The 144,179-nt window shown below is 44.7% G+C and overlaps 2 protein-coding genes across 6 annotated transcripts in view; both read left to right on the top strand.

Moving 5' to 3' along the window:
* The window catches only part of LOC124031423 (A disintegrin and metalloproteinase with thrombospondin motifs 9-like), a 74,394-nt gene extending 53,033 nt beyond the window's left edge, over window positions 1-21,361 (top strand). The window contains exons 30-40 of the mRNA XM_046342647.1: window positions 2,749-2,925; window positions 9,870-10,040; window positions 10,176-10,370; window positions 10,473-10,602; window positions 10,729-10,823; window positions 11,508-11,602; window positions 11,711-11,844; window positions 12,515-12,606; window positions 15,972-16,076; window positions 18,652-18,760; window positions 18,912-21,361. Of these exons, the coding sequence (XP_046198603.1) occupies window positions 2,749-2,925; window positions 9,870-10,040; window positions 10,176-10,370; window positions 10,473-10,602; window positions 10,729-10,823; window positions 11,508-11,602; window positions 11,711-11,844; window positions 12,515-12,606; window positions 15,972-16,076; window positions 18,652-18,741 (1,284 nt within the window). The 3' untranslated portion in view covers window positions 18,742-18,760; window positions 18,912-21,361. The remainder of the gene's footprint in view (window positions 1-2,748; window positions 2,926-9,869; window positions 10,041-10,175; window positions 10,371-10,472; window positions 10,603-10,728; window positions 10,824-11,507; window positions 11,603-11,710; window positions 11,845-12,514; window positions 12,607-15,971; window positions 16,077-18,651; window positions 18,761-18,911) is intronic.
* A 3,421-nt stretch (window positions 21,362-24,782) lies between these two features.
* On the top strand, window positions 24,783-137,422 carry LOC124031422 (prickle-like protein 2). Of its 5 annotated transcripts, none has more exons than XM_046342644.1 (9): window positions 24,783-24,833; window positions 28,663-28,748; window positions 123,114-123,297; window positions 126,818-126,931; window positions 127,098-127,235; window positions 129,223-129,426; window positions 133,489-133,675; window positions 134,793-135,641; window positions 135,888-137,422. In XM_046342644.1, the coding sequence occupies exons 3-9, from the start codon at window positions 123,157-123,159 to the stop codon at window positions 136,808-136,810; spliced, it is 2,556 nt and encodes an 851-aa protein (XP_046198600.1). In that variant the 5' UTR covers window positions 24,783-24,833; window positions 28,663-28,748; window positions 123,114-123,156; the 3' UTR covers window positions 136,811-137,422. The 5 variants fall into 5 exon arrangements, with proteins under 5 accessions (XP_046198600.1, XP_046198598.1, XP_046198601.1 ...); XM_046342642.1 differs by lacking the exon at window positions 24,783-24,833 and adding an exon at window positions 27,581-27,904; XM_046342645.1 differs by lacking the exons at window positions 24,783-24,833; window positions 28,663-28,748 and adding an exon at window positions 81,427-81,718.
* The last annotated feature ends 6,757 nt before the right edge of the window (window positions 137,423-144,179 follow it).

Genomic DNA, 144,179 nt, shown 5'->3' with positions numbered 1-144,179 from the left:
TTAACAGATAAACAAACTCTCTCACACACACACACACACACACACACACACACACACACACACACACACACACACACACACACACACACACACACACACACACACACACACACACACACACACACACACACACACACACACACACACACACACACACACACACACACACACACACAATAATATACACATTAACAGATAGACAAACTCACTCACACATACAGACACACACACACACACACACACACAATAATATACACATTAACAGATAGACAAACTCACACACAAATACTCACTCAAAAACACACCAATAAATACACTTTATAATCAATTAAGACACTTTATAATCAATTAAGGCATGTGTGGTAATGATCTTCATGTGCCTTTACCACATAAAAGCTCCCTTAGGAAAAATGCACTGTTTGCCATTAATGTTGGTGCACAAAACCAATTCAAATGTAAGCACAAACAGTATCAGGATTAACAGTATTGTAACGACCCTGGGTTTATAAGCGCGGAAATCGACTCTGACGCTGGAGCATGCTTTTGCAGCACATGCGATAGCGCGCCGGACCTCGGGCTAGAAGGTCGAGGGTTCGAGACCTGCTCCCCACTGTTTCATTTGAAAGTGGATCTTTTTATTTTAAGATGATAAGCATACACATTAAAACGTATAAACATGATTAGATTTGCCATATTAATGTAATTTTATGTTTCTAATACAGTATTTTTAAAAGACCTAGATAGGCATGCTGAACATGCACAAATGTGAGGAAAACAAGGTAGTAGTGAACATTACATTCTTAGAAAACATGTTTCCAAAGGGGTTCTGCGACTGTGCCTATAGGAGAACCCCTTCTGGTTTCAGGTAGAGCCCTTTTTGGTTCCAGTTACAACTCTTTTGAGTTCCATGTAGAACCCTCTCTAGAAAGGGTTCTACATGACACCTAAAATGGTTTTACCTGGAACCAAAAGGGTTCTCCCTGGAACTAAACAGGGTTCTTCAAAGGGTTCTCCTATGGGGACAGCCAGAGAAAACGTTTTGGTTCTAGATAGCACCTTTCTAAGATTCTTCCCACCAACCATTATCATTCTTTTTACTTACATGTTGGGATTTTCCTCCAGATGTATTTCTGTTGTGTGCAGCTGCAGATGAAATAGATGAAATGTTTCACATTTCTTGCACTTTTTAAGATAAAAAAAAAACTGGGTTAAATCATCAAGACATTATACATTCAAAATACAATGTCCTCAAGGCAGGGGTTCAAACTTGACTGTCTAGTGGACACTCCCTCTACTCTCTCCCTCTCTCTCCCTCTCCACAGAGGGTTGAAATCTGCTACTTATTAACACAGAGGAGCCGGGAACACACGTGTGTAAAGAACCCCATCCGTCTGGAGGGTTTTCACTGTGGTTACATTATGCCCCGCTTTTTAACACACTTTTTTACAATTCTGCAAACACAACCTTGATTCAAGCTTACATTTTTCTTGCCCGCAACGTCCGGTGGTTAGATCGTTTGGATCAAAGCTCTAGACCCATACTCTTTGGAATAATACAATATCATGTTTTGCAATGATTATGATGTGTTAGCTTTTACTTAGAAGTACTGCTGTTGATATTGAGGCAAATTGTAGTGAATGGTATTGAATTGAAATGGCAGTGAATGATATTGAATTAAAATTGTAGTGGTACAGCAGTCAAAGACTTAATAATAAGCTGTGTCCTTCAACCTGAAGCCAGCATGTAATTCTAATTCAAGTTGTATTATATATAAACCATAGAGGGGTCTGGTGTGAGTCAAACAAAATGGCAAACCATTTATGCCATTTAACTACGTTTCTACCTATGTCTTTCAAAACATTAGTTTCACAGGCTCATGTAACCGAAGTGCTTTGCTTGTTAGTGTAGTCTCGTGCAGGGACATAACCTTATTGAAGACCTAAAGACTTATGCCAACTAACCCAGGTGAAACTCCCGGTAAGTTAAACCAGTGTGTGTGACTGACATCTTTGCTGTGGAAGGTAAGGAAGGTGGGTGTAGCGTAGCCTTGAATAGTGCGACCACCTGTATGTGGGTTCCTGAATTCAATTCCACACAGGTCTAAAAGGAGGGTAATAAACATAGAAATTAACAACAAAACTCTACAGATGTAGCATCTTAATCTGAGCCAGTTTGCTACAGCAGGACAAGAATCATGCTATCAAACTATCAACTTCAGAAGTCTTTTTAAACATCACAAAATAAAAATTAAGATCCTACACCTGTATGTTAAAGAGTACATCATTTGCATATTTGGTTTCAACAAGTGTATAATGTTAATGTAGGAAGTAGTTGGCAAGACTAATTGTTCCACTGGGACAGGTGATTAGAAGACACAATTAAAACTAAAGAGAGAGATGTTACACTTGTATTGTCAAATATGATCCTTTGAGGTTATATCAATTGCAGAGATAAAAATAACAGTGCCTCTAATCATTTTTGTTTGAATTGCATTCAATAATACATGATTCAATGAAATTCTGCTTCCTGTGTTTTTTTATAGTCAATTCATATTCCGAAAAAGAATAGTTCATATATAACAAAAATATCACACGTTGATTTCATTTTTAGTCAACTTGTACTCAAATAACTTGGTAATAATTGGAGAAGAAAAATAGGTGGAAATGAATGACATCACAATCAAGTAAATATCAGACGTGTAGAGAATCGTTTTTAATACATCTTACCTTCTGTCCTGTTCTGTTTCAGTGCTCAGCGTCATGTGGCAATGGAATACAAGAGCGGGAAGTTTTCTGTGAGGTTGGAAACCGGCGCAGCCCGGAGGAGACTGAATGCCCCCCATCCTCCCGTCCGGCCTCCAGCCAGACCTGCCGGGTCACTGACTGCCCGTCTCCGTACCGGTGGAGCAAGGGAGAGTGGCAATCGGTAAGTGCAGCCTTGACGTCTCTCCGGATAACCATATTTGCATGTTCTCCGAAATAAACAATCAGCGTGCGCGTCGGCGTGTCCACTCAGTTGGCGCGTGGATATTTCGCGCACTGCTGTTTCAAGCGAGTTGCAGCGCAGCTGACAGACAGAGTAGGACCTCACGCTCGTCCCAGAGACATTCCCTGTCAGGAGGGGGCTGAGGGAGCTCCAGAGCGCGCAAAGGCTCGTGTGTATCGAATTACTTTTGTGCCTTTAATGTCAAGCAAACCTTTTTAATTGGAGAACAACATTCTTAGTATTGCAAACAAAAATACTGATTTGGAAAACAAAACATTAACCAAAAGTATTGAGAGCAAAATAAACATATCCAGGAAATCATTTTGAAAGGAAAGAACAAATTAATTGTAAAATAATTAATGCAAAAAAACAAAAAAACAAAAAATTCAGCTAAACATTTTCAATGATAACTTCCCTCTTTGCTTGCAATTTTAAAAAAAATATTTGGTTAACTTACCCTGCCATTTGCTTTCTCTTCCTTTTTTGCTTTTCCCAAGTTTTGCCAGATTCATTGCCTGTACATGGGGTTTAGAGGGAGGCATAGATGATGTGTCTCTATTGGTCAACCTTTTTTGGAGTGACAGTTCATCCTCATTTATGACCACTGCCTTATTATGTAGCAACATTTGAAATTGTGTTTTTTTTTACATTGAATAAAAGTAGAGACTCCGTGATAGTAAATGGTATATCATACACAGCAGTTTGAGGAACAATGGGAAAGCAATTCTTCTTTGAAAGTTGATGAACTTGTAACCGCACTTTTGAGAAAATGTCCCTTGAATGTTTTGGTACACCTACTGGAGAGCTCTTTGTCTACACCCGTTCAGCATGGTTCACACCCTCTTAAGCCTTACCCCAACCCATCTCTTTAAGGTTTCACATGTGACGCCATGTACTAAACAGAGTGAGTAGTTTAGTAAACAACAAAGATTTCAAGACTTAAAGTTGTAAACGTAGTAGCCTACAATAAGGAAAAACCCCAGGTAAAAATACACTTTATCTAGTCCTTGTCCTTATAACGACATAGGGCGAGACCCAGATGCAGACACTGGAGGCAGATGGTTCGAGTGTGTGATATTTATTGAAAAACAAGGGGCAGGCAAGAGGCATGTCGAGGACAAGCAGCAGTTCATAAACCAGGTCAGAGTCCAAAAGGTACTGGTCGGCAGGCAGGCTCATGGTCAGGGCAGGCTGAATGGTCAGGCAGGCTGAATGGTCAGGGCAGGCTGAATGGTCAGGCAGGCTGAATGGTCAGGGCAGGCTGAATGGTCAGGGCAGGCTGAATGGTCAGGGCAGGCTGAATGGTCAGGCAGGTGGGTACAGTGTCAGGGCAGTCTGAATGGTCAGGGCAGACTGAATGGTCAGGGAAGGCTGAATGGTCAGGGCAGGCTGAATGGTCAGGCAGGCTGAATGGTCAGGCAGGCTGAATGGTCAGGGCAGGCTGAATGGTCAGGCAGGCTGAATGGTCAGGGCAGGCTGAATGGTCAGGCAGGCTGAATGGTCAGGGCAGGCTGAATGGTCAGGGCAGGCTGAATGGTCAGGGCAGGCTGAATGGTCAGGCAGGCGGGTACAGTGTCAGGGCAGGCTGAATGGTCAGGGCAGGCTGAATGGTCAGGGCAGGCTGAATGGTCAGGGCAGGCTGAATGGTCAGGCAGGCGGGTACAGTGTCAGGGCAGGCAAAGAGTCAGAACCGGGAGGACTGGAAAAACAGAGACTAGGTAAAACAGGAGCACGGAAAAACACGCTGTTTGACTTGACATGTCCTGTTACTCTGCGGGAACGGCAGACAAGTCCGAGGCTTTACCTAAAACTGTAGGAGGACAGCCCGGGGGAGGCTGTGCCGCCTTAAGGCAATGTGAGTGGAAGAATGGGCTCCAACCCAGGATAGAACCAGTGGTCCACTCAATAAGGGAGTTGTGCCTCAGGAGCCATGAAAATCCAGAGTGAGAAGCTGTATGGACTTACCGTGATTGCCTGATACCCGCAGGTTAGTGGGAACTCTGCTGTGCGTGACTCTGCCAATGGAGGGTCCGTCCAGTGCTCTGGTGTCCATGGGAACGGAGAGGAGTTGTGAGGAGATACCTAGATTAGATACCAGAGTAGCGTCCATAAAACTATCATCAGACCCAGAGTCAATGAGCACCCAGAGAGATTTAGACCGGTCACCCCACAGCAGGATAACATGAAAAGGAATACGGGTAACGTTAGAAAACTCCCAGTCTGGCCCACCAGTGTACTCGTATCTAGTGATGAGCCTGGTCTTTTACTGGGAAGGTGGCTATGTAATGACCCGCAGCACCACAATACAGACAACTGTTGGAGCTCAGCCTACGTTAAACGTTCCTTAGACGATAATCGAGCTCTGCCCAGTTGCGTAGGCTCCAGAGTGAACGAGTCGCCCATCCCTAATGATTCCTGAGAGATCTCGGGTGGCTTCAGTTCCTCTCGGAAGTACAGATGTCAGGGACTTCTGGGGAGCATTGCTGCACAGCTATTTTAAGGTCTCTCCAGTGTCGTTGTCCTGTTGGAAGGTGACCCTTCACCCCAGTCTGAGGTCCTGACCGCTCTGGAGCACGTTTTCATCAAGGATCTCTCTGTACTTTGGTCTGTTCACCTTTCCCTTGATCCTGACTAGTCTCCCGGTCCCCGCCTCTGAAAAACATCCCCACAGCATGATGCTGCCACCACCATGCTTCACTGTAGGGATAGTGCCAGGTTTCCTACAGACATGACGCTTGGCATTCAGGCCAAAGAGTTCAATCTTGGTTTAATCAGACCAGAGAATCTTGTTTCTCATGATCTGAGAGTCCTTTAGGTGCCCTTTGGCAAACTCCAAGCGGGCTGTCATGTGCCTTTTACTGAGGAGGGGCTTCTGTCTGGCCACTCTACCATAAAGGTCTGATTGGTGGAGTGCTGCAGAGATGGTTGTCCTTCTGGATTGTTCTCCCATCTCCACAGAGGAACTCTAGAGCTCTGTCAGAGTGACCATCGGGTTCTTGGTCATCTCCCTGACCAAGGCCCTTCTCCCCCGATTACTCAGTTTGACCAGACAGCCAGCTCTAGGAAGAGTCTTGGTTGTTTCAAACTTCTTCCATTTAAGAATGATGGAGGCCACTGTGCTCTTGGGGACCTTCAATGCTACAGACATTTTTTGGTACCCTTCCCCAGATCTGTGCCTCGACACAATCCTGTCTCTGAGCTTTACGGACAATTCCTTCAACCTCATGGCTTGGTTTTTGCTCTGACATGCACTGTCAACTGTGAGACCTTATATAGACAGGTGTGTGCCTTTCCAAATCATGTCCAATCAATTTAATGTACCACAGGTGGAGTTGTAGAAACATCTCAAGTTGTAGAAGGAGGATCAATGGAAACAGGATGCACCCGAGCTCAATTTCGAGTCTCATAGCAAAGGGTCTGATACTTATGTAAATAAGGTATTTCTGTTTTTATCAGGATGTAACATTACTTTTAGGTCAAACCAAATTGGTACTGCCTATGAGTAGAATCAGTGCCAAGTAAAGACTTGTAATGACTTGCAACCATAGAGTAAAATACTATATACGTGATCTACCCCTATGCTTGCAACCTCTACCTACTATCTATCCAAGTAGTAGCAGGCTTACCTAATATAGGATAAATATTACAGCAGGTATAGAGGAATTCCATGAGGATTAGCTCCTACATGGAGAAAATGCCCTCCGCTGTTATCCAGCCACATCTGGAACTACTAACAGACAGTCAGGCAGACAGACAGGCGGGCGGACGGACGGACGGACGGACGGACGGACGGACGGACGGACGGACGGACGGACGGACGGACGGACGGACGGACGGACGGACGGAGAGACAGACAGACAGACAGACAGACAGACAGACAGACAGACAGACAGACAGACAGACAGACAGACAGACAGACAGACAGACAGACAGACAGACAGACAGACAGACAGAGAGACAGACAGACAGACAGGAGAGACAGATGGACACACACACACACACACACACACACACACACACACACACACACACACACACACACACACACACACACACACACACACACACACACACACACACACACACACACACACACACACAGCCAGTGTGAGAGCCAGGCCGCAAAATAATAAACACATGCTTAACAAAATTGTCTATAGTACATGCACACTGTACAGTGTACTCTTAATTAAAAGCTTTCAGACAGTAGTGCCCTAGCTCTTGAAACCCCAAGGCCATACAGCACTGAAGTCCCCTAGTAGTGCCCTTGTTCTTGAACAGCCACATACCACTAGAGTAACTTCAGTGCATCATATCTTGCTTGCTGGCTGTGATAGAAATGATTGAATTATGCTAATTAGCTAGCTTGCAAATAGTTTCAATACATTTTCTAAATGTGAAATTACAAGACACAAAAGAAGTGTGTTTCCCGATGTCCTCATTAATGTAAAGTTAATGCTATCGAGCTAGGCTAGTCAGTCCCAGTGACTAGCTAGTAGCCATTGAGCCCTTTTTTTAGTCCAAAATGGAAATAAATAAAAATCAATCAAGCTTTTTCATACACTAGCTCGCTAGTTAGCAGAAAACACTTTTGCTTCTCAGCATTGCCAGCTAGCTAGGTAGCTATTGAACATAGCTGTACTGGCCATTGTTTTAAGCTGCTAACTTTAGCTGGGATTTTAAAAAATGAGGTTGATCTTTCACTCCAAAACAGGTTGACCAATAGATACACATCATCTATGCCTCCCTCTAAACCAACCTACACAAAATGATATACCAAAACTTTTCAAATGCAAAAAAAGGCAGAGAAAGCAAATGGCAGAGTAACTTAAACACATATAGACAAAATTGCAGGCAAAGAGGGAAGCGTTTCACTGAAAATGTTTGGTTTTTTTGCGTTCATTTACATTTCCTTTGTCTTGCCTTTCAAAAAGATTTCCTTGCAATATTATTAATTTTACACTCAATATTTTTGGGTTCATGTTTTGCTTTCAATATCAGTATTTTTGTTTGCTGTAATAAGAATTTAGTTCTCAAATTCAAAAGGTTTGCTTGACACTAAAGGCACAAAAGTTCATCCATATGACAGCAGTGCCTGTGATAAAAATCAGATGACTCCCTTTCTCTCATATGCACGATTCAACTCCTTTACAAATACAGTAGGCCCATAGAGCTGAAAACATACTGGATACGGGCTTCAGAGGCACACTGTGTTTCAACTTCTCAAGAAATGTTTTATTGAACCTAGTACCTCAACCCAATCTGATCTCATCAACTAATTTTCTTTAGGTAAGATAGGCCCATGATCGGCAAGTTATCAAACACTGCTTTCAGGCTATGTTGGTTGGGGTTAGTATTTTTATTCAGGAAGCCTTAAATCTAGGTCAACAAGCAGCATGAAATCACTGCACTCAGAGGAGAGTGTAGCCTAATTAGTTGGGAGAGCTCGGCACCCCCTCACGCTGCAAACAGCTGGAGGTAATTATGGCAGTTCACCTCCTGCTGCTGTGGGACGTTTGGCGGGTCAAGTTCAGTCTCGAAAACTCGACCCTAAGCAGTCACTGTTGCCTAGGGTAGGGTTTTCGAGACTAGGTCATGTTGCCTCAGCTAAAGTTCCAGATGCGGGAATTTCTTGTGCCTTTCTAGTCTGTTTAGCTACTGCTATACCTCAATATGCTTCATCCAGATTTAAAAGAATGGTATAGGTAGGGGGCCTACAGCAATAGCTGAAACATGTGCTCTGACAGCTAGACATGTTCATTTCCGCCATATCCTGTCATTTTTTTAGGCCTAGTGCTTAAGCGGGCTATGGGTAGGGCCTAGTTTCTGGACCAGCCGATATGATCAGTTAACCTGAGAGCTTGAGGAAAGGGTTTAGTGGAAATCTGCTCTTTATTTTCCTCGCCATATCGTGTAATAACAGGCTATGCCACTCATTCTAATAACTATGAGTTGTAATATATCATTATACGAGCTAGGCTATGTTACTCTGTCCTTCTGTCCAGTATAGGTATTTGTAAGTATAGGCTACTTTGAGCTGTTGAAGTATATAATTTTATAATACCACGTTTAGAATGTTTTTACATGAGTCCAAACTCAACAGCCTGCTATGGCAGGCTACTTTCCACTAAGTCACACCATGGCTCCTCATCTCACAACAACACTTCCAGGTATTTTAGTTGTTTGACAGCGTTGGACACATAAGGTAGATGAAGACCAGCTGGAGTGCATTCGTAAGAGCTTAGGTGTTTCTGACGCAAGGCAATGCCTCTCTAAGCCCTTCCAAAAAAGCTTGTAGCTTGGATTACCACCATAACACAGCGTCACAACACTTGAGTTACTACATACATCTGGATGTAGAGAACCAGGGTGACGGCCTGAGACTTCACTCAGCTTCAGTCAGTCCGGACTATAAACACATCACAACTGCTGTTAAGTCCATAAGCACACTGCCATCATGTTATTTAGGCAATTCTCACTCTTCCTCCAGCATATTTGTCCAAGACTGTGTCAGATCAGCAAGGTCACATACTGCAAGAAGTCTTGCGGAAAGTCAAAAGGACGTGTTGAAATTGTGCAAATCCTAGTGTTGTAGTATTACCGTTAGTGGTCAGGCTCAGTAATGTTTTCCGCCTCCGATCTCCTGTTCTGATATCCATATTTGATGTAGGTAACGGTCTTAGAACAAACATCAAATAAATCTGTACATAAATCACCTTGACATTTGGAACCAACCTTTTGCTGGTGCTGAAAAGAAACCCACCCCTTCAGTCTTTTCAACTCTGAGGACTCAGATAAGGGCTATGGGAAGGATCTTGGGGTCGTTTTCGACGACATTAACTTTGATTTTCCCGTTGTTTGTGATGTTCCCGCTTCCATTCCAGTGTAGTAAGTCGTGTGGGTCGGGCCACCGGCGTCGAGCGGTGCTCTGTATGGACCAGACAGGGGAGGAGGTCCATGAGATGTTCTGTGTGGATCAGAGAAGGCCAGATGACTCTGAGAGCTGTAATACCCACGTCTGTGAGTTCATCTGGATCACAGGGGACTGGACAGAGGTGAGAGTCAATGAATGGGCCTGTTTCAAAATGCAACCATGTCACTTTAATAATCTTATCTAACATTACGGTCCTATCTGATCGTGCTTGATTGCAGTGTCGTTATCATACCGGATTCTCTCTCTCCTGTGGCAGTGCTCGGCCAGCTGTGGACAAGGATACCACAGACGCCTAGTCTCCTGCAGTGAGGTGCATGCTGGGAATGATAACTATGAGTATGGGCATCAGTCTTTGTCCAACTGCCCTGGGACCCCCCCTGAGAGCTACATGCCGTGTAGCCAAAGACCCTGTCCTCCAACACACGAGTGGAGAGTTGGAGTCTGGGGACCTGTGAGTGGCATCCAGTCTCTATGTATTATCAGTGTTACAGTATGTTCAGTGCTTTTTTCATCCTGGCAGGCTCCCTTACACCTGCTCTTCTCTCCCCCTCAGTGTTCAGTAAGCTGTGGAGGTGGGGTGATGGAGAGGACAGTGCAGTGTGTGTCTACTGAGGGACAAGGCAGTGACAGTTGTCTCTCAGACACTAAACCAGAAGCCAGCAAAGTCTGCAGCAGCCCTGCCTGTGAGTAGACATACAGTAGCCTCAGCCTCCACAGACTCCATAACTCCTGTTATACTGTATATGTGTAATAAACCTCTATACCATAGCTATACCTCTCCTAAATATGTCCTTTGTTCTCTCACTTAGGCCATCTGCCCACTAGCTGCAGTGACGTCCAGAGTCTGTCTGGCGTCCAGCCTGATGGTGAACAGTTTCTCAACGTACAAGGAAAAGCACTCAAAGTAAGACCATGGTATCATCTTTCTTATTAAGTGCACAATGCAAAGTTTTATAACATTTTATATAGTGATTACTGACTTATTTTGCAAATGGAAATGGTAAATGAATCAGTCAATAAAAACCTGTTGGCCAGTGATCATACATGGCTTTATATGTCTGTCTGTCTGTCTGTCTGTCTGTCTGTCTGTCTGTCTGTCTGTCTGTCTGTCTGTCTGTCTGTCTGTCTGTCTGTCTGTCTGTCTGTCTGTCTGTCTGTCTGTCTGTCTGTCTGTCTGTCTGTCTGTCTGTCTGGCTGGCTGGCTGGCTGGCTGGCTGGCTGGCTGGCTGGCTGTCTCTCTCGCTCTCTGTCTGGCTGTCTCTCTCGCTCTCTGTCTGGCTGTCTGGCTCTCTGTCTCAGTCAATAAAAACCTGTTGGCCAGTGATCTGGCTACATCTGGCTTTGGCATGTGGCTGTCTGTCTGTCTCTGTCTGGCTGTCTTGTCTGGCTGGCTCTCTGTCTGGTCATCTGTCTGGCTGTCTGGCTGTCTCACTCTCTGTCTGGCTATCTGTCTGGCTGTCCGTTTGAGAACCAGGCTAACCCAGGTCAGGTTTAGAAATAGCGTGTGTCATCCTGAAGAGGTTTTGATTTTAATTTCTGGGCTCGTTCCTCACGCCTTCCTCCTTATCCACCTCCTCTTCCTCCTCAGGTCTACTGTGCAGGAATGCAGACTGACAGGCCGCAGGAGTACCTCACCTTGACGACCGGAGAAGGAGAGAACTACTCTGAAGTCTTTGGCTTCAGGTAAAGCAACCTATGGGGCTGTGGATTACTTCACGTGTCATCATGTAACACTGTCAAAAGTGTGGAGGACACATTTTATATGAACTTGGTTGCTTTTTTTCTCTTCAGACTGATAGACCCCACACAGTGCCCTGCTAACGGGACCAGGAGAGAGGACTGTGAGTGCAGGAGAGACTACACCGCTGCTGGCCTCTCCACCTTCACCAGAGTACGACTGGACCTCAGCAAGATGCACATCATCAGTGAGTGGGCCAGAACCAGTTGCAGAACACATTCAGCATGGCCACATAGACTAGCCTACCAATTATTGAAACACACACACACACACACACACACACACACACACACACACACACACACACACACACACACACACACACACACACACACACACACACACACACACACACACACACACACACACACACACACACACACACACACACACACACACACACACTACATCAGATTTCATTACACCAACCTGAATGTCAATGCTAACCAGCTAGTGTCAGAGTACCATGCTTGGCTCCCCCAACATGCTTGGAAGTCAGAGCCTCCTCCCCACTCCTCTCTATCCTCACATAGACATTTCATTAAGTCCAAGCAGAGTGGGGTTAATGGGATCAAGATGTCTTTTAGGAGCACACAATTAAAGGGCCTTAGGGGATAAGTAGATGGAATTATACTGCTATTGCCATTATGGTGACCCCTAAAAGGAAGCCTGGATTCAGGTTATGTGAAAGTGTACTCATTTTGGAAGATGCAGGCTGTTCTTTTGATGTTATATGAGCTGTCGTAGTTATGCTGACCAGTCAAACAGACCGAGCTATGTTCCCGATTCATTTTTCACCAAGCTTCTGTCATGTTTACTAATATGTCCTGCCATTGTTTCTCTCTTTTGTCGTTCAGCCATTGACTGGCAGTTTGCTTTCACACGCGACGGCCACAGAGTTCCCTTTGCCACAGCTGGAGACTGCTACAGCGCTGCCCGGTGTCCACAGGTAAGAACTGCATGGCCAGGGAGCCGCTGGGAGAGAACTAGTGGAGACTAAAAAGGTTTGACTCAAGTCTTCACTAGGGTGTGAGTTCTGAGGTTAGGACTAAGGACTTGTATGGACTTAACTAGTCTTGGTTCATCTTGTTTACCAGCTGTGTCTTCGGTAGTGTGTCTGACCATACAATTGTGCTGTTGAGTTCAATGTGTGCTTAGTTCCAGCAGAGCCTAATGCTCAAGAGGTTAGTCAGATGCTGAGTGTGGTGATACTGTGAACAGAGAGAGCAGGGGTGTGTTCTGTGAGTGGGGACCGAGCAGAGCAGACACACATGGCCTGAGGACAGAGAGGCCCGTCTGTCTGAGGGGAGATTTGGAAACACTCCCTGCCTGTGCCAGTGTCTGCAGATCAGATCCTGTTAGTCTGTGAGAGGAGACGGCTCACACACACACACACACACACACACACACACACACACACACACACACACACACACACACACACACACACACACACACACACACACACACACACACACACACACACACACACACACACACACACACACACACACACACACACACACACCAAGCCCTGGCAAACACACATCAAATACACCCTGTCTACAGCTGGCAAACCGACACACCATGTGCTGTCCCTCTACACTCTCTCCCCTCACCACAGATGCTGCATGTGAGACTGTATTAGTCCCATGTCTTTCTGGTGTTGTGCAGCGTCTCCCTCAACTGGGGTCTGCCCTCATATCAGAGACAGGGGAGTGTGTGAGGTACAGGAGCAAATGGAATGGCACCAAGTGCATGGAGACCATGTATTTGATACCATTCCACCCATTCCGCTCCAGCCATTACCACAAGCCCGTCCTCCCCAATTCATGTACCACCAACCCCCTGTGGTGTGAGGGAGTGCACCGGTACAAGGCTGTGGAGGGTGTCTGTGTATGTGTGTGCTATCATGCGTGTATGTGTCTATGTGTACACGTGTGTGTACGAGCACAAGCTCCAGCCAGTACATGAAGAGGGGGTTCTACTGTATGTGTATGTGTCACCTTTCCCACAGTCCGATCCAGCTCCCACTGTGCAGCAGGTACAGTGCCTTTGTGTTGCAGCCTGAATATTAAATGGCTTCAATTGAGATGTTGTGTCACTGGCCTAATTCTAATTACCCCATAATGTTTTGAGACATTTTTGAGACATTTTTGTTTATGAATAAAAAATGATAAGCTGAAATGTCTTGAGTCAATAAGTATTCAACCTCTATGTTATGGCCAGCCTAAATAAGTTCAGGTTTTAAAAAAAAAATGTCTTAACAAGTCACAAGTTGCATGACTACCTCATCTCTACCCCACACATCTCCATCGAGCAGTGCATTTCAAACACAGATTTAACCACAAAGACCAGGGAGGTTTTCCTAGAAGGGCACCTATTAGTAGATGGGTAAAAAAAGAAAAGAAAACTAGACATTGAATATCCCTTTGAGCATGGTGAACTTATGCATTACAATTTGGATGGTGTATCAATACACCCAGTCACTACAAAGATACAGTCGTCCTTCCTAACTCAGTTGCCGGACAGGAAGGAAACCTCTCAGGGAATTCACCATGAGGCCAATGGTGACTTTAAAACATTTACCGAGGTTAATGGCTGCGATAGGAGAAAACTGAGGATGGATCAACAACGTTGTTATTCCACAATACTAACCTAATTGACAGTGTTTGCAATAAGGCACTAAAGTAAAACTACAAATATGAGGCAAAGAAATTATGTTTATGTCCTGAATACAAACCATTATGTTTGGGGCAAATACAACACATCACCAGAGTACCAGTCTTCATATCTTCCAGCATGGTGGTGGCTGCGTCATGTTATGGGTATGCTTGTCATCAGAAGGACTATGGAGTTTTTTTAGGATAAAAACAAATTGTATACAGCTAAGCACAGGCAAAATCCTAGAGGAAAACCTGGTTCAGTCTGCTTTCCAACAGACGCTGGGAGACAAATTCACCTTTCAGCAGAACAATAACCCAAAACACAAGGCCAAATCTACACTGAAGTTACTTACCAAGACGACATTGAATGTTGCTGAGTGGTCTAGTTACGGTTTTGACTTAGGCGTGCAAATCTCATAGAGAGTCACCCAAAAAGACTCACAGCTGTAAACCCTGCCAAATGTGATTTTAACATGTATTGACTCAGGGGTGTGAATACTAATGTAAATTAGATATTTCTCTATTGCCTTCTCAACAAATTTGCAAAAATCTCCATTTTTTTTACATTCACTTTGTCATTATGGGGTATAGTGTGTAGATGATTGAGAAACAAAACATATTTAATGCATTTTGAATTCAGGCTGTAACACAACAATATATGTAATAAGTGAAGGGGTATGAATACTTTCTGATGACATGTATGATTTGTCTCCGTGGTGTCGCAGACTGCAGTCCTACATCTTTTAAAGGCACCGGTTCACCTGCTTTCCCCTCACTTTTCCTCCCCTCTTCCGACTCATTTCAGGAGACGTGTTTCCAATGACCCAAAAAGACCCCAATTGATTTATTTAACCAGGAAGGGCTCATTGAGATTTTAAAATCTCTTTTTCAAGAGCGTCCTGGCCAAGATAGGCAGCACCAAGTCAAAACAAAAAAATGACAATGAAAGCTATTTGCCAAAACATGTTGGTTTTGCTAAGTTAATAAAGAAACATTCTATTGTTTGCCAAGAGTTAGTGAACATGTTTTTCATTTCCATCAACACAACACACCACTTATCCACACATTTAAATTAGCCATACACTACGCCAGGATTTCCCAAACCTGGTCCTGGGGCCCCCCCTGGGGGAACTTTTGGGGTTTTGCCCTAGCACTACACAGCTGATTCAAATAACCAACTAATCACCAAGCTTTGATCATTTGAATAAGTTGTGTAGTGTTGTGTAGGGCAAAAAACAAAATGTGCATCCCTTGGGAACCCGAGGATTGAGTTATGGAAAACGCTGCACTACACCATGCTCTGTGAACTTGACAAATACGTATTTATGCTTCCATACTAGAGTTTCAAGAGACACTCAACTGTAGATGCTTACCTCTGGCTGAATGATCTACCCCGCTCTGTTTATAGCTGTTGGTACCGTAAAGGGGCTGGTATTTGTCCATGGGTTTTGTCTGGCTTATATCAGCTGGGCTTTGATGAAACGTAAATGCAGCTGCTGCATGTTAGTAAACTGCTCTCTACTGCTTTCTGTGGTTGGCGTAGTGGGGGGGGGTGCTGATATCTCTCCCTCCCCCTCTCTCTATCGCTCTCTCTTCATTTTCTCTTTCTCTTCTTCCCTCCCTCCTCCCTACTTCTATGTTTCCTCAGGGTCGATTCAGCATCAACCTCTCAGGGACAGGCTTCCAGCTCGCTGAGGAAACCAAGTGGATCTCCCAAGGAAACTATGCAGTTGCTGATATACACAAATCCCAGGTAAAAATATGATGCACATTCACACAGCATCATGGGCGGAGTGATTTAGATTAGCATCTTATATTCACGTTTCTGGTTTCAGACAACATCATTCTCCACTTTCCCTCCTTCCCTCTTTTCTCCCCCTACCCCCCCCTACCTCTCTCCATCCTTCCCTCCCTCCTTTCCTTTTGGCTTCAGAGGGGCCTCTGCTCTGGGCATTGGCCCAAGTGGACTCTGTATCCCAGACTCCCCTGGTGCCTTAATGCTGTTTTCCGACTGTAACACTAGTGCAGGGATCATCAACTAGATTCAGCATCGGGACGATTTTCCATAGCTAATTCTAACAGTGAGGACTTGTGAATAGCATAATCAAAACAGTTGCTTGGTGAGAAGGTGTTAAAGTTCACAGTTGGCCACTGTTATTTAAATGAAAAAGGAAAAGTACCAGAGGCCTGGCTTTGGCCCCAAGTGAGAGCAGGTCCCCTGGAACCGTGGCCCAATGAGACAAAGGGGCTGGCCTGCGTAGATGGAAAGAGAAAAGTCTGAGCCTTTTGGGTAAACCGCTGAGGGAAATCATATAAAGGAAATGTGCTGCTATGTGACTGGTGAGAGAGGAGCCTTATTGGGCAGCTGCCGAGGGAAGTGGGCCCTCCTGGTTTTGTAATGGAGATCAGGCTGAAGACCACTATTGGCAGGGAGAAAAAGGTTGAATCTGTCTCAAAGCCAGTGGAGCTTTGGACACTCAAGGTTAGCTGAACACTGGTTGTTTTAAGTCAAGTGTGCTGGAGGGCACTCAAGATGAGAGTTGCCAAACTTCAGAGGAAATGCCGCTCCTATTCATTCCGTGGGATAGATTTCTGAGGAAATGTTTTACCTGTGTATTTCTCAACCTTTCTAAGCTGAGTGTTCTGCATCTGTGCTTAGCTAATGATATGTTATTACTGTGTTTTTCTATGTAATTCATTAAGAGGCCCCATTTATTTTCCTCCCACCTTTATTTAACCAGGTAGGCCAGTTGAGAACAAGTTCTCATTTACGACATTTTACATTTTTGTGTAAAACCTTTACAATGTAGTCACAGAGAACCGAAAACAAAAGACCAAACCCTGAAATCATGATAAATGAGTGGATACATTGTTATTTGTGTTACTGTCACTAAACCATGTGGTATCCTGTTTACAGGTTTGTCGCTTTGGTTCTATTTTCACAAGTATGTGGTGAATTTTCAAAACTCGTAGTGCAAAACTCAAACTGGTAGCACTTGTTACGCAGCCAGTCTTCCATTCAAAAGCTTTCATTGTGTGTTCATTCTGTTTGCAGACATCTCTCAACACACAACCATTGATCTAAAATACAAGTTCATTGTGAAATATAATGAGTACATTAGTTTAATCACCAAAACACCAAATAATTATACCTTCTCAATTTGGTTATTTTTAACAACCAGTTTAAAGTCAAATAACAAAAAATGCTAGAAACATGTTTCAAAATTGTCCTTTGAATGTAGTATGCTACAGTGCTGTACATTATGCAATACACTTGCACTACCCATAAACATATAAAAAACATCACATTTTCATCATTTGTGTGATCAAAGTTGTGATCATTGAAGACTTATTTCACAATATAATTAAATGAAATAAATGAAAGAAACAATGTTTAGCAGGCACTAGTTTGCATCAAGCCTGTCTTGAGCATTTGGCCGTAGGTTCTCATCAAAATCGCGGTACATATCCTCAATGTTCACGCACCTGGTGAAAAACCTTTTGGCATAGCCAATCCAAGCCTGACATACTGTAGGTCTGGATTGAAACCATTGCATGCCTCATCCATGGCTTGGAGGGGGGTGGTACGCTGTCAATCATACATCTTCCGCCTGTATTGTGATTGTGTATTGTATTTTACAGTATTGTATTGTACTTGCGTAGTGGTCCCGTATGTGGCTTAGTTCATAAGAGCATGGCTCTAGCAACACCAGAGTTGGGTGTTCGATTCCCACTGGGGTCACATACCAAATGTGTGGACTTTTGTGTCTTTGGTTAAAAACGTCGATACTCTATTGGCCATTGCCATTTTAATAAAGCAATGTGAGCTGAGTAGTTCTCAAAATCTGTAGTAGACCAACCGGTTTACATGTGACATCTACAGGTTTATCAAATGGCTAAGTGATGATCAAATAGGAGCAGTCAGATTAAGTAATAGTACAATAGTACAAAGAGAAGAGAATCATATCAAAAGTCATGTGAGCGTTGCATTGTGAAAGGCAATTGCATTATCTGAGCATGTATTGCAATGTGAAACGTATTTCTATATGAAACACTGACACTGTAAGTAAGCGTTTCACTGTAAGGTCTACTACACCTGTTGTATTTGGCGCGTGACAAATGTGACAAATAACATTTGATTTGATTTGTCTGTTGTACTTAGTTGTTTCAAAACGTGCTTAAAGTTTTGAAACAACTGCCCTTTTGATGATCTGTTTTGAATTTTGTACTAAGAATTGTGAAAATGTACCACATACTTTGCACCAAAGCGATAAATAAAAAACAACTGCATTATAGCAGAGTAAATATTGTTCCTCGTTTGTCCACAGGATGGCAGCAGAGTAACAGGAATGTGTGGGGGTTACTGTGGGAAATGCACTCCGTCCTCCGGCTCTTACCTGCTCATCACAGTGGCCTAAATCTACAGTGTTTAACCAGGTGTGTAATAATAACTATTCTTTAGAAATATATCGTGTTTTATAGCATCAGTCTGTTATTATGTGTACCACCATTCCCCTCCTCATCGTAAACATGTGTTTGTATAGTATAGTAAAGTATGTGGTTTTGGCATCCCTTTCTCTCTTCACAGCGCTCTTCAAGCCAAGATGTCCAACCTCTCAGTGGTGCTACAGTAATGAGGATTCCATCCTCCAAACGACCTCTATTCCCTCCAATGTGTAAATATGTCAATAGAACAGGTGTAAGTACTGTACATAACATGGTAAATGACTTATTTATTATACTATATACTCAACATTTATTTTTGTATTGTAAGATAATTTAAGGATTGTGTTTTCTTTCTTGCAACAAACACCATGGACATCTATTCGCATTGCATTAACTCGAACATAAAAATGTGCCTTAGAAATATTTAACATATTCAGTCCAGAGTAGTTGCTTGTGTTTCTTGCGTTGTTGTGGCAGTGTTGCAGCCTGGCTCTTCTATGCCTTCAGATGCAGAAGGAGACGTTTTGCTTCACGTTTGTGTGTACGGACGTGGGCACTTTGTATGTACTTCTTTTTTTTACACTCGTAGCTGCATCCTTCAGCCTGTTTATTCTTATGCCGTATGGTGTCACTATCCAACCTTGTTCAGTGCCTGAGTGTTTTCCAACCCGTGTAGTAAGTGCTACTGTATGTTCCTACCTGGGTCTTAGAGTGAAGGCTGTTTAGGCTGGTCTAATTACCTGGTCTACACAGTCGCCAGCGGTGATCAGTGGGCTGGTGGTACATTAGTCAGGTGTGGTACAGGGACAGAGACGGCACAGTGAACCGTAGCGCAGTGTGCTGTAAAGGTCGATCTGGGACAGCCAGGGGGAATGCTGGTGCTGTCGAAGGCTAGCACAGGCAGCTGCTGCAGAGGCAGACCCAGCCAGGTGTTACTACCACAGAGGAACAACCCTGAGATGGGCCATATGCAGAGAGAGAGAGAGAGAGAGAGAGAGAGAGAGAGAGAGAGAGAGAGAGAGAGAGAGAGAGAGAGAGAGAGAACCCCTGCCTTGGTGGGACATACTTTAATATTTTTGCTGAGAGAGAAAAGTGAATGACATGAAAGTTGTGATGCAGAACCTTAACATTTCATACTTATCCGTGGAAGTACAAGGTGTCACCTACCCAGAGGGAGTGTGTCAGGGGAAGTGCCCCGGGGGGCTTGAAGGTCAGAGCAGAGACACCTAGAGGAGGAGAGGGAGGAAAGGCTTGCAGGCTGATCCAGAGAGATGTGTTTCAAAGCATCAGAAAGACTCACCTTTTGTTTGTTCTGGGTCTCTCAGGTGTTGTGACAGGGAATAGCCGTTATTCCTTAGTTTTGAGAAAGAGGCCGTATTCCCATGGCTATAACTACATGAATCAAGCAGAGTTTACCTCAGGCCTATAACAACACCAGTGTTCCATAGAGATTGGTTGATGTCTTAAAGGTCTAGGTGTCCAAATGCTGCCTCTAAGAACTGCTTACTGTACCTTTTTTCAGCCTTTATCTTATTGCCTTTCAACAGTCAGTCCATTTTTTTTTGCTGTGTGATGTAAAGTGTTTTGACAATATCAGGGTACTTTCTGTTTGAATGTGTGTTTATCTTATATACTGTTTGCAACCAATGCCCTTAATTAGATGTTTTTTTTACAAGACTTTTATAGAAAGTGAAAGTGAATGACAAATAATAATAACTATAATAATTTGTATGATTCTTTTGACATGATAAGATACTTATCCCAAAATGAATAATGTAAGTGACTGTGATGTCATAAGGAAGTTTAGTATATCAACTTACTGTACACATGTGAGGTTATTCTCGTGTGTATTTATTTGTTTGACAGGGTTTGGCGGGGTGGATGGACATTGGTACCTGAGATAGATTCAGAGGACAAAGCCATATTTGCTACATTTGCCTTTAAAAAAAATTAATGATGCCTTGAGAATATCAGCAGGACATTTTCATGACAGTGCAACTCTTACTTTGTCATGGTTCCGTCCAACCTTTCGCTAAAAGGGAATTCCACACCGTTGTAACCGATAGCCATTCTGAATTTATCCTTGGAATCATATTAGTTTAGATTTAATTAAGTAAAAAATGTTAAATGTTAACGTTAAATGTTTTATTGTCCAAATAATATCCTCCAGTGAAAAGGGATTGAAACTTTAGTCTGATTGTGAATATCTGATGATCCAGATTGTATATGTATTCTCAGGTGTTAAAATTAAGGGATTATTTGAACATTATATTATGTCTTATATTTATGTAACAATTTATAAACTCAGCAAAAAATGAAACATCCTCTCACTGTCAACTGCATTTATTTTCAGCAAATGTGTAGATATTTGTATGAACATAAGATTCAACAGCTGAGACATAAACTGAACAAGTTCCACAGACATGTGACTAACAGAAATGGAAGAATGTGTCACTGAACAAAGGGTGGTCAAAATCAAAAGCAACAATCAGTATCTGGTGTGGCCACCAGCTGCATTAAGTGCTGCAGTGCATCTCCTCCTCATGGACTGCACCAGATTTGTCCGTTCCTGCTGTGAGATGTTACCCCACACTTCCACCAAGGCACCTGCAAGTTCCGGAACATTTATGGGGGGGAATGGCCCTAGCCCTCACCCTCCGATCCAACAGGTCCCAAACGTGCTCAATGGGATTGAGATCCGGGCTCCTCGCTGGCCATGGCAGAACACTGACATTCCTGTCTTGCAGGAAATCACACACAGAACGAGCAGTCTGGCTTGTGGCATTATCATGCTGGAGGGTCATGTCAGGATGAGCCTGCAGGAAGGGTACCACATGAGGGATGAGGATGTCTTCCCTGTAACTCACAGCGTTGAGATTGCCTGCAATGACAACAAGCTCAGTCCGATGATGCTGTGACACACCGCCCCAGACCATGACGGACCCTCCACCTCCAAATTGATTCCAAGTATATGCCTCGGTGTAACACTCATTCTGTCAATGATAAACGCGAATCTGACCATCACCCCTGGTGAGACAAAACTGTGACTCGTCAGTGAACAGCACTCCTGGTGCACTCCTCGGGCAGTTGTTGCCATCCTGAACCTGTCCCGCAGTTGTGATGTTCGGATATAACGATCCTGTGCAGGTGTTGTTACACGTGGTCTGCCACTGCGAGGATGATCAGCTGTCCGTCCTGTCTCCTTGTAGCGCTGTCTTAGGAGTCTCACAATATGGACATTGCAATTTATTGCCCTGGCCACATCTGCGGTCCTCATGCCTCCTTGCAGCATGCCTAAGGCACATTCACGCAGATGAGCAGGGACCCTGGGCATCTTTCTTGTGGTGTTTTTCGTAGTCAGTAGAAAGGCCTCTTTAGTGTCCTAAGTTTTTATAAGTGTGACCTTAATTGACTACTGTCTGTAAGCTGTTAGTGTCTTAACGACCGTTCCACAGGTGCATGTTCATTAATTGTTTATGGTTTGTTGAACAAGCATGGGAAACAGTGTTTAAACCCATTACAATGAAGATCTGTGAAATGATTTGTATTTTCACGAATGATCTTTGAAGGACAGGGTCCTGCGAAGGGATGTTTCTTTTTTTGCTGAGTTTATATATACTGTATCTTATTCCACATTTCCCTCGTTGTTGACCTTTCGATAAATCTATGTATTTTTCCATTGTTTTTCTACTTTTAAATGATCTTAACAAGTATTATAATAAGAAATCATACATGCTTTTGTTCAATATGCAAGTGCTTATTGTACCTTTGAATCATAAATGATTATGAATTATAATGCAAATTGTGACCTAAATAAAACATACCTCTTTATTACAAATCATACCACTTTGTATGCTCCAGGCAAGCCATTTCTCCCAGCAAATGTTCGGATTTATATGTCATGTCTGCGTAATATGTCGCGTAGTTTAATTCCACGACATGAAATGTATGATTAATGTATGAGATGAGATAAGGGAAGGATCAGAAGAAATAAAGTCACTGACACAGCTCATCCATTCCTATGGGCACATATATTATGCTAATACATTGTTTTCCTACACAAACCTGACCTTGATGTAACAAGCTATGATGCCTATTATGCTCCAATCAATGAAAGGATATGCCTCTGCCATTAGGCTCACATTGCTTTCCGTAATTGTCGCTTTGTAATTATTGCATTTTCCCCAGCATACTATAAAGAACTGGTTTATGCTGTGCATATGTGGATCTGACTCTAACGCCCCCATTCTTTATTGTTTAACTGCCTGTGTTTGGTTTGTTTATGAGAGTCTCAGCAATTACTGGTTGGTAGGTTTCTCTAAAATGTGCAGTACTGTGACCATGGTCTAGTCCAGCCTGTACTGTTGACTTCCTGTCATGGGAATACAAAGCCAATGTTATGACTGTGGGGCGCCGTGAATATGCATTCAAGTAAGTAGTGTGCTGAGGCGCCAGCTAGTTTGTACAAGTCCTTTAATCTATGTTACATTTTTGTGCCAACTCTCAGGTGTATTGTGGGGAGCGAGCGGAATTATTTTAGCAATGACTGTTAGTTGCCAATAGATCCAGGGGGCTCTGTTAAACTCAAGAATGTTTCTTTTAGTAGCATAAGTGAGGAGCGTGTAACGATCGTTGTCCTCCTCGGATGAGGAGTAGGAAGGATCAGACCAAAACGCAGCGTGGTAAGTGTCCATGTTCATTTTAATAAATAAACGGAACACTGCAATAACCAAAAAAACAACAAAAGAGAGAGAGTGACCGAAACGAAACAGTTCTGTAAGGTGAAGACACACAAAACAGAAAACAACTACCCACAAACCCATAGTGGGAAAACAGGCTGCCTATGTATGGTTCTCAATCAGAGACAACGATTGGGAACCATACCAGGCCAAACACCTAGAAATATAACACACAGAACAAAACATAAAATGCCCACCCCAACTCACGCCCTGACCAAACTAAAATAGAGACATAAAAAAGGAACTAAGGTCAGGACGTGACAGAGCGAGAGAGACAAAGAGAGAGAAAGTGGGAGAGCGCTATCATTCTACCAAGCGGAAGGATCTGACAGAGCCAAGCCAGAATACCTTGTGTTTTAAAAGTGCTGTTCCTGGAAATTACATGACAGATTTTTATGCTCACAGGGAAATTATATTGGTAAGTACAGTAGTTACACTGTGTACCCTCAATGTAATAAGGTTGGTCTTGCCCCTCAGAAAAATTATAACAAAATGAAACCAGTTGTATTCGTGTCCAGACAGTTTGTGTTGTACCCATATAGTAGGTACGTTGGGGATCTAACATACCAGGACAGTTCATTTACCATGTTAGCCTTTTATCTTTACAAAACCAATGGTGTTTGGCAGAGTACCCATCATCACAGAAATAACATCAGATATATTGTAGCAGCCTACATGGACCAGATGTATGGAAATTCCCCCACATCTCAGGTTAAATTACATAGCCCACTAAATCTCACGTTTTCCCATGTAAGATGTAGGTCCTCTGTAATATGTCATGGTCATTGGTTCATATAGTGGTTATTATGAGCATTATATTGATTATTTTAAAAGGATCGTGTTCACTGTTGTGTAAATGTATTAACTACACCCTCATTGTCCTTTAGATTGACATCTCTGACAGTAGAGCTGTCTAGTGGGGTTTAAATGGTGGCAAGTTTGTTGCTTCTCTAATGTGGTCTGTTTGGTGTGTGTGTGTGTGTGTGTGTGTGTGTGTGTGTGTGTGTGTGTGTGTGTGTGTGTGTGTGTGTGTGTGTGTGTGTGTGTGTGTGTGTGTGTGTGTGTGTGTGTGTGTGTGTGTGTGTGTGTGTGTGTGTGTGTGTGTGTGTGTGTGTGTGTGTGTGTGTGCGTGTGTGTTCCCCCCGACTCACCTGATTTAGTTACTGTTTACTATCTCCAAGGATCCCTCACGTAGGCGTGTTCTGTTTTAAACCTGGCAAACACCTGTCTGCAGAGCCCAGGTGGTAGGAACACACATTGTCCTTCACAACTCCAATTCCACGTATCACTGTTGAAGGAAGAAGAGCAAACAACTACTCTAACAGGTAAGTTGACTTATTTTATTAACAGATGAACTTCTTTCAGTAATGAATTTCTTATACGCTTTATGAGTTAGAATCGCTCAGTGGACATCTATGTACATTTGATCATTATCACACACATTTGATCTGTTCTCATAAGTAGTTATATCAAGGTGCTTGTATGTTATGGCTTGAGCTCAATCTTACCTTATCAACAATTCATACACGACTGCCCTTCCGTTACTCCCTCACCTTTTGGCAATACTCAAGCTGGAGCAGACTGATGAGTAGGTGTAAATAGCTCGTTTTCATGGGAACTGTCCAGATAAAGTGTTTTGCCTGGGGGTAAGAGTAGCCGCAGTGTCCCACCTGGACCATTGCCTCATTCCCTGTGGGCTCTTTCAGCGTCCCTGCACCCAATATCATCCACCGGAGACCTGTACCATGCCCTCTAAGTGGTATCAGCCAGAGACAGATTACCCCTCCGTGGGCTTGGTACTAAAAGCACCTTTGTATGCAGTGTTCCATCTGCAAAGCTCTGACATTGGCCCCCTTTAGCAGTGCAGAGAGAGAAACCTCTGAATTATGCATTAGAGCAAGTGTAGCTGTTTCTTTCAGTTAGCCTTGTGGAGCTGTGCAGACTGCACACTCATATTTATCAGAGCACATTTACTTCTGGGAGTGGTTGGAGAATCTGTCACTGTGGAATATGTGTGGTGTGAATTATGTCAGGTCATCATCTTGTTCTGGATGCTATTTCAAATCAATTTCATTTCATTGGGTGTTATTCCATATTTGTTGTTTTCCCCCCATATTTGCAGTTGTTTGGAATCAGATGGGTAGCAATACAACACAGCCTCTCAATACACACACGTGCACGCCTGTGTCTGTCTGTGTCTTTGTCTGTATCTGTGTCTGTGTGTCCATGTGTCTGTCTGTGTCTTTGTCTGTATCTGTGTCTGTGTGTCCATGTGTCTGTCTGTGTCTTTGTCTGTATCTGTGTCTGTGTGTTTGTGTGTCTGGGTTTGTTCTCAGACACATTCCCAGACCTTCCCTCACAGATTAAAGTAGTGACCTCAGTCCTTATAGGTCCTAGGTCTCTACTGTATTTTCCTGACACCTCTGACCTTCACACGAAGGGCATTTTATTCCTGAACACTGACAATGTGAGGGTAATGGCATGTCCCGGAAATAATAAGTCTATGTATGAGAAAAATATACGAGATTCCTTTGATTTCAAACACAGCCCTACCTATCTGTAAACACTGGTGGGTTATTGTAATACTTGTCCATGTGTCTTTTCTAATCATGTAAAGGTGGCTACTATTAGACCCTCCTTAGGCCATGTAGGTCCTGTATTTAGATGAAATCAAGATGATCCTAAAACCAGCAACAGATAAAGTGTAGGATCACTCCCCTGGGTAATTAGACACAGACAGCTTTGAACTTAAACTAGGTTTGATTAGCCTCCAGCTTTCTGTACACACACAAACAATGTGGAGCTTCATGTTTGTGTCTGTTGTAGTGTGTGCATGCGCGTGTGTGTGTGTGTGCGTTCTCTATGTCTCATCTCTTTCGGCATCTCTTTCTTCTCTCTCTCTCTCTCTCTCTCTCTCTCTCTCTCTCTCTCTCTCTCTCTCTCTCTCTCTCTCTCTCTCTCTCTCTCTCTCTCTCTCTCTCTCTCTCTCTCTCTCTCTCTCTCTCTCTCTCTCTCTCGAGCCTGCTGATGTGGAACATTGTGGTTGTTTAGTCCACACACAGGTGTGAGGAAGTGTCTGAAGGTCACAGCTCTCACCAAGACACAGCAGAGAGTTATGTCTCTTTATTTTCTCTACACTTCCGTTCATCAGTGCTGCTTTTGGCCAAAGTCATTTGAACGTTGTGTCACATTCAAAAGCTCCTGAAAACAGATGTGGGAAGCGAAGCAAGTTCAGAACATAGAACGTTAGTGAACTCAGTGGTACACTGGTGGTGTCGAAGATAGAGAAAAGCCAAGAGGGAACTCAAAAAGTTGTGTAATATATTAGTTAATAATACCATCCTTTGAAGGGTAAGAGAAGAATATACATAATAGCCCCGTAAAGTGAATAGAGCCCTGAGCAAGGAGATTCTTGCTGGGATATTCTTAACATGGCTCTGTTCTCCTTGAAGAATTCTCCTGTGAGAGGAAAGGCCTTGGGACTCAACGCTCTCGAGTGCATTGAGCCTGTCTGTCTGTCGAGGTAATGCTGCAAAGCTTTTCTCTGGTGATAAATGGCAAGCACTTGTTGGAGAGCCAACTTTGCCTGCATTACCTCACAGGAAATTGAAATGGGAAATCCCTGGGTGGGAGGCAGAAGTCAGATGCTTCGTCAAACAAACGGTGGTAGAATTAATCATTTCTGTCCTCGTGTGATTTAGCACTCAGAGAGACAACACTTTACAGTGTCCTCAGTCTTGTTTGAAAAGGGGAGTTTCTCCTGGTAACCTGGTAACCTAGGGGTTGGCTTGGTTACAGTCTAGTGATGAAGAATTTGCATGGCAGGATCTCATGAAGGATCAAGGCAATGTCAAAGTTTCTCAACTAATCTACTGTTTGGTTTGTTTCATACTCTAGGCCTACATGATAGAACACGTGCTCTGTATGCCCTTCAATTTTAGAAAAATGCTCTGACAATTCACTTATGTCACGTATATTTTGATTATACGTAATGAATGTAGTGAATATGGATAACACTTTACTTTTAGAAATGCAATTAATAAGGACAGTGTGAAGTTATGTGTTCCCTGCAATATTTTACTTTCAAGATAAACATCGTCTGTGGAATTAGCTGATTCTATTGGCAGAAAGGCAATAAGGTGGAGCTGGCACCCTCGGTCGTATCCGGAAACCGCGCTCCTTCATTCATTAATGAAACGGGGTAACGGGATAGGACCGCGAGGGCTCTGTTTGGTTGAGGGACGTCGAGCGCCACCGTGGGGATTTGTTTACGAAAGTGCGTGGACACTCTCCAAGTGTCCCTTTTGCGTTGTTGGTCCCAGTTCTCAGCCCACTGTCCTGGAACAAGACGGTCATGTTCACTCGCAGCTCCAAGAAGAGAGAATCCAGCAGATCGGTGAGTGATAAAAATTGTAGTTTTTCCATAGGATCCCACGTTTTTTCAGAAATGTGGTACAGTACGGTTGCATGACGCGCACGCGACCACGGCGTGCTCTTTAATCCCGGTGTCCAGATACACTGTGTTGTGGTTTAAATCTATATAAATGAAATGTTATTTTGCAGTCTGTGGACTTTGTTTCTTAATCGGTAAAGCAGTAACGTTAAATTCCTAGTCCTCTTCGCACTTCTCATTTGATCGGGAGAGAACGCATCCACCAGTACAATTCAAAGGCTCATTTAAGCAACATTATCCCGCTGATGTAAGAATCGTTGGTTTGTATTCTCCGAATCTACCCCAATACGCATATTTTATTTTATATTTTAAGTCTTTCAGTTCACTGCACCAGACATTTCTTTCCTAAGTGTTTGCCCTCATTTGTGTTCCACACATGTACCCAGAGGCAATCGACTATTACTGAGTTCTGTATTTAGTAGTTACTCTTTAAAATAATTTGGGCCAAGTCATATATAGGCTTGATGTCATTGCAATGTCTCATTATTTCAATGTTTTTTTTTAGGTTTGATTATGACTAATTATGACTGAATAATTGTTGTCTTCTATTTAGACAGACTTCTGAAGTCTTTTGTAAACCCACTCTGTCCCAATGTGAATTGTCATGTGAGAGACAGCATGTGTTTGATGAATCTAGAAGAGATGAGCGATAACAGCAGGTATCATGTGACCATTAACTATATAGGTTATCTCTCCACCAGCTGAACACCCTTGATGAGCCGGAGAGAGGACAGCCGTGTAACGTGTGTGGAGACCAGTGTCCCGGCTTCACTCTGCACAAATGGAGGTAGGGTCCCTCTCTCTCCCTCTCTATCTTTGCCCTTACTGTGGCTAGTTATCCCTCCGCCCCTCCCAGCCAAAAACTTCAGTCCACTTAAGTTCAAAGTTTCAGTGGTGCCAGTTGGTACCGTGGAATGCTATTTGCTCCCTGTCTTACAAAACGTCTTGAGGAAATTGAATACATACTGCTCTTGAGTAGTATGAACCATGTCTCTATGCCAGTTTGATGCAGTGGACACTTCCCCCTCTGCAAGGCACTGGTCTGGAGGGTTACTGAAGCCATCCTGTTTTTGCTAAATGGACTCAGCCGTGCCTATCAGAGTCGGCAAGGCATTGTTCAGAATCTGTGTGCCCTAACTCAACAGTTTAGCCATTCATGCAATATGAGAGCTTTAAGCAGACATTCTACAAACGCTCTCAACTGTTGTATTTGCTTTAGAGTGAAAGGAAAGAGCGCTGGGTAGTTTGTCTTTGATATGCCGCACATATAAGCGGTGTGTGTTTGGGTCACTCTTGGAGAGGCTAAATATTTAAGACAACATGAGTTTTCCAGAACTCTTTACAAGAGTTATTACTAAAACATGCATTGCCCTGAATATGGCACGTGAATGCTGCAGTGGTGTGGTTCAACCTGGTCTCGGAGCATTTCGTATTATTCTGTACGTAAGTCCGCGACACTCCATTTAGTATGATATGTTAGGTAAATCAGGGCACTCCTCAATTAGGAATACAGTTTTTTAAATTGAAAGCAATTACTTTACCCCTACATCATGATTTTGTTTCCTGCAAGAAGAAGTACGAAGTCCCTCTCTGCCACCTCCACTTAAAGAGTCGTCTGTAGCAGCAATGTAAGCAGCCCTAACGAAAGCAATGCCTGGTCAGTCTAAAGGCGTCCGCATGATTCCCAGCTGAAACAGTTCAGTGGAGTTCGTGCATACATTATGATGACATTTAGTGACGTTTTGGACTTCAACAAGTTTTTTGGGGGGGGCTGTTCGGGCACACAAAGGGCAAGCCGAAGTTCGTGGCCTAAGTCTACCCCCCTCCGTCGGTGATTGGCCAACGGTAGGGATTCTTCAATAAAGTTTGCCATTCAACGAGAGGTGACTTTTTTTTAATGCACATTTTTTTCATTGAAAAACCAAACATCTTAGTTAAATGTAAAATTGCGCGACCAAGATCTCTGAAGCAAAAACGTAAACATTTATGACATATTTCTTGAGTTAAATTAATTCAGACTATTTTTAAGGAAGTGTATACTGGCTACGGCGTCTCAAAATGGACAAACAGAACTATTGCTGCTTTTTTCTCATTTTTCAAGTGAAGGTCTTTTTAAATGGGTATTGAGTAAAGTCTTTTGGCTAGGTGCCAGCCGAACTGAAGCATGCCATCACCATAAGCGAATCTACAATGAGAGAGGGAGGAGGGGAGGTGCTGGCATGTTAGGCAGAGGATCATCATGATTCAGGCCTCCATTCTGTAAACCATTACGGGACAACAGTCAACTTTTGGAATGTGCCTTTAATTGCCTTTGCAGTGCCGCAATAAAAGTACACTTTTTTCCCGAAAAAACTAACCCGACAGCGGACATTTCTTAGACGGGTCGTGGAAACCCTGCTTTGTGTGTAGACGCTGGAACGGTATGGGGGAACTTTATGGCTACAAACCTCACTGAACGCCTTTGTTCCTTCTTGGAAAGAAAATGCTCCGACCAGTCTCTTCCTCTCTTTCTCAGGAAAGCCTGTTTTCATGCCGATTGATACAGATATGTGTGTTTTATTTGGAATGTGGACTTTATCTGACCTCGGTGTTGTAGATTAGGGAATCGGAGAAGGGAGTGCGTACATTGTGGGTTGGCTACCATATCAACCCTGCTGTTTATTAACTAAGAGTGACAAAACAACAGTTTCTATGTCAACACAGGGACCTGCCAGACTGCCAAAATTAGACCTTGAATTGTCTCCTTGGGGGCATTATTGATGAGGATCATCGTGTGTTTGTGTGGGAGGAGATTGTGACTGTTTCAAGTTCTCTATAACAGGATGAGCTCTTTAAACAGCCACATTTTTAAAGGTTGCTGATGTCAGACATGTAATTGCACAGCAGCACACACTTTGATGACATGCAAAATGTGAGTCTGAAGGAAAGCCAGGGAGGCTGGGAGAGCCAGGGAGGCTGGGAGAGCCAGGGAGGCTGGGAGAGCCAGGGAGGCTGGGAGAGCCAGGGAGGCTGGGAGAGCCAGGGAGGCTGGGAGAGCCAGGGAGGCTGGGGGAGCCAGGGAGGCTGGGGGAGCCAGGGAGGCTGGCGGAGCCAGGCCATTTAAGAACTGGGTTGAAATCTCAGGAAAAATAAATAACTCCAGGGACTGGGTTAAGTAAGCGCTGAGACCAACATCCCCCTACCATTCCCTACACTTTAACATATGTGTATGGCTCTGAATTCTCTAAAATATTCATGTTTTTCTAAATATTCAGGAGCTTGAGTTTTCAGGAAGAGATGGTACGTTTTTTTCCGTTCTTCCCTTCTTCTGCGCTGTATAAAGAAGCTTCCGCTAAGCTGGTGTCTGGGGGGTTCATGCCTACTCTTCCACTGTGGTTTTACTGTGTTTGCTGGCTCCATTCATGTCCTACTAAAAACCCAGTCAAGTGTCATCCATTTAAAATCATTCAGGCCTTCTACTGACCGTATTCGCCATCCACCACTGTTGAGCTTTCATCCAACCAATCACATTCCTTCTAAGGAAAAGTCCAATGAGCTACTGTGAGCTTCGCTATTCTAAATAAACAAGTGTCTGCCTAGTTCGTGGTATTGATTCATTGCCTCTGGCTTCAGACCAATTCAATCTACCTATCTTTTCAAGACTGGCAACATTCTGCTGAAGAGTAGCAGCATGTTACTAACCCCACTGCCAGTGTGTCAGAGAGCCAATAGTGCTGTGTAAACAGAGTTGTCAGCTCTAGGCAGGATAGGATAGGGGGAGACAGGAGTGGATTTAACTTGTGCAACGCGCTCCTTTGAATTTTTAATGCTAGCCATTGGCTTGATTGATTTCCTTTGTACTAATGAGACTCATTACAGAGCTTATTAACACGAACGGTGTGTGTGAGCCAGATATCTGATCAGCCTAATCGTGTCACCCACTTAACTCTGCACCTGTATGTTTTAACTTCCTGCAATAACTCGCCCAACGCTCCATCGAGACATGTTAGCGCACTGCTGTCAATGATAAGGGTTTTTCAATGTTATCGCTTGACCTGTAGTTAATAATGGGGAAGGTTTTAAGTCAAATTTCCTGTTAGTTGATTTCTGTAAAATGTCCCCATTTGCAGTAATTTCCTGTTGCCAAGCACCTTAATGTGCACTGTACAGTATGCTAGTGATGGTATTTGCAATACTGTTTGGACAAAGCCTGCTCTTGTATGCACCAAGCCCTAAATTGAAATCCAAGCTGGACTAAAAGCAGAGGAGAGGGGGTTTGGCGGGGGGGGGGTGAGTTGGGCTGAGAGCCCACTGACGTCTGTCCTCACAGTAACCTGACCTGATCTGCATAACACAGGCCCACCCTGCTATTCAGCATGTTAACAAGCAGCCCAGTCAAATAAAACTGTCAGACTGGTTTGGCATATGAATGGCCCTTTAAAAGGGAGTCTCTCGGTTTAGTACTGAAGAGGCCACAGCCTATAAGGGTGGGGAGACCCTGGTGACCACCACCACACAATAGGCCTGGTGGATTTACCAGTGTTCTTCTCTGTACTAGCATGGAGATAGAGGCCAACCTCCAGTGAAAGCAGTGGAGAAGTTTACTGGTAATGGGCCCAAATCATTATCTCCTCCAGTCCACTCCCTGTGGCCTTTGAAGTGGAAAGCAGCAACATCTGTGCCGCGTGGTAACACTCATTTGGATCAGGAGGCAAATGAGATGTTGGGGGGGGGCTTTTTATCGTGTAAATGGAATGTTTTGTCTTTGTCGTTTAAGAGGGTCCATTTTGAAAGGGCCTGTGTTTTGACAGCCCCAGAGGGTTTTTTGATAGATGACTGATGCTCAGCAATAATACAAACCCAGAGAACTCTCTAATCCTGATATAAATCATAGTTTGACATTTACAGATCCTCTGACAGGTCCCTTCCTCTCTATCTCTCTCGTACTCTCTCTGTTTCTGCATCAAAGGCTGGTCCAAGAGCAGTTGCTTTTTTGGCTTCTCTATGAGCTCGAGAGGGAGAGTCTTTTGATTGGCTGTCTTTCAATTATGGATGGTGGTCACGGAAACGGGAAGCGGGGCATATGCATGTGGTAGCCCGGTGAGAAACAGAGGGCCAATCGGACGGCTCATGATTTCAAATGGAGTGACATTTCAAAAGTCTCGATTAGCCAGGGTTAGCTGCCTCTCAGACAGAGCTCATTGTGTGAAGGATCCCTACCCAGATAACAGAGTCTATTGTTTTGGTTTTATCCAGGGCGATATTGACATATTGTGTCTGTCAGAGCAGCTCTTTATGGTCTTTCTGTGTTTGTCTACCTGGAGAGGGGAACTGATATCTGATTATACCTCTGTAGCAGATGCTGAACGCAGCTCGGGGGTGATGAAACTGCAGGACGGATGTGTTTTTGGATTCTTATATGCACTATGGTTATCTGAGGACTGTGTTGTCTCTTTGTCACAGGGAGAGGGTTCTCCTATTCACCAGCCGTTGTATGGGGCATGTAAGAGGAGAAGCAGTCATAGGTGTTGGGTTGCTCTGGTCCAGTGTGGCTGTTATCTCTTTTCTCAAACAGAAAGGACATATCTTATGTCATTAGTATCATGTTTTTCACATTCCTACAACCCATCTACTTGCATCTTGTTCTTTGATCCTTAAGAGTCTAAGCTGGAGATATCATTCTGCGTGGGCTGCGTCTCAACCCGCCTATGTCGCCCTCCCGCGTCTGCGGTGGGAGGTGGCCGAGCTACAGCGGCGTTTATCAGACCATGGAGACATCCCGAAAATCGCTCTTCTAAGAAAACGTTTGTAGTGTCCGAGCGGTTTGGCCTACATGATGGTGTTCTCTTTTTGCTCCACGGCCCCCACAAGTGTCCCGGGACTCGTCTGAAAGTAACCCATACAAATGAATGTAAGTATGGAGGTAGTTTTGTGCCAGCAAAGTGAGCTCTAACTTTTAGAGGTTAAACAGCCTAATAGCCCAATTGAAGTGCTATTGATTCAAGTCTTGGCCGGTTCAGAAGACAAAAGTACTCTCTCTACCCTGACTTTGACTCTGTGGAGTAGAGGCAACCTCCAGTGTGCCCGTGCCAGGAAACCCACACAATTAGAGAGGCCCAGCAGTCACTTGCCAAATGGGCTCTCTTTCTCATCACGCAAAAGTGACTGCACATTCAGCGATATGATTTGCATTTAAAGTTTATACATTCCGTGTTCAGGTGTAACTTTCCTTGTCATCTAATTATATTAGACCAAGCTCAAACGAGCCATGTTCAGTTGTTTGTGTTTACTGTCCCGGCAGTGAAGCGCTTCTGTTTGTCCACAGGGAGGCGAACATACTCTTCGTAGATTAGATTAGACTAGAGTAGAAATCCCAAAGGGCAATTTGTTTGCAGCAGGTATGGGTGTCAAATGGAACAGTCACCCAGCTTTTATTACTTGTGTGATTATGTTTATTAATTGTTGGTACTGATAGTTAGCTGCAATGACTATTTCTTTGCAACAATCAGTAGACTCCTTATGGCACTGCGTGTGTTCGACAGCTGACCCCTGAACAAAAGCATAGCCATCTTGGGCCAGACTAGAGGCATCTCTGTGAGTCTCCTGTGATAGTTTAAGTCTACAGCTAAGTCTGATCCCCATCTATTTTCCTGGACTGTGTTATCAGAGGTCATCCTGAACAGGTGCCAAAGCACTCTGGGTAATGGACAGAGACGGATAGGCATCAGAAAACCCCTCTTTGTCCCTGGGGAAGTGGCAGAAGTCATACTCACCAGATAGGGGTGTAGTCGACCAGTTTATCCACATGATGTAGGGAGACTGGATCCAGTTGTACAGTGAAGACTGTCTTTTGTATCTATAGTCATATAATCTCCGCTATAATGATTGCATTTGTATCCACAAGCACGCATATCATTTTTTAGTTTCTGTCTCATAGACTTGACATGTATATATATATTTTTTTAATCAGAGAGAAGCTCAAGCTGATGGATATAGTTGTCTGTATGTGTGTCACTCAGCTCTTCCATGGGTGGGTGCTTACCGTGGTCAAACTAACATTTGGTGCTGGTGGAGGCAGCCTTTACCTAGGGGATAGAGTTCAGCTAGAGTTTAAGGCAGGGAGTGAGAGATGGTAGGAAAGACATGGAAATAGAGGGGGAGAGTGAATCCCAATGGCTGGAGAAGTGCATTTGGTATTTTAAACATCGATTTGTAACAAACTGTCCAAGGACATTGTTTTTCTACTGTTATCCATTCTTCCTCATGATTTTGTAAAAAAAAAAAAAAGGATTTTGCTTGCAACCTTGATGTTGCTGTTTTACACCTTTGTTCCACTCTGAAATGAGGAAAAGGTTCTGTTGATCAATGCACTCTCCCCCTTGATGTGAATAAACCATGTCTTTGCCTGAGAGTTCCATCCCCAGGAGTTCCCATCCACGCAGACAGCGTCCTGCCCCGGTGCTGATCTGGCCTTAATGAAGGCTTAGCATCCAGAGCAACCTTTGAACTGTCACCTGGAATAAAGGGGGGTCTCACAGCCGTCACCCCCACACTGGGCCGTCACCCCCACACCTTTTAGGGTTTGCGTTGTTCACTCACGTCACTTTACATGTTCTTCTGTTAACATTCCTCTATGCAATTAGACTGTGGATATTCTATTATTTCTACTCATTAATTAGAATTCAGTGGAACTGCAGGGGATTGTTTTTCCGACTGTTAAACCTTCAATAAGATATCACCATTTTTTGCACAAACTGGTTTACATTACTGTTAGTGAACATTTCTCCTTTACCTAGACAATCCATCCATCTAACAGGTGTGTGGCATATCAAGAAGCTGATTAAACAGCATGATCATTACACAGGTGTACCTTCTGCTGGGGACAATAAAAGGGAGCATGCAATTGGCATGCTGACTTCAGGAATGTCCACTAGAGCCGTTGCCAGAAATTTTCCATGTTAAGTTCTCTACCATAAGCCGCCTCCAACGTTGTTTTAGAGAATTTGGAAGTACATCCAACCGGCCTCACAACCGCAGACCATGTGTAATTACGCCAGCCCAGGACCTCCACATCCGGCTTCTTCACCTGTGGGATCGTCTGATACCAGCCACCCGGACAGCTGATGAAACTGTCTGTAATAAAGCCCTTTTGTAGGGAAAATCTCATTCTGATTGGCTGGGCCTGGCTCCCCCGTGGGTAGGCCTGGCTCCCAAGTGGGTGGGCCTATGCCCTCCCAGACCCACCATGGCTGCTCCGCTGTCCAGTCATATGAAATACATAGATTAGGGCCTAATGAATTAGATTTAAATTGACTGATTTCCTTATATGAACTGTAACTCAGTAAAATCGTTGAAATTCGCCCATGTTGCGTTTTTATATTTTAGTTCAGTATATATCAGGTTCATTGCTGGACAGTTGGAGTTAGACTATATTGATGCAGAGGATTTGATATCCCACACAGTACTTTCTAGTAAAACCTCATATTAATAGAGCTATGGTTTCAGTCCACAGATGTCTGGCCCGGGCTCAGATTCAGCCCTGCACAGTGGGATGGCAGATATTCAGTCCCAGATTAGCAGCAGGAGACACAGCCATGATCTGTATGTCCCTTTAGGCCAGGGTCAGACATTAAGTTAACACTGAAACACACACTGGTTCAGATACACCAGACGCACACCACACAGCTGTGGAGGTCTCTAACTCCTCACCCACCAACGTTTTTGTTAACTTCCCATGACTATACGGTATGAAAGTGACAATTCCTGGTTTTGTAGGCTAAGAATTAACCTCAAATTTGCGTCCTCAGTCATAAAAATTTGGTCAATTTGAGATGTATAATAAATGTATGCGTGTTTCCGAATGAATCTACTTACCACATGCCGGCTTTCAACGTATTTTATGGTCTAGAAGAAGCACAGAGCTGAAAAGATACAACCGTTTCAATTGGAACTCCACACATGAACTACAACTCCCAGCTTTATATGTCTCACTTTCAACAGCTTGCCCATCTTCAAAAGAAATAGAATATTAAACACATCAATGAGTCCTCAACCCGAGCAGACACCCTCCAGCATGCTAACAAGGCTGCAGGAGTTCAAATGAGGCATTATGAGAAAATCAATACACAAATATGAATATAATGTTATATGTGTGTATATATATATATCATCTTGAAGCCTAGTTGAGAGATTACAGGACATGACCCAGAAGTATGACGTAGGAACGTGTTACTTTCGTATCGTATTGGCACATTCAGCAGTATGATTTATACCTTCTCAATCTCTTTCATACATCCCTTTCTCCCTCCATCCCATTCTCTCTCCATTCCTCCATCCCCTTCTCTCTCCATTCCTCCATCCCCTTCTCTCTCCATTCCTCCATCCCCTTCTCTCTCCATTCCTCCATCCCCTTCTCTCTCCATTCCTCCATCCCCTTCTCTCTCCATTCCTCCATCCCCTTCTCTCTCCATTCCTCCATCCCCTTCTCTCTCCATTCCTCCATCCCATTCTCTCTCCATTCCTCCATCCCATTCTCTCTCCATTCCTCCATCCCCTTCTCTCTCCATTCCTCCATCCCCTTCTCTCTCCATTCCTCCATCCCCTTCTCTCTCCATTCCTCCATCCCCTTCTCTCTCCATTCCTCCATCCCCTTCTCTCTCCATTCCTCCATCCCCTTCTCTCTCCATTCCTCCATCCCCTTCTCTCTCCATTCCTCCATCCCCTTCTCTCTCCATTCCTCCATCCCCTTCTCTCTCCATTCCTCCATCCCCTTCCCCCTCTCTCCATTCCTCCATCCCCTTCCCCCTCTCTCCATTCATCCATTCCTCCATCCCCTTCCCTCTCTCTATGCACCAAGGTGCAGTGTTCAGGTAGCCAGCAGACTGCAGATTGCAGTGGGACCTTCAGTTGGAGCAGTGCACCGCTTCAAAGACTCCTTTGATTTTGTACTCCCCCTTTTTTGTCTCCTCCTCCTCCTCTCTCTCTGTTTCTCTCTCCAGTCACATGTTCCTGTATGGGGAGAGAACCCCACACCACCACCACTACCATAATAATAGAGAATGTTACTGCAGATTAGAATGTTGTATGTCATTCCAGATGAGTTGTGTGTGCTTTTAGGAATTGTTTGAGAGTTTTTGATGATTCTGTGCTTCTGCTCAGGAGAACTTATAAGTCCTTTAATGTGTCTGATGATGAGTTTACCGTTACATCACCCCTAGATTTCTCGTTGCTGTTCAGATTTTTCAGGGACGTATCAGCTTCAGTCACCAGCAGAGGTCAGTGTTGTATCTGACGTTATCGCCTGCCATTTTCAGCATCAATATGGCTAGAAGTGTTTCTCAGTCATTTCATAAATATAATGCATTAAAAAAAATCTACTTTACAGACACCAAACATACTACATTATTCTACATCTCACATCAGATGTGGTGACTACAAGACAAAACAATAGACAGTTTATCCTTTTTGTGCAGAACAGTTTGAAATGTCCTATTTTCATTATTTTACTGAATCCCATTGAAACAGTAGTCATTTGTTTAGCCACTAAAAATGGACTTGATGACACAGCATGCATTGTTGAGGTATTTGATTGGTTTATTGATTTAGCCAACTGCCTTTAGGAGCGTATTGATCTGTGAGCTGTTGTCCAACCTCAGTATTCATCATTGCATGCACCAGGGCCAGAATTCAATCTAACCTGCTCTGTGGAAAATCCCATTATTCCTTCTCTTTTAAAGTATGAATCACATTTGAGTGATGCAGTTAAGTCAATGTTTATTAGCTAAAACTCAAATGTTCTGGTGTGAGGGTTTGATTTTTATCTGACCCAAGATGTCTTGCAAGCTGTGTTGTATCTACTATTCCCTCGTACTGAGGCTCTGCGTATTCTCCATCATCAGAGGAGTGGGCGAAGTGTTATTTTTATCCCAATCACATCCACAGCTCACAATGACTCAAAGCACACAGCAGAATCCATTAATGACGCAGCTCAACAACAAAACAGAAACAAAAGCTTTAGTATACATTTGAGTCATTTAGCAGACACTGTTATTCAGAGTGACTAACAGTTAACGTGTTCGTCTTAAAATAGTTAGGTTGGACAATCCCATATCGCAGTCATAGTAAGTACATTTTGACCTCAATAAAGTAGCCATCAGCAAAGTCCGAGCTAGTAAGGGGGGGAAAAGCCCAATGTGAGTATTAGTTCATGATGAAGGCATGAACTAACAATGGGGGGGGGGGGGTTTATTTAAGACCTACTTTTTTGAAGAGGTTAGGGTTTTTGGAGATGGGCAGGGACTAAGCAGTGGCAGAACAGATTGCTTGGGTTGGGGTGTAGGGTTTGAGCAGAGCCTGAAGGTAGGGAGGGACAGTTCCTCTTGCTGCTCCGTAGGCAAGTCCAATCGTCTTGTAGTGGATGCAAGCTTTTTCTGCAAGCCAGTGGAGTGTGCAGAAGACCGGTGTGAAATGGCAGAACTTAGGAAGGTTGAACACCAGTAGGGTTGCAGAGCTCTTGGATAAGTGGGGAGCCCATCCAACAGTGAGTTGCAGTCGTCCAGATGACGCGTGCCTGCACCACTTCCTGTGTGAGGTAGGGTTGTACTCTACGGATGTTGTAGAGCATGAACCTGCAGGAGCGAGATGGTGTTGAAGCAGGTAGGCCTTCCCCGGGAGGAAGAGCAGCTCCGTCTTGTCGAGGTTGAGCTCGAGGTGGTGGGCCGACATCCAAACTGAGATATCTGCCAGGCACGTAGAGATGTGTGTCCCCACCTGGGTGTCAGAAGGGCGTAAGAAGAAAAGTAGTTGAGTGTGATCCACAGAGAAAGGATAGGGGAGACCATGTGAGGATATGAAGGAGCCGAGTGACTTGGTGTATAGAGAGAAGAGCGTGTATGTGGTGCAGACACAGCCTCACCACGTCACCTGGTAGGAGTGGCCTTCAAGTTAGGATGCAATCCATGTGCAGGACCCGAGAAGCCCAGCCCTGAGAGGGTGGAGAGGAGGATCTGATGGTTCATGGTGTCCAAGGCAGTGGATAGATCTAGGAGGAAGAGAATCGAGAGGGACAGCTTTGGCAATGCAGAGAGCCTCTGTGACACAGAGAAAAGCAGTCTCAGTTGAGTGACCCCTCTTGAAGCCTGACTGGTTAGGGTCAAGAAGATCGTTCTGAGAGACATAGCAAGAGTTCATCAGACACGGCACACTCAAGTGTTTTGGAAAGAAAAAAATAAGAGATACCGGACTGTAATTTTTGACATCAGAGGAGTCGAGTGTTGGTTTCTTGAGGAGGGAAGTGACTTGGGCCATAGTGAAGTCAGAGGGGACGCAGCCAATGGTCAGGGATGAGTTGCTGAAGGAAGTGAGGAATGGGAGAAGGTCTCCAAAGATGTTCTGGAGAAGGGAAGGAGTCGAAGGCAGTTTGTCGGATGGCCAGACCTCACTAGTCATAGGATTTAATCTGGAGATAGGGGGGAGAAAGAGGTCAAGGCCTAGGGTAGTTCTGTGTGAGTGGGACTAGTGGACTCAATAGGCGTGAATGAGGAGCATATGTCATGAACCTTCTTTTCAAAGTGGTTGACAAAGTCGTCTGCAGAGAGGGAGAGGGAGGGGTGGAGGATTAAGGACAGAGGTAGAAGCTTGAAATTCATATAAGCTTTAGAAAGGGGACAGTGCGAGTCCTAGGATGTAGAAAGGGAGGAGAGTAGGGTCAAGAGGCAGAATCAGGAGACCGGAGGGAGAAAGATTTAGCAGAAGGCAGAGATGATAGAAGAGGAGAGAGTGGTGGGGGAGAGAGCAAAGATTGCCGGGGGGGGGGGGGTGTAGCAGCGAGATTCGTAGGCCTCTAGTAAAGACGAGGTCAAGGTTATTGCCTTGTGAGTGGGAGGGGACTGGGATAGGGTGAGATCAAGAGGCAAGGAGGGGAGGGAGTTGGAAAGAAATGAATCGAAGGCAGACATCAGGAGGTTGAAGTTGGCAAGTACAAAGAACGGTGAGCCATCATCAGGAAATGAGCTTATCAAGGTGTGAAGCTCATTGAGGAACTTTAAGGGCACCTGGTGGGTGATAGATGACAATGTTAAGCTTGAGTGGACAAGTGACAGCATGGAATTCAATTGAGGAGAAGGACAGGTGAGTGAGGGAGAAAAGGGAAAATCTCTACCTAGGAGACATTACTATCTCCCTGTGCCGCCTCCATGACGACCAGATGCTCTCGGGCTATGAGAGGAAGCGTAGTCAGATGAAGAGAGAGCAGCTGGAGTAGCAGTGTTCTCTGGGGTGACCCATGTCTCCATCAGGACCAAAAAAAGCTAATGGGCTGAAGGGCAGCATAGGCTGAGATGAACTCTGTGTTCTTGACCACAGATCGTCAGTTCCAAACGCTGCCAGAGACCAGGAATTCCACATGGGTTGTGCTTGCAGGTTACACTAAATTAGAAGGGTTGCAGTCTAAGGGTAGGGGAGCGTCTGTAAAGCTTACAGGGAGAGGAGCGAACACATATAGAAAACACACATAGTTGCCAAAGCTACAAAAGAGCAAAATAAGATCATCTGAAAAATCACTAGGTGATAGTGGTGTGGAGACACCTCTTTCCTTCCTAGAAGAACTCCGCAGGACTGTCTTTTTTCGGTGATCGGTTTTAGTTTTGCGACGAGACCGTCGCTGACACTGCTGCCATTGAGAGAACAGGGGAGGCTCAAGTACTAATACTAATTGATAATTGTCTTGCAAAGTGAAGAGCACACCTCCTGGTACTAATTGCTGATTGCCTAGGAGAGGAGAAACAATTCCTCCTCAAATACCGAAAATTACACAACAGAAAGCCAAACAGGCAGTTGCGAGGCTGTTGGTTTGTTTGAAACTGCGTAGAAAGTGCAGTTCCACATTAGTGACGCTACATAAGCATCCAGAGAGAGGATGGAGGTGTGAGAGTGATGCCCTATGATGTCTCAGTCCCCAGTGACCCTGCAGTCTTCTCCTGGTTCACTTCAACAAATGGCAACCTACATATCCCCCATGTCACTCTCCCGGGTCGGTATAGTGATATACAGCACGAACCCTTACAATAACCTGTGATGCCATGGACTGACAGATTCTGGTCACTAGATATGACATTGTGTGAATAGTCAAAGCTAATTTGAACATTTTCAACTTCAAATTGAGTGAAAAAAGAACGCTTCCTGCTAGCTCAAACTACAAGGATATCAGGTTGAGCGATAAATCACTGAGTGGCCTTAAAATGAAAGGAGACCTTCCTTGTTACTTATATGGTCGCTTATTTCACAAGACACAAGGCCCTAAACCTTTCAAATGTAGGGCATACTTTATGAGTTTAAGCATTCTATGGGACTCTGCTACACTGGAAATCCAGACAAAATGCAGGTCATGTATTTACATAACTATCAACCCCTCAACAGCCCAATAAAGCTTCTGGTTGTCATTCTGCATAGTCAATGTATTCTGTCAGATACTTGAAAACAACTCTCTCTCTACCTCACAAAGAGCTTCATTCTGACTTGCCTAGTTAAATAAAGGTTAAATAAATACAAATATTTTAGAACCTGGTGGCACTTATCTTCAGACACAACAAAATAAGATCAAGGTAGAAGATGCAAAACATTGATATGGTTAACTGTATTAATTTCAGTTAACTCAATCCGAGTTCCTCTCTCAGCCTCAACTTTACTGCAGTACGCTATGGACTCAAACCGTGCAGCAGCACTGAGCTGTTCTCAGACATGCAGTGTAACTAACCAGACAAGGAGGACAAAACAAGCTCAATGGAGTCGAAAGCCAATTACATTCACAAAAGAGCTGTGTTTCTCTCTCTTCTGTAGCCTTCCTTTCTTTCACTGTTAATCTGGTTGTTGTGTCGGCCAGGCCTGTTGGCTCTCTGACCATTTGTAACCCTACTAATGGTAATGGCTCTGTTATTCTAGCATGGCCAGTTGTCAAGATACCAGCCGACTCTGGTCACTCACACACATCTCCTTGGCGACCAGTCAATTTACACAAATAAACTTGGCCGTACAAGAGAGAGCATGAGTGTTGCGTTTAAATATGCAGTGCTATATGGAGCTGCTGGAGCAAGAGTTCTGGTTTCCGTATGGAGCTGCTGGACCAAGAGTTATGGTTTCCGTATGGAGCTGCTGGACCAAGAGTTATGGTTTCCGTATGGAGCTGCTGGACCAAGAGTTATGGTTTCCGTATGGAGCTGCTGGACCAAGAGTTATGGTTTCCGTATGGAGCTGCTGGAGCAAGAGTTCTGGTTTCCGTATGGAGCTGCTGGAGCAAGAGTTCTGGTTTCCGTATGGAGCTGCTGGAGCAAGAGTTCTGGTTTCCGTATGGAGCTGCTGGAGCAAGAGTTCTGGTTTCTTGTGCAATGATTCTCCTCTAGGAATGGAGGATTTAATAGGGTGATAAAGGCTGGTGCTCATTCTGAAATTCTGAAATATTCTAAGTGCTGCCTTTTCTCTACCGCACGCATGCACACAAACTCTTTAAAAAAAAATAGGTTAAATCCATAAACATGGTGTAGAATAGACTTTTAAAAGTATTTTGTTTTCTTACGTTTCAGATGGAAGACCTTTACAGTGCCCTTACTTTTGGACGTCGTTACGTTTTTTAATTTGTATTTATTGATTGATTTATTTTAATCTTTATTTAACTAGTTAAGTCAGTTAAACCCTCCCCTAACCTGGACGACGCTGGGCCAATTGTGTGCCGTCCTATGGGACCACTGATCACAGCCGGTTGTGATACAGCCCGGGATCGAACCAGAGGCCTGTAGTGACGCCTCTAGCATTGGGATGCAGTGCCCTAGACCGCTGCGCCTCTCGGGAGCACTGGTTACACTCAGCAGAGAGGGAGTGTGTGTGTTGGGAGTTCAGGGAGTTCAGCATCTCTGGATGCTGTCCGTTGTTCTGTCTCTGATCACAGGAAGTTGGCAGTGCCTCCTCTCTCCTGTTGTGGCCCACTTCCTGTCCTCTCTTTTAAGATGCATTGATAGGCAGAGCTCAGAATGGCTGAGCAGCTACTCTTTCATCCATGAAATACAGGGCTCACTAGCAGCCTCCTGGCTATTAATACATACACCGTCACGTAAAAAGCATGGACACACACACAGTCGTGCAAAGTATGGACATACTCACACACTGCTCAATCTTTATATGCAAGAGAAATACTTCTACAGTCCATTCAGACCCCTACTCACACACTGCTCAATATGTATATGCAAGAGAAATACTTCTACAGTCCATTCAGACCCCTACTCACACACTGCTCAATCTTTATATGCAAGAGAAATACTTCTACAGTCCATTCAGAAAGTATTCAGACCCCTACTCACACACAGCTCAATCTTTATATGCAAGAGAAATACTTCTACAGTCCATTCAGAAAGTATTCAGACCCCTACTCACACACAGCTCAATCTTTATATGCAAGAGAAATACTTCTACAGTCCATTCAGAAAGTTTTCAGACCCCTACTCACACACTGCTCAATCTTTATATGCAAGAGAAATACTTCTACAGTCCATTCAGAAAGTATTCAGACCCCTACTCACACACAGCTCAATATGTATATGCAAGAGAAATACTTCTACAGTCCATTCGGAATGTATTCAGACCCCTACTCACACACTGCTCAATATGCATATACAAGAGAAATAATTCTACAGTCCGTTCAGAAAGTTTTCAGACCCCTACTCACACACTGCTCAATATGCATATACAAGAGAAATACGTCTACAGTCCATTCAGACCCCTACTCACACACAGCTCAATATGTATATGCAAGAGAAATACTTCTACAGTCCATTCGGAATGTATTCAGACCCCTACTCACACACTGCTCAATATGCATATACAAGAGAAATAATTCTACAGTCCGTTCAGAAAGTTTTCAGACCCCTACTCACACACTGCTCAATATGCATATACAAGAGAAATACTTCTACAGTCCATTCAGAAAGTTTTCAGACCCCTACTCACACACTGCTCAATATGCATATACAAGAGAAATACTTCTACAGTCCATTCAGAAAGTTTTCAGACCCCTACTCACACACTGCTCAATATGCATATACAAGAGAAAAATACTTCTACAGTCCATTCGGAAAGTATTCAGACCCCTACTCACACACTGCTCAATATGCATATACAAGAGAGAAATACTTCTACAGTCCATTCAGAAAGTATTCAGACCCCTACTCACACACTGCTCAATATGCATATACAAGAAAGAAATACTTCTACAGTCCATTCAGAAAGTGTTCAGACCCCTACTCACACACTGCTCAATATGCATATACAAGAGAAATACTTCTACAGTCCATTCAGAAAGTATTCAGACCCCTACTCACACACTGCTCAATATGCATATACAAGAGAAATACTTCTACAGTCCATTCAGAAAGTATTCAGACCCCTACTCACACACTGCTCAATATGCATATACAAGAGAAATACTTCTACAGTCCATTCAGAAAGTATTCAGATCCCCTTTTTCACATTTTGTTATGTTACAGCGTTATTCTAGAACCTACACACAATATCCCATAATGACAAAGCAATAAAAATGGAAATATCACATTTACGTAAGTACTCAGACCCTTTACTCAGTACTTTGTTGAAGCTCCTTTGGCAGTGATTACAGCCTTGAGTCATCTCGGGTATGACGCTACAAACAAGACACACCTCTATTTGGGGAGTTTATTCCATTCTTCCCTACAGATCTTCTCAAGCTCTGTCAGGTTGGATGAGGAGCTATGTTCAGGTCTCTCCAGAGATGTTCGATCGGGGTGTTAAAGTCCCGGCTCTGGCTGGGCCACTCAAGGACATTCAGAGACTTGCCCCGAAGCCACTTCTGCGTTGTCTTGGCTGTGTGTTTAGTGTCATTGTCCTGTTGGAAGGTGAACCTTCACCCCAGTCTGAGGTCCTGAGAGCTCCAAAGCAGGTTTTCATCAAGGATCTCTCTGTACTTTGCTCCATTCATCTTTCCCTTGATCCTGACTAGTCTTCCAGTCCCTGCCGCTTGAAAACATCCTCACAGCATGATGCTGCCACTACCATGTTTTAACGTAGGGATGGTGCCAGGTTTCCTCCAGACATGAAGCTTGACATTCAGGCCAAATAGTACAATATTGGTTTCCTCAGACCAGAGAATCTTTCTAATGGTCTGAGAGTCTTTCGGTGCCTTTTGGCAGACACCAAGTGAGCTGTCATGTACCTTTTACTGAGGACTTGCTTCCATCTGGACACTCTACCATAAAGGCCTGATTGGTGGAGTGAAGAGTCTTGGTGGTTCCAAACTTATTTAATTTAAGAATGATGGAGACCACTGTGTTATTGGGGACGTTCAATGCTGTATAAATATTTTGGATCCCAGATCTGTGCCTCGACACAATCCTGTCTCGTGCTCTACGGACAATTTCTTTGACCTCATGGCTTGGTTTTTGCTCTGACATGGACTGTCAACTATGGGACCTTTTATATAGACAGGTGTGAGCCTTTCCAAATCACGTCCAATCAATTGAATTGACCACAGGTGGACTCCAATCAAGTTGTAGAAACATCTGACAGATGACCAATGGAAACAGGATGCATAGCAAAGGGTCTGAATACTTATGTAAATAAGGTATTTCTGTTTTGGCAAATGTATACAAAAAAACTGTTTTCACTTTGTCATTATGGGATATTGTGTGTAGATTGCCGAGTTCTGTTTTATTTCATCCATTTTAGAATAACGCTGTAACGTAACAAAATGTGGAAAAATTCTAGGGGTCTGAATACTTCCCAAAGTCACTTGTATACTGTAGGTAGGGGTAAAGTGACCAGGCAACATGATAACATAATCCAGTTTGTATGTTTCACTATAACTCCTTCAGCTACAAAGCAAATAATGAACACGGCCTCCAGTTCAGCAACGTATTGAAGGAAAACATACATCCTAATCTCCGTTCTCTTCAAATGCCAATGTTATAACAAACTGACATCGAATAAACAGCTTCTACCCAAGTACCATAAGACTGCTGAACAGTTAATTAAATGGCTACCTGGACTTTCTGCTTTTTACCTCCTACCCACATGTACTTCAATCAATCACCTAACCAAACCTACATTTACGTATTACCTCAATCACCTAACCAAACCTACATTTACGTATTACCTCAATCAATCACCTAACCAAACCCACATTTACGTATTACCTCAATCAATCACCTAACCAAACCTACATTTACGTATTACCTCAATCAATCACCTAACCAAACCCACATTTACGTATTACCTCAATCAATCACCTAACCAAACCTACATTTACGTATTACCTTAATCAATCACCTAACCAAACCTACATTTACGTATTACCTCAATCAATCACCTAACCAAACCTACATTTACGTATTACCTCAATCAATCAATCACCTAACCAAACCTACATTTACGTATTACCTCAATCAATCAATCACCTCACCAAACCTACATTTACGTATTACCTCAATCAATCAATCACCTAACCAAACCTACATTTACTTATTACCTCAATCAATCACCTAACCAAACCCACATTTACGTATTACCTCAATCAATCACCTAACCAAACCTACATTTACGTATTACCTCAATCAATCACCTAACCAAACCTACATTTACGTATTCCCTCAATCAATCACCTAACCAAACCTACATTTACGTATTCCCTCAATCAATCACCTAACCAAACCTACATTTACGTATTACCTCAATCAATCACCTAACCAAACCTACATTTACGTATTACCTTAATCAATCACCTAACCAAACCTACATTTACGTATTACCTCAATCAATCACCTAACCAAACCTACATTTACGTATTACCTCAATCAATCAATCACCTAACCAAACCTACATTTACGTATTACCTCAATCAATCACCTCACCAAACCTACATTTACGTATTACCTCAATCAATCAATCACCTAACCAAACCTACATTTACTTATTACCTCAATCAATCACCTAACCAAACCCACATTTACGTATTACCTCAATCAATCACCTAACCAAACCTACATTTACGTATTACCTCAATCAATCACCTAACCAAACCTACATTTACGTATTCCCTCAATCAATCACCTAACCAAACCTACATTTACGTATTCCCTCAATCAATCACCTAACCAAACCTACATTTACGTATTCCCTCAATCAATCACCTAACCAAACCTACATTTACGTATTCCCTCAATCAATCACCTAACCAAACCTACATTTACGTATTCCCTCAAATAATCACCTAACCAAACCTACATTTACGTATTCCCTCAAATAATCACCCCAGTACACTGACTCTGTACTGGTACTCCTTGTATATAACCTCATTTTATTGTGTTGCTATTTTCTTTTTATATATTTGTTAATTTTTGTACTTTTTAACTGCATTGTTGGGAAAGGGCTCGTAAAGTAAGCATTTCACTGTAAATCTACACTTGTTTCATTCAGCACATGTGACAAATACAATTTTATTTGATGCTGACAATATTTTACTGCATGATATTTCTAGTATTATGATTGTGCTTTACCTTTTAAAAACATTTTGTACAACAAAGTTTACGCTAACTTCCCAGTTGAAGTGTTTCCTCACGCCGTCCTCATGCTGCTAAATGTTCAGACTAACCGCCACTGTAGTCCCCTTGACTCTGGCTCTGTCCACACCTGGACTGATAAATGTTCAGACTAACCGCCACTGTGGTCCCCTTGACTCTGGCTCTGTCCTCATGCTGCTAAATGTTCAGACCAACCGCCACTGTAGTCCCCTTGACTCTGGCTCTGTCCTCATGCTGCTAAATGTTCAGACCAACCACCACTGTAGTCCCCTTGACTCTGGCTCTGTCCACACCTGGACTGATAAATGTTCAGACTAACCACCACTGTAGTCCCCTTGACTCTGGCTCTGTCCTCATGCTGCTAAATGTTCAGACTAACCGCCACTGTAGTCCCCTTGACTCTGGCTCTGTCCACACCTGGACTGATAAATGTTCAGACTAACCGCCACTGTAGTCCCCTTGGCTCTGGCTCTGTCCTCATGCTGCTAAATGTTCAGACCAACCACCACTGTAGTCCCCTTGACTCTGGCTCTGTCCTTATGCTGCTAAATGTTCAGACCAACCACCACTGTAGTCCCCTTGACTCTGGCTCTGTCCTCATGCTGCTAAATGTTCAGACCAACCACCACTGTAGTCCCCTTGACTCTGGCTCTGTCCTCATGCTGCTAAATGTTCAGACCAACCACCACTGTAGTCCCCTTGACTCTGGCTCTGTCCTCATGCTGCTAAATGTTCAGACCAACCACCACTGTAGTCCCCTTGACTCTGGCTCTGTCCTCATGCTGCTAAATGTTCAGACCAACCACCACTGTAGTCCCCTTGACTCTGGCTCTGTCCTCATGCTGCTAAATGTTCAGACTAACCGCCACTGTAGTCCCCTTGACTCTGGCTCTGTCCTCATGCTGCTAAATGTTCAGACCAACCACTACTGTAGTCCCCTTGACTCTGGCTCTGTCCTCATGCTGCTAAATGTTCAGACCAACCACCACTGTAGTCCCCTTGACTCTGGCTCTGTCCTCATGCTGCTAAATGTTCAGACCAACCACCACTGTAGTCCCCTTGACTCTGGCTCTGTCCTCATGCTGCTAAATGTTCAGACCAACCACCACTGTAGTCCCCTTGACTCTGGCTCTGTCCACACCTGGACTGATAAATGTTCAGACTAACCGCCACTGTAGTCCCCTTGACTCTGGCTCTGTCCTCATGCTGCTAAATGTTCAGACTAACCGCCACTGTAGTCCCCTTGACTCTGGCTCTGTCCACACCTGGACTGCTAAATGTTCAGACTAACCACCACTGTAGTCCCCTTGACTCTGGCTCTGTCCTCATGCTGCTAAATGTTCAGACCAACCACCACTGTAGTCCCCTTGACTCTGGCTCTGTCCTCATGCTGCTAAATGTTCAGACCAACCACCACTGTAGTCCCCTTGACTCTGGCTCTGTCCACACCTGGACTGATAAATGTTCAGACTAACCGCCACTGTAGTCCCCTTGACTCTGGCTCTGTCCTCATGCTGCTAAATGTTCAGACTAACCGCCACTGTAGTCCCCTTGACTCTGGCTCTGTCCTCATGCTGCTAAATGTTCAGACTAACCGCCACTGTGGTCCCCTTGACTCTGGCTCTGTCCTCATGCTGCTAAATGTTCAGACTAACCGCCACTGTAGTCCCCTTGACTCTGGCTCTGTCCTCATGCTGCTAAATGTTCAGACCAACCACCACTGTAGTCCCCTTGACTCTGGCTCTGTCCTCATGCTGCTAAATGTTCAGACCAACCACCACTGTAGTCCCCTTGACTCTGGCTCTGTCCACACCTGGACTGATAAATGTTCAGACTAACCACCACTGTAGTCCCCTTGACTCTGGCTCTGTCCTCATGCTGCTAAATGTTCAGACTAACCGCCACTGTAGTCCCCTTCAAATCAAATCAAATTTATTTATATAGCCCTTCGTACATCAGCTGATATCTCAAAGTGCTGTACAGAAACCCAGCCTAAAACCCCAAACAGCAAACAATGCAGGTGTAAAAGCACGGTGGCTAGGAAAAACTCCCTAGAAAGACCAAAACCTAGGAAGAAACCTAGAGAGGAACCGGGCTATGTGGGGTGGCCAGTCCTCTTCTGGCTGTGCCGGGTAGAGATTATAACAGAACATGACCAAGATGTTCAAATGTTCATAAATGACCAGCATGGTCAAATAATAATAAGGCAGAACAGTTGAAACTGGAGCAGCAGCACAGTCAGGTGGACTGGGGACAGCAAGGAGCCATCATGTCAGGTAGTCCTGGGGCACGGTCCTAGGGCTCAGGTCCTCCGAGAGAGAGAAAGAAAGAGAGAATTAGAGAGAGCATATGTGGGGTGGCCAGTCCTCTTCTGGCTGTGCCGGGTGGACATTATAACAGAACGTGGCCAAGATGTTCAAATGTTCATAAATGACCAGCATGGTTGAATAATAGTAAGGCAGAACAGTTGAAACTGGAGCAGGAGCATGGCCAGGTGGACTGGGGACAGCAAGGAGTCATCATGTCAGGTAGTCCTGGGACATGGTCCTAGGGCCGAGGTCAGTTGAAACTGGAGCAGCAGCATGGCCAGGTGGACTGGGGACAGCAAGGAGTCATCATGTCAGGTAGTCCTGGGGCATGGTCCTAGGGCTCAGGTCCTCCGAGGGAGAGAAAGAAAGAGAGAAGGAGAGAATTAGAGAACGCACACTTAGATTTACACAGGACACCGAATAGGACAGGAGAAGTACTCCAGATAAACAAACTGACCCTAGCCCCCCGACACATAAACTACTGCAGCATAAATACTGGAGGCTGAGACAGGAGGGGTCAGGAGACACTGTGGCCCCATCCGAGGACACCCCGGACAGGGCCAAACAGGAAGGATATAACCCCACCCACTTTGCCAAAGCACAGCCCCCACACCACTAGAGGGAAATCTTCAACCACCAACTTACCATCCTGAGACAAGGCCGAGTATAGCCCACAAAGATCTCCGACACGGTACAACCCAAGGGGGGGGGGAAGGAAACCCAGACAGGCCGACCACAACAGTGAATCAACCCACCCAGGTGACGCACCCCCCCCAGGGACGGCACGAGAGAGCCCCAGCAAGCCAGTGACTCAGCCCCCGTAACAGGGTTAGAGGCAGAGAATCCCAGTGGAAAAAGGGGAACCGGCCAGGCAGAGACAGCAAGGGCGGTTCGTTGCTCCAGAGCCTTTCCGTTCACCTTCCCACTCCTGGGCCAGACTACACTCAATCATATGACCCACTGAAGAGATGAGTCTTCAGTAAAGACTTAAAGGTTGAGACCGAGTTTGCGTCTCTGACATGGGTAGGCAGACCGTTCCATAAAAATGGAGCTCTATAGGAGAAAGCCCTGCCTCCAGCTGTTTGCTTAGAAATTCTCCCTTGACTCTGGCTCTGTCCACACCTGGACTGATAAATGTTCAGACTAACCACCACTGTAGTCCCCTTGACTCTGGCTCTGTCCTCATGCTGCTAAATGTTCAGACTAACCGCCACTGTAGTCCCCTTGACTCTGGCTCTGTCCACACCTGGACTGATAAATGTTCAGACTAACCACCACTAGTCCCCTTGACTCTGGCTCTGTCCACACCTGGACTGATAAATGTTCAGACTACCACCACTGTAGTCCCCTTGACTCTGGCTCTGTCCTCATGCTGCTAAATGTTCAGACTAACCGCCACTGTAGTCCCCTTGACTCTGGCTCTGTCCTCATGCTGCTAAATGTTCAGACTAACCGCCACTGTAGTCCCCTTGACTCTGGCTCTGTCCTCATGCTGCTAAATGTTCAGACTAACCGCCACTGTAGTCCCCTTGACTCTGGCTCTGTCCACACCTGGACTGATAAATGTTCAGACTAACCGCCACTGTAGTCCCCTTGACTCTGGCTCTGTCCACACCTGGACTGATAAATGTTCAGACTAACCACCACTAGTCCCCTTGACTCTGGCTCTGTCCACACCTGGACTGATAAATGTTCAGACTACCGCCACTGTAGTCCCCTTGACTCTGGCTCTGTCCTCATGCTGCTAAATGTTCAGACTAACCGCCACTGTAGTCCCCTTGACTCTGGCTCTGTCCTCATGCTGCTAAATGTTCAGACTAACCGCCACTGTAGTCCCCTTGACTCTGGCTCTGTCCTCATGCTGCTAAATGTTCAGACTAACCGCCACTGTAGTCCCCTTGACTCTGGCTCTGTCCACACCTGGACTGATAAATGTTCAGACTAACCGCCACTGTAGTCCCCTTGACTCTGGCTCTGTCCACACCTGGACTGATAAATGTTCAGACTAACCGCCACTGTAGTCCCCTTGACTCTGGCTCTGTCCTCATGCTGCTAAATGTTCAGACTAACCGCCACTGTAGTCCCCTTGACTCTGGCTCTGTCCTCATGCTGCTAAATGTTCAGACTAACCGCCACTGTAGTCCCCTTGACTCTGGCTCTGTCCACACCTGGACTGATACATGTTCAGACTAACCACCACTGTAGTCCCCTTGACTCTGGCTCTGTCCTCATGCTGCTAAATGTTCAGACTAACCGCCACTGTAGTCCCCTTGACTCTGGCTCTGTCCTCATGCTGCTAAATGTTCAGACTAACCACCACTGTAGTCCCCTTGACTCTGGCTCTGTCCTCATGCTGCTAAATGTTCAGACTAACCGCCACTGTAGTCCCCTTGACTCTGGCTCTGTCCTCATGCTGCTAAATGTTCAGACTAACCGCCACTGTAGTCCCCTTGACTCTGGCTCTGTCCTCATGCTGCTAAATGTTCAGACTAACCGCCACTGTAGTCCCCTTGACTCTGGCTCTGTCCTCATGCTGATAAATGTTCAGACTAACCGCCACTGTGGTCCCCTTGACTCTGGCTCTGTCCTCATGCTGCTAAATGTTCAGACTAACCGCCACTGTAGTCCCCTTGACTCTGGCTCTGTCCTCATGCTGATAAATGTTCAGACTAACCGCCACTGTAGTCACCTTGACTCTGGCTCTGTCCACACCTGGACTGATAAATGTTCAGACTAACCGCCACTGTAGTCCCCTTGACTCTGGCTCTGTGCTGCACACTTTTAGAGTCCGGTTAACTTTGCCTCAGTTCAACCCTTCTCTGTAAAGCAAGCCACTGTCTATATCATCTCTCTCATACACACCCACACACACTCTAATTTCTGTCTGTAGAGTGGCTCTTTCTCATTCAGCGCAGATATCAAAGGCTCACATATTTATCAGTCTTCTTGGGGTGTAATTGGTTTCTAGTTTGATTGGAACAAGAGCAGGCCTGATCTGGTCTTATGTATTTACTCAAATCCTCCTCTTCCATATTTAGCCTCTTTCATGCCGACTGAAGCCAAATAGACATACTGTCTAATGAATGCTGTATGCGGAGTAAAATGTCAACTGTTTAGGGAGAGGGAGTGATGCATAAGACATGAAAAGGCCGTTTTTGACCTATGAAAAACCGTCCTGTACACAGCAGTGTGGGAATCTTCTGTCATGTGGGGACACATCGCCCATAAACAGTGACTTCGCCTCAGCAGGCCCGTATGGGTTTCAAGGTGCATCTGGTTTGGATCACAGTCCCTGTGTTTCTTTGTCTTTTGATGTGTTTAAATAGTGATGCAGACTATGATTACTCTGAGTGTGGATCCAGAGCATTGATGCATGTGTAAACGTTCCATCTGGTTCCTGCTCTGGTGTCCACTCCTGGCTGAGACGACTGCATAGTCCCACATTTCTCTCTCTAGATGTTCACGGAAGAGTGAAAGTGATATGTTTCGATGTAGGGACGTTAGGGCTTGTGTTGGCAAGCCCTATGTTTTCAGAAGGATAGGCATATGTGGTATGTGACATCGTCCTGCTCCTCTCCTGTCTGAGGTGTCCCCGAGTGAGATCGTGTTACAGCTCTTTGTCTCAATCTCACAGGTGGGGTTGGGAGATGTGTGTTTGGCATCGTGGGGTAGGGTGGGGTACAGGCTGGGGGTGTGAGCAGGTGCCAGATGCCTGATCCTCTCCTGTGACAAAGGGATGCCCAAAGGCTTGTGTGTGTCTGCCTCCAAGTTGGGGTGGGGGGGGGGGGGGATTTGTTGACACGTGTCCTCTATCAGCTTGTGTATCTATCCATTCATATGGTCCAGTTTGGTGTGTTTTGGTGGATGTTTATGGAAGACCCAGACAGACTGTCTGACCTGTAGAGACTTTAGGCCTGGGTATGAATGTCTGTGTTGCGTAAATGTGATGCTGGTCTTCAGCAGAACAGTGGCCTTGCCTGTCTCAAACTTGACATTTTATTATTAAATCTAAAATGAATCCATCTCAATCAACTGATGATTTTGTGTGTGTGTGTCCCATCAGACACACACACACACAGACTGTGTCTTTGTTCCAGGTCCAGCTCTGTAAGGGTAGAAGAGCACTCCCATAGTGAGTGTTAAGGCCTCAGCCTCCGTTTACGCCAGTGACGGACATCATGTGACATACATCAGATCATGTGAATCCTCAGTTATGCAGACCACGAGCAAAAGATTCTTCCTCTATTTCACTCTCCCTCCCTCTGCCTCTCCACATATCTTTATCTGGTAAAGTCAGGCATGTCCTGCATGTGGATTGGTGCCACAGCCTCTCTCTCAATGCAGACTCAGCCTTTGCCCTGTTTGAACTCCAACTCAGGCAAGCTGTGCACCTTTAGAAATAATGAATAATGAATTTGGACTAGAAGGAGAATGTTTGATGTGCGTGTTGTGAGTTTGTGTGTAGGCCAGATGGTGACGATTTGAATGGAATACATAACATTAAGATGGGCCCCAGCCTTCTCTCCTACTGGGACTCACTGTGACAATTCCTTATTTTACTAACAAGGATCAATATTTGTCAATCAATGGAGATTTGAAAGAAGTCCATAAAAGAGGGATTGTGCGGGTGTGTGCGCATGCGTGCATATGCCTGTGTGTGTCAGTCAGGCCTTATTGTATTAGCCTTCGGTAAAACCAGTGCATATATTAGCCCGAGGCGATGGACTGTCGCGTGTGATTAATGGCGTGACACAATTGAGTGGAGAGTGGACATGCCTTCTGCCCAGACACAAAGAGTCTGTCTCTACACCCACAAAGACCCTGGCCCAATACAGGCAGCTTCATCACCGAGACAGTCATCAGGCCTGGCCTGCTGGAATTGGATTTGAGCAGCCAGCACCTGTGAATCCCAGTAGGTTTGAATGATGAGGGAGACACCAATAGACCACAGTCCTTCTGTATTGGAAATGGGCCCCGAAGGGCCACAGTCATAATATTAATTCAGCGGGGCTGCTCAGGCGTTTGTGTTTAGGCTGACAGCTCTAAGTGATCTTCAGGGTCTTCCGCTTGGCTGTGCAGTCAGCGTGCTTTGCTAAGAACCGTGGGGATTTCAGAGCTACAGTATTGCTGAATGGCAGCTGTAATTCATCTCTGTCTGATGAAAACCTCGCAACTCCATTCATGTACTGAAAGCAGTAACTCCCCTAAATGTACTCTGAACATTTCATGACACTATGTCCAATAAAATGTATACAAAATAGCTTCTGAATACTAATTGTATGTTCGTTAATGGGAAAATAGGTGTTTTCCATTTCCTGAAGAGTGTATTTTGGAGATGAGAGGTATACAAAGGTCAAATGAAACAAAGGTCGTACACATTATACAGTAGCTATTGCTCCCATACAACATTGCTACAATGGTTTGGTCTGTGTTTTTCTGTTAACACCTTAGTGCAAAATGATGGGGCGTATGACAATGCTGATTTCAAAACCATTACAAAAGTGTAATAATTTGCTCCTCTATTCTTACAACTGTTTTCTAGCTTTTCACCCACCTATTGTTGAGCCCCTTTGTCCTTGCACAATACCAGGGTGAGGGATATTCATTTGTGCATCCTTTAATCCCATTTCAATGAACCTCTGAGACGGACTGTTTACATTGATGGATCTGGAAATATGTTCTCAGCCAGACAGGTTGTTGTGGTGGTCTGTGTGTGTTATAACCAAGCCTCTAGTGCTGTGTTGTCCATTTAGTTTACTCCAATTAGTGGAGGGGTGGTAGGGTTAGGGCACAATAAAATATATATATATTTATATGCGGTGTGTGTTTATTTTAATGTATTTATTTACAAACACATATATGGAGGGGGATCTGAAATGATGCAGACAATTACATTGATGGATGCCACAATCTATCTACAATATTAAAGCTGATTAAAAAAAAGTCAATATTTCTATTTTCTAAAGCCTCTAGTGTTGATGATCAAACCCGTCGTGTACGGTTTGATAGCTGTGCTCTCGGCACCCTGGAAATGATGCCTTTCTGAAGAGGCCCCTTTCTCCTCCGAGCTGTGGATCTAACCACGACATCAGACGCCTTCTGTGTCAGACCCCAAATTATCAGGCTATTTTCAGACAGCACGATTCCCCTCTTTACCCTGTTCAAAGGCTTCCCCCCCCCCCCTGCGCCTTCCTTTCTTCCTGGTGCGATAACACTCTCCAATTGAGGGGGCTCAAAATATTTGTAATCTTCATAAAGAGCCGCAAATGGAATTATTATTATTTTTAAATCCCGGTGGCCGATTATCAGGCATTTGATTGCGTAATAAGGGGTTTCATAGCTTGAGTAGATCAAATGTGGTGTTCGCTTATGATTTGACATGATATGCAAGGCCGTTGGGAGGGTACGCCTCTGCTGCTGCTGTGCCAGCCAATCCCAGGTCCTTGCTTTCTAAACATGAGTATATGATTAGGGGTCGCCAAACAAGATTACATGATGAGAATTTTGCACTGTAAGTTGGAGGGTTTCTTTTACAAGTCGCTCTTCAGATGTTGCCTTTCTCTCTGTATACACACACACGCACACAATAGGTTCCATACAGTTCAGTAATGCATGAGTAGCTTTGTGATTGCGCTATAGACCTGTGCTTAACTTAAACTTGACTGTGACAGAGTTTGCAGTAATCCTTTGCCTGCCATCTGTTGTTTGACCTCCTCCTGGTCAACAGAGATCGGATGAGGAACCAGCTCTTTAAGCTGTCCGTCAGTGTGTGACTGTCAGTCAGTGAGTCAGCTGAGCTGGGACCAGGGGTGAGGCGTCATTAGTAAGCCCCAGTGTAGGCCTTGTTTTGGGTAAATAGGGTCAAGAACTTGCCCAACGTCCACATGTGGAAGCTATTTTGTCGTGAGTGTGCATCAGTCATACTCAGTTGTCAGAGCAGATGCACACCGTAGCAATGGCTGGGGGATGTGACTATTATGGAGCTGAAATCATGATGAAAAATAGTCTCCACGTGCCCTTAACGGATAGCTTGTAGGACAACAGATCATTTTTACATAGGCCTAGTTCATTAGACAAGTTTGAAAAGTCATTACCTATTTTGATTGCCAATGAATACGTACGTTTACATGCACACTAGTAATTGGATATTTAACTGATTAAGGCAGTAGTCATGTAAAACCTTACTCTGCTTATCTTAATCGAAGGAAGGTCAACATCGAAGTAAGCATATGGCGATTAAAACACTAGTTTTCTGAGCAATATTTCAAATTCTTAGGACATCTAAACTAGAGGTTGACCGATTTATAATTTTTCAACACCGATACTGATTATTGGAGAACCCAAAAAGCCGATACTGATTTAATTGGATGATTTATTTATTTGTAATAATGACAATTACAACAATACTGAATGAACACCTAATTTTAACTTAATATGATACATCAAAATCAATTTAGCCTCAAATAAATAATGAAACATGTTCAATTTGGTTTAAATAATGCAAAAACAAAGTGTTGGAGAAGAAAGTAAAAGTGCAATATGTGCCATGTAAGAAAGCTAACGTTTAAGTTCCTTGCTCAGAACATGAGAATATATGAAAGCTGGTGGTTCCTTTTAACATGAGTCTTCAATATTCCCAGGTAAGAAGTTTAGGTTGTAGTTATTATAGGAATTATAGGACTATTTCCCTCTATACCATTTGTATTTCATTAACCTTTGACTATTGGATGTTCTTATAGGCACTTTAGTATTGCCAGTGTAACAGTATATCTTCCGTCCCTCTTCTCGCTCCTCCCTGGCCTCGAACCAGGAACACGACGACAACAGCCACCCTCGAAGCAGCATTGCTCATGCAGAGCAAGGGGAACAACCACTCCAAGTCTCAGAGTGAGTGACATTTGAAATGCTATTAGCGCATACCCCGCTAGCCATTTCACATCGGTTACACCAGCCTCATCTCGGGAGTTGATAGGCTTGAAGTCATAAACAGCGCAATGCTTGACGCACAACGAAGAGCTGCTGGCAAAATGCACGAAAGTGCCGTTTGAATGAATGCTTACGATCCTGCTGCTGCCTACCACCGCTCAGTCAGATATGTGCATAATTGTATGCTCAGTCAGATTTATATGCAACGCAGGACACGCTAGATAATATCTAGTAATATCATCTAGTGATTATGATTGATTGATTGTTTTTATAATATAAGTTTAATGCTAGCTAGTAACTTACAGTGGGGCAAAAAAGTATTGTCAGCCACCAATTGTGCATGTTCTCCCACTTATAAATATGAGAGAGGCCTGTAATTTTCATCATAGGTACAATTCAACTATGACAGACAAAATGAGAGAAAAAATTCCAGAAAATCACATTGTAGGATTTTTTATGAATTTATTTGCAAATTATGGTGGAAAATAACTATTTCGTCACCTACAAACAAGCAAGATTTCTGGCTCTCACAGACCTGTGACTTCTTCTTGAAGAGGCTTCTCTGTCCTCCACTCGTTACCTGTATTAATGGCACCTGTTTGAACTTGTTATCAGTATAAAAGACACCTGTCCACAACCTCAAACTGGTCTTATTATTGGTGGAGTGCGGGGGTGTTGGGTCATTATGAGCTGCAGCCCTGCTCTTATTATTGGTGGAGTGCGGGGGTGTTGGGTCATTACGAGCTGTAGCCCTGGTCTTATTATTGGTAGAGTGTGGGGGTGTTGGGTCATTACGAGCTGCAGTCCTGGTCTTATTATTGGTGGAGTGTGGGGGTGTTGGGTCATTACGTGCTGCAGTCCTGGTCTTATTATTGGTGGAGTGTGGGGGTGTTGGGTCATTACGAGCTGCAGTCCTGGTCTTATTATTGGTGGAGTGTGGGGGTGTTGGGTCATTACGAGCTGCAGTCCTGGTCTTATTATTGGTGGAGTGTGGGGGTGTTGGGTCATTACGAGCTGTAGCCCTGGTCTTATCATTGGTGGAGTGCGGGGGTGTTGGGTCATTACGTGCTGCAGTCCTGGTCTTATTATTGGTGGAGTGTGGGGGTGGGTCATGAAGAGCTGCAGTCCTGGTCTTATTATTGGTGGAGTGTGGGGGTGTTGGGTCATTACGAGCTGCAGTCCTGGTCTTATTATTGGTGGAGTGTGGGGGTGTTGGGTCATTACGAGCTGCAGTCCTGGTCTTATTATTGGTGGAGTGTGGGGGTGTTGGGTCATTACGAGCTGCAGTCCTGGTCTTATTATTGGTGGAGTGTGGTGGGGTGGGGGTGTTGGGTCATTACGAGCTGCAGTCCTGGTCTTATTATTGGTGGAGTGTGGGGGTGTTGGGTCATTGCAGTCCTGGTCTTATTATTGGTGGAGTGTGGGGGTGTTGGGAGCTGTAGCCCTGGTCTTATTATTGGTGGAGTGTGGGGGTGTTGGGTCGTTACGAGCTGCAGTCCTGGTCTTATTATTGGTGGAGTGTGGGGGTGTTGGGTCATTAAGTTCTCTGTTGTTTTTTTAAAGAGAACAAGTTTGATTCAATTGAAGGTAGCCTAAATAGCATTTTTTCATACTTTTATTGAAGGAGACATTTCTACAGAGAGATTTCTGATATTGGAAATGATTTTTACATCTAAAATGTCTCAACCTTGTATTATTCCGAAATGGTTGGATAACATCACCTCTTTCCTAGGGGTGTTTTTTTTAACTGAGATCTGTGGGGAAAGGTTCTGCACTGCATGAGCCTTATAGTGCTGGATATGCTATGTGCTTTTCAGAAAGCTAAGTCCTGCTCTTGTGCCATCACACACACACACACACACACACACACACACACACACACACACACACACACACACACACACACACACACACACACACACACACACACACACACACACACACACACACACACACACAGTAGTCACACACACACACACACAGTAGTCACACAAATGCACAATGCCGCCGACCTGAAAGCCAGGCTAACTTTGAGTTCTTTGGCAGGCTCAGCCCAGTGGATCCTTCCAAGTTCTCACAGAGATGGTAATGAATTAGAAAGCCCAATCAGTCCATTCTGAATACTGCTGTCCTAAAACCTCATTAAGACACAGTGATGGGTATGAAGGGTACAGTTGAGCTTTCCTTGCCTTTCTCCTGTGTCAGCATTGTTCAAATCCCAGAGTTGAGGAGCACCGAAGCCAAGAGCTCTGCTCAACAGACTGAACTACTTAGTGATTTGTGTTGCGATTAATGCATCTCCCATATGCTGCTGCACACAAACCGTGCCAGAGCAGCAGCATAAGCCAACGGTATGCACCCCTCACTTTTATATGAGTTTACCTTCCAAGTAGCTCATATGAAATGGGCTCCACCACATGGACTGTGGATTTGTGTTAACACAACATTGATGTGATTGTAAGTCAGTGGCGACCCGTCAGTCAGGGCAGGTTGGGCAGAGCCCCACCTGTTTTGAACCCCACATCAGTTTGCAAACAATGTAAAAAAATAATAATAATAATAATAATTGAGAATAAAGCATAAAGGCGCATACAAATATGGTCTCTTTATTTGTTGCTATCTTGAGTAAGGCAGCTCCAAAATGCAGGTGTTTCAGCCTTGCTCAGTGCTTTCTGTGGTGGTGGGGCAACCAGCGGAAAATACAGAGTTTAGGGGTTGGTAATGTTTTACATTTGCGCCATGATTGGCTCAGTGTTCTGTCACTCATGGGGACACTACGTCACCGCCATATATAAAGGTAGAGCTCGAAATCTCAAGCCCCTTGGGTGCTGCCATAGAGTTACATCCAAGAAGGCAGAAGGTCATTGGCCACAGATAAAGTGACGTCAATTCACGTTATAGCTACAGTAGCTTTTATTGGACTGATCATGTCAACGTCATACTTTCCAAATCTTAGCTAGCAGTCGTCATTGTGAATCAAGTCGACAATCTACTGGCAAATCCTTTTAATCCTTGTCATATGAAGAGAAATTATGGATAAAACGTATCGGTGCTCATCAGCCATTGGACATGAACGTTACACAACAAGTTGGAAAATCGCAAATTCAACAATGAGTGGTTTGGAAGGAATCAATGACTAACTGCAAGCGTTGCAAAGCAATCACTAGCCCTTTATTCAGTGGTGGCTGTGTGGTCCCAAGTCTGGATTTAAGAGTTTCTTTTCCATGCTTAAAATTATAAACATTCAACATTGGCCATGCTCTCAATCCAGCATGATTTCTGTCGCGCTCAAGACAAGTGTTAACTCAGAACTGGGAAATCTGACTTCAGTGAGTTCAAGACAACAGGGAACTCAGGAAAAAACTAGCTCCGACTGGGAAAATACTTTTTAAACGGTCAGGCAACTCGGAATTGTAAGTTGGGAACTCAGGTTTCTTTCTAGAGCTACGACCTGAAAATCACTGACATCATTAGGATTCGACCTTGTTTTTCTCTGAGTTCCCAGTTGTCTTGAAAACAGCAATAATCCAGAGAATGCCAGATGACAAAATTTGCCCAAGAAGGACTGCCGCGCTACCTTCCTGTTCATGTGAGCACAGCACAACAAGGTGAGCCAAAAATGTATTGTATGCTGCTGCTTAAGTGATGTAATATGCCAGTGAGATATGTATACTGTAGCTAAGAAAGTAAAATTATATGCTGTGTAGTAAGCTGTTAGTAGCCCATGTGCCTCATCCTAATAATTTGGTTTATTTTACCCTCTTAATTTCGCCTACTGTTCTGACTTGGTGGTGCACATGAAGCCTATAAACTGTTTTAGAGAAATGTAATCATATTGTAAGAGCTTTCGGTGTCTGCTTATATGCCACCATTATTTATCCTACGGTTCTGACTTGGTGTACAGTCTGTCGCTGTACATTTCAAAAGTGCTGGACAAATAGTTATATTTGACAACGTCCATCCTAGCTCGCTCATTGATGTCTTATTCGAAATGACGGATTGCCTCTTATCCGCTCGTCGTCCCCTTATGCCACAGTTTGTACATCTCAATTGTCAGTAGGAACTACATTTGTTTAAGCAAGTCAGCCATATCAGCTATGTTTTTTAAAAAGGCAGTAAATGAGGCTGAATGAACTGTTTCGCTGCCAGACAAGGCTCCGCTGATAACCAGGTGTAGCAGTGGTAAGGTGCTGGGACTCTGCTGTTAGGACATAAAGCTGTCCCAACAGTTTGTGGACACCATTTGGCAACGTTATAGTGCAGTTAGTGTATTGTTTATTGTGTTGTGTAGAGTCTTTGCTGGCATGCATCCCTGCAAAATTTGTTTGTTTGCCCCACCAAGATTTCCAAGCTAAAATCTCCACTTGTGTAAGTAGAGGGCAGGTTGGCTGTTCTCCTTCACCAGTCATAATCTGACTATATTAGATGCAATGACCCATATGGGCTTCCTCTGCCATCTCCCTCTCTGGACAACGGGTCTGCCTGGAGTGGGAGGGCAGGCAGCCTGGTGTCTCCGTGAAACGTCGGTGAAACAAGGAAGGCAGCATGGGTGAGGGTAGGTCTGCATGTGATATGCCAAGCGGGTGGTGTTAGCTTTATTAGAAGTCATCTTTAATTAGACCACCTGGCTCAGCGGAGCCAGTCTGTCCAGAACAGAACCCACCGCACCCCCATGCTCAACTCTGAAGGAAATAGATTCTGACTGCAGGTCCAATGGAGGAGAATGTAAATCAGTTTTGAAAAGTTTGTGTTCTGGACATTTCACCACCTTAACAGTAGCTACTTCCCAGAGAAAAGACAGGCTTTGCTGGTGTGTGTGTGTGCCTGCGCGTGCATTTGCGTTTTGTGTGTGTGTTTCAGCTCTTGTTTCCAAGTGGTGTAAATTGGCTGCTAATAGCGGAGTCTGGGCCGGTCTCCATGGGAGGTGGATTTAGAGATGACCTGTTGCAGGATCACCAGCAGGGATGATTATCTCACCAGACCAACACTTTGAAGTTGTGCCCTCCTTCTGTTTATCTCTCACTCGCATTGATTTACATCTGCTAGTTGCTAAGCTTTGTAGTGCAAAAAGAAACCCAGCTTCGCGTTTCGCTAATGAGCTCCCATTTCCAGAAATGAATATCTTTTAGGAATGAGGTGGACCTTTTTCAGGTAAAAAAAATATGCAATGCTAGTGCAATTAATCTTTTTTTTTTGTGAAATGGGGCCATCTTATTGAAGTTTGTTCATCTGAAACTTTTTGTCATGGACTACTGTTTAGAGAGCGGTATACTGCAGCACTGTGACATCAGTCTGTCTGTTTGAGCTCTGAAATAGACTTTCAGTGAAGTGTCAACCTTCCTTTGTGTGTGATGTATGGTCTACTGGGACATCTAGCTATGTCTATTGATCTTTTCTTTTCAGATACAGTATACAGCCTGGGGTTGGCAGAGATGGGCAGATAAAGAGAGTGAAGGAGAGAAAGAAGGTGTGTGAGAGGGACAGTGAGACAGACCGAGAGAGATGGAGATAGACAGGGAGCCTGAGAAAGATGGAGAGAGCCAGACAGGGGAGCCTGAGAAGGAAGGAAGTAGGGAGGTGAATCTATCCTAAATGCTTGTTTCCATTTTCCATGGTTTGGACTCATTACAGATGTGATTCAGGATCAGTACAATAACCGCCATCTCGCCTGAGCCCATGTTCTCCCTCTCAGTCGCTCGTCCCTTTTCACGATTCTCGTCTCTGCTCTCCACTCATACCCATCAGTCAGAAAGAAAACCGATGAAGTATTTAACGTGAAAAACGTTTATCTTCCAAGATCGCTATAATTTGTCCTACGTTGTGGGTTTCAGCAGTATAACTTTTCTGTTATGTGCTGTATAAACTGTCAAGCTGTGGAGAAAAGACTAGTCTGTGGTCTAAACACCACATGAAGAGAAGCAAGATATTGACGGTAGAGTGTTTGCGCCTGGAACCGTATTTATCTTCCACATCTGCTTTGCATACAGTGCCTTCGAAAGGTTTTCAGATCCTTTGACTTTTTCCACATATTGTTACTTTACAGCCTTATTCTAAAATTGATTAAATAGTTTTTTTCCCCTCGCCAACCTACACAAAATACCCCATAATGACAAAGCAGAAACTGTTTTTTTTAGAAATGTTTTAAACTGAAATATTATATTTACAATACTATTCAGACCCTTTACTCAGTACTTTGTTGAAGCACCTTTGTCAGCGGTTATAGCATTGATTCTTCTTGGGTATGACACTACAAGCTTGGCACACCTGTATTTGGGGAGTTTCTCCCATTCTTCTCTGCAGATCATCTCAAGGCCAAAAAACTCAATCTTGGTTTCATCAGACTAGAGAATCTTGTTTCTCATGGTCTAAGAGTCTTTAGGTGCCTTTTGGCAAACTCCAAGCGGGCTGTCATGTGCCTTTTACTGAGGAGTTGCTTCCGTCTGGCCACTCTACCATAAAGGCCTGATTGGTGGAGTGCTGCAGAGATGCTGGTCCTTCTGGAGGAATTCTAGAGCTCTGTCAGTGACCATCTCCCTGACCAAGACCCTTCACCCCCGATTGCTCAGTTTGGCCGAGCGGCCAGCTCTAGGAAGAGTCTTGGTGGTTCCAAACTTCTTCCATTTAAGAATGATGGAGGCCACTTTGTTCTTGGGGACCTTCAATGCTGCATACATTTTTTGGAACCCTTTCCTAGATCTGTGCCTCGACACAATGCTGTCTCGGAGCTCTACAGACAATGCCTTTGACCTCATGGTTTGGTTTTTGCTCTAACATGGCCTGTCGACTGTGGGACCTTATATAGACAAGTGTGTGCCTTTCCAAATCATGTGCAATTAATTGAATTTACCACAGATAGACTCCATTCAAGTTGTAGAAACAGCTCAAGAATGATCAATGGAAACAGGATGCACCTGAGCTCAATTTCTCATAACAAAGTGTTTGAAAAATTATGTAAATAAGGTATTTCTGTTTTTAAATTTGAATACATTTTCCCAAATTTCTAAAAGCCTGTTTTTTTCTTTGTCGTTATGGGGGTATTGTGTGTAGATTGCTGAGATTTAATTTAAATCATTGTTAAAATTCATTTTAGAATAAGGCTGTGACATAACAAAATGTGGGAAAAGTCAAGGGGTCTGAAAGCTTTCTAAAGTTCATTCAATTTTCACAGGATAATCAAATGAACAATTAATTTGAGTCATTCCATTCATCAAATCAAATAATGAAACTTATTTGTAAAACTCCCTTGTGGCAGGAGAACGCTTTGTTTAACCTTGCCGCCGTCTCGCTCCCTCTCTCCACCAGAGGTTTGTCTAATGTTATTGTGAAAATGATTTGTGGGTGAGAGAGGGAAAGACTGAGACTGAGATGGAGGGACAAGAATGAAAGAGGCGATGAGGGCATGATAAGAAGATACTCTTATTTTCTCTCCCTCCGGATTATATATCTTTTTTTTCCACTTTTTTTCTCTCCAGAATGTATCTCGCTCCCTTCACATGTTTTTGTAGTTTTAGTACAGCTTTAGTGCGCACTGTGCTACTAGTATCGAAAAACCCGACCCTAGACAACACCCACTGGGCAAATAACTGTTGAGTAAATGTTGTTTCGAAGTCATTTCAACAAAAAAATTCAATCTGATGATGTTGAATCAACGTGGACAACGGATTTTGATTTGCAAAATGTCATCAATGTAAGCAATTTTCATATTTTTAATTTTTATTTTCCCTAAGTCAATGACATGGTGAATTATTTTGTTGAATTCACATTAGTTGACAACTCAACCAAACGTAAATCAAAACTAGACATTGAACTGATGCCCAGTGGGAAGTGACTAGGGTCTGGTTTCAATGATGGACTCTTTTGGCATAGAGGAACTACCTCACTACCTACGTCACTAATTTACATTGACGACCCGTCATTCAGAGCAGAGCCCCACCTGATTTGAGCCCCATCTGTTTAGCTATGAAAAAATAATAAACATTTGTGATTTTGTTTTTGCCTGGTTTTCATGTGATTTTGTCATTAATACGTGTGGCATATCAGTTTGCCAACAATTAAAAAAAATAAATAATTGAGTTAATAAAGCCGCAGACAAACATGGCCACTTTTTTTTATTTCTTCCGGCAGCTCCAAAGGGCAGGTGTTTCAGCCTGGCTCAGTACTTTCTGTGGTGGTGGGGCAGCCAGCAGTAAATACGCAGTATAGGAGTTGGTCATTTTCCCTAGTTGGACTGTGATTGGATCAGTATTCTCACTCATGGGGACACTATGTGACCGCAACATCTACGGGGAGAGCTAGAAAAGTCAAGACCCTTGGGTGCTGTCATTTGACTGACCATGGCAACATCATACTTTCAAAATCTTCGCTAGACAAGTAGTCATCTTCATGAATCACGTCGACAATCTACTGGCAAATCCTTTTCAATCATATGAAGAGAAATGATAGATAAAACGTTCCGGTGCTCATCGGTCATTGGACATAAACATTACACAACAAGTTGGAAATCCCAAATTCAACAATGAATGGTTTGGAAGGAATCAGTTTGTGGGCACCGTTTGGCACTGTTATAGTGCAATTAACATATTGTTTAGCGTTGTGTAGTGGCTTTGCTGGCATGCATAAAAAAACATTCTGGGGAGTTTGCCCCACCAAGATTTACATGCTAAAAAATTGCCACTGCTAATTTATCTGCTTGAATAAAATACAACGTAGGAGCTAGCAGATGGAGATTACTGAGGTTATTTTTAATGAGTGCATTTCGCAAGTAGATAGTTTGCAAGCAAAATTCTTTCAGTGGTTTTAGTGAAGGTAGTTGATGCAAACTTTGGTTTTGAATGTAGACATTCTGGCATGTCTGCCTTGTAATTTGTTAAGAGAGTTGTCTGTCTGAAGGGAGCCCACCCTTTTTTTGCCAACATAGTCCATAATTGTAACCAGACCCTAGTCACTGTTGCCTAGGGTTGGGTTTTCGAGACTACTGTGCTACCAACATATAGGAGGACCTAGCCAGAGAGGCAGAATTTCAAATCTAAAATGTATTTCTCCTCATGTTCAACCTTCACCAGGGACAGAGTGGTGTTAGCAGATTTTATTCATTTTTTTTAAAGATTATATATATTTTTTTACAGCCAGGGAAATAGCAGCTCATCTGAGAGATTTAGAACTCCTGAACCATGAACAGCTAGACCTGGACACAGATAGGACACACCGTGTGCTTGTGTGTGTGTGTGTGTGATATCACTGTCACCCAGGTCCATAGAGAGACGCCAGCCTCGTGTCAGCTCACTTGGTGGTGTCTCGACTGTGGTGTCTCGACTGTGGTGTCTCGACTGTGGTGTCTCGACTGTGGTGTCTCGACTGTGGTGTCTCGACTGTCTGTCAGCCCAGACCTTAAATCTCAGAGCTGACATATTATACACTCATTATAGATATTGAGGCCTATCTGAGAGTCATTACGAGTGTACCTAGAGTTTGCATGCATAATGACAAACAGGGAATTCACTTGTTTTTTGCTATAGAATATTTGTCTTGAAATATAACAGTTGTTCATAGACCAAATGAATCTTCATGTTATAATTAATTCAACAAAATCCTAACTTTTACGTTGGTGATAACAATGTGCTCATTTAGCAATACCATGTAGAGTAGATTTCTGTCTCGCAGCCAGTCAAATTCCTCTTATGAATTCATTTTTCTCTTTGAGAACCGGCTCTTTGATTTATGACACACATTGCCGTTCCATCCTCCATCCAGCCCTCTCCTTTTAGACTGACGTGTACAGGTCGTCACCAGCAGATCACATGATGGCTCATCTGACAACCACTTACTGTGCCATGTTCTAGAAATACGCCAGAAAGTAAAAGAGCAATTGAATAGCCTTTCATTGCAGAAGTGATTTAGCTCACTGCAAATTGCTTTCTGTATTGTGTTCCACAGAGAACTAGAAGGGGGTGAGAGGAGGGAGGGAGGGGAGGCTGGTTGGCTGGCTGGTGTAATTGTCAAAGGGGGGTAGATGGGTACAGTAGCCAGGTCACATTACAGTGAAGTGACCCCACACTGTTACTGCTGCTTATTATTAAATCATTCCTGATGTCTCTCCTTTTTTGTGTTGTGTGCTCTTTTATGTTCATGTGTGTAGGGCACATGGAGTGTGTAGGGCACATGGAGTGTGTAGGGCACATGGAGTGTGTAGGGCACATGGAGTGTGTAGGGCACATGGAGTGTGTAGGGCCTGCTGACCCTCTCCTCACTTCACAGACAAAGGCAGCCTTTGAGCGCCTGCTTTCCATGGCCCCCAGATCATCCTTTTGTTCCTCTCCTCCCTGTCTGCCCAGAAGACCAGGGGGGAGGTCTGTTGGCTCGCTCCTGCTCTTTCCCTACCTGCCTACCTCCCTTTCTGTCTGTTCTCTCTCTCTCTCTCTCCCTACCTCCATCCCCTCTCTCTCTGACTGAAAGTGGGTTTGTTTGGCTTCCTTGGAGAGTGATATATGACATCTGTTTGTCTGGTCGTCCCTAGTGGCACATGGAAATGCATCTCCGGTATTTTCTCTGTGCTGTCTAAGCAGAGGGATGAAAAGGGATGGCGGGGTGTGGGGGAGCCTCTCAGTGTGAGAGGCGAGAGGAGGACCTGTTTTTCTGAGAGATAAAAATCACTCATGTGGAACAGGGAGAGGAGCTGACACTGGCTTCATGAAGTTTACACGTTGCTGTCAAGGAGCTTATTGCCTTTTTTCATCCCTTTTGATAGACCGCTGTAAAACTGCTGTCTTCCTCTGGAGTGTAGTTTCACCCTCTGCTTCCTGTCCAGTTCAGCTCCTAACCTCTCTAACGGCTCTGCCTCAATCCACAGCTCTCTGTCAGAAGGAGACATTACCGAAACATATATAGGTCTTCTGTGATCTCATTTTCAATGTCATTTTATTTCCAGCATCTCATTTTCTCTTAAATACTTTTAACCCATTTGATACCCCCTTCTTTAAACAGTCATTCCATTATGCATGCAAAGAAATCATAGTAAATTAAATATTCATAAGGCCATACACAGTGGCCCCCAAGGAAGGATCATTTTGTGCTGTCAAGTTGGGTTAGTGGCCAGGATCTATAGATTGAGCGTGTGAGGAAGAGGAGAGATGAAATGAAAAGGGAGAGATCAAGGAGAAAGGTGTGGAAAGACAATGATGGAAACAGAGAAAGGATGACATTTTTAAGGAGAGAGGATGAGAGCGAGCGAGGGTGATGCAGAGTGGGTGGTAACAACATATCAACTCCATTGTCAATGGAGACAATATCTTCTGATTGACAGTGCCACCGTTTAACACAGAGAGCTGGTACCGGGGGGGTTCTGCTGTTGTTTGGCTGAGCCACGCGTGGATCTGAGGAAATGTTAAGGGAATTTTATATTGGAATATGGGACCATTTGCCTTTGTTTGGGAAACTTTTCAAATCAAATGTTATTAGTCACATACAACAGGTGTAGACCTTACAGTGAAATGCTTACTCACGAGCCCCTAACTAACAGTGCAGTTTCCAAAAAATATGGATGAGAATACGAGATAAAATTAACAGGTAATTAAAGAGCAGCAGTTAAAAATAACAAATAACAATATGTGCGGGGCACCGGTTGATGAGGGGCACCGGTTAGTTGAGGTAGTATGTACATGTAGGTAGAGTTATTAAAGTGACTATGCATAGATGACAACATAGAGGGGGGGGGGAGCAATGGAAATAGTCTATGTAGCCATTTGATGAAAGGTTCAGGAGTCTTATGGCTTGGGGGTAGAAGCGGTTTAGAAGCCTCTTGGACCAAGATTTGGCGCTCTGGTACCGCTTGCTGTGCGATAGCAGAGAGAACAGTCTATGACTTGGGTGGCTGGAGTCTCTTGACAATTTTTAGGGCCTTCCTCTGACGCCGCCTGGTATAGAGGTCCTGGACGGCAGGACGCTTGGCCCCAGTGATGTACTGGGCCGTTCGCCCTACCCTCTGTAGTGCCTTGCGGTCGGAGGCCGAGCAGTTGCCATACCAGTCAGGATGCTCTCGATGGTGCAGCTGTAGAACCTTTTGAGGATCTGAGGACCCATGCCAAATCTTTTCAGTCTCCCGAGGGGGAATAAGTTTTGTTGTGCCTGCTTCAAGACTTGTCTACATGTGCTTAGACCATGTTAGTTTGTTGGTGATGTGGCCACCAAGGAAGTTGAAGTTCTCAACCTGCTCCACTGCAGCCCCATCGATGAGAATGAGGGCGTACTCGGTCCTCTTTTTCCTGTAGTCCACAATCATCTCCTTTGTCTTGATCACATTGAGGGAGAGGTTGTTGTCCTGGCACCACACTGCCAGGTGTATGACCTCCTTATAGGCTGTCTCTTTGTTGGCGGTGATCAGGCCTACCACTGTTGTCATCTGCAAATGTAATGATGGTGTTGGAGTCGTGCCTGGCCATGCAGTCATGAGTGAACAGGGAATACAGGAGGGGGCTGAGCACGCACCCCTGAGGGGCCCCTGTGTTGAGGATCAGCGTGGGGGATGTGTTGTTACCTACTCTTACCACCTGGGGGCAGCCCGTCGAAGTACAGGATCAAGTTTCAGAGGGAGGTGTTTAGTCCCAGGCTCCTTAGCTTATTGATGAGCTTTGAGGGCACCATGGCGTTGAACGCTGAGCTGTTGTCAATGAATAGCATTCTCACATAGGTGTTCCTTTTGTCCAGGTGGGCAAGGGCAGTGTGGTGTGCAATAGAGATTGCATCATCTGTGGCTCTGTTGGGAAGGTATGCAAATTGGAGTGGGTCTAGGGTTTCTGGGATGATGGTGTTGATGTGAGCCATGACCAGCCTTTCAATGCACTTCATGGCTACAGATGTGAGTGCTACGGGTCGGTAGTCATTTAGGCAGGTTACCTTAGTGTTCTTGGGCACAGGCACTGATGGTCTGCTTAAAACATGTTGTTATTACAGACTGTGACAGGGAGAGGTTGAAAATGTCAGTGAAGACACTTGCTAGTTGGTCAGCACATGGTCGCAGTAATAATATATAATAATAATATATGCCATTTAGCAGACGCTTTTATCCAAAGCGACTTACAGTCATGTGTGCATACATTCTATGTATGGGTGGTCCCGGGGATCGAACCCACTACCCTGGCGTTACAAGCGCCATGCTCTACCAACTGAGCTCCTGGTAATGTGTCTGGCCCTGCAACCTTGTGAATGTTGACCTGTCTAAAGGTCTTATTCACATCGGCTGCAGAGAGCATGATCACACAGTCTTCCAGTACAACTGGCGCTCTCATGCATGTTTCAGTGTTGCTTGACTCAAAGCGAGCATAGAAGTAGTTTAGCTCGTCTGTTAGGCTCTTGTCACTGGGCAACTCTCAGCTGTGCTTACCTTTTGTAGTTTGTAATATTTTGCAAGCCCTGACACATCCGACAAGCGTCAGAGCCGGTGTAGTACAACTCGATCTTAGTCCTGTGATGACGCTTTACCTGTTTGCTGGTTCGTTGGAGGGCATAACAGAATTTCTTATAAGCTTCCGGGTTAGAGTCCCACTCCTTGAAAGCGGCAGCTCTAGCCTTTAGCTCAGTGCGGATGCTGCTTGTAATCCATGACTTCTGGTTGGGGTATGTACGTACTGTCACTGTAGGGATGATGTCATCGTTTATTGATGAAGCCAGTGACAGATGTGGTGTACTCCTCAATGCCATTGGAGGAATCCTGGAACATATTCCAGTCTGTGCTTTAAAAACAGTCCTGTAGCTTAGAATCTGCTTCATCTGACTACTTTTTAAAATCTAGTCATTGGTGCTTCCTGCTTTAATTTTTGCTTGTACGCAGGAATCAGGAGGATGGAATTCAGATTTGCCAAATGTAGGGCGAGGGAGAGCTTTGTATGTCTGTCTGTGTGGAGTATAGGTGGTCCAGAGGTCTTTTCCCTCTGGTTGCACATTTAACATGCTGTTAGAAATTTGGTTAAACTGATTTAAGTTTCCCTGCATTAAAGTCCCCGGCTACTAGGAGCGCCGCCTCTGGGTGAGCGTTTTCTTCTTTGCTTATGGCGGAATACAGCTCATTCAATGCGGTCTTAGTGCCAACCTCTGAATGAGGTGGTATGTGAAACAGCTACTAAGAATACAGATGAAAACTCTCTCGGCGGGGGCACGTGAAACGTCTGCCTTCTGCTCCGGCACCATCTTAAATATTTTGAGGGAAGCAATGGGTTTTAGATGAGAGGAGGAGGGAAGGGAGAGAGCATATGTTTTGCGTCATTGTGGATGTGCTTGCTGATGAGCGGGAAAAGCATTTCATGTTTTACACCCCAGGACTTCAGAATATTTTTTTTTAGAATTCACTCTCTGCCTGCCAAAAACAAAGACGTCTTGTGTGGAAGACAAACACGAGACAAACATTCCAGGGTTTTTCTTATTTTTTTACATTGTAGAATAATATTGAAGACAACAAAACTATGAAAAAACACAGTATGGAATCATGTAGTAACCAAAAAGTTATTTTATATTTGAGATTTTTCAAAGTAGCCACTTGATGACAGCTTTGCGCACACTTGGCATTCTCTCAACCAACTTTATCATGTAGTCACCTGGAATGCATTTCAATTAACTGGTGTGCCTTGTGAAAAGTACATTTGTGGAATTTATTTCCCTCTTAATGCATTTGAGCCAATCAGTTGTTGTGACAAGGTAGGGGGGTATACAGAAGATACACAAAATGTCAAGAACTTTGAAAGTTTCTCCAAGTGCAGTCGCAAAAAGTGTGCAAAGCTGTCATCAAGGCAAATGGTGGCTACTTTGAAGAATCTCATATCTAAAATGTATTTAGATTTTTTTAAACACTTTTTCTGGGTTATTCCCTGATTCCAGATGTTTTGATGTCATCACTATTATTCTACAATGTCGAAAATAGTACAAATAAAGAATAACCCTTGAATGAGTAGAATGGGTGTATCCAAACTTTTGACTGGTACTGTATAATAAAGGAGGCTGCAGTGATGATGCAGTGAATGGATCATGCTCAATTCCCATCCTGTGAATGTGTAGCAGATGGACGGTCTATAATCAGAGGCAGCAGAGGTCTGTAGCTCAGCTGTGATGGGCGGGCTGGCTGGCTGCATTCTGTGGTTTTGCAGTCAGTGACTCCATCCCGCTGAGAATGAGTTACAGATGGCTGATGCTGCAAAGCCGCTGGCTGCCGGGAACTGACTCAGGAGTCACATCCCTATGACCCTCTCACCTCCTGTTCACTGGGGGATTACACTCCCAACTCTGGATAGACCAGGGTTCTAACAGGACTTAGTCTTGTTTTAATTTCCTTTTGGTGGCCACAGATCTGAAAGAGGGCTGCACTGTATAGAACAATATGCTGTAGCTTCACCTACATATTTATGGATCTCCACCATGTTGAATAGCTCTGACATCTCCTATCAGGTATATGACTAATAGCCAGAAGACAGGGGGAATGAAATGAGACACCCAGGCTGTATCATCACTGTCTATGGAGAAGAATTAGGATGAGGTCAAGGCTCCCTCAGTCTCTCTCCCTCTGTATTAACAATCACTGCTACAATGGGGTACTGTTAAGCTGTCGCTTTCAATGAGAGGGACAATAATCCTGCCTTCACAGACTTGTGCATGCACGTGTGCGTGAGCCTGTGTGTGTATCCAACTATCCCTGGAGAGAGGACATGGGAGGAGTAGATGAATGGCAGAGAGTAGGAAGGGTGAAGGGAGGGATGAGAGAATAGGCTTGAGCCTTCTGTAGCAGTGGCTTGATCCTCAGCTCTGATCCCAGTCCCCAGAGTCTATGTTCTGTTCTGGAGTCTCCAAACTGCAGGTTGGAATTTGCATGGGCTTTCTAGAGAGGGAAACAGCTGGGCATTGTGAAACAAAATCCATCCTCTATGTGGCAGGAAGTGTTTTCAACCTCATTCATCTACTGTCTGCTCTCTTCTCCGTCGGTTCAGAGAATAAACAGATCGAAAAATAGCTATCAGAGACAAATCTGTCTCCTCTCTGCCGACCCTGGCCCCTGACCTCCGCTAACTTTGTACTGCAGTCATACTGTCACTCTCTCTACCTCTCTCTCTTTCCTTTCCTCTCTTTCATCCTCTTTCCTCTCTCTCCTCTCTCAATTCAATTTAAAGGGGTTCATTGGCATGCGAAACACATGTTTACATTGCCAAAGGAAGTGAAATAGATAATAAACAAAAGTGAAATAGATTACACTTACAAAAGTTCCAAAAGAATAGAGACATTATCAGAAGTTAGGATAAGACCCAGAAGCAGACAGTTCAAATCACAGACGATGGGGCAGAGGGTTGCGAGACAGAAGTTTAATCCTTGATACATGTGGTGACTTTACTTTCATTACTCTGATGACTGTTATTTATTTAATCCACTAACTATGTTTAATTGTTACCCAAATTAAGTTAATCATGTAACAACTAACTCATTAGGAATTTGGGGCACCACGGAAGAGGTTGTTTAATGAGTTACTATCTCACAAATTAAACTCTAATCTATTACATCGATAAACAGTCACTTTTATCATATCATCATTCTGACAAGTTGTAAACTCACGCATCTGCAAAAAACCCAGCCTTATTCATGATTCAGTACTACACAAATCGGTTTATTTATTCACTAGCTAACTAAATAATAACACAGAATAAACATACACCCTTTACATGAGACACGTGTCCCTAGTGGACTGACTAAAATATGACGGATTGTTACAACGAGTGGAGAGGGAGAGAGAGCTTTTCACTCTGGAAGATAGCTAGACAGCCGTGTCGACGGTTCCCATTGGTGATGATAGTCGGAGAATACGGTGATTTGAGAGTAGGATGGGATGGTTTGCAGTGTAGTGGTATGGTCCCTCTTAGATTCCCTTTCCTCTATCTGACTCAAGACAGCTAATCAGCTGTCTGGGTGATTGTCTGAGAGGTGAGCTTTTCGCCTACACCTCGTTGATTATTCAGGATTTGGACATAAGCTGCAGCTCGCCGTCTCTCTGGTCTAAAGGAAGGCACGTTTATTTCTTAACCTCGTGTTGAGGTTCAAAGTTCCAACCATTTTAAACATGTAGCTACAGTTCCTTGCGAAAGTATTCAGTCCCCTTGAACTTTGCGACCATTTGCCACATTTCAGGCTTCAAACATAAAGATATAAAACTGATTTTTTTTTGTGAAGAATCAACAACAAGCAGGACACAATCATGAAGTGGAACGACATTTATTGGATATTTCTAACTTTTTTAACTAATCAAAAACTGAAAAATTGGGCGTGCAAAATTATTCAGCCCCCTTAAGTTAATACTTTGTAGCGCCACCTTTTGCTGCGATTACAGCTGTAAGTCGCTTGGGGTATGTCTCTATCAGTTTTGCACATCGAGAGACTGACATTTTTTCCCATTCCTCATTGCAAAACAGCTCGAGCTCAGTGAGGTTGGATGGAGAGCATTTGTGAACAGCAGTTTTCAGTTCTTTCCACAGATTCTCGATTGGATTCAGGTCTGGACTTTGGCTTGGCCATTCTAACACCTGGATATGTGTATTTTTGAACCATTCCATTGTAGATTTTGCTTTATGTTTTGGATCATTGTCTTGTTGGAAGATAAATCTCCGTCCCAGTCTCAGGTCTTTTGCAGACTCCATCAGGTTTTCTTCCAGAATGGTCCTGTATTTGGCTCCATCCATCTTCCCATCAATTTTAACCATCTTCCCTGTCCCCGCTGAAGAAAAGCAGGCCCAAACCATGATGCTGCCACCACCATGTTTGACAGTGGGGATAGTGTGTTCAGGGTGATGAGCTGTGTTGCTTTTACGCCAAACATAACATTTCACATTGTTGCCAAAAAGTTCAATTTTCGTTTCATCTGATCAGAGCACCTTCTTCCACATGTTTGGTGTGTCTCCCAGGTGGCTTGTGGCAAACTTTAAACGACACTTTTTATGGATATCTTTAAGAAATGGCTTTCTTCTTGCCACTCTTCCATAAAGGCCAGATTTGTGCAATATACGACTGATTGTTGTCCTATGGACAGAGTCTCCCACCTCAGCTGTAGATCTCTGCAGTTCATCCAGAGTGATCATGGGCCTCTTGGCTGCATCTCTGATCAGTCTTCTCCTTGTATGAGCTGAAAGTTTAGAGGGACGGCCAGGTCTTGGTAGATTTGCAGTGGTCTGATACTCCTTCCATTTCAATATTATCGCTTGCACAGTGCTCCTTGGGATGTTTAAAGCTTGGGAAATCTTTTTGTATCCAAATCCGGCTTTAAACTTCTTCACAACAGTATCTCGGACCTGCCTGGTGTGTTCCTTGTTCTTCATGATGCTCTCTGCGCTTTTAACGGACCTCTGAGACTATCACAGTGCAGGTGCATTTTTCAGTTTTTGATTTGTTAAAAAAGTTAGAAATATCCAATAAATGTCGTTCCACTTCATGATTGTGTCCCACTTGTTGTTGATTCTTCACAAAAAAATACAGTTTTATATCTTTATGTTTGAAGCCTGAAATGTGGCAAAAGGTTGCAAAGTTCAAGGGGGCCGAATACTTTCGCAAGCACTGTAGATAGGGGGGTGCACCCTCTGCTCTTTCCTGAAGTCCACGATCATCTCTTTTGTTTTGTTATTGTTGGGTGAGAGGTTATTTTCCTGGCATCACATTTCCAGAGCCCTCACCTCCTTCCTGTAGGCTGTCATGTCATTGTTGGTAGTCAGGCCTACTACTGTTGTCATCTGCAAACTTGATAATTGAGTTGGAGATGTGCGTGGCCAAGCAGTCATGGGTGAACAGGGAGTACAGGAGGGGGCTGAGCACACATCTTTGTGGGGCCCCAATGTTGAGGATCAGCGAAGTGGAGGTGTTGTCTCCTACATTCACAACCTGGGGCGGCCTGTCAGGAATTCCAGGACCCTGTTGCACAGGGCGGAGTTCAGCCCCCGGGCCTCAAGCTTATTGATGTGCTTGGAGGGTACTATGGTGTTTAATGCTGAGCTATAGTCAATGAACAGCGTTCTTACTTAGGTATTCCTCTTGTCCAGATGGGATAAGTCAGTGTGCAGCGCGATGGCGATTGCATGGTCTGTGGATCTATTGGGGCGGTAAAGCAAATTGAAGTGGGTCTAGGGTGTCAGGTAAGGAAGAGGCGATATGGTCCTTGGCTAGTCTCCAAAAGCACTTCATGATGACAGAAGTGAGTGCTACGGGGTAAGTTACCTGTGGCGCTGATGTTTAGTTTTTTGTGTGCTCTACGGCAACAGTGTCTAGGTGGAATTTGTATTTGTGGTCCTGGCAACTGGACCTTTTTTGAGATGACATTAGTTTGTACTATCAAGGCCCAGGTCTGACTGAATCTGTGAAGAAGTTCTAGGTGCTGCTGTAGGCCCTCTAGTAGGGTGAGGCCGGGTTCTGCAGACCATTTTAGTCCCCTCGCCAATTCGTCGATTTGTATGTTTAAGAGGGTGGGGCTTAAGCTGCATCCCTGTCTCACCCCCCCCCCCCGGCCCTGTGGAAAGAAATGTCTGTGTTTTTTTGCCTATTTTAACCGCACATTTGTTGTTTGTATTCATGGATTTGATCATGTATATTTTCCACCAACACCACTTTCCCATCAATTTGTATAGCAGGCCCCCATGACATTTTTTTAAATCGACAAAGCATGAGAAGATTTTGACTTTGTTTCTCTCTCTTTTCTCTGTTTCTGTGTATTTGTTGCGCTTTCTCTTTCTGTCTCGCTCTATCTATCACTGTGTGGATTGCATGAAACTCGTTCCAAAGTTTCAGTGTTGGTTTAACCTTGCTCTCTCCTCATCTGTCATTTTGGATCCCCCCCCTTTCCACCCCCAGTATTACCCAGACGCCATGGATACCTGAGGGCCTGCCAAAAGGCTTGCTGCCAGGCCAGTGCAGAGATTAGGGGAGTGGTCTCTCTCTCTTTCCCAACTCTTTTTCCTCTTCTTTCTTCACATCCCCTTCTCTCTTTCTCTCTCTCCTCATATTGGCTGAGGGTCAGCCTGTAGTCTACGCAAGCCTATCCTCCCATCTGGGGTCTGAAAGGGGAAACCTAGGCATGGCAATGTATATAATAATAATAATAATATATGCCATTTAGCAGACGCTTTTATCCAAAGGCATGGCAGTCATGTACCAGTGGCTTGACCGTCAGAGCCCGAGCTGATAAGGTAAAAATCTGTCATTCTGCACCTGAGCAAGGCAGTTAACCCACTGTTCCCCGGGGGCTGAAGACTTGGATGTCGATTAAGGCAGCCCCCCGCACCTCTCTGATTCAGAGGGCTTGGGTTAAATGCGGAAGACACATTTCAGTTGACGGCATTCTCGTACAGCTGACTAGGTATCCCCCTTACCCATTCCATAATAAGCCCAGTGTGGATAGCCTGCATCAGAGCTCCCATCCTCAGCTGCACCCTTGTTGTGGTTGGGCTCTGCATCAGGATACTAGTCTCAGACAGGGTGCTGCTCTATATGAGTCCTCCTAATACTCTACTACAGCCTCTGTCTAGACTCTTGCTCATTGGCTGAAGCATTGGGGTTCTTTTGATACTCTCTTGAGAAGTACCATGTCAGATGAAAACATTTTTCATCACTAAATCAGGATTCCTTTCTTCCTCACTCTGCCTGCCAGCGGTCCTCTAATGGCTTCAGAGTCATAGAAGAAAGCATATTTCCAGCGAGAGAGAGATGCAGCGTGTTTGATCATGATGACTCTATATGTATAAGACAATTTTCTCCATGACACAATACTTTGTGGAGTGGAAAGATTACTTGACAGTCTCTCTTGCTGAGAAGAGAACATTTATTCAGATATGTAGGCAACTAACCATCCTGTACCAGTTCTACATTTCCTCGGTCACCATTGATGACCTTTGCCATGTTGCCAAAGCAGCATTATGTCTGTTTATTTCAAAGACTCTTGATTAGTAGCCTGTGAAATTTGATTAACTTTCATTACTGTTTATTTTTGAATGTTATAATAAATAAAGTATTTTTTCAAGTGTCCTTATAAGGGAGATGGTTCATGATAGGAGAGAGGAGCAGCTCAGAACTGGTTGTGATAAAAACACACCTCTGTCACTCTGTGTGTGCTGTTGGCCCAGGTTCCCCTCTCTCAGTGGGACTGTGGGATTGATTGATCACTTCATTTAGTCCTGGGGGGCAGACTAGTTAACCTCTCCGTAGGCTGGGGGGTGGAGGGATGGGGTGGAGTAGGGGAGAGTCACATTGGCCCAATCCCAAAGGACCTCTAAACCCTACGCCTTATGCACTCGTGGAGATCTGACAGGATTTGATTGGTATAAGCAATATGGTGAAACTTCCACTTCGCCAATCAGAGGGCATACTTTCCTCTACATGACCACGTACAGGATCATCAACACATCTTTAGACTTTTCAATATGAACATCGGTTAAGACATCAACACATCGTTTAGTGTTTTTTTCCAAATGTATGCTTTACTAGCGATCTCAACATGTTTTGGGCATTCGCTATTCCTCTGTATCATACATAAATTATTATCCACTTTAGGAGGCGGCTCTCCATAGTAGCAAAAAGTAGCAACATCTGAGATATTCTTCAGTGTGAGTGTGGCTCAATGCCTGCTACTGGGCTAATGTTAGGAGGGAGACGTGTGCCACTGGAGAATGTTGGCATTGTACTCTTTGTTTGTGTGTGTGTGTGTTTGTGCGTGTGTGATGGTCAGAAAGAGAACACTGGCACTCATTGTCAGGTATAATGTGTTGCTCTCCTGGCGTGATTCCTTGTTGTCTTCCACCACAGGAATCCATATGGATTTATGGGAATGAATCAGAGTATCCTGCTGCCTGTGGAACAGTAGTTGTACAGTGTAGAGCGCTGCTGTACAACAGATCATATTCTACCCACAGCACACTACTGACGGGTCCAGAAACCTCACTCTGGCACTCTGGTGATAGATGGCTCTGCTCTAACCTGTACTCCCACGCCCTACAGGTCCTGTTCCTCTATTTATGGGTATGTGATTGGCATGGGGAGGGGGGGGTGACTGAAGAGGGGGGCAGTTTGGAGAGAGAAGAGGTTTAGGTTTGGCTAGGAGGAGCCTATGGTGAGTTGAGGCCACACTCCATCTGTATTGATTTATATGTCTGTAACTCTCTGCAGGTAAATCAGTGGACAACTACTAGCTGCACATCACATCAGATCTGTCTCTACAGAAAGTACTATAGCAGATGTTTCCATCCAGGTCAGTTCAGGGGGATGTTTGGAAGTCGAGAGAGACTACAGTGAAAGGATGCCGGCAGTACCCTCTTTCTTTACGCTGCTTGCTTCTCCAGTGTTTCAGTCAGCGGAGGATAGACTGTAGAAGACTAACATACCACAGTGCAACTTGAAGTTAACCTTCAACCGTTGTCCATTTAGATTTCACATCATGTTGACGATGACTATTTTCCCTTGCTCTTCACTTTGGTGCTCAAACTAACCTCCAAGCTAATGAGTCAGGGTCTAGTTGCTAAGCTGTGGTAGGCTTAGAGCTGGTGACTCACACCTTTAGGGGAGGTAAGGGGTGTGGTTAGAAGTGTTTGGGGTGTTTAGGGGAGTTCTGGCTACAGAGGCTGCCTGCTCAGATCTTAAATTGGTGATCAGCCCCTATCACATTCCTCTGGTGGGCAGCTCTCTCTCTCCTCTCTCTCACACTTACTACACACATCCATATGGTTGTGTCACCAGCTGCAGTCTAGAGAAGTCTTCAGCTCAGCAACACACTCGATGCTATCATCTCCATGTCCGTCTCTCTCCCTCGTCTCCTGGTCATCTGAGAAAGGAACAGACTTTTTCAATTACAGAGACGTTGAAAGTGTTTTCTTCTGGTTATGGTGCTGCAATGATTATCCTCTGAGAGGCTCTGTTGTTTGACCGTGTGTTCCCCAGTCCTTGCTCAGCCAGCCGGAGGGGAAGTGGTGAGTAACTTTTACATATTCATAGCAAACATGCCATTTAACACACCAACTGACTGACAGCCATGGGATCTCTGCCTGGATACAGTCATGTTAGTTTGGTAGCTTCTGTCATGAATGAGGTATTTTCTCTCTATTTGATTAAAATCTTTCAGCTTCAGCGATTGACTGCCTTGTGTTTCTTTAGGCTAGTTTTGACACAACTTGTGTTTCTTTAAGTTGATTTAGAATATTTACGTTCAATTGATTTCTGTGTCTATAAGCCTTGTCATGACAATTTGTAGGATTCTGCTTTCTTGTGTGCGCGCGTGTGCTACACTGTAGTATGGTAGCTTATGACATTTTGTGATTTAAACATCTTTGGAACCATGTCCTCCCGTTGCTTTTGCACTGCTCTGTAGAGTCTGCCAAGTAGGATGTTGGGAGTGGGTGGCTTCTTGTTTAGAGAGGGTGCGATGGGGGATTAAAAGAGGAGGAGGGAAAAAGAGAAACATTGGGAAGGGAGAAAAGAGTGAGAGAGAGAGAAAAATAAAAGGAAAGAGAGTGAGAGAAGGGAAAAGGCAGTGTAGAGGCAGTCTCCTGTCATCTCAGCTGTTGTGAATTTAAGTGGACTGACAGCACGCATCTCCCTGCATCTCACAGCTGTGCGACATGCCTTCCACTTTATTTTTAACTCCACTTATATTGGGCTACGGCAGGGACAGGGAACAGCCTATTGTCTCTCAGCTATGTGGGTGTGTGTGTGTGTGTGTGTGTGTGTGTGTGTGTGTGTGTGTGTGTGTGTGTGTGTGTGTGTGTGTGTGTGTGTGTGTAGTTGGTTGTGCATATTAGGGGAGTCTAGGCATCTATACCTAAAGCTGTTGGTGTAATGTGTCAAAAATCATGTCAGATATGACAAGTTAAAGTCCAGTTTATATCTGAGCGGTACACTGCTGGGTCTGCTGTCTTTGTTAGCCGTGTGAGTGTGTCTATAAATCGCAAGGTACATTCCACAATAGACGTGCTGCACGCTTTGTTTAAGGCACCCGGGTCTGAGTGGCTGGCCCTGGCCTAGTAGGGAAAAGAATCGGTTGTGGCTTCCTGAACACTCCTCTTTCTTTCTGTGCCACAGTTTCTATATACCTGCACCAAAGCAACTCAGTGCCCAAAATGGCCTCTGCGTTGACATTTCGAGCCAGTGGTTAAACCAGGCACAGAAAACAGGTCATCTTTGTAGGGAAAATTACATGTATATCAATAGAGATCTTGGAAAATAAATCATATTTTCGGGTCCCGCAAGCCATTTAAACCTTTATGCGCCATATACTGAAGGCTAGTGCTGACTGTCCCCTGCATCCATCCACACAGACCCAGAACAAATAGCCTCCTTTCAATACAATACTCTCAGAAGGATAAGGAGCAAGGGATCTGCTGAGCCCAGAGGAGGTGAAAATGAAAGGAGAGGGAGAGTGAAAGACAATGGGCTGGATGGATGGGGTGTGTTGAGTGGATCCCCAGGCAGTGAGTGTGCCTATTGATTTAGAGAGTGAGTGGGCGTGGGGTTCGCCCCCCCCCCTACTGCTGCCAACCCCATTTCCTCCTCTAACGCTGTGAACCGATCAATGTCCTGGACACAGCTCGCAACGAGCCACACCAGTGGGGAGATTTCATCGCTAATCAAATGTAATCTCTAACACTGGTTTAATGTTGCCAATCATCCATCTCCAGCTTGTTTTACTATTGTAGCTCTTCCTGTCCTAGTAAAACAACATAACCACATCATGCCAGTCAACTGTCCACTGACGAGTTGGAACAAGAAAGACATGAGTGACGTTGATATGCAACCAAACCCCTCAGTGAGCTCTATGCAGACTGCCTTTGGGGTGAAATCACAGCGTAAGCCTACAACTTGTAACTGGGTAGGGATAGGGACGTGTGGTAACTGGGTAGGGATAGGGAAGTGTGGTAACTGGGTAGGGATAGGGAAGTGTGGTAACTGGGTAGGGATAGGGAAGTGTGGTAACTGGGTAGGGATAGGGAAGTGTGGTAACTGGGTAGGGATAGGGAAGTGTGGTAACTGGGTAGGGATAGGGAAGTGTGGTAACTGGGTAGGGAAGCGTGGTAACTGGGTAGGGAAGCGTGGTAACTGGGTAGGGATAGGGAAGTGTGGTAGCTGGGTAGGGAAGCGTGGTAACTGGGTAGGGCAGTGTGGTAACTGGGTAGGGCAGCGTGGTAACTGGGTAGGGCAGCGTGGTAACTGGGTAGGGCAGCGTGGTAACTGGGTAGGGATAGGGAAGCGTGGTAACTGGGAAGGGGTAGGGAAGCGTGGTAACTGGGTAGGGGTAGGGAAGCGTGTTAACTGGGTAGGGATAGGAAGTGTGGTAGCTGGGTAGGGGTAACTGGGAGGGCGTGTTAACTGGGTAGGGAAGTGTGGCAACTGGGTAGGGAAGCGTGGCAACTGGGTAGGGTAGCGTGGTAACTGGGTAGGGGTAGGGAAGCGTGGTAACTGGGTAGGGAAGTGTGGCAACTGGGTAGGGAAGTGTGGCAACTGGGTAGGGAAGCGTGGCAACTGGGTAGGGAAGCGTGGCAACTGGGTAGGGAAGCGTGGCAACTGGGTAGGGAAGCGTGGCAACTGGGTAGGGGTAGGGAAGCGTGGCAACTGGGTAGGTGTAGGGAAGCGTGGTAACTGGGTAGGGATAGGGAAGCGTGGTAACCTCTAACCCTAGGAAGCTCTTTGCCACCTTCTCCTCCCTCCTGAATCCTCCTCCCCCTCCCCCCCCTCCTCCCTCTCTGCAGATGACTTCGTCAACCATTTTGAAAAGAAGGTCGACGACATCCGATCCTCGTTTGCTAAGTCAAACGACACCATTGGTTCTGCTCACAGAGCCCTACCCTGTGCTCTGACCTCTTTCTCCCCTCTCTCTCCAGATGAAATCTCGCGTCTTGTGACGGCCGGCCGCCCAACAACCTGCCCGCTTGACCCTATCCCCTCCTCTCTTCTCCAGACCATTTCCGGAGACCTTCTCCCTTACCTCACCTCGCTCATCAACTTATCCCTGACCACTGGCTACGTCCCTTCCGTCTTCAAGAGAGCGAGAGTTGCACCCCTTCTGAAAAAACCTACACTCGATCCCTCCGATGTCAACAACTACAGACCAGTATCCCTTCTTTCTTTTCTCTCCAAAACTCTTGAACGTGCCGTCCTTGGTCAGCTCTCCCGCTATCTCTCTCAGAATGACCTTCTTGATCCAAATCAGTCAGGTTTCAAGACTAGTCATTCAACTGAGACTGCTCTTCTCTGTATCACGGAGGCGCTCCGCACCGCTAAAGCTAACTCTCTCTCCTCTGCTCTCATCCTTCTAGACCTATCGGCTGCCTTCGATACTGTGAACCATCAGATCCTCCTCTCCACCCTCTCCGAGTTGGGCATCTCCGGCGTGGCCCACGCTTGGATTGCGTCCTACCTGACAGGTCGCTCCTACCAGGTGGCGTGGCGAGAATCTGTCTCCTCACCATGCGCTCTCACCACTGGTGTCCCCCAGGGCTCTGTTCTAGGCCCTCTCCTATTCTCGCTATACACCAAGTCACTTGGCTCTGTCATAACCTCACATGGTCTCTCCTATCATTGCTATGCAGACGACACACAATTAATCTTCTCCTTTCCCCCTTCTGATGACCAGGTGGCGAATCGCATCTCTGCATGTCTGGCAGACATATCAGTGTGGATGACGGATCACCACCTCAAGCTGAACTTCGGCAAGACGGAGCTGCTCTTCCTCCCGGGGAAGGACTGCCCGTTCCATGATCTCGCCATCACGGTTGACAACTCCATTGTGTCCTCCTCCCAGAGCGCTAAGAACCTTGGCGTGATCCTGGACAACACCCTGTCGTTCTCAACTAACATCAAGGCGGTGGCCCGTTCCTGTAGGTTCATGCTCTACAACATCCGCAGAGTACGACCCTGCCTCACACAGGAAGCGGCACAGGTCCTAATCCAGGCACTTGTCATCTCCCGTCTGGATTACTGCAACTCGCTGTTGGCTGGGCTCCCTGCCTGTGCCATTAAACCCCTACAACTCATCCAGAACGCCGCAGCCCGTCTGGTGTTCAACCTTCCCAAGTTCTCTCACGTCACCCCGCTCCTCCACTCTCTCCACTGGCTTCCAGTTGAAGCTCGCATCCGCTACAAGACCATGGTGCTTGCCTACGGAGCTGTGAGGGGAACAGCACCTCAGTACCTCCAGGCTCTGATCAGGCCCTACACCCAAATAAGGGCACTGCGTTCATCCACCTCTGGCCTGCTCGCCTCCCTACCACTGAGGAAGTACAGTTCCCGCTCAGCCCAGTCAAAACTGTTCGCTGCTCTGGCTCCCCAATGGTGGAACAAACTCCCTCACGACGCCAGGACAGCGGAATCAATCACCACCTTCCGGAGACACCTGAAACCCCACCTCTTTAAGGAATACCTAGGATAGGATAAAGTAATCCTTCTCACCCCCCCCTTAAAATATGTAGATGCACTATTGTAAAGTGGCTGTTCCACTGGATGTCATAAGGTGAATGCACCAATTTGTAAGTCGCTCTGGATAAGAGCGTCTGCTAAATGACTTAAATGTAATGTAAATGTAAATGTAACTGGGTAGGGATAGGGAAGCGTGGCAACTGGGTAGGGAAGCGTGGCAACTGGGTAGGGAAGCGTGGCAACTGGGTAGGGAAGCGTGGCAACTGGGTAGGGAAGCGTGGTAACTGGGTAGGGAAGCGTGGTAACTGGGTAGGGAAGCGTGGTAACTGGGTAGGGAAGCGTGGTAACTGGGTAGGGAAGCGTGGTAACTGGGTAGGGAAGCGTGGTAACTGGGTAGGGAAGCGTGGCAACTGGGTAGGGATAGGGAACCGTGGTCGCCAATATCAACATGAACAAGTTTATTCAAGCCGTTAGAAACGATTTTGTTGTTTTTTAAACAATGGCATCTGAATGACATTTAGTAGGCTTATATTACACATGTCTAACAGATTTTGATTAGATTTTCTTTGTGCGGTAAGTCAACAGTATCTTTGTCTCCAATATTTGTCTCAACACTCCCACCACTCTTGAGTCTGCCAGGGAACTAAGAGAGCTGGCTGACTAACCAGCCTGCCATCTGATAGGCCAGGGAGGTGATTGCTCTCAGCTCCTGACTGTCAAACACAAGGGCTTCCTTCCCCACTCGAGAGAGGGGGGGTGGGAGAGGGTTAGAGAGGAGAGTGAGGGAGAGATAAATATAAAGATAGTGTGGGGGAGTATGGGGTGGGAGAGGAAGTGTTCGTGAATGAGAGTTACAGAGAGAGGGATGGAAAAAAAATGGAAAATAACAGATGAAATGATGAGGGCATACTGAGGGGAAAGGAGTGGAGGTACAGAATGAAAAGTGGGAGAGAGGGAGAAAGAGACCCTCTATTTGCCAGCCAAACCACCCCTGTCTGCTCTTCAACACTCAACACAGTCCCAGTCCCATGTCATCTCTCTGTCATGGATCTAACCAGAACACATTCCTCTGTTCCCTCCACTCTGCCCACAACTCACCATCCTCTCATTTTCAGATTGTTTACTCGCTAAACCAGATTAGGTTTCATAGAATTAAACACATTATCATAAAATCCGATGGAAATCATGTCAAATGCAAGTAGCTCCAATGACAATACAATAGGGCTTTCTCTGCTGAGGGCTTTCTTATCATATAAAATAGTCATACCAGATTTTTTTTCCTCCTAGAGGAATGTAAAATTGGTTGGTTGGCTCATAACTCAAGACCTTCACCCCCTCTATTTCTACCTTGTTGTCTAAACATGTGTATTTGTGCTGACAGAGCAGAGACTGAAACGAATTCTGCCAGTGCTGCCTTTTCTACAGAGGATGGTCACATCATTCTTTTGAGTTATTTGTCTCCTCGATAGGCTGCAATACGCACACATATGCAGGCAGGCAGGCAGGCAGGCACACATACGAACAAACACATTCCCCCTCCCTCCTCCTCTCTCTCTCTCTCTCTCTCTCTCTCTCTGATCTATATGGTAGATAATCAGTCATTAAAGAAGCCTCAGATGATGCAGAGCTTTCGCTGTCTCCGTTAGCCATCTCTTTACATTGTAGTGAAAGTGGTTTGTGAAGCGTTAATTTGACTAGGGCTTGCCTCCTCACCGTGGGTTCATTAGACAACATGAAAGGCTGTATTGGAGTTTCATTGGTGAGAACGAGCAGCCTCAGATCTCTCTTCGAGAGTTAATGAAAAGATGAGACACACAGCTGAGCCATAGAGCTCTGTTAATTGCGTTTAACTCCCAATCGTCATTTCCTTGTTTTTCATGCATGTTTGCTTTGGGAATAAAATACTAGGGACCACCACTTCTAAAACTTACCAGTTAACACTGGAAAGTTCAGGCGATTGAAAGTTTGGCGGTTGGTTATTCTGCTTCTAGAATATTTCCAGCATCTGCGTTTCCTGTTTCTCTCTCTTAATTCCACACAGATAGGCCTACAGCCTGGAATGGCTGGATGACGGGTGCTCGTTTGTCAGACTGGCAGGCCTTATTTAGCAGTGAACTGTGGGCAAATGAGTCCCGGGTCATGTGTTAATTCTGTCGTGTCAGATGTCAGTTTCCAATCAATCCCAAAGGCATGGTGTGTACCTGGCCTGGGACATGGTGGTTGTGAGCTAGCTAGAGCCGTGGAGATGCCGGCCGTGTTGACAAAATAACTGTCACTGTGATCGGTGTCGGATAGAGAGCCGCTCTGTTTCATTCTGCATAAAAGAGTTCTATTTTCTGTCTTCAGACAATGTAAAGGAGTTCGGTTCATTGTCTCCCAATTGTCTTTGCTGTCTAACATTAACACTCATCAGACATGGCTGTCTGAAATGTTACTACAGCACACACCACATGCCAAAGGGCAGTGGGTCAGAGCACTGTTGAACTATGTCGAGAGGAGGGAGGACGACGGCGTGCCATGAATTCAGATGCCATGTTAAATGGGGCTTGCTTCTTTACCAGAAGGTCAAAGTGCTATCAGCCACAGCACATTTTATGACAGCTCTGTGGAGTAGCAAACCCTGGGCATTTAACTCTGCTGCTAGGGCTCCTGGGATGTTTCCTCTGTCTCTATGGTGACGTGTGGAGGGCTTGTTGCAGTTGTTATAAGTTCTCCTTTTATCTCCTGTTTATAATGTCAAGCTTCCCTAAATTAAATACAGGACCAGAGGTACTAATGATGTTCATTTACTGCGGCCGTGGGCAAACTGAGCCTTAATTGGACAATGCCATCCATATGTGATGTAGGTAGTGGTGGTCGCCACCCCTGTGGTCCTAAAGTTTACAGCCAGGGTTCTTGGGAGGACAGGGTGGGGTAAAGGTGTGGGTGGGTGGCAGGGTTTTTATGAGATGGTTGGTCTATATGGAGGCGGGACTTGGGGCTCTGCAGCCACCCAGGCCTCTGTAATCTGACTGCATTGCAGATGGCTTCAGTGTGCCATAGGGCAGGGGTCGGCAACAGGGGGCCCGCAAGTTTTAAAAATATATATTAAAAACATTATTTTTTTTTTAAATGTAGGCCCCCAAAAGTTAAGTAAAAAAAAATATTGATTTTCTGGGGAGGGGGTTAGTTTTTGGTTTAAAAAAAGACTGTGTATTCACCAGGATTTCAGCCCCCCAAAAATGTATTTAGGAAGTCTGTTTCCAAGTATTCCCACAAATAAAAATATGTGATTGTGTCTCAATGTAATGAAGGTATGAAATTATAGTTATTTTCAAATACAATGTACTGTATTTTTGGGCTTAGTTCTGGTCAATTTGCAGTGTACTAATTATTTTCCGTCACCGACCATTCACTCTGCCAAAAATCGGCCCGTGGCTGGATCTATATAGTTGCCTACCCCTGCCAGAAGGTATATAGACACTCACAGGAGATCCAGGGAAGCATGGTGCTGTTGACGCTCACTTTGCCACCCACCCCTCTGCCACGTGTCACCCATAGGTCCCATGAGGCTGTGGACATCACCAGGTGCCAATTATGCCACCATCAGGCTTCCAACCCCCACACACACACACACACACACACACACACACACTGAACACGCACCATTGACTCCTCAGTTTTCCCATTTGGCACGCGATGCTCACAAAGGACCGATGAGGTGTGCAGAGGGCACCCACTGACACGGAGCGCAGGAGGAGGAAGAGCAGCAGGAGGAGGAAGAGCAGGAGGAGGGCTGGAGTTCACACAGCCTAACGGGTTTAGGATTATTGGGCTAACAGAGAGGAGGAACAGTGTGGGGGCCGGGAGATGCATAGAGAAACAGACAGAGGAATGGTGATGGGAGAGAGATGTGGAGAGAAGTGACTACATTAAAGGGGAGAAAGGAGTTACTGTAGGTATGAGAGAGAGGGAGCGAGAGAGAGAGAGAGAGAGATAGAGAGAGAGAGGGACAACGATGGAGGGAGCGCTGCCAAGCTGTCCCGTGGGTGATAAATGAGGCCTTAATGAAGTATCTGTGCTTGTCTCTCTCTGTCTGGAGAAAACCGCAGCCTTGGCACAGAGCAGGCCTCGCTCTATCACGCCATGGAGAAAAACACACACACACACACACACACACACACACACACACACACACACACACACACACACACACACACACACACACACACACACACACACACACACACACACACACACACAGAGCTCTCATCTACATCAAGTCTTCTCTGATTCTCTCCACACATACAATGTGATCCCTACCCGGGCCTGGCAGGGTGGCTTACTTCGTTTAGGCCATTGTTCAGTGTGACAGGGCTGTAAATGTAGAAGGCAGTGTGGTTTTCCTCACACGGAGTGATTGAATAGAACACATGTTAATCCTTCTCTGGAGTAAACAACGGATGGTCTTTTGTGGCTTGTTGTCACTTTCTCACTGAGATGTTATTCTGTTAGTTGTCAAGATTTATAATCAGTGGATCTTCAGTGTGCAAAAAAAAACGATTTAGTAGGGCATTTTAGTAAGATGACTGTGAAATGACCACAGTGTGTATGGGTGAGAGAAAATCGAGAAGAGACCGGACGTTAGCTAAGAAGGCGACGAAAGATCAAGTGACAGAGTTGGCTGTGTTTTATAAGAGAGAAAAGCATGAGAACCTCACACAGAGCAGCCAAAGCAAAACTTTATCCTGCACCTGAGGTGTGGCTGTGACAACGAGCTCCAGAAAAACAGCCCTCCTGTGAATTCATAAACCAGTGTCAATCAGTATGGTTTGGGCCAGGGAGAGTGTGGTGGGGGGGTGTGATTATTAAGTGGTCTATCTGGACCTGGGTCACGATGCCAATGCGGCGATGATGCGATGGGAGACATGGCCCTCTGCCTCGTAGGAAGACGGGTAGCTACAGGAGGTATGTCTTTGTGTTTGTGTGGCTGCCTGAATTCGGTCTCTCCGCCTGCATGTGTCACTTGATTGACAGAAAGCATATTTTTCCTTCCTGTTGTTGTAGCCTTGCCTTTGACCTAATGGCATATTCTATTCCATAGAAAGCCTGAACATGTTTGAGTCAGAGGAACTGTTTGTACATTACAGGGGTTGTGTAGAGAGGAGAGTCAGAGGAACTGTTTGTACATTATAGGGGTTGTGTAGAGAGGAGAGTCAGAGGAACTGTTTGTACATTACAGGGGTTGTGTAGAGAGGGGGGAGTCAGGGGAACTGTTTGTACATTATAGGGGTTGTGTAGAGAGGAGAGTCAGAGGAACTGTTTGTACATTATAGGGGTTGTGTAGAGAGGGAGGGGAGTCAGAGGAACTGTTTGTACATTATAGGGGTTGTGTAGAGAGGGAGGAGAGTCAGGGAACTGTTTGTACATTATAGGGGTTGTGTAGAGAGGGAGGGGAGTCAGAGGAACTGTTTGTACATTATAGGGGTTGTGTAGAGAGGGAGAGGAGTCAGAGGAACTGTTTGTACATTATAGGGGTTGTGTAGAGAGGGAGAGGAGTCAGAGGAACTGTTTGTACATTATAGGGGTTGTGTAGAGAGGAGAGTCAGAGGAACTGTTTGTACATTATAGGGGTTGTGTAGAGAGGGAGGGGAGTCAGGGGAACTGTTTTTTTTACATTATAGGGGTTGTGTAGAGAGGGAGGGGAGTCAGAGGAACTGTTTGTACATTATAGGGGTTGTGTAGAGAGGGAGAGGAGTCAGAGGAACTGTTTGTACATTATAGGGGTTGTGTAGAGGGGGAGAGAGTCAGAGGAACTGTTTGTACATTATAGGGGTTGTGTAGAGAGGGGGGAGAGTCAGAGGAACTGTTTGTACATTATAGGGGTTGTGTAGAGAGGGAGGGGAGTCAGAGGAACTGTTTGTACATTATAGGGGTTGTGTAGAGAGGGAGGGGAGTCAGAGGAACTGTTTGTACATTATAGGGGTTGTGTAGAGAGGGAGGGGAGTCAGAGGAACTGTTTGTACATTATAGGGGTTGTGTAGAGAGGAGAGTCAGAGGAACTGTTTGGGAGTCAGGGAGGGGAACTGTTTGTACATTATAGGGGTTGTGTAGAGAGGGAGGGGAGTCAGAGGAACTGTTTGTACATTATAGGGGTTGTGTAGAGAGGGAGGGGAGTCAGAGGAACTGTTTGTACATTATAGGGGTTGTGTAGAGAGGGAGGAGAGTCAGAGGAACTGTTTGTACATTATAGGGGTTGTGTAGAGAGGGGGGAGAGTCAGAGGAACTGTTTGTACATTATAGGGGTTGTGTAGAGAGGGAGGAGAGTCAGAGGAACTGTTTGTACATTATAGGGGTTGTGTAGAGAGGGAGAGGAGTCAGAGGAACTGTTTGTACATTATAGGGGTTGTGTAGAGAGGGAGGAGAGTCAGAGGAACTGTTTGTACATTATAGGGGTTGTGTAGAGAGGGAGGAGAGTCAGAGGAACTGTTTGTACATTATAGGGGTTGTGTAGAGAGGGAGGAGAGTCAGAGGAACTGTTTGTACATTATAGGGGTTGTGTAGAGAGGGAGGAGAGTCAGAGGAACTGTTTGTACATTATAGGGGTTGTGTAGAGAGGGAGAGGAGTCAGAGGAACTGTTTGTACATTATAGGGGTTGTGTAGAGAGGGAGGAGAGTCAGAGGAACTGTTTGTACATTATAGGGGTTGTGTAGAGAGGGAGGAGAGTCAGAGGAACTGTTTGTACATTATAGGGGTTGTGTAGAGAGGGAGGGGAGTCGGAGGAACTGTTTGTACATTATAGGGGTTGTGTAGAGAGGGAGGGGAGTCAGAGGAACTGTTTGTACATTATAGGGGTTGTGTAGAGAGGAGAGTCAGAGGAACTGTTTGTACATTATAGGGGTTGTGTAGAGAGGGAGGAGAGTCAGAGGAACTGTTTGTACAGCACAGGGGTTGTGTAGAGAGGGAGGAGAGTTTAGGTGTGCGGTATGACTGTGTGGGCCGAGGCGAATTCATCCCAGTGGAAAAGTGGAGAGAAGAAACGTTTGCTGAAAAGTAGGACACGGATAATGTGTGTGTGCTTGTGTGTATACAGTAACGTATACGTGTGTGTGTCCTACATCCGGTGGTGTGGCGGTTGCAATGTCGGCGTATGCATGCCGTCAGAGTTTTCCCAGTGTGCCATTTGATGTAAAGACCATATGTTTCTGGCAGTCCGGGCCGTGCCCACCCCTACATGGCCAGCTGGCACTTGATTCAGGGTCTCTCTGACCCCGCCACCTCCTCAAACCCCAAACCACCATGCCAACTCACCCCTCAAAGGCATGTATGACAGGGGCTCAGGGTATAAAAAGGTCCCCGCCCGGAATGCTGACCAACCTTTGCATATATTTGTCAACACGCATACATTACATGCGTAAAGCATTCCCATAGGCCTTCTGTTCCCTGTAGGGCCCCTGGATATGAGTTTGTTCCTGCTGAGGAATGACCTCATTTCTAAATGACCCATAAGGCTCACCACTGTAATCACTCATAGACTTACCCATAAGGCTCACCACTGTAATCACTCATAGACTTACCCATAAGGCTCACAGCTGTAATCACTCTTAGAGACTTACCCATAAGGCTCACCACTGTAATCACTCATAGACTTACCCATAAGGCTCACAGCTGTAATCACTCTTAGAGACTTACCCATAAGGCTCACAGCTGTAATCACTCTTAGAGACTTACCCATAAAGCTCACAGCTGTAATCACTCTTAGAGACTTACCCATAAGGCTCACAGCTGTAATCACTCTTAGAGACTTACCCATAAGGCTCAGAGCTGTAACCACTCTTAGAGACTTACCCATAAGGCTCACAGCTGTAACCACTCTTAGAGACTTACAGCTGTAATCAAGGACTTACCCTCACAGCTGTAATCACTCTTAGAGACTTACCCATAAGGCTCACAGCTGTAATCACTCTTAGAGACTTACCCATAAGGCTCACAGCTATAATCACTCTTAGAGACTTACCCATAAGGCTCACAGCTGTAATCACTCTTAGAGACTTACCCATAAGGCTCACAGCTGTAATCACTCTTAGAGACTTACCCATAAGGCTCACAGCTGTAATCACTCTTAGAGACTTACCCATAAGGCTCACAGCTGTAATCGCTGCCAAAGGTGCTTATACAAAGTATTGACTCGGGTAGTGAATGTTTATGTAAATGAGATCCTTTCTGGAGGCACTGTACATATCTCAATATTATTTGTGGACGATATTTTTTTGATATTTGACTTCAGGTATTGGTTTGTAAAATATATATATATATATATTCATATTAAAAAATATATATTTGCGACTGTAGCTAGCTTTGATGAAAAACTAGTCAGATTTACCTGTGCCAAACACTTTACCTGTGCCAAACACTTTACCTGTGCCAAACACTTTACCTGTGTTTTCGGGCACTTTCCCTGAGTGATCAAAACTAGTCTTTCTTGTCTCTCTGGAGCAGACATATAGTGATTCATATGTTTGGAACATCAAATCACAATACAAGTAGAATCATGACAATAGCTATACATATTGTATCAGCACCTAAGTATCGTGATAATATTGTATCGTGAGATCCCTGGCAATTCTCAGCCCTAATATTTTGTTCCAGTGACTGTAGGGAATGTTCATGTCCATAGTAGCCTAGTCCCTCCCCATGTAGCCCAGCTGAGGCCAAGCAGAACCAGGCTATGACCTGCCTTATCGTGATGGGGGTTGTAGTAGTGATGGTGGTGATAGGAGTTGTTGTAGTGATGGTTCTGGTGGCGATGGGGGTAGACAGTATGTGCTTTTGACTCAGAGCAACACAAAACAAGCTCCAGCCTGGTGAACTCAGCAGCCATAGCCCGCTCCCTCCCTCTGTATAATTCTCTATCTCTTGCTCTCCATTTCCCAGCTCTTCCTCTTCAGGGACAGAGAAAATGGTTTCATGGGGCCATTTCCAGCAGTCTGTGATCCGTGTCTCCTACTAATTGTTTTCCCAAATCCTGGGCTGGTGTGGTTAGGACAGAGGGGTGGAATGCAGGGGAAGGTTCCCATCTTCCCACTATTACACACATGAACCTTTCTTTCTGCAGCCCAACATGCTGCTACTCTACACAGAGTGGCAGATCCCCATTAAATACCGGCTGGGTTTTCATCAGAGAAGATGCATCCAGTATGTATGGTTGATGTCGGCTATGTTTCAGTTGAGAAGGAGAAATAGGGTCGGAGAGAGACGACACAGTAAGGGAGAGAGGGGAGGGGAGTCGGAGTACAGGAGAGGGAAAGAGAAAGAGACTATATCTGTGTTTGGGACGGCAGGGAGCCTAGTGGTTAGAGCGTTGGGCCAGTAACCGAACTGAACCGCCCCTGAACAAGGCAGTTAGTAGTGCGTCATTGTAAATAAGAATTTATTCTTAACTGACTTGCCTAGATAAATAAACGTAGAGAAGAGAGATGGAGAGTGAGTGAAACAAAACGAGGGAGAAGAGAGGCCCGTGGGTGCAGTGTAAAGGTCAGTGTGTATGTGAGCGTGTTAAGTACTGGTGTGAGGCTGAGGATAATTAGAATGTGTCTGAGCTCACCACACTCCTCTACACACTCGGGGGAAGACTGCCTGTCCATCAAACATGAGAGGGTCCAGGGGCCGAGTTCTCTCACACACAAAACGGGGCCGAGTACACACGGTCAAACATGCAGATGCATGCGCACACAAGTTACAACCCCAATCCCTCTCCTTCTCACTAAAGCAATTCCACTCTCATTTGCCACACCGAGCAGCTCATATTCTCACACTTGATGCATTTGTTACATTGAAGTATAATATCCTATTCTTTCTATTTAGAATTCTCAATTAGTCTCATAACTCAAAGTATCTTTGCTCTGAACTCCTCAACTGGAGTACTAAAAGCCCATTACTAGTGCTGAAAGTTGTTTTTGGGAGGTGTGTGTGTTCATGCACATTTGTGTGTTGTGAGTGCAGCTTTGCCTGTCCCTGCGGTGTTATTTCACAGGACTTGCTAAGCATTTATGAGCTAATTAAGGTTGCAGAGCTGGTGAGCTGGTGATAAGGCCCATGTCCGGCCCCATTATTAATGTTCCACGCTCCACTGGGGCTCCAGACCTGCAAGCAGCCTAATTTGAAGCACTGAATCTGTTTGGGGAGAATTCTGATGACTTTCAGAACAAAGTGTGTGTGAATTTATGCGTCTGCAGGTTTGTGCTTGTTTGTGTGTGTCTACTTGGGGTGTACTGTATATGGGTGTGTTTGTGCGTGGGTGCGTTTGGCAAGTTTGTGTTTGGCAAGCATGTAGCCCAGTTCTGCTCAGACCCACATTTCCGAGTGAGCCCCATTATCTGGTCTCTTGAAGTATGTTTTACTTGGGAAAAACACAGCACAGATCTCCAGACCACCCCTGGAAATTCCCACAGCCTCCAGAACATAAAAAAAGAGCTGCCAATATCATGATTATAAATGTTCCTAATGTTGTATTGCAAATTGCATTTTGTCCTGGTTTGTTTTCTTTCAAACGTTCACCTCAGAAATGTGAGGTGTCATGAAGTTGTGAAATAGCAGCTGCCTTTAACACGGGTCCAAGGTAGAGGCTACTGTTTGCTCAGGGTCAATGTTAATGTGAGGAGTGAAACTTTCCCCCATCTCTGACCCCATGACGACTGTAGCCACGACAACCCCCTCCCCCCGGACCTAGAGCCCAGACCCTCTGGTGTCTGTCTGTGTCTGCATCATAAAGACAGCCCCGCCTTTGAAGCCGGACAATGACCTCAAACTTGTTGCTCTCTGAAACACCCCTCTGCCATTGTGGTGGTCGTAAAAAGCCAACGGGAGAGATTTCCTGCAACAACAAAAAAAAACATTTGGTGTGTTGGGGTCTTTTTGTCAAGGAGATGGGAGAGGGCCTATAGAGAGTGGGGGTTGGGTGTGGTTTTCAGTGTTGGTTGTTAAAGTTCCTTCCTGCCTGAGCGCTGATGTCATCGGTGCAGGCCTGAAACCAACACAGCACTGCATGAGGCTGCAAACTGTTCTGCCCACAAACACGCACATAAAATGGGAAACACATTCATGCTATTAATGAATTGCCTGTTTTAAATACTCTGGTCCAGCTTTGCTCCCTACTCACACAGACATATGTCCAGTACCCTCTCTTCTGTGTGTGAATCACCTCCTAAGTGGTTGAGCGAATATTCTGCCGTGCCACAGCAAAGACATCAAACACAAGTGCAACCAACAGTATAAAATGTCTGAACTCCCTAAGACTGCAATAGTGCCATGAGAGACTGCAATAGTGCCATGAGAGACTGCAATAGTGCCATGAGAGACTGCAATAGTGCCATGAGAGACTGCAATAGTGCCATGAGAGACTGCAATAGTGCCATGAGAGACTGCAATAGTGCCATGAGAGACTGCAATAGTGCCATGAGAGACTGCAATAGTGCCATGAGAGACTGCAATAGTGCCATGAGAGACTGCAATAGTGCCATGAGACTGCAATAGTGCCATGAGACTGCAATAGTGCCATGAGACTGCAATAGTGCCATGAGACTGCAATAGTGCCATGAGACTGCAATAGTGCCATGAGACTGCAATAGTGCCATGAGGGACTGCAATAGTGCCACGAGGGACTGCAATAGTGCCATGAGACTGCAATAGTGCCGAGGGACTGCAATAGTGCCACGAGGGACTGCAATGCTGCCACGAGGGACTGCAATGCTGCCACGAGGGACTGCAATGCTGCCACGAGGGACCGCAATGCTGCCACGAGGGACCGCAATGCTGCCAAGAGGGACCGCAATGCTACCAAGAGGGACCGCAATGCTACCAAGAGGGACCGCAATGCTACCAAGAGGGACCGCAATGCTACCAAGAGGGACCGCAATGCTACCAAGAGGGACCGCAATGCTACCAAGAGGGACCGCAATGCTACCAAGAGGGACCGCAATGCTACCAAGAGGGACCGCAATGCTACCAAGAGGGACCGCAATGCTACGAAGCGAACATGTTTGCCAACAACTCATTATGTTGAAAATGTGCCTCATCTGTTTTCTAATTTGGTCTCTCAGCTGTTTTTCCCTCCCAGAATAAATGTCTTCCATTTGCAGACGATTATGCTTGTCCCCAGTGTCAGTGCTGTGTGTCAGAGCTGTGTGGTCCCCTGCTGGTCTGAGGACAGGACTATTCCATTCCTAATGAAAGACACTGAGCTGGAATCACATTGACTTGATACCTTCCCTCACCTCGCTTCAAATTGTGTTCAAACCTTTGTCATGTCATCAATTCATCTGCTCAATACACACACACACACACACACACACACACACACACACACACACACACACACACACACACACACACACACACACACACACACACACACACACACACACACACACACACACACACACACACACACACACACACACACACACACACACACACACACACACACACACACACACACACTGTACAAACACCTCCACACCAGGCATCTCGCATAACCCAAATCTGTCACATTCCACATTAAACGATTCCACATTTGTATTTTATCACAGCCAAAGCTTTCTTCTTCAAAGTAAAAACATAAAACACAGACAACATCCGTTTTCTGTCTCCGAGTTTTTGTCCTCTGAAGTTCGTCATATCCCCAGTCTTTCCTCGTCACATTTGTGTGGTGTCACGCTGGTACAGAAGTAGCTGTCCATGTGTGCAAGTCTGTCCCTGTCACAGAGAGCGAGAGCCTTCGTATGGGAGGACAGGCAGGACACGGTGACACTGGTGAATCACGTCTGCTGGGTGTTAATGTCATCTCCTGGCAATTAGCTGCCTCAGTGTGATGCAGGGAGCAGACAATGAAAGGGACACGGAATGAATCACCACCTAATTGCTCTCCCTACATACCACGCCGCATCGATCCTGTCACATTCGGATTCTGGCACTATGTTTTATTAAAATGATTATGGGCTATTCATCATAATTTCCCTATCTGAGACTTTTATCCACGGCCATTGTACCTTCAGTCGATACACTATGATGTGTGCAGTGTAGTGAGGCTGCATCTCTTTGCGCCCAGGCCCACCCCTATCGCTGTGGGATAGGACTTTCTCTTTCGAAGCACACCCCAACACCCATCAGTGGCTGTTCGTCTGAGTGTGTGTCCCTGACCTCTGACCAGGGACACCAGATGTGGTGGGCTCACCTCGCAGGCCAACCAATGGCTGGTTAAGGACGGGCTATACACACACTAGACATGGTACCAGAGGAGCAAAGACACTAAACCAAGACTGGGGTTTAGAATGAGGTTTACAGAGAATTCTATCGGTCTTCAAGCTTGAAGTTAATCAATGTCCTTGACTTTAACTGCCTATATGTGACACATTGAACTTTTATCTTGACTTCTTCTCGTGACCTTTGAGCATAAGTGCGTTTCTGTTCATAGAAATTGCCCCTGTGGTCCATAAAGACTACGTTGACTTGGTTGTTTTGTGTGTACAGTATATACAGCAGGGCTATTCAATTCTGGTCCTGGAGGGCCAACACGTTTTTTGTTTTGTTTCTACCTGGTAGTTAGTTGCACTCACCTGGTGCCCCTGATTTAGAAGGAGAGGATGAAAAACAGGCGTTTTTGGGCCCTCCAGGGCCGGAATTGAATAGCTCTGCTGTACAGGGATTGGGATTCCGCAAGTTTACGAGCTGTGTCTGTGGGCCGACACAGGATCTCTAAAGTTTACCCAGCTTGCCAGGTAAGGGGTGACACATTTCAACCCTCTGCTCTAAAATGGTCATTTGCAGCTGAGAATGCTGGGAGTTTGAAGGGACTCGTTATGGAAGTCCCTGCTTGGTTGGTTACTCTCTCTCTCTCTCTCGGTCCCTCTCTCTGTCTGTCAAATCAATTTACGGGGTTTATTGGTATGGGAAACATATGTTAACATTGCCAAAGCAAGTGAAGTAGATAAATCAAATCAAAGTTTGTCACGTGCGCCGAATACAACAGGTGTAGGTGTAAGCATTTCACCTTACAGTGAAATGCTTACTTACAGGCTCTAACCAATAGTGCAAAAAAAGGTATTAGGTGAACAATAGGTAAGTAAAGAAATAAAACAACAGTTAAGACAAACTATATACATTAGCGAGGCTATGAAAGTAGCGAGGCTATGAAAGTAGCGAGGCTACATACAGACACCGGTTAGTCAGGCTGATTGAGGTAGTATGTACATGTAGATATGGTTAAAGTAACTATGCATATAAGATGAACAGAGAGTAGCAGTAGCTAAATAGGGTTTGTCGGGTGGTGGGTGGCGGGACACAATGCAGACTGCCCGGTTAGCCAATGTACGGGATCACTGGTTGGTCGGGCCAATTGAGGTAGTATGTACATGAATGCATAGTTAAAGTGACTATGCATATATGATAAACAGAGAGTAGCAGCAGTGTAAAAGAGGGGTTGGGTTGGGGGGGCACAGTGCAAATAGCCCGTGTAACCATTTGGTTACCTGTTCAGGGGTCTTATGGCTTGGGGGTAAAAACTGTTGAGAAGCCTTTTTTTGTCCTATACTTGGCACTCCGGTACCGCTTGCTATGCGGTAGTAGAGAGAACAGTCTATGACTGGGGTGGCTGGGGTCTTGGACAATTTTTAGGGCCTTCCTCTGACACTGCCTGGTGTAGAGGTCCTGGATGGCAGGCAGCTTTGCCCCAATGATGTACTGGGCCGTACGCACTACCCTCTGTAGTGCCTTGCGGTCAGAGGCTGAGCAGTTGCCATACCAGGCAGTGAGTCAACCAGTCAGGATGCTCTCGATGGTGCAGCTGTAGAACCTTTTGAGGATCTCTGGACCCATGCCACATCTTTTTAGTTTCCTGAGGGGGAATAGGCTTTGTCGTAATACACAATAAAAAATTAACCGTAAACATTACACTCTATATGTCTATATACAGTGTTGTAACGATGTCATATGTCTATATACAGTGTTGTAACGATGTCATATGTCTATATACAGTGTTGTAACGATGTCATATGTCTATATACAGTGTTGTAACGATGTCATATGTCTATATACAGTGTTGTAACGATGTCATATGTCTATATACAGTGTTGTAACGATGTCATATGTCTATGTACAGTGTTGTAACGATGTGATATGTCTATGTACAGTGTTGTAACGATGTCATATGTCTATGTACAGTGTTGTAACGATGTGTAAATAGTTCAAGTACAAAAGGGAAAATAAATCAACATAAATATGGGTTGTATTTACAATGGTGTTTGTTCTTCACTGGTTGCCATTTTCTTGTGGCAATGTGTCACAAATATTGCTGCTGTGATGTCACACTGGTATTTCACCTGGTATAAATGGGAGTTTATCAAAATAGATTTTTATTTCAATTTCTTTGTGGATCTGTGTAATCTGAGGGAAATTGTCTCTATCGTCAAACATTTGGCAGGAAGTTAGGAAGTGCAGCTCAGTTTCCACCTCCAATTTGTGGGCAGTGTGTACTCTATATACGGGCCAAATAGCATTCGAGTTTGCTCAGTTTTTTTGTTCTTTCCCAATGTGTCAAGTAATTAGATTTTTGTTTTCTCATGATTTGGTTGGGTCTAATTGTGTTGCTGTCTTGAGGCTCTGTGGGGTCTGTTTGAGTTTGTGAACAAAGCCCTAGGACTAGTTTGCTTAGGGGACTGTTCTCCAGGTTCATGTCTCTGTAGGTAATGGCTTTCTCTCTCTCTCTGTCTCTCTGTCTCTCTGTCTCTCTGTCTCTGTGTCTCTCTGTGTGTCTCTCTGTGTGTCTCTCTGTGTCTCCCTCTCTCTGTGTGTCTCTCTGTGTCTCCCTCTCTCTGTGTGTCTCTCTGTGTCTCCCTCTCTCTGTGTCTCTCTCTCTGTGTCTCTCTGTGTCTCTCTCTCTCTGTGTCTCTCTGTCTCTGTGTCTCTCTGTGTCTCTGTCTCTCTGTCTCTCTGTCTCTCTGTCTGTCTGTCTCTCTGTGTGTCTGTGTGTCTCTCTGTCTCTCTGTGTGTCTCTCTGTGTGTCTCTCTGTGTGTCTCTCTGTGTCTCCCTCTCTCTGTGTCTCTCTGTGTCTCCCTCTCTCTGTGTCTCTCTCTCTGTGTGTCTCTCTCTCTCTCTCTCTCTCTCTCTCTGTGTGTCTCTCTCTGTGTCTCTCTCTCTCTCTGTGTCTCCTCTCTGTGTCTCTCTCTCTCTCTCTCTCTCTCTCTCTGTCTCTCTCTGTGTCTCTCTCTGTCTCTCTCTCTCTCTGTGTCTCCTCTCTGTGTCTCTCTCTCTCTCTCTCTCTGTGTCTCTCTCTCTCTCTTTCTCTGTCTGGCGCTCTCTCTCTGTCCCCCCCTCTCTCGCTCTTGCGCTCTCTCTCACTCTGTCTGGCTCTCTCTCTCTGTCTGGCGCTCTCTCTCTCTCTGTCTGGCGCTCTCTCACTCTGTCTGGCGCTCTCTCTCTCTGTCTGGCGCTCTCTCTCTCTCTGTCCCCCCCTCTCTCGCTCTCTCTCTCTCTCTCTCTGTCTGTGCTCTCTCTCTCTCTCTCTCTCTCTCTCTCTGTCTCTCTCTCTCACTCTGTCCCTCTCTCTCTCTCTCTCTCTCTCTCTCTCTCTCTCTCTGTGCTCTGTCTCTCTCTCTGTGTCTGGCTCTCTCTCTGTGTCTGGCTCTCTCTCTGTGTCTGGCTCTCTCTCTGTGTCTGGCTCTCTCTCTGTGTCTGGCTCTCTCGCTCTCTCGCTCTCTCTGCCCTCTGCCGTCTGTCTGTCGCTCTGTCCTGCTCTCTCTCTCTGTCCTGCTCTCTCGCTCTCTCGCTCTCAATTCAAATCAATTTGCTTTAATGGCATGATGTAACAATGTACATATTGCCAAAGCTTACTTTGGATTTACAATTTACAATTTTAAGATAATAAGAATCAAAATTATCAACGGGACAACAGTAACAACAGTAACAAAGGGTCAAAATAATCATACATTGAACATTAACAATAAGCATTACAGTAGAGGACATGTGCAGGTTGATTGGTCTGTCAGACACTGTCCCTCATCTTATGGCAGACAGCAATGTAGTGCGCTGCCAACCCACAGCTCTCTGCGTCCTCTCTCAACAGGACGGGTAGTCTATTCTCATCCGAGAGGTCTTTGAAACCTTTAAGGGTTTCAAATTTGGGGAAATGTCACTCTAATTGTTTTATATTTTTGACATTTTGTCAGGAAATGCAGCTCTGTCTCAGGTTCTGCTGTTGTGCAGTGGTTGCATAGCCTTTCCTCTACAGGGAGCCAGGTTTTCCTGTGTCTATCCTTCTCAATGGCAAGGTTGTGCTCACTGAGTCTGTACTTTGTCAAGGGTTTTCAAAGGTTTTGATCAGTAACCATGGTCAAATAGTTGGCCACGGTGTACTGTCGATTTAGGGCCAGAAAGCACTGCATTATGCTTTGCACTTGTGTTTCGCAATAAGCAATGTAGTTTTTGTTTTGACTGTGTTATAATTTGGTATATTCTGATTGGTTGGATGTTCTGGTCCTGAGGCTTCAGTGTGTTAGTAGAATAGGTTTGTGAACTCAGCCCCAAGACCAGCTGGATGAGTGGATTATTTTTTTGCTCGGCTCGTGGCATTGCAGGGCTTGGTAATGATATGAGTGGGTGTCACTGTATTTTAGATGTTTGCAAAACTGAATTGCTCTTTTTTATTTATTTTTTATTAATGGTGGATATTGGCCTAATTCTGCCCTGCATGCATTGTTTGTAGTTTTCCTCTGGACATGTAGGAGAATCTTATAGAACTCTGCATGCAGGGTTTCAATTGGGTGTCTGTCCCATTTGATGAAATTTTGTTTTGCAAGTGGACCCCACACCTCACTGCCATAAAGTGCAATTGGTTCAATGATACATTCAATTAATTTGAGCCAAATTTGAATAGGTATTTCAATTTTAATTTGTTTTTTAATGGCGTAGAATGCCCTGCGTGCTTTCTCTCTGTTCATTCACTGCCTCATTAAGGTGTCCATTTTTAAACCTAAGTAATTGTAGTGTGTGCAGTACTCTATATATGTTGTACCAAATGAGAACTTTGTCTAATTCCCTGAGATCTGGATCTTCTCTGGAAAATCTTTATTTTAGTATTTTTGGGGTTTACTGCCAGGGCCCAGGTCTGGCAGTACTGCTCTAGCAGATCCAGGCTCTGCTGTAGGCCATGTGCTGTAGGTGGCATAGGTCATCTGCGAAGAGGAGGCATTTAACCTTGTGGAGACTAAGGATTTTTCCAGAATAGTGGGTAATCCATTGATGTAAATATTGAAGAGTGCAGGGCTCAGATTGCAACCCTGGCGAAGGCCCCGCCCATGGTTAAAGAATTATATTCTTGACTATTTTAATGCTGCACGCATTACCAGTATACATTGATATAACTATGCCATGTTTTACCCCCTACACCACTTTCAATAACTTTGTAGAACAGTCCTGTATGCCAAATATAATCAAATGCTTTTTGGAAGTCAATAAAGCAAGCGTATATGTTGGAATTATTAAGGTGGACATGTTTACCTATCAGGGTGAGTAGGGTGTAAATATGATCAGTCGTGCTATGTTTTGGTATAAATCAAATTTCTGTCTCTGTCTCTCTCTGTCTCAGTCTCTCTCTGTGTCTCTTGCTTTTTCAATGTCGATGTTTCTCTGTGTGTGTCTCTCTTTCACTGTCTCTGTGTCCCTGTCTTTCTCTCTCTCTCTGTCCCTCTCTCGCTCTTTCTCTGTCCCTCTCGTTCTTTCAATGTCGCTGTCTCTCTCTCTCTCTCTCTCTCTCTCTGTGTCTCTCTCTCTCGCTGCCTCTGTGTCTCTCGCTGCCTCTCGCTGCCTCTCGCTCTCTCTCTCTCTCTCGCTGCCTCTCTCTCTCTCGCTGCCTCTCTCTCTCTCGCTGCCTCTCTCTCTCTCGCTCTCTCTCTCGCTGCCTCTCTCTCTCTCGCTGCCTCTCTCTCTCTCGCTGCCTCTCTCTCTCTCGCTGCCTCTGAATCTATCTCTTTGTTTGGCAGACAATATACTTTGCTTACTTATGCTTAAGTCAGAAAATAACATTCAAATTTGTGTCAAAAGGTTAAAGACTTCTCAAATGTTCTTTTTGGGAAATATGTAATCATTTGCACATGCATACTAAATGCGTCCCAGATGGCAGGGTTCATGTGTTCAGCTTTTTTGTGCAACCCTCAGATTCATGCTATGTCATCAACAAATGTGCTCACTCAGGTCCTTTTCTAACGTGGAAGACATCTTATACGGCTTGTTCTTTATTTCTGTGTTTATCCATCCATTTACAGGATCTAAAGAAACTGAAGCTGTATTGATATGAAATGAAATGGTTAACCTCCCCTATGTCCACATGAAAGGATCTGCGTTTCTTGAGTAATCAATGGAGTTTAGGTAGCAACAGGATGTGATTTTGAGCAAGTCAGATAAATGACCTCTCTCATGCTGTCTCTCTCTCATTCACTCTCTCTCCCCCCTCTCCTTCTCTCTCTCATTCTCTCTCTCTCTCTCTTCTCTCCTCTCTCTTCTCTCTCTTCTCTGACCTGCTCGTCCTCCTTAAGGCTGGCTGGGCAGGCTGAGGGTGATTCAACTGGACACCAGGCAGCGCTGTCTTCTGGCTAGCAGAGCAGTGGCACGAAGGCTGTATCATAAACATTTAAGAGCGTTGGGCCAGTAACCGAAAGGTTGCTGGTTTGAATCCCCAAGCCGACTAGGTGAAAGATCTGTCAGTGCCCTTGAGCAAGGCACGTAACCCTAATTGCTCCTGTAAGTTGCTCTGGATAGGAGCGTCAGCTACATTCCTAAAAACGTAAATGTTAACGCCAAGTTTAAGAGTCAAAGGGGCTTTCGGGGGAAATCTAAAGTGGATTGAAGTCTTCAGAAGGAAAATTGTGCTGCTGATTATTTGTTTGTTTTCTTATTATCCCAAAACAGACCTCAGCTGACGTTCAGTAGCAAATACGCAATGTTCTACTTTTCTAATGATTGAATATTTACACGGTGTCTAACTAGCGTATAATGGAGAAGGGCTTGAGCCTGACCCATCAAATTCATATTGGAGGCCTATGTAGAACGTGACAGCATTGCTATCTGGTTTTCCTGGTCAATTTTACCACGTCATCAGAGTGAAGTCTTTTTTTATTTCCATTGATTCATGTGGTGCTATTTAAAAGCAACCCACACATGGATAGATGAGGGTTACAAATAGTGACAGTTAGCAGTAGTAGAATTACAGCCAACCAGTACTTCAGAAATGTCAGACAAGGTAAATGTCTGCTATTTTAGATATCAGTACATTTACATCGCCCCCTGCAATAAGTGAACTCTGAAAACTACGGAGGGAACTCAATATTGTACATGTATCTCTTCGGTTTGGGTGTGCATGATCCTAGAGTTGTTTTGAGATCTTATGGTATCTGGGTTGGTAGCACAGTCCTTCCAGGCTGTGGATTAAAACAGTGGGTTCATTTATGATACAGTCTCTCATCCTCCACTACCCCCAGGCACTGTTACCAAGAACCAAATCCCAAACACACTGTTCCTCCAGTCTCCCTCCATCACAGGGACTGCTTTGAATAATCTCCATACATAATCACTGGCCTTGTGCAGTGAGTGGAGGGGGCCTAGCAGGCGGTAGTCCAATGATGAGAGGGCTTCCCATATGTGGGTCACAGCATGTCCTGTGTCTGGGCTCTGGGGCTCCAGGAGGGCAGGGGGTGTTTGTTCTCTCCATGCCTGTGCCGTGCAGCCCTGGCTGGACACACAGAGGACTGTCTGTGCCTGGAGAACCACAGGAGCGCCGGGCGCCTGCGGGGAGATAAACGTGCTCAGAGTGTGAAAGGGGCAGGACACAGGATTTACTTTATAATAGCCGGCTTCGCCCTCCCTCTCTCTACACACATACACGGTGTGGTTCACAGTTCAAATAAACAGGGGCGAATAGCAGGCTGGGTGTTATGAACAGCCTTGTGCCAGGGTCATTTAGTTCCTCTCAGGGTGTTGCTCTCTCACTGATTTCCAGACTACATGAGGGGGGTAATAGGAGCTACAGTGGGGAGTGGGGAAAGACGTGGTAGAGGGGCTCCTGATTGTCTCAATACCTCCACCCTTTGTTGGACTGTGTGTATGTGTGATTTTGTGCATGTCTGTGTGTTCTGCTGAGTTTTCATGATTACACAGTACACGTGGATTCTAAATGAGTCATCCATCTATTCCTTAGTGCTGTCTCAGACCTCCAAACAGTTTCAACACTACACTGTTGAGTGGTGGGGTCACACTCCCTCTGTGTCTGTTAACAGAAATCCACAGCTCATTCCAAAGATCCTAGAACTGCCAATCCCTCGTCAGTTACCAATCCATAACTGCTACCGGAGCTGGACCAGACCTCCCCTGTGGAGAAAGCAGCGGTGGCTCATATCGACGTGGAGCTTGTGTGTCATCGGCTCATCATCGATCACAGCTTGATGCAGGAAATTGGATGATTAAAGTCCTTTTAATAGTTGGTGAATTGGAAGGGTGGTTGTTTTATTTCAGGGTTGGTTGAGATGAAACACTGTTAATTGGATGAGGACCCCCTTCCTCCTCCTCCCAGAACCTCTGCTGTGTGGTTAGGAAGTAATCCTCTTTATTACTTTATTGACCACATAGATAAGCTTTTTGTTTTTCTGGCTCTGGAATCAGGTTGAAGTGTTTTAAATCCCCCTTTTCTCTTCATCTCGTTTAATCTGTTCATAACAGACAACTCTATTTATTCTGGCTCGACACACCTTTGCTTATTCTTACAACTTCACTTATTCTGCAAAATCTCTATCAATGAAATACATTTTTATTTCAGAATAGCCTGTAGTACTAAAAGCATAAGTCCCCCATGAGAAAGTTATCCAAGTGAAAGGCTTTAGGTTGGATTATTGAGGTGACAGCGGAAGGGTAGAAATGGATTAGTGAAGAAACCAGGTCTGTTGTTTATTCCTGGGTAGACATGGCTCATTCTGATATTTCCTCATGTCTTGTTGTGTGTATTCAGATGGGGTTTACAGTAGCAGATTGTTTCTGTACCAAAAGCTTCTAACCAATCGTATTTTGACACACACACACACACACACACACACACACACACACACACACACACACACACACACACACACACACACACACACACACACACACACACACACACACACACACACACACACACACACACCAACCCATGGAACTGACTGGAGCTTGGTGTTTGTAACAGGCAAGTAATAGGCTGATTGGACTCTGATCTGATTTTTCAGAGGTTTTATATTTGCTATTAACAAATTACAAAGATATTTCAAACAGGAGCCAAGGGTAATATTTTTCTTAGCAGATGAATGTGCCCTGGCTTTCTCTCTCACTCGCTCTCCTGTAACAGGAAGCTATAGCAGTCCATCCTGGACTCGGGTCCACGCCTTCCCTGATCCCTAACCCTGATACATTTACCAGACTGCAGTGTGTATGTGAGCGTGCACGCCTTTAAGAAAGCAAGAGCCCTGTATGGTCTTCTTTTTGCCAGTACACATTAATTGCCACTTGTTGTCTCTCTAAGTTTAGAGGTGTGCCCTTACTGGCACAAATGACATCTGACGGATTTGAAATAGCAGTTATAAAAATGGAATTAACGTAAATCTTCTTTCTTAGTCTACTGGATTTTACTATTTGTGGAACAGCAAGGAGGAAACTCTCCCTAGACAGTTGTCTGAGGAATGTTCTGCAGTGACCTTGAGTTGTATTGATAACAAATTGAGAATCAAACGGAGCTATAAGTGGACATAAGCAGAGCACTGTTCTCCCTCCTGGTCCCTGACAATAATGGACAGACAGAACCGCTCAATCAGACCAACCACTGTTTGACTGATCCTTCTCCCCTTCCAGCCAGTCTTTCTCAACTAAATATTTAAACATGGCATACTTAAGCAAGGGTTTATTTAACTAGAAGTTTGAATTGCTGAGGTTTAAACCATTACAGGAGGCTCTGGAGAAAGTGGAGCACAACCCAGGTGATTGGCTAAAACAGGAGACTGTAATCACACACGTTGGCTGTGTTTAGATCACTGGGGAGTTGTACTCCCCTTCCTAGACCACAGACTGTGTTCAATTTGGCGTCTTCTGTTCCTCTCTTCAAGCGGTATGCGTTAGCAATATGTACAGTACTGTTGTTCTGCATAGCTGGCTGTGGTGTTGTGGAGTACATCTGAGGCTTTAGTAAACTGACAGAATGGGGCAATATCATGTATCAAGCTGCTGCTGTTGTTGCTCTGCTGTGGTCACCCTAATGAGGTTGATCATATCTATTATGAATGAAACATCTGGTCACTCCTCTCCTCTCCATATGGCAACTGTGACACTTGTAGGGAGAGGGGAGAGGGAGCTCCAAGGAGGAGAATGTTCTGGAATAGAACTCTGCGGTTTTCCAGAACCATGCAGTCTGACTGAATTGGAGCAACCAGCCTTAGAGACTGCTGCCCTATGTACATGGTCATTGAACCCTGGTCACTTTAATAATGTTCACATACGTTGTACCCACTTCATATGTATATATACTGTATTCTAGTCAAGGAGCTTAGTCATTAAACAGCCCTAGGATGTTTGGGAGGATTAGACAGCAGGTTGTTCACTGAAGAGGCTGTTCCATTTTCTTACTTCACGTTGATGCAAAATCATTTCTCTCTCAATCGCTCATGTTTATCAGTTGCCATTTCCTTTTGCATCTTCTACACATACCATTTTCAGCCGGAGGCAAACGTGACCCAGTTCTGTTTTGAATCTGAATCCACATGTAGGACTGGGAAAGCTCACAGAGAGACGGGGTGAGGGTAATGTACTGTACACTGAGGAACGTGCTCCACAGCCCCTGAGAGCCAGGCTGTCTGTGGCTTGAGATGGATGGCTTGATGGATGGGGCCCAAGCAACACGTTTCTTCACGCTGAAGAGCTCTTGTTGTAAGTGGGCCAGCAAGGGCTGAAATAGCCTGCCCCTCAAGAGCCTCTCCTCAAGGTCACTCCAGAGCCCAGGCCCCTTCCATGCATGGAGCAGGAGAACACACTGTGGCCTAATGACTTCCCCAGCCTGGCTGCAGCAGGGCCACTAGACGGAAGGACGGACGGATTATAATTTCCGCCAAACTGGCTACTCTTCTCGTTATTCCTTTCCCCCCTTTTTCCTCTCTAAAAAAATATATAATATAATATAATATAATAATCACTTATCTGTTGGGAGCATTATTGTAGAAGTGCTCTTGAGCTGAGCTGAGTATCCATCCACAGCCTTAGTCCCCCTTAGTACTTCGCTGAGCCTGCTGGAAGAGACTGGTAACGGTAGTAGCAGAGATTTGGGGAATTACTCCAATGCCCTAAACCCTGTATCTGAGGCTGGAAACAAGGTTAGATTCAACTTCCTTTCCCTCAGACAATCTAACTGGCTTGTTGGTCGCAAATGATTTGATGCGAGCCCTGTCTCTAAAAATGTACGTGGTTATCTCTGAGAAGTCATACCAGAAAATGACAATTCTCTCTCTGTCTCTCTCCTCAGTGATCAGCTCTGTCTCTCTCCTCAGTGATCAGCTATTGGGGTGAGACTTGGTAGCCTAGTGGTTAGAGCAGGGGTGGGCAATTCCAGGCCTCGAGGGCCTGATTGTTGTCACAGTTTTTCCCCAGCTAACACACCTGACTCCAATAATCACCTAATCATGATCTTCAGTTTAGAATGCAAGTTGATTAATCAGCTGTGTTTGCTAGGGATAGAGAAAAATGTGACACCAATTAGGCCCTCGAGGACTGGAATTACCCACCCTTGGGTTAGTGTTGGGCCAGTAACTATAAGGTTGTTGGATTGAATCCCAGAGCTGACGAGGTAAAAATCTGTTGTTCTGCCCCTGAGCAAGGCAGTTTACCCACTGTTCCTAGGGTGCCGAAGCCATGCATGTCGATTATGGTAGCCCCCCACACCTCTCTGATACAGAGGGGTTGGGTTAAATGCGGAATACACATTTCAGTTGAATGCCTTCAGTTGTACAACTGACTAGATATCCTCCTTTTCCTTAGCTGATGTGTTGACTCAGTGATAGTCATCATCACCATTTACCACGTGAAAGGAGAGAAGAGGATGGTGGTGTTAAAACATTCAGTTGTGGGTCCATTTGGACCAACGCAAGCTTGGAAAAAACGCTGGTTTCTTATCCTGACAAATTTCATTTTTTTCTATGTACTTCACTTCCTTCCTTGGTAAGGTTTAGATAATATTGGTGTATGATAACTCAAATCAAAGTGTTGGTTGTGTACACAGATTTGCAGATGTTATCCCACATGCAAGCAAAACACTTGTTTCTAGCTCTAACAGTGCAGTAATACCTAGAAATATTTACTAACAAAAATATAAATGCAACATGTGAAGTGTTGGTCTCATGAACTGAAATAAAATATCCCAGGCACTGCATCTCAGTGCTTGAGGCGTCACTACAACCCCGAGTTCGATCCCAGGCTGTGTCACAGCTGGCTATGACCGGGAGACCCATTGGCACTGCGTTGTCCAGGTTAGGGGAGGGTTTGGCCGGCCGAGATGTCCTTGTCCCATCGCGCTCTAGCAACTCCTTGTGGCGGCCCAGGCGCCTGCAAGCTGACGCATTGACACATTGGTGCGGCTGGCTTCTGGGTTAAGCAAGCAGTGTGTCAAGAAGCAGTATGGCTTGGCAGGGTTGTGTATCGGAGGACGCGTGGCTCTCGACCTTCGCCTCTCCCGAGTCCGTATGGGAGTTGCAGCGATGGGACAATACTGTAACTACCAATTGGATATCACAAAATTGGGGGAGAAAAAAGGGGTACAAATTTAATTGAAAAAATAGGTATATCCACCAGATCTGTTGCCAGATAATTTAATGTTAATTTTTCTACCATAAACCAACAATGTCGTTTTAGAGAATGTGGAAGTACGTCCAACAGGCCTCACAACCGCAGACCTCGTGTAACCATGCCAGCCCAGGACCACCACGCCAGCCCAGGACCACCACGTCCAGTTCTTTCATGGCCTGCATACCAGACATATCACCTATTGAGCATGTTTGGGATGCTCTGGATTTATGTGTACAACGTTGTGTTCCAGTTCTCGGCAATATCCAACTTCGCACAGCCATTGAAGAGGAGTGGGACCACATTTCACAGGACACAATCAACAGCCTGATCAACTCTATGCGAAGGAGTTGTGTCGTGCTGAGAAAGGCAACTGGTCACACCAGATACGGACTTTTTTTAATTGATTTTTTTTATCCACACCCCTACCTTTTTCAAAATGTATCATTATTATCATCTGTGACCAACAGATGCATATTTATATTCCCAGTCATGTGAAATACAGATTAGGGCCTAATTAATTAATTTATATTGATTGACTTTTCTTATCCAAACTGCAACTCTGTACAATCTTTTAAATTGTTGCATGTTGCGTTTTTATATTTTTGTTCAGTGTATATAAAAAAATACACACAATTCAGAAAGAAATGCCAGGTAAGATCTTCTCAGGAAGTGTAACTATAAAACATATGTCAGTTGGCTTGTTTACACTATCGTTCATCCTCTTTGATCAGGACAAAGTCACTGATATGCTAATGCATGCTTTGGAAGGGAGTGAACCTGTTCGCCGTAACTAAAATGACCATCCAGAGGCACTAAAGGAAATATTCCCCATGGCATGTTCCCCAAGCTGGCCCCTATGTTTTTATTAGAGCAGTAAAGAAACTAGGCCCTGGATCAGTTTATTGGGGAAAGCCTAAAGCCCATATGAAGCGGCAACAGGCCCCAGACCAGTTGACCCACTATGTGGCTGTGAAGTGGGGACGCTGTCACTTACAGTTCCTCATAAAAGCCTGTGGAAAGACCTTAAATACAGGGTGAGGGGTAATTGATACTCTTGTTTGTAAAGGGGTTGGGATTGTGTACTTGTATGTGGGGCTAAAGACTGGCAGCCAGGGAGAGGCACTCCGCCACGTGTGAAGGGAGAATCCAGGCCAGACATGCAGCATCGGGAGAGAAAGCTGTAGGCTGACTCCAGGAGGTAAAGGAGAACAGAAAGATGACTGCAACATCCCCAAACTGAGAAAGTTGTCCAGAGCCACCAGCAGTTTTTAGCAGCTTCACAAACTGTCTCAAGTTCTGTTTAGTTTTTTTTACTTAACTTTTTCCTCTGCTAAAACACTGCCGAAGAGGCATTTGAGGAAAAATAAACACATCTTGATTTAATTACTAACTCCCCCTCATTATACTGTTTCCCCTTAGAAATTAACCATAAACCCGTTAAGCATATTTCACCAGAAATAAATCTTTTGTTGGGTTTGGTCATCATTTTTCCTCTCTCGACCCATTCAATGCAAAACCAATAAGCAAATTAGCAGCAGTATTCGGACATTGTTAAACACCCCTAACACTAATTCTGGAAAGGAGCTTGGATAGCATTACAGCCTTCGCTGTCCAAGTGTTTGTAAGATTACTTACATCTTGGCTATTTTGAGCCATCGTAATCTGGTTTGAGTCCACAAATAAACCTTTCAATACCAAATCATCTCTCCAAATGCGACAACTAATTGTGACTGACTTCACATAGTTAAATCAAGTATATATTTTGGTTTGTAACGGGATACACTGATTTCATTCTAAAAGTGGAACTATTTATTTTGGTCTCAAACATACCCCAGGACCCAGTCGTTACACTGATATGCTTATGCCTATATATCAATTTTTCTACATTGGCTTTCAAGTTGTTTTACTATGATGTGAATATATACTTTGGGGCGGCAAGTGGTTAGAGCGTTGGGCCATTAACCGAAAGGTTGCTAGATCGAATCCCTGAGCTGACAAAGTAAAAATATGTCGTTCTGCCCCTGAACAAGGCACTGTTCTTAGGCCATCATTGTAAATACGAATTTGTTCTTATCTGACCTGCCTAGTTAAATAAATATTAAATAATAAAGAAATAAAACATACTGAACAAAAATATAAACCCAATAATTGTCTAAGATTTGCTGAGTTACAGTTCATATAAGGAAATCGGTCAATTGAAATACATTCATTAGGCCCTGATTGATGGATTTCACATGACTGGGAAGGCTTGAGCCATGGGTGGGCCTGGGAGGGCGTAGGTCCACCCTCTTGGGAGCCAGTCCCACCCAATGGGGCGCAAGGCCCAGCCAATCAGAATGTGTTTTTCCCCACAAAAAGGGATTTTTAACAGACAGAAATACTCCTCGGCACCCTGGCCAACCCCTCCGCACAGAAGATGCAGAAGCTGGATGTGGAGGTCCTCGGCTGGCGTGGTTACACGTGGTCTGTGGTTGTGAGGCCGGTTGGACGTACTGACAAATTCTCTAACACAACATTGGAGGTGGCTTATGGTAGAGAAATGAACATTGAATTATCTGGCAACAGCTCAGGTGGATATTCCTGCAGTTAACATGATTGATGATTGGCTGAGAAATTGATGATAAAATTATTGGGGAGGCTGTCTTGTTAAGACTTCAGTGCAGCTTTTGACATTATTGATCAGTCTGCTTCTGGAAAAAGGTATGTGTTATGGTTTTACACCCCCTACTAAAATGTGGATAAAGAGCTACTTGTCTAAAAAAACACATAGGGTGTTCTTTAAAGGAAGCCTCTCAAATATAATCCAGTTATAATCAGGAATTCCCCAGGGTAGCTGTTTAGGCCCCTTGCTTTTTTCAATTTTTACTAACGACATGCCACTGACTTTGAGTAAAGCCAGAGTGTCTATGTATGCGGATGACTCAACACTATACACGTCAGCTACTACAGCGACTGAAATGACTGCAACACTCAATCAGCTGCAGTTAATTTGAGTGGGTGGCAAGGAGTAAGTTAGCTCTAAATATTTCTAAACCAAAAAGCATTGTATCTGGAACAAAACACTCACTAAACCCTAAACCTCAACTAATTCTTGTAATAGATCATCTGGAAATTGAGCAAGTTGCGATGACTAAACTGCTTGGAGTAACCCTAGATTGTAAACTGTCATGGTCAGAACATATTAATGCAGTAGTAGCTAAGATGGGGAGAAGTCTGTCTATAATGAAGCGATGCTCTGCCTTCTTAACAACACTATCAACAAGGCAGGTCCTACAGGCCCTAGTTTTGTCGCACCTTAACTACAGTTCAGTTGTGTGGTCAGGTGCCACAAAAAAGGACTTAGGAAAATTGCAATTGGTTCAGAACAGGGCAGCACGGCTGGCCCTTGGATGTACACAGAGAGCTAATATTAATAATATGCATGTCAATCTCTCCTGGCTGAAAGTGGAGGAGAGACTGACTTCATCACTACTTCTATTTATGAGAGTGCATGTGGAATGCACAGAGCTGTCTGTCTAAACTACTGGCACACAGCTCGGACACCCATGCATACCCCACAGGACATGCCATGCCACGAGGTCTCTTCACAGTCCCAAACAGACTATGGGAGGCACACAGTACTACATAGAGCCATGACTACTTGGAACTCTATTCCACATCAAGTAACTGACACAAGCAGTAAAATTTGATTTTAAATAACGATTAAAAAACACCTTATGGAACAGCAGGAACTGTGAAGCAACACAAACATTGGCACACACACACACACACACACAATCGTATACGCACTATACATACACATGGATTTAGTACTGTAGATCTGTGGTAGTGGTGCAGTATGGACCTGAGGGCACAGAGTGTGTTGTGAAATTGGTGAATGTATTGTAATGTTTTTAAAATGGTTTAAACTGCCTCACTTTTACTGGAGTCCAGGAAGAGTAGCTGCTGCTCTGGCATTTTTAGTGTCCTTTTATTGTTCCCGGCACCTGTGTAATGATCATGCTGTTTAATCATCTTCTTGATATGCCACACCTGTCAGGTGGATGGATTATATTGACAAAATCTAAAATGCTCACTAACAGGGATCAAAACAAATTTGTGCATAAAATTAGAGAGAAATACACTTTTTGTGCGTCTGAAAAAGTTCTGTGATCTTTTCGGTGTAGATTGGAAGTACAGTCAATTATGAACAGTTTTGTCCCTAATATGTTCCAATAGCCTTGTGTTCAAAAACGTTCTTGCCTCTCACATTTCCTTCCTGGTCATTGATGTGGATGAGGTGAAAAGTGTAGCTATTGTTCACCTCTGTGGTCCTGCAGAAAGTAGTCAATGACAGGGAGCTATTTCAGAGGCCTAGTAACAATGTTTTATATATATATATATATCTGTTAATAAACTCCTTATAAGCATTTAATAACCAAGCAGTATGTAAAATGACCTCTTAGACTACAGTGTATTGGGAAATAAAGACCGTTTGATTACCTTACTCCAGTCCACACTTAGTATTCTGTAGACCATAGGCTATGACCCTTCTCCTCCATTATATTGGTAATTGTTATGCATTTTGTTTAGTGGCTTATACCTCCAATACCCCACAGTCTATTCATTTTCTCCCTCTCTCTCTCTCTCTCTCTCTTAGCTGATTGCCAGGGGGCAGTTGATTCGGGGAAATGGTTTAATTTGCATGCAAATGATTCCAAAACACCAGTCATTCACACCGCTAATTATACCAACGTTCGGACGGTGACTTCCTGACATCACGGTTGGTCATTGGCAGTCGGGAGGTGAGGCGGTGGTGATGCAGCCAGGCACTTATTCAGCTAGGCAGTCAGGCGAGTAAGTCGCTGCTCCGCGCTCCGTATGGTTACGCACTTAAAGTCCCTGTGGAACATATTTTTACTTTCTAGTTTTCTGTTGCTACCTCCGAAAGGATTGTTTTGGATGTGTTCTGAACGTACACCTTTTAGGCTATTGTGTTATCTCAACGTAGGTGGACTAACTGTAGGGGTATTTGTGTTCAACCACTTATTGCTTGTTTTTTCTACACGTATAGCGTTGCTTCCAAGAATCCGTGCGCTTTTCGGATGTGTTTGCGGAGCAGCTTGACTAAAATACTCGCGGAGCGAGGGGGACAATAGTCTAGCAACATATTGCAGCTTCGCACGGACCGGAGAGGGAGAGCGCAAGATTCGTAAAACTGTGACGCATGAATAGTAGGCTAGCCTAGACTATGAAAAGGTTTGCAATGATGAAAATGTGTTTGAAAACTAACATCACCGGAAGCAGAGCCATGCTCTCCCTCTCACTTACTTTGTAATAAGGTAAGCAAAGCCTATAATCTACCCTTTGCGCCATTATTTTGTATCAAGCTGTTATTGCGCAGTTGACAAGGCTATTTTTGCGCCCTGTTGTGTCCCCTTCCTTCACGACACTATCTATTTATGTTTGTAAATTGTGGTTTTGTTCTGTGATTCTGCCCTCATGTACATTTTACCAGTAAGCCTATGCTCTCGTGAGTCTTCTCAAGTACCCCCCGTGGATAGGCAAAGTACCCGCAGGGGTCCTAGTTTCCCCGGTTGGGAACCACTGGCTTAGTTTACGAGGAAGAAATGACAGAGAACTGCCAGCCTGGGTGAACTGTTAATGCGGTTGAAAGGGTTTGATATTTTCTCACCACAAGATAGGCTACACTGTAGAACACAGCGGCCAACAAATGTAGCCTATGTGGCTCTCTTGGTGTGCTCGATTTAAACAAAAATAATATCTACATCAGTGGGCTAAGAGTTTAAATGTATTTCACAATTAAGCGTTCATGGTTTAGAAGTAGGCTAAATGTTACCATTGCTACTATTTAGGAACGTATCATTCTTTAATTTAAAAAAAAGTGTGTTCTCGCACGCAATAGTATAAATAGTCCCACTATCTTCACCTGTCATTCATAGGCTCTCCTCTGTAATGGGTGTGTTATTATACCGCTTCTCTTCGTGGTGCGTGGTCAAACTAACCAGAGCCTTTCAGTGGGATTAGACTGTTGTGTTGTCTCTAATGATCTGGCACTGGCCGGACGCGGGATTGATCGAGTCAGGATAGGTCATTTTGGATTAGCATATGAACGGATTTACTGGGGAATAATGAATAAATTGACTCTCCAGCAGCTGGATACGAGTCCAGGGGTAATGGAAATATCAGGCTGTATTGCTCTGAAACATCTAGACTACCGGTTGCCTCAATTCATAGGCAACCAACCATCTGTCTAGGTATCCAAAAGGTATTTTTTTGACCATCCATTTTCAACATCACGACATTTTTTAATTCAGTCCATTAGGCTACATTTAGACTAGTTGTGTTGGTCAGCTTTTCAAACTTGCTGATCATTTTACAGATGGGTTCTTCAATGACAATTTGACAGTCTGTCGTGAGAGAACCATAGTTACAGTTCCATATCAGGACTGAAGTCTCAGGAGTCTGAAAAAACCTGCCCCCTCTTTGACTTGCCATGCATATGTAGCAGTTACCCAACAAGTAAACAGGTATGAATAATTAATAGGATCTTCTGGTATGAAGCTGCTGTAGCTGAAAAGCATCATGCTCAGTTAGATGTTACATAACTAGAATCTTTGTTCACTTCCTGCACTGCCCACTCTAAATCTGCACAAATCACAGAGGCAGTGTAGAGAGATGACCCCCCCCCCCCCATTGCGTCAGGTGGTCGCAGGGCTAATCTCCATTAGATGGAACATATTGGATCAGTCACCAGTAATTAGCTGCTAATAACAAATGCCCTTGAGTTTGATTCCTCTTCAGAATGTTGTGCAGTTCAGTGATTTAAAGCTGAACATGCATGCTTCAATAAATGACCAAATTAGGCCAAACAAAGAGTAAATACTTTGTTCCTGTTTCCTTTGACACAGTACCATTGCATGTTAAAGGGTTTTCAGGAATGTAATCTTAATAGCGCTGAATGGAAATGTTCATCTGATCTCAGAGAACAAAAGGCAGTTAAAAAAGAAAGAATATGTCCTCTTTTCCACACAAAACAAAAGGAGCAGAGACATTTTTCTGCTGCCTACCTCCAGCTGTTCCTCACCCTCTCCTCTGGGCTGCCATTTAAACATGGTGTCTAATCTGTCCGGAATGATGCCATGAAAAGCTGCATTGGCTCTCTGGGAGCTACTCCAGAATGAGTCTGGGATGGGGTTCTTTTCAAATACCACATCAAGCCCTCTCAACTCCATGGCTGTTTTTCAGGAAGACTAGGGTTGTGGATGTGTTGCACACTTTAGAGGAGGTGTTTACGAACCTGAATGACAATTTACCCTATGGCAGATGTACCTGTTAAAGTTGGGTTAAATGAATGGCGCCATCACTCAACCCAACCTGTTGAGTATTCCCTCAGTTGGCAGAGGATTTGTTCCAGTACCTCAGAGGATTTGTTCCAGTACCTCAGAGGATTTGTTCCAGTACCTCAGAGGATTTGTACCAGTACCTCAGAGGATTTGTACCAGTCTGTAGGTGGTTAACTTCTTGATGCACCCACCCCGTTAGCAGGATCATTTTCAGCGCCAAATTCAAATTAAATTACTACAAATCCTGAATTTTCATGAAATCACAAGTGCAATATAGCAAAACACAGCTTAGCTTGTTGTTAATCCACCTGGCATGTCAGATTTCTATACATCCTTTCAGCGAAAGCATAACAAGCGTTTTGTAAGAACATCTCTCTCAGTAGACAAAATATTACAAACACTAGCAGCCAAGTAGATTGGTCACAAAAGTCAGAAAAGCGCTAGACTAAAACGCTTACCTTTGATGATCTTCAGCTGTTTGCACTCATGAGACTCCCAGTTTTTATATCCAAAATACCTCCATTTGGTTGGCGCATTATGTTTAGAAATCCACACGCTCGAGCGGTCACGACGGAGCAGACAAATTCCGAATAGTGTCCGTAAAGTTCGTAGAAACATGTCAAATGTTTTTTATAATCAATCCTCAGGTTGTTTTTACAATATATAATCAATAGTATTTCAACCGGGACTGTAGCTTCTTCAATGAGAGAGAGAGAGAGAGAGAGAGAGAGAGAGAGAGAGAGAGAGAGAGAGAGAGAGAGAGAGAGAGAGAGAGAGAGAGAGAGAGAGAGAGAGAGAGAGAGAGAGAGAGAGAGAGAGAGAGAGAGAGAGAGAGAGAGAGAGAGAGAGAGAGAGAGAGAGAGAGAGAGAGAGAGAGAGAGAGAGAGAGAGAGAGAGAGAGAGAGAGAGAGAGAGAGAGAGAGAGAGAGAGAGATGCTGGCAACCAGCCATACAATGACGCAATGTGATCTTTAGAGTGTTTTCTATCCTAAACTGACAATTATATGCATATTCTAGATTAGAAATAGGCCGTTTCATTTGGGTATGTTTTTCATCCAAACATCAAAATACTGCCCCCTACACTCAACAGGTTAAGAAATACAGAGTGGTGCATAAATGATGCTTAATAAAATACAGTATGTATCTCTAGTCGAGTTAGAACTTGTGTGTGGGTCAGTCTAGTTCCTTGGGCATCGGTTTCACCAGTGGATTGGGCCTGTGCGGTTGGTGTGTCTACTCACTGTGCAGTGTGTCAGAGTGTAGCTGTTTAACTTGGCTGTTGCCAGGGAGATGTGGAGGAGAGATGCGATGATTAACACTGCGGTGGTGAATGATTGTCTGCTTACATCCGTCTAAGGGATTATTGTCCTCTCTGATACCTTCCAGTCCGTAAAGGGTTCCTGCTGTACTCTGGCCACGGAAGGCTTTATCTGCCCCAGGAGAGGAAAGGCTAGTCATGTTTAAAGAGGAAACCATCTACTTCATTTACTTCGTTCTCCTCCCTTCGTGGAGGCATTGGTGATGCACTTGCATTACCAGAGTACTCCATTCCCCCCAATTGAAGTCGTGTAGATGACTAGTGTAACATGGGATAGTGTTTCAGGCTGGAAATCCCAGTCATGTGCAGCATGTTGTAAATCAGAGGCTTAGGCCCTGGGCATATCTCTGCTAATTCTGAAGCAGGGAGATCAGATGTTTGGGAGGTGAATCACTGGACGATGGCCTCCATCTGGAGGGAGACTCATGGGTCTCACGGGACTCCAGCCCTCCTGCTCACATGCCCAGCTCAAAGACAAGGAGAACCATTGGCTTGGTGTTTTGTAAGGCCTCTGTCTGTATCATTTTAAAACAGAGACACTACTCTAACCAGGAATGCAGTGTGAAACACTCTCCTCCAGGCCCAATGTACTCCTCCAGGCTATATTTAAACCCCTATCGCTAAGCCTGCTCGCCACCAAAAAGGCAGAAGGAATCCGCTAGCATCAAGAGGAGTGGGAGGTGTGTGTGGCATATTTATTTTAAAAAATTCTTCTTTCTTTTGGCGTGGTTTCCTGAATCATCTCTCGTGTTCTAACGTACATTCGTGTGTGTGTGTGTGTGTGTGTGTGTGTGTGTGTGTCTGAGTACGTGTGTTTGTCTCCTGTTAATCACACATCCATTAGTAATGATGGGGGACTGCTGTATTGTAATGAGAGGACTCCGGATGCTTTAGCCCCAGGCTAGGTGTCCTACCTCTGGGATGGGCTGTTTAATGATCTATTCTCCTCCACTGTACGGATGAACTGGTAGTCAGAGAGCTGGTGACTTAGTCTGCAATGCCTGGCTCCATGTACTACTTACCACTTCCATCAGTATTCATAGATTAGATATCTTGGCATTTCAGTATATGTTGCTTTAATATTCATGGAGACTGCTCTCTGAAGCCAATCGCCTCCAGGAGCTCAGGTAGATTGCCCTTGCCAAAGGATATTGAAGAAGCAGATATCTGCCTTTTAGACATGTACTAGACCCCAGACATGCATCACTAGTTTAACTATTTTTAACATGTCAAAGTTTTCCACTAGCATAATTGGGGAATCCATCTTTACAAAGCCATGTCATTTTTTTGTTGTTCTCAATGGTAATCAGCCCCCTCTCTATTTCACTTCATCATGCTCATTTAAATAACTAGTTAATAACAACCCATTGCAGATGCAAATGTTTAGTTTGCTGTTTATAAAGGCAGAAACGCTCTTTGGATGGTGAGGCTATATCAGGTGGTGTATCTAGCTAACTACACTGTTCTGTTTCTTCTTGCCGTCAGAGGCCTTAAGCCCCTGTTCCTCTGACCCTGTGCTGCCCACCAGGCGTCTGGCTGGATTATGGGTTTGGCTGCCTGAGGGGCAGCAGAGGTTAGTGGATATGACCTGCAGGCTAACCCAATGTCTGCTGGTTACAGGGTCTGCTGCCCTAACAGAGGGCTTTCACCATGTGTATCTGTGTCTGGGTGTAGCCTAGTTCATAACTTCAGTTTGTTCTGTTTTTAAGAGGAGGGGGGGCACAAGTCACATATACTATGCTTAGATTGAAAAGGACATAAAAACAATGAGCCTCTAACAAACATTAGCAATTGTTCTTCTGTATGCAAACAAAACGGATACCTTGTGTGGGTTTGTTAACCCGTTATCTGGTTCTTGATGAATGAGAACAGAGTGTTATCCTGTCTGAGCATCTGAGACAGTTTGAAGGTAACCTTGTAAAGACAGGGGGAGAAATGTGTATTTACAGTACTGCTTTCCATCACTGTCAGTAGCTCGGCGAATCATTTCCTTAACCGGTTTGTCATTATGTCCTCACTCGCGTTACCTAGAGAATTGTGGGAGCTAGAATGTCTCTGAGATCCTTCTTGTTCGGTGAGACGCGCGGCAGGAAGCCTTGACATTTGAACCCTGGCTCTTGAACTATTGTGGAGTTTACATTTCATGTGCTTCGTTGCTTTGCAATAGAAAACCCTCAAAACAAAGATAGACATTGGAAGAGTTCTGAACTCGACCCACGTTTTGCCGTAGGTACAAGACATATGTCCTGGTTAAACAGTGTTTAATATCACTATTCACTTTGACATGTGTCCACTCTAAGCTTTGCCTATGGATGGATAACTGTTGATCACTTTTATCTTCCCTGAAGAAAGATCTGTGTCGACTGTAAGCTTTTCTAACTCGTTGCTGCCCTCTGCTCTCTGTCCCCGTGTCCTGTAGGAAGATCTGTGTCCATTGTAAGTGCAGGCTTGAGGAGCATGTGATGACGGCCGTGCCTCTAGAGATGGAGAAGACCGTCACTAAGCTGATGTATGACTTCCAGAGGAACTCCACCTCAGACGACGACTCAGGCTGCGCGCTGGAGGAGTATGCCTGGGTGCCCCCGGGGCTCAAACCTGAACAGGTATGAAAGATGGACACGCACACCGGGGAGTAGGGTTTGATTTCCCTCTGTGTTGGATCAAAGATTTCTTCACCGGCTTATGTTGCGTGTTTTGGTGTTCAAGTAAGACTATTTGGTTTACAAGGATTACGTGACGTCGGGTTTTGAATTAATATCTAATTCCTTCTGCTTGCAAACTGTTTACTCGTGGTTTCAGGAGCCCGTTGTTGACTTTGCTAGGCTGGGATATGCAGAAACACATGACATGGCCTGTGAGCATCCAAGAAACCATCTTCACAAGGCCCTTGTGTACCGATGGTGTGCGTGTGTGGGAGTTTATTTTATTTTATTAGACAATGAAACCTTTATACATATGAGTTTCATTTTCTTGATGAACTGTTAGCAAGCCTTATTGCCTGTGCAATGGGGTGGTCAATACACTGTTAACTCATCCCCCATTTCAGTCGCGCAAGGCTGAGCACAGCCATTTTTCATCCCCAAGGGCCACGTGACCTCCAGTCAATTAAGCTCCACTTTAAAAGCAGCAGAACACCGGCCTGCCAAACTGGAGACTGGAGAGGATAGACTGACTGATGGCTTTCCAAAGCAGTAGGGCAGTGAGACTGGGAATGTTCCCGTTAAAAGAGAGGCTTTGCATTGAGGAAATAAGCTTTAGTTTGTAGGATTTACTGCTGGTTGCATACTTATTTACATTGGATTTCCACCTATACAGTAAAGCTCTTCCAAACCTGACGTACAAGTCAGTCAAGTCAGTCAAGTCATAGAAATGTGTTTTTTGACCCTGCGCGGTGGGGGGAGGATACCCATTGAGGTACTTTTCAACGCCCTGCCCAGCCACAGAGGGAGATGGTGAATACCACCAGTTAATCTGTAGAATCTGAGCTCCATCCAGGTGTAGGTTTCTCCTCAGGGACACAGTCCCACTGCTCCATCAGGAGGAGCCTGCTATTCAGTCTCAACTGGTGTCAAGTCACCATTCTGTAACTACATATTTTAGCAGTCCACAAAGACTGGGAATAACTAAACATGATTTCCCCTTGCTCTGTAATGAATGTCTGAATTCGTGCAGTAACAAAATTGTATTAGCAATGTGAAACAGATTTTCAGCTGTATTCCAGCCACAATAATCATGCGTTTGTTATCTCTGAAACCAGGTATCAGAGTTTATTGGTTTTTAATTCAAAGGGAACTGAGTTTCCTGAACATTGCTTTTACTCATTTTTAATAGGACTGCCATTATTGACTGTTCTGGTCTCAGGAAGGCCCAGCCAATATGCACTCTCTCTCTCTCTCTCTCTCTCGATGTCAGAGGTAATAAAATGTCAGGAAGTTGCCAGGATACGGGAAGCTGAGACCAAATATGTTACTAAAGAAGCCATTACAGATGTCTCTGCTGTTGAAGAGGCAGATCACGGAGTGTCACGAGATGGGGAATAATCTGCTTTTGTCATCCAAGAGGATCTGGTACAAATCTTAAAGCTTTTATTATTTCATGCTTTTGTAGATGTAAAGATAACCTTTACACTTACATTGAAGGAAATGTCAGTCTGTTACTATTTATTGTACTTTGGAATGGCAGTCCTCTCTTCTTGCCCATGTGTGGCAGGCTGTTGCCATGGTGTTTTTGTTAGTGTGATATGTCCAATAAACACTCACTGTTGCTTGTTATAGTGTGTCAGGATTGGTCTTTGGTTGTGTCCTAGACGCTGTCGGTCTCTCCCGTGAACGGAGATGAAAAACAGCTGTGGGGGAGGTTGGTTTCTAACATAAACCCTGCTATTAGATTTATCCTTTAAAAGCTGTATATTATCTGTATAATTAGAGAGAAGATTCAATCTGAGGCCATTTACACTGAACAAAAATATACATGCAAGCTGTAAAGTGTTTCATGAACTGAAATAAAAGATCCCAGAAATGTTCCATATGTACAAAAAGCTTATTTCTCTCTGATTTTGTGCACTAATTTGTTTACATCCTTGTTAGTGAGACATTTCTCCTTTCCCAATTTCTCCTTTACTATCCACCTGACAGATGTGGCATATCAAGAAGCTGAGTAAACCGCATGATCATTACACAGGTGCACCTTGTGTTGGGGACAATAAAAATGTGTAGTTTTGTCACAAAACACAATGTCACGGATGTCTAAAGTTTTTAGGGGGGGTGAAGGAATGTCTTCTAGAGCTTTTGCTAGAGAATGGAATGTTAATTTCTCAACTATAAGCTGCCTATAACATCGTTTTAGAGAATTTGGCTCTACTTCCAACCGACCTCACAACTGCAGACCACGTGTATCAACGCCAGCCCAGGACCTCCACCTCCAGCTATTTCACCTGTGGGATCATCTGGGAACAGCTACCCGGAGAGCTGATGAATCTCTGGGTTTGCAAAACTGAAGAATATCTGCACAAACTGTCAGAAACCGTCTCATGGAAGCTCATCTGTGTGCTCGTCATCCTCAGCAGGGTCTTGACCAATTTCCATCAACTTCGCACAGCCATCGAAGAGTAGTGGGACATCATTCCACAGGTCATAATCAACAGCCTGATCAACTCTATGCGAAGGAGATCTGTCATGCTGCTTAAGGCAAATGGTGGTCACACCAGATACTAATGAATTTATTTAAATTGACTGATTTACTTCTATGGACTGTAACTCAGTAAAATCTTTGAAATTGTTGCATGTTGCCTTTTTATATTTTTGTTCAGTGTAGTTTCTATGGCCCTAATTATGATTATTATTATTCCAATCTGCTCATCCTTACTGGCTCTGGGGGGTGTGAGAGCGTTTCTCAGTACACCTCGTGTCATAGAACATGTTGCAGAGTGTTTTGTTTTAAGTTTGGATGTCAGAGGCTTTCGATATCTATATATTTGTTGTTATTTTGTTGCAGTGAATAAATGCAGAAGGCGTTTTCATTATTCATTATCCATATAGTTTTGGTGCCAGGCCCTTGGTACCGCACCCAAGGACAAAGCTGACAGGTTCCAGTCCAAATATCCATTCATTAGATAGATGGGCCATTAAAATTGGCTACCTGTGGCCCTGTGGTCAGCACATATTAATTGCCTCTCCTGTACTTCTGGCGCCCTAATCTCTTCGTCCCTCTCTCTCTTTCCGTCTTCTGGCGCTCGATGCTCCTGAAATCGCGGCCATTGATGAACACTGGCCCCGATTTTCAGCTTTCCCCCCCTGTGTAACTCTGAAAGACTGTGAAAGACTAATAGATTTCACCACCAGGAGTTTCAAGTGGTAGTAACCATCTTTTTTGGTTACTAAATGATTCCATATGTGTTATTTCATAGAGTTGATGTCTTCATTATTATTCTACAGTGTAGAAAATAATAAAAAAATTAAGAAAACCCCTTGAATGAGTAGGTGTGTCCAAACTTTTGACATTTTCCTCCAATACTCATATAGCCTATAGGGTTCCAATAAATGTTCATTTGCCACTTATGGGCCAATCTCTGTACCATGTCACTAGTGGTAGTGGCCTGACCAGCCCTGGTTTCTCTCCCTTTAGGTTCATCACTACTACAGCTCCCTGCCCGAGGACAAGGTTCCCTATGTGAACAGCCCAGGAGAGAAGCACCGCATCAAACAACTCCTCCATCAGCTGCCCCCACACGACAATGAGGTAAGACCCTTATCCCTCCTCCCGTCTGCCTCCCGGGCACACAGATATTGGGAAGGGGGCATTTGTCACCGTGACATCTTAACTCACTAGTGTCTCTAACTCTGGATCATTTGTCTTTGTCTCTGCAGCCCTTTATTACATGTTGAATAATCTGTGTGTTTTCCAGGTTCGTTACTGTAACACTTTGGACGATGAAGAGAAGAGGGAGCTCAAACTCTTCAGTAACCAACGGAAACGGGAGAATCTGGGCCGCGGCAATGTGAGACCATTTCCCGTGACGATGACTGGAGCGATCTGTGAGCAGGTACGGTAACTCCGGTGGGAGGGTAGGACAGACACATCGTAGAGGTTATACAGGGGTGGCCATAGTTGGATGGATACGATAGAAATACGCGTATAGTCTTCTCTCACACGAAAAAAAAAACACATTACAAAAGTGATCAAAGAAAATACTGTATAGGCAAAGGACTCGCCTTTCTTTTATGGTAGAATCTGACGGTACTCATCGACATTTTTATTGTGATTCACCTCGTGAAGAGCTCAGCTGACATTTTAAAAGAAGCTGATAAAAATGGAGCCTCACATTGAAGTCATGACCCAGCCTCTCAACTGTGGTAGATCTGCCTGTCTGTGTTTTCCCTCATCTCTCCCAGTAGCTTGGCCAGAACAAATGTCACACTGACACACTGATGGCTTATAGGATCCTTGATGCTGTGTTTTTGATCCTAACTCTTCACCTTATGTTATACTGTGCCTTGGAACGTACCTTCCAGATTTGATCTCCTGAAGGTACATCGCAGTCGAGATAAACAAATCTTGATGTTGCTTTAGTCTACACCACATTGTTTTCATTCAGAAAAACACTCAGCCCCTAGTCATTCCCTTACTGTCCTGAGGCAAGTTCTGCAGTGCTCTGTTATGCGTATGCCCGGTTTGTATCCATGTTTTACTCACTGTGTTTCTTGCTAAGCAGACAACCACAGGAATGAGTGTGTAAGGAAGCAGATTGTTCTAAGGGTGTGTATTGATTGAATTCCCTCCCCTGTCTGACCTCTATGCGTAACAGGTCTGTGTGCCAGTTAGATCTCTGATTCTCTTCTCTCCCTTTCTGTCTCTGTCCCACCCCTCTACATGTCCCTCTGTCTCCTTCACACTCTACCCCTCCTTTCTCCCCTCCCTACCATCTCTCAATGTCTCGCCCCCTCATTCCCACTCCCTGTACCTTTCACCTCTTCAAATCTTCCTCTCCCTGCTTCATTTTTCTCTCCTCTATCATCTCTTCTCTCTCCTCTACCATCTCTTCTCTCTCCTCTACCATCTCTTCTCTCTCCTCTACCATCTCTTCTCTCTCCTCTACCATCTCTCCTCTATCATCTCTCCTCTACCATCTCTCCTCTCTCCTCTACCATCTCTCCTCTCTCCTCTACCATCTCTCCTCTACCCTCTCTCTCTCTCCTCTACCCTCTCTCTCTCTCCTCTACCCTCTCTCTCTCTCCTCTACCCCCTCTCTCTCTCCTCTACCATCTCTCCTCTCTCCTCTACCATCTCTCTCTCTCTCCTCTACCCTCTCTCTCTCTCTCTCTCTCTCTCTCTCTCTCTCTCTCTCTCTCTCTCTCTCTCTCTCTCTCTCTCTCTCTCTCTCCTCTACCATCTCTCTCTCTCTCCTCTACTCTCTCCTCTACCATCTCTCTCTCTCTCCTCTACTCTCTCCTCTACCATCTCTCTCTCTCTCCTCTACTCTCTCCTCTACCATCTCTCTCTCTCCTCTACTCTCTTCTCTACCCTCTCTCTCTCCTCTACTCTCTTCTCTACCCTTCTCTCTCCTCTACCCTTTCTCTCTCCTCTACCCTCTCTCTCCTCTACCCTTTCTCTCTCCTCTACACTCTCTCTCTCCTCTACCCTCTCTCTCTCCTCTACCCTCTCTCTCTCTCCTCTCTTCTCTACCCCTCTCTCTCCTCTACCCTCTCTCTCTCCTCTACCCTCTCTCTCTCTCCTCTACCCTCTCCCTCTCTCTCCTCTACCCTCTCTCTCTCTCTCCTACCCTCTCCCTCTCTCTCCTACCCTCTCCCTCTCTCTCCTCTACCCTCTCTCTCCTCTACCCTCTCCCTCTCTCTCCTCTACCATCTCTCTCTCTCTCCTCTACCATCTCTCTCTCTCTCTACCATCTACCATCTCTCTCTCCTCTACCATCTCTCTCTCCTCTACCATCTCTCTCTCCTCTACCCTCTCTCTCTCCTCTACCCTCTCTCTGTCTCCTCTGCTCTCTCGCTCTCTCTCTCTCTCTGTACCAGTGTGGAGGGCAGATAAACGGAGGTGACATTGCAGTGTTTGCGTCGCGGGCGGGCCACGGCGTGTGTTGGCACCCTGGCTGCTTCGTGTGCAGCATGTGTGACGAGCTGCTGGTGGACCTCATCTACTTCTACCAGGAAGGGAAGATCTACTGTGGTCGGCACCACGCAGAGAGACTCAAACCACGCTGCTCTGCCTGCGACGAGGTAGGAGCAGACCCTGCTAAACACAAATCACATTGTATTGGTCACATGCGCTGAATTCAACGGGTGTCGACATAACAGTGAAATGTTTACTTATGAACCCATTCCCAAAAGTGCAGAGTTAAAATGTAAGACAAATATTTTCTAAATAAAAAAAATCAATAGTAACACAATAAAAACAACAACGATGCTCTATGAACTCAGCAAAAAAAGAAACGTCCCTTTTCAGGACCCTGTCTTTAAACATAATTTGTTAAAATCCAAATACCTTCACAGATCTTCTTTGTAAAGGGTTTAAACTCTGTTTCCCATGCTTGTTCAATTAACCATAAACAATTAATGAACATGCACCTGTGGAACGGTCGTTAAGACACTAACAGCTTACAGACAGTAGGCAATTAATGTCACAGTTATGACAACTTCGGACACTAAAGAGGCCTTTCTACTGACTCTGAAAAACACCAAAAGAAAAATGACCAGGGTCCCTGCTTGCCTTATGCCTTAGGCATGCTGCAAGGAGGCATGAGGACTGCAGATGTGGCCAGGGCAATAAATTGCTATATCCAAAACTGTGAGACGCATAAGACATTGCTACAGGATGGACAGCTGATCGTCCTCGCAGTGGCAGACCACGTGTAACAACACCTGCACAGGATCGGCACATCCGAGCATCACACGTATGGGACAGGTACAGGATGGCAACAACAACTGCCCGAGTTACACCAGGAATGCACAATCCCCCCATCAGTGCTCAGGCTGTCCGCAATAGGCTGAGAGATGCTGGACTGAGGGCTTGTAGGCCTGTTGTAAGGCAGGTCCTCACTAGACATCACTGGCAACAACGTCGCCTATGGGCAAAAACCCACCGTCGCTGGACCAGACAGGACTGGCAAAAAGTGCTCTTCACTGACAAGTCGCGGTTTTGTCTCACCATGGGGGATGGTCTGATTTGCATTTATCGTCGAACGACTGAGCGTTACACCGAGATCGGGATCGATTTGGATATGGAGGGTCCGTCATGGTCTGGGGCGGTGTGTCACAGCATCATCGGACTGTGCTTGTTGTCATTGCAGGCAATCTCAATGCTGTGCGTTACAGGGAAGACATTTTCCTCCCTCGTGGTACACTTCCTGCAGGTTCATCCTGACATGACCCTCCAGCATGACAATGCCACCAGCCATACTGCTCGTTTTGTGCGTGATTTCCTGCAAGGCCGGAATGTCAGTGTTCTGCCATGGCCAGCAAAGAGCCCGAATCTCAATCCCATTGAGCATGTCTGGGACCTGTTGGATCGGAGGGTGAGGGCTGGGGCCATGGCCATTACCCCCAGAAATGTCTGGGAACTTGCAGGTGCCTTGGAGGAAGAGTGGGGTAACATCTCACAGCAAGAACTGGCAATTGTGGTGCAGTCCATGAGGAGGAGATGCACTGCAGTACTTAATATCTGGTGTGGCCACCAGCTGCATTGACTGGTACTTTTGATTTTGACCCGCCCCCCTTTGTTCAGGGACACATTATTCAATTTCTGTTAGTCACATGTCTGAAGAACTTGTTTAGTTTATGTCTCAGTTGTTGAATCTTATGTTCATACAAATATTTACATTACATTACATTTAAGTGATTTAGCAGACGCTCTTATCCAGAGCGACTTACAAATTTACACAAGTTTGCTGAAAATAAATGCAGTTGACAGTGAGAGGACGTTTCTTTTTTTTCTGAGTTTACAAGGAGTACCAGTACAGTGTCAATGTGCAGGGGTACAAGGTAGTTGAGGTAATACAGTATGTAGGGGTAAAAGTGACTCTGCAATCAGGATAGAGTGGCAGCAGTGTGTGTGTTGGAGTGTCGGTGTAGTATGTGGGTAGTCTAGTGAGTGTGCATAGAGCCAGTGCAAGGGAGTCAGTGCAAAAAAATGAATAAATAAATTAGGTGGTCAATGTAAACAGTCCTGGTAGAAATTTGATTAACTGTTCAGCCGGCTTATTGCCTGGGAGTAGAAGCTGTTAAGAAGCCTTTTGGTTACAGACTTGGCGCTCCGGTACCGCATGTTGTGCGGTAGCAGAGAGAACAGTCTATGACTTGGGTGGCTGGAGTCTTTGACAATTTTAAGGGCCTTCCTCTGACACCACCTGGTATAGAGGTTCTGGATGGCAGGGAGTTCGGCCCCAGTGATGTACTGGGTTGTAAGCACTACCCTCTGTAGCACCTTACAGCCGGATGCCGAGCAGTTGCCATACCAAACGGTGATGCAGCCTATCAAGATTCTCTTAATGGTGCAGCTGTGTAACTTTTTGAGGATCTGAGGGCCCATGCCAAGTCTTTTCAGCCTCCTGAGGGGGAAGAGGCATTGTCGTGCCCTCTTCACAACTATGTTGGTGTGTTTGGACCATGATAGGTCCTTAGTGATGTGGACACAGAGAAACTTGAAGCTCTCAACCCGCTCCACTACAGCTCGTCGATGTGAATGGAGGCGTGTTCGGTCCTCCGTTTCCTGTAGTCCACAATAAGCGCCTTTTTGTCTTGCCCACGTTGAGGGAGAGGTTGTTGTCCTGGCACCACACTTCCAGGTCTCTGACCTCCCTATAGGCTGTTTCAATGTTGTTGGTGATTGGCTGTCGTCATCTGAAAACTTAATGATGGTGTTGGAGTTGTCCGCGGCCACACAGTCGTGGGTGAACAAAGCATGTGTGTCCATGTATGCTGATGATACAACCATATACGCATCAGCAACTACAGCTAATGAAGTCACTGAAACCCTTAACAAAGAGTTGCAGTCTGTTTTGGAATGGCTGGCCAGTAATAAACTGGTGCTGAACATCTCTAAAACTAAGAGCATTGTATTTGGTACAAATCATTGCCTAAGTGTTAGACCTCAGCTGACTCTGGTAATGAATGGTGTGACTGTTGAACAAGTTGAGGAGACTAAATTACTTGGTGTTACCTTAGATTGTAAACTGTCATGGTCAAAACCTATAGATTCAATATTTGGTAAGAGAAGGTCTTGCTTTTTTGTCATCGCACTCCAAGAAGCAAGTCCTGCAGGCTCTATTTTTTAAAATCTTAATTTGATTATTGTCCAGTCATATGGTCAAGTGCAGCAAGACAAATCTGCAGCTGGCCCAGAACAGAGCCACACGTCTTGGTCTTCATTGTAATCAGAGGGATAATATTAGTGCTATACATGCCAGTCTCTCTTGGCTTAGAGTTGAGGAAAGACTGACTTCTTGGTTTTATAAGAAACGTGTTGGGAATTCCAAATGGATTGCATAGGTAACTTACACACACACTTACCCCACTAGGGGCATTTTCACAGTCCCCAGGTCCAGAACAAATGAAAGGAAACGTACAGTATTCCACAGAGCCATAAGTGTAACTCTCTTCCATCTCATATAGCACAAGTGAACAGAGAACCTGGTTTTTTAAAAATCGAATAAAGCAACACTTGAAGTCTTCACGGCACAACGCCTCTCCCCATGTGACCTACTTGTCGTGTGCATGTACTCACATGTATGTGTAGCTGATAGATGCACACACACACTACATGTTCATGTTTTTAAATGTATGTGAAATGTAAAGTTTTTCGTTATGTGCCGGGCCCCAGCAATCCTCTCTGAGACTCAAACATGTCTAGGCCTTCCCATACTCATCCACACACATGACAGAAGTACAACAAATAGTATGTTGACTACGATAAGGGCAAGTGACACTAACTGCCATGTAAAACAGTAGATGGTTTAAATATAGGCCTCCTCTGTTTTCCTATCTGGTATCTTGAAATACAGTGCTATAACATGGGAATAATTAAACATGGATTTTCAGTAGATCTCCATACACACGATCCCAAAGCGGGGACAGAGTGGATGGTGTAATACAGTAGGACAGTGTCTGTCAGTATGGGGAGGGATAGAGAGAGGGCTACGGTAGCAGACAGCCAGGCCTTTGAGCCTTTGTCCTGTCATTCTCTGTAATAGGGTGAACAGGGCCTCTCATCTCAGAGAAAAGCAGCATGATAAAGGATACCGTCCTCATCCCTCTCTCCTCTCTTCCCTCTCTCTCCGTCTGTAGATCATCTTTGCGGACGAGTGCACGGAGGCGGAGGGCAGGCACTGGCACATGAAGCACTTCTGCTGTTTCGAGTGTGAGACGGTGCTGGGCGGCCAGCGGTACATCATGAAGGAGGGCCGGCCCTACTGCTGCAGCTGTTTCGAGTCCCTCTACGCAGAGTACTGTGACTCCTGCGGGGAGCACATCGGTACGCCGCACATCCACCAGAGCCAACGCAGGGCCCTCGATCCAACAACACGAGCTGTAATCTAGAGGGCTAAAGCACTGGCATATGTCAAGCAAGACAAATAGGACGCAATTTCAGCTGCAAGATTTCAGTAATGTTTAGAAGAACAGAGGAATGACCTGGATTTAGCTTTTGGAGAAACATTTCAGGGAGAAATATGCATGATGCAAAGATGACATGCTTTTAGTAGAATTGAACCGTCTATGATTTAACGCAACACTGGCATGCAGATACCTCACGGCACGGATGCAAGTAGCGTCTTTTAAAACAGACTAGATGAACTCAACAGTGTTTTCACAAAGGGGGAAAAGATCAGTTGATATAGAAGATTCAGTAGATATACCTTTTCACAAGGTCAGTTTCTCTACGTTAACCAAACCAAGCAGGACGACTTGTCACAGGGTAAACCTAGCGCCTTATCACCAGTGGGGCCAGTGCCACCTCTGTGCTTTCCTCTCAGTCCAGAGAGCCGCTTGCTTATCCCTCAACAGGATCCCAGGCTGTGATCTGGCACGGCCCTCAGCAAACAGACATGCAGCTCTGTAATTATTTGTTATACAGGATACAGAAAGTATTTGAGTAATACTGATTATAAATTGAAACCATCAGAAACCATTTGAAACCAGATGGCAGCCATTAGCCGAGGACTGTTCTCCCTGGCAACTGCAAACATACTTCAAATGCAATGCATGTTACATAATGAGTTTAACCCTAAACTATGTTGTAAAAGTGTTGTAGCCCCAGGGCCTTTCTTCACTCAGGTTTACTTAGAACTTCCAACTCATTTCCTATTAAAATGGAGTTGGAACATTCTCCAGTTTATGGACGATATCTATATCTTTTGATAAGGGAGTTCTGCCTCTAGAGTATTTAGCTGATGTTTTGTATTTGATTGGCCTTAATTTGCCTTGCTGCTTATAGCACTTTATCTTTCACATTCCGCACCTACAGTATTTCCACAATGATTAGTGGTTCTCTGTTGCAGGCATTGGCTCATTACAGAGCAAAAGAGTAAAGATTATTGGGTCCTTTCCATTAACATTTTGGCCTATAAGTGTTTTTCCCCTCTGTCCCTCAGGCATTGACCAGGGCCAGATGACATATGACGGGCAGCACTGGCACGCCACAGAGGGCTGTTTCTGCTGTGCCCGCTGTAAGAGCTCCCTCCTAGGTCGCCCCTTCCTGCCCAAACATGGACAGATCTTCTGCTCGCGCTCCTGCAGCCTGGGGGAGGAGCCTAACGGGTCAGACTCCTCAGACTCCGCCTTCCAGAGCGCACGCTCCACTCGAGAGTCCCGCCGCAGCTCCAAGGCTGGAAAGAACGGGGGTCAGGCAGGGAGGTGTTCGGGTGAGGTGGACCCTCTCTCCTTACAGATGGACCTGCTGAGTCTGTCTAGCCAGACGCCCAGTTTGACCCGCGAGCCGCCCGCATGGAAGAGCCAGGGACAGGGGCGTGACACGTACCCCTACGAGGGCCGATCAAACCCCACAGCAACACCCACCCCACTCCATCTGCTCAGCCAATGCAACGTCAGGACTGCATATAACTCCACCTCCCCCGGGCAGGGCAACCAACCAAACCACAGGTCCAAGGAGACGGGTGTCACCAAGAGGCCACCCATCTCAGCCCTGAAAGGCCGCTCTATGAATGAGAACTGGTTCCATCAGAGTTCAGAGGACTACTATCCCCCCAAACTGAAACCCCAGCAAAGCTTTGACGTACCCCACGGCTTGTCCTACCACAACGGCTTCTCTGACAAGCGCTCGGTCAGTCTGCATGTGTTCCAGAAGGACAGGGAGGTGGGGCCTCCCCAGATGGGGCGCAGCAGGAACCCCATCAGCGCACTTAGCTTCACGGAGCAGCTCACTCCCCTAGAGCAGACACCCAGGGGTTCCATGGAGTCACTAGCCCTGTCCAACGCTACAGGTAGCTCTTCCAGATTCACCATGGAGGGAAGATTAATTCATGTGATTGTATTTGAAGCAATATATTTAACTGCTTAGGACATTTATTTCTCACAGAATACTGCAACCGATCCAAAGCTAATTACATACTGTATGCCTTTCTCATAATTACGTCAATGGTTATGAGATTTATTGACGTAATAATGATAACAATGAGGATAACTGATGAAGTTAACCACTGACTAACCCGCCTGTTGTTTCTCTGAAGGAACGTCAGCAGACGGAGGAGGGAAGCGCCAGGAGCACCTGTCTCGTTTCTCCATGCCAGACCTGAGCAAAGACTCTGGCATGAACGTGTCAGAGAAGAGCAACATGGGCACCCTCAACTCCTCGGTCCAGTTCCACAGCTCTGACTCCATGCACAGCCTCACCTCAGGCCAGCCCTACATGGAGCTGGAGCCCCCAGTGCATGTGCAGTATCCTCTGCAGTACTGTGAGCCCCCAGGCCTGGGGATGGGTATGAGCCACCTGCCAGCCGGCTTCACCTACCAGGAGGAGGACAGGGTCAGCCTGGTGAGCAGCGCCAACGCTGCCCGCCTCCCGCCCATCAGCGAGCGCACGCGGAGACGAGGAGAGGGCCCGGGCATGGCTGCCCCTGAAGACACCCCTCAGCGCCGGAGACACAATCACCACCGCTCCCGTCGCTCCAGACGCTCCCGATCGGAGAACGCCCTGCACCTGGCCGCTGAGCGCAGGGAGAGGCCCCAGCTGAGAGTCAGAGAGGACTATGACCAGTTTCCCCCTCCGCGGGGCACTAGGGACACATTTGGGAGTGCAGGGGGGAGGTGCAGGGGGCCGGAGCCATTCAGGCAGTGCCCTCGCACCACCTCTGACCTCACCCTGCAGAAGCCCAGTGCCCACCGCCGTCTCGCCGGGCCCTACTCCTGGGACGACTACGAGGATGAGGACGAGTGGTGCTCCACCTGCTCTTCATCGTCTGAGTCGGAGGACGAGGGTTACTTCCTGGGAGAGCCCATTCCTAGGCCCGTGCAGCTGAGGTACCTGAGCAGCCAAGAGCTCCTCCACAAGTACAGCTCCACGGGGGTGGGCGGTCCGCACCAAATGAGCGGCAGAGGGGGACAGCTGCACACCCGCAAACGCCGGAAAAGCAAGAACTGCATAATCTCTTAAAATTCACACCATGGAAAGAGTCAAGAGAAAGTGCCCTCCCTCCCCCAGTATACACTAACATAGTTCATCTGTTCAGAAAAGAGAAACAGACTTCTCAAGTTGATGAGTATTGTGAGGTTGACAGTGTTTTGATATGCAGTTGGGTAAACGGTTAACAGCACAAATGTGTTGCATGTTTATCCATTTAATGTTTCAGAACAAGTTATCCTGATTATTGGTTATATTTCTCTGACTCTCACACTGCACTCTGCTTGTCTGTCACCATATTTATCAAAGCCAAAGTGCACTCGTAATAATAATGTCATTTCCATGCAGCAACAGTAAGGTACAGACAATTCAGTAAGGTCCAGCTTTTTCATGCAATGTGATTTAGGTATATACCAGTGTACTCAAGTTTATAGGCTGTACTGTATATACGTAAATGAATGAATAAATTCACTAAATTAAGGAAGCAATGTAAATACTATGTAAATGAAGTCCCACATATTTTTATATTTTGTATGGATAGAATCATTGATGTATTGAATATCTATAATGTAGGACTAGAAAATGCATGCCCGTAATTTGTTGATGTGGTCCTGCATTGGAATAAAATAGTATTTCAGACAGAGATTGACAGGTGTCCGTTCCCTCACTAGAGACTGGTGTGTTCGTGTGATCATTTGTCTGACAGTGAACAGTCACCCTCTCCATCTGCTCAACACACAAATGAATGGAAACGTGGCGAAAGCGCTGATTAAAAAGTCACCCCTCAGTGAATGTCATTCCCCAATGAGGTCATGAAGTGATATAAATACTGTGACTATTGGGCCTTTGTGGCATTGTTTGCAAACAGATGTCTGTGAGCTGTAACTGAACATATAAACCCAGATAATGTGCTGCTGATGCATCTCTATCGATTAACGCATGAATAACTATGGATGGGATTCAAATGGGCTTTACTGAAGTACAATTTGTAATTCACAAGCTATCTCCTCAATGAATACAACCTTTACATCCAAAACGACAGGAGTAGTTTACTTCTCTCATCGTTTTAATTCTCTACATGTACACTTAAATGAGCTCCAGGTGAAGTTTGTGTTTGAAAGGTGAAGTGACAGGGTTCTAAATTGGCTCGTGTCTGATGTGTCCATGTGGTCAGAGGATTACAGTAGCTAAGACTGGCCCCCGTAAACTGGGTGGACTCTAGTCCACCCCCTCCCTTCTACTGCAGGTCTCAAAACCAGGTATTTAACTACACACACTAGATTAAAAGTGAGTGAAGACCAATCCCAATGGGCACAGATGTCAATTCAACGTCTAGTTTTGATTTACATTTGGTTGTCAACTAATGTGAAATCAAAACAATCACGTCATTGGATTTAGGTCAAATGTGGGTGACAAAAATACAAAATTCCCTTACGCAGATTACTTTTTGCAAGTCCAATTCATTTTCCACATTGGTTCAATGTCGTCATATTGATTTTGGGGTTTGAAATGATGTGGAAACGACATCGATTCAATCCGTTTTTGCCCAGGGGGATGCTACTGACATGTGGGGTGAATTAGTGTGTTTATGTGGGTTCCTTTTAGATAGCATGTCTTCCCGTGTTCATATATACTTTGCGGTGGTCAGGAGTTTTCATTTTGTTGACTGTTATGACCAAAACAGCTGCACAAACACGAGACACATTACTGTCCTGACAACTGAGCGATTATGTCTTTTTTTGCCTTTTTTACTGGGCCCCTAGGCCACTGGTGTCATGCCCAGATTTGTCTTGTTTTTTTGTATTTCTCAGTTATCAAATGAATTACTAAACTTAATTTTTAAGCACACAATATATCATCATTGTTTGCTAAAAAAGATTTGTCAGCTGTATTTTACAGAGGGGGCACACTGACTGGACTAGGTGCAGGAGGAGGAGAGAGTAGAGTGACACACACACAGCGTTTGATTTGATTTGAGCTGCCGGTGATGGGTAGGAGGTTTGTTTGTAAATTAATGTGATCAAGCTATGTAGCCAATTGATTCCTTCTTGATGAATAAATATTTCACAAATGTTTTGTTGTTTCTCTGTAATACTAGCCACCCAGCAATTTTATGAAGTTAGATTTATAAACTAGCCAGCTAGATAAGTTCCCAATCTTCCAACATAACTAGCCACCAAGCCATTTCAGGCTATCAATCAATTTAGAGTAGCTTGTCTAACTATCTTAGCTGGCAAGCCTGCTAGCAAGTTTGCTAGACATTAGAAAAGCAAGCAATTGCTAAATGTACTCAAACTCACATTACCTTCAATCTTTTACCTAGATTTTACCAGGAAAGCTTCTTTACTTGGCTTAAATGACAATTGAACAGGTAAAGAGAGATGCTTAGGTAACCTATGCAGAAAAATAGACATATTTATTTACATATAATTAGGCGTAATGATTATTGCTTTAGATTTCAGGAAGAAGCTGTTTCAGGTGTTTGAAAAATGCAAAAATCTCGGGATCACCCCGCCTCCATCGTCACATACTTCTTCCCCCCTCTAAAATAATGGGTGCATGACGCCCCTGCTGCCACTGCCTAACTCATACCTGGAGAGATGCTCATTGTCCCTGCATCATTGTTTCCAAAGTAATGAGTCTTGGAAAACAAAACTAAAACGCCTCGATCTCCAGTCATCTTCGTATTGATCTAACTGAATACATGGCTTCCATTCAAAGGGTAGCAAGAAGCTCATTTCAAACTCATCAGAGCACAGTCTTACTTCATCAACCCAACCCATATATTAATTTGCATATTAATGGATTGACTTCTTCTCAGACCTGCAGGGCATTTCCCAAGGACAGAGGGGTTGTACTGTCAGTTAGTGTGACGATGGTTTGGCACTGAGAGAGAGTCTGTGGGTTTTCCATGTGTTTAATTAAAGCAGAGCTAAGATGCTGTCAGAAGTGCCACAGATTGTGGCCATATGCTTTCTGGGCTGCACCATAGAGGACAATCCCTGAGTTGTGTTGATGCAGGACAGTGACAGTGGTCTGGTCCACTGGGGACTGGCTGACTCTGGGCAGAATACACCCACTGGAGAGACCACATATCTCTGTGGATGGATAAACTCACTCAACCCAATATGATCAATGACCAGTATCCAGACCCATATATTTATTCTAAATATATGGCTCTAGTTAGTGGTTCTAACATGTTACTTGTCTTACTGAATGTCGTGGTCTATGTCATATTTACACAGTATACTCTTATGGGAATGCGGTTTGGATACTTCTATACGTGTTTATCATATGGTGTTTGTTTGGGGGCTTTGATAAGCACAATATGCGTCAAAAGTATGTAACATCCAATGCATGCCAACTTGAGAAAAGCTTGTCTTTCAATTTGCATATTATTTGTAGAATTAAGTTGACCCTGCCCAAGCTAATGACTATTACATATTTCACATAAAGCTAAAGTACTCCAGGCCAACAAAGAGAGTGAAAAGAAGTCAAGCACTTCAGTTATGTGATAGACCACCTGTTACTGTGGAAACTGCTAACCAAGGTATATCTGTTATGTCTGTTTGTGCTTCTGACTGGCACTCTCTTGTTTTCAGTTTAGGGCTCATGAAGAGCATTCCGATTACTATGAATAGAATGTCTTTAGAATGTGACAGCCAATTAACCAATGTTCCTCACATTCCACTGGCCCAGGCATGCACGGCACTCAGGGTCATGTGACAACGCTAAAGTTAGAGGACAGAGGTCTTCATTGGATGAAACACAGAGAGAGTCTGAATCCCAGAGCTTGTTCCTGGATCATGACCATGACCGTTAACACTACCACATTGCCCAGCGATGCACACAGAACACATCTTTCTATTCTAGTGTGTCAGAGATGGTTCTGTTCTGAGAACACTACGCTGTGTCTTGGTTAATGAGGTATGCACATGGGATGGTGGTCAGATGGACAGCTGAGACGTAAAGATGGAGAACACTCCTGCCTCTGCTGGGATCCCAGAGGCAGAGAGTACTGAGTGTGTTAACTCACTTGAGTCTCCTCAAAGAAATGACTTTTATAATTCACAATAATGACTTTTTATCATTTGTTTACATACACAGTACCAGTCAAGAGTTTGGTCACACCCTCTCATTCAAGTGTTTTTCTTTATTTTGACTATTTTCTACATTGTAGAGTAATAGTGAAGACATCAACACTATGCAATAACACACATGGAATCATGTAGTAACCAAAAAAGTGTTAAACAAATCTAAATATAGTGTATATTTTAGGTTCTTCAAAGTAGCCACCATTTGCCTTGAAGACAGACCAAAGGACAGATTTCCACCGGTCTAATGTCCATTGCTTGTGTTTCTTGGCCCAAGCAAGTCTCTTCTTCTTATTGGTGTCCTTTAGTAGTGGTTTCTTTGCAGCAATTTGACCATGAAGGCCTGATTCACACAGTCTCCTCTGAACAGTTGATGTTGAGATGTGTCTGTTACTTGAACTCCGTGAAGCATTTATTTGGGCTGCAATCTGAGGTGTAGTTTACTCTAATGAACATATCCTCTGCAGCAGTGGTAACTCTGGGTCTTCCTTTCCTGTGGCGGAACCCATGAGAGCCAGTTTCATCATAGTGCTTGATGGTTTTTGCGACTGCACTTGAAGAAGGTTCTTGAAATTTTCTGGATTGACTGACCATTTCCTGTATAGCACCTCTAACTTATCACAACACAACTGATTGGCATTAAGAGGGAAAGAAAATCCACAAATTAACTTTTAACAAGGCACTCCTGTTAATTGAAATTAATTCCAGGTGACTACCTCATGAAGCTGGTTGAGAGAATGCCAAGAGTTAAGTCGCTCTGGATAAGAGCGTCTGCTAAATGACTTAAATGTAAATGTAAATGTAAGAGTGTGTAAAGCTGTCATCAAGAAGAAGGGTGGCTAATTTGAAAAATCTCAAATATAAAACACTTTTTTGGTTACTACATGATTCCATGTGTTTTTTCATAGTTTTGATGTCTTCACTGTTATTCTACAATGTAAAAAAAAATAAGTAAAACCCTGGAATGAGTAGGTGTGTCCAAACTTTTGACTGATACTGTATATAGCAAGAGAGTATTCGATCACATTAGGCATGTGGACAGAAGTTGGTCTCCGGATTTTCATTGGAAAATGTGCCTTTTTATTCAGCACCTTGTCTCGACATGTCTAACAGCACAGATGTAACTGGTTCCCTACTTGGAGAAAGAAGTGAAGGTCTTGAGATGTATTGGAAGTCCCTAACAGGCATAATTACCGGTCCTTAAGAGCAAAACTGCACCGAATTACAGCTCCGCTCTGAGGGGACTTAAATAGCCTGATTCAATTATTTACAACTGAAGAATGCTGGTGTGTTATCACACTCTGCACACACACACACAGCATATAGATACACACACACGGGGGCCCAGGCTGTTGAATAGAAGACGCGTGACAGGAATGGCTGAGGCTTTACTGACCATCTCCCCCTCGTCATGTGTGTCCAATTACCATGGTAAGAAGTCACCCTAACAACGCAGTGTCAGTCCACACACACACACACACACACTGCACAGCGATATAGGTAGCCTAATACCTGACCTTTGATAGTAACTGACATTGGAATTGATGAATCAATGTGGGATGAAATGACTGTTGGAAGGCGAAAAGAGACAAAACAATGAAAGGCTACACTCTGCAATTTGTCAACCTCAGATGTTGATTATATTGATAAAGAGAGATTTGCAGGCTCTCTCTATATTCTGCTGACTAAAGGCCATAATCGTGCCTGAGGTTCAGGAGGGCAGGAGGGGATTTCCTTCTCTGATGACCATGCAGAGTCCTCTCTTAAAAGACTGGACCCACTCCTTCACATAGTTGTGCATGAGAGCCTTTGGCTGTCCCGATGGTGTGTTGATGAGGATCATGTGTTTATCTCGGGATTTTGGCAATGAAGCTCTTTATCTACCGTACCAGTCAAAGGTTTGGACACACCTACTCATTACAGGGTTTTCCTATTTTTTACTATTTTCTACATTGTGGAATAATAGTGAAAATGTCAAAAATATGAAATTACTAGAAAAGTGTTCAAAATATATTTTATATTTGAGATTCTTCAAAGTAGCCACCCTTTGCCTTGATGACAGCTTTGCACACTCTTGTTCTTCTTTAAACCAGCTTCATGAAGTAGTCACCTGGAATGTATTTCAATTAACAGGTGTGCCTTGGTAAAAGTTAATTTGGGGAATTTCTTTCCTTCTCTATGCGTCTGAGCCAATCGGTTGGGTTGTGACAAGGTAGGGGTGGTATACAGAAGATAGCCCCATTTGGTAAAAGACCAAGTCCATACTATGGCAAGAACAGCTCAAATAAGTAAATATAAATGACAGTCCTTCATTATTTCAAGACATGGAGGTCAGTCAATCTGGAAAATGTCAAGTTTCTTCAAGTGCAAAAACTATCAAGCGCCATGACGACCGCCACAGGAAAGGAAGACCCAGAGTTACCTCTGCTGCAGACGATAAGTTCATTAGAGTTACCAACCTCAGAAATTGCAGTCCAAATAAATGCTTCACAGAGTTCAAGTAACAGACACATCTCAAGAACCACTGTTCAGAGGAGACTGTGTGATTCAGGCCTTCATGGTCAAATTGCTGCAAAGAAACCACTACTAAAGGACAACACTAAGAAGAAGAGACTTGCTTGGGCCAAGAAACACGAGCAATGGACATTAGACCGGTGGAAATCTGTCCTTTAGTCTGATGAATCCAAATTTGAGATATTTGGTTTCAACTGCTGTGTCTTTGTGAGACGCAGAGTAGGTGAACGGATGATCTCCGCATGTGTGGTTCCCCTCCGTGAAGCATGGAGGAGGATGTGTGATGGTGTGTCAGTGCCGGTGACACTGTTGGTAATTTAGAATTAAGGCACACTTAACCAGCATGGCTACCACAGCATTCTGCAGCAATACACCATCCAACCTGGTTGCGCTTAGTGGGACTATTATTTGTTTTCAACAGGACAATGACCTAACACACCTCCAGGCAGTGTAAAGGCTGTTTGACAAAGATGGAGAGTGATGGAATGTTGCATCAGATTACCTGGCGTCCCCAATCACCCGACCTCAACCCAATTGAGATGGTTTGGGATGAGTTGGACCGCAGAGTGAAGGAAAAGCAGCCAACAAGTGCTCAGTATATGTGGGAACTCCTTCAAGACTGTTGGAAAAGCATTCTAGGTAAAGCTGGTTGAGAGAATGCCAAGAGTGTGTTTTTTCAAAGTTTTGATGTCTTCACTATTATTCTACAATGTAAAAAATTGTAACTTGAATGAATAGGTGTGTCCAAACTTTTGCCTGTTACTGTACTTCCCCAGATTCAGATGAACTTGTGG

The sequence above is a fragment of the Oncorhynchus gorbuscha genome, linkage group LG03 (genome assembly GCF_021184085.1).
Source record: "Oncorhynchus gorbuscha isolate QuinsamMale2020 ecotype Even-year linkage group LG03, OgorEven_v1.0, whole genome shotgun sequence".
Taxonomy (NCBI): domain Eukaryota; kingdom Metazoa; phylum Chordata; class Actinopteri; order Salmoniformes; family Salmonidae; genus Oncorhynchus; species Oncorhynchus gorbuscha.
Note: the sequence above shows the minus strand (reverse complement) of the source record. Positions and strands in the feature narration are given on the sequence as shown.

Coding starts and splice junctions, on each gene's coding strand:
- LOC124031422 (XM_046342642.1), top strand. CDS start 27,863: ATGTTCACTCGCAGCTCCAAGAAGAGAGAATCCAGCAGATCG. Junction 127,236..129,222: donor CTGGAGCGATCTGTGAGCAG/GTACGGTAACTC, acceptor TCTCTGTACCAG/TGTGGAGGGCAGATAAACGG. Junction 133,676..134,792: donor CTCCTGCGGGGAGCACATCG/GTACGCCGCACA, acceptor TCTGTCCCTCAG/GCATTGACCAGGGCCAGATG.